The 128,552-nt window shown below is 34.0% G+C and overlaps 15 protein-coding genes, 1 long non-coding RNA gene and 1 pseudogene across 23 annotated transcripts; 11 read left to right on the plus strand and 6 right to left on the minus strand.

Moving 5' to 3' along the window:
* Positions 1-9,789: 9,789 nt before the first annotated feature.
* LOC18587404 (Major facilitator superfamily protein) lies at positions 9,790-13,629 on the plus strand. The gene is made up of 4 exons (XM_007011158.3): positions 9,790-10,016; positions 10,151-10,368; positions 11,138-11,694; positions 12,570-13,629. Exons 1-4 carry the CDS (start codon positions 9,914-9,916, stop codon positions 13,444-13,446), a joined length of 1,755 nt encoding a protein of 584 aa, XP_007011220.2. The 5' UTR covers positions 9,790-9,913; the 3' UTR covers positions 13,447-13,629.
* A 588-nt stretch (positions 13,630-14,217) lies between these two features.
* LOC18587405 (uncharacterized) lies at positions 14,218-21,387 on the minus strand. 3 transcript variants are annotated; one of them, XM_007011161.3, is made up of 7 exons: positions 21,135-21,387; positions 19,707-21,013; positions 17,508-17,568; positions 17,306-17,421; positions 16,411-16,501; positions 15,596-15,643; positions 14,218-14,572 (listed from the first exon to the last, which is right to left on the minus strand). In XM_007011161.3, the coding sequence occupies exons 2-7, from the start codon at positions 20,891-20,893 to the stop codon at positions 14,456-14,458; spliced, it is 1,620 nt and encodes a 539-aa protein (XP_007011223.3). In that variant the 5' UTR covers positions 20,894-21,013; positions 21,135-21,387; the 3' UTR covers positions 14,218-14,455. The 3 variants fall into 3 exon arrangements, with proteins under 3 accessions (XP_007011223.3, XP_088666841.1, XP_088666842.1); XM_088810715.1 differs by having other exon boundaries at positions 19,707-21,033; XM_088810716.1 differs by lacking the exons at positions 17,306-17,421; positions 17,508-17,568.
* Positions 21,388-26,745: 5,358 nt separating this feature from the next.
* LOC18587406 (peroxidase 4-like) lies at positions 26,746-28,675 on the plus strand. Its single transcript, XM_007011167.3, has 4 exons — positions 26,746-27,010; positions 27,318-27,509; positions 27,616-27,781; positions 28,050-28,675. Exons 1-4 carry the CDS (start codon positions 26,795-26,797, stop codon positions 28,439-28,441), a joined length of 966 nt encoding a protein of 321 aa, XP_007011229.1. The 5' UTR covers positions 26,746-26,794; the 3' UTR covers positions 28,442-28,675.
* A 5,945-nt stretch (positions 28,676-34,620) lies between these two features.
* Positions 34,621-36,220, minus strand: LBD15 (LOB domain-containing protein 15). The gene is made up of 3 exons (XM_007011168.3): positions 35,740-36,220; positions 35,209-35,461; positions 34,621-35,111 (listed from the first exon to the last, which is right to left on the minus strand). The coding sequence occupies exons 1-3, from the start codon at positions 35,751-35,753 to the stop codon at positions 34,719-34,721; spliced, it is 660 nt and encodes a 219-aa protein (XP_007011230.1). The 5' UTR covers positions 35,754-36,220; the 3' UTR covers positions 34,621-34,718.
* Positions 36,221-43,130: 6,910 nt separating this feature from the next.
* Positions 43,131-44,392, minus strand: LOC18587408 (uncharacterized). Its single transcript, XM_018129591.2, has one exon. The coding sequence runs from the start codon at positions 44,180-44,182 to the stop codon at positions 43,529-43,531; it is 654 nt and encodes a 217-aa protein (XP_017985080.1). The 5' UTR covers positions 44,183-44,392; the 3' UTR covers positions 43,131-43,528.
* A 4,548-nt stretch (positions 44,393-48,940) lies between these two features.
* Positions 48,941-51,397, plus strand: LOC18587409 (WEB family protein (DUF827)). Of its 2 annotated transcripts, XM_018129618.2 has the most exons (3): positions 48,942-49,290; positions 49,619-49,958; positions 50,079-51,397. In XM_018129618.2, the coding sequence occupies exons 1-3, from the start codon at positions 49,021-49,023 to the stop codon at positions 51,116-51,118; spliced, it is 1,650 nt and encodes a 549-aa protein (XP_017985107.2). In that variant the 5' UTR covers positions 48,942-49,020; the 3' UTR covers positions 51,119-51,397. The 2 variants fall into 2 exon arrangements, with proteins under 2 accessions (XP_017985106.2, XP_017985107.2); XM_018129617.2 differs by having other exon boundaries at positions 48,941-49,290; positions 49,619-51,397.
* A 1,819-nt stretch (positions 51,398-53,216) lies between these two features.
* On the plus strand, positions 53,217-55,990 carry LOC18587410 (HMG-box (high mobility group) DNA-binding family protein). 3 transcript variants are annotated; one of them, XM_088802631.1, is made up of 7 exons: positions 53,217-53,369; positions 53,517-53,675; positions 54,256-54,343; positions 54,439-54,525; positions 55,271-55,318; positions 55,463-55,551; positions 55,634-55,990. In XM_088802631.1, the coding sequence occupies exons 1-7, from the start codon at positions 53,287-53,289 to the stop codon at positions 55,689-55,691; spliced, it is 612 nt and encodes a 203-aa protein (XP_088658757.1). In that variant the 5' UTR covers positions 53,217-53,286; the 3' UTR covers positions 55,692-55,990. The 3 variants fall into 3 exon arrangements, with proteins under 3 accessions (XP_088658757.1, XP_007011233.3, XP_017984217.2); XM_007011171.3 differs by having other exon boundaries at positions 55,666-55,990; XM_018128728.2 differs by having other exon boundaries at positions 55,713-55,990.
* A 1,073-nt stretch (positions 55,991-57,063) lies between these two features.
* On the plus strand, positions 57,064-62,626 carry LOC18587411 (Haloacid dehalogenase-like hydrolase (HAD) superfamily protein). Its single transcript, XM_007011172.3, has 11 exons — positions 57,064-57,218; positions 57,327-57,446; positions 57,866-57,934; positions 58,038-58,142; positions 58,479-58,533; positions 58,953-59,026; positions 59,550-59,633; positions 59,719-59,859; positions 60,348-60,413; positions 61,226-61,335; positions 62,217-62,626. Exons 1-11 carry the CDS (start codon positions 57,123-57,125, stop codon positions 62,383-62,385), a joined length of 1,089 nt encoding a protein of 362 aa, XP_007011234.2. The 5' UTR covers positions 57,064-57,122; the 3' UTR covers positions 62,386-62,626.
* Positions 62,627-65,088: 2,462 nt separating this feature from the next.
* LOC18587412 (uncharacterized) lies at positions 65,089-66,607 on the minus strand. Its single transcript, XM_088802479.1, has one exon. The coding sequence runs from the start codon at positions 66,453-66,455 to the stop codon at positions 65,271-65,273; it is 1,185 nt and encodes a 394-aa protein (XP_088658605.1). The 5' UTR covers positions 66,456-66,607; the 3' UTR covers positions 65,089-65,270.
* HEME2 (Uroporphyrinogen decarboxylase) lies at positions 66,601-71,703 on the plus strand. Of its 2 annotated transcripts, none has more exons than XM_007011174.3 (6): positions 66,601-67,023; positions 68,123-68,244; positions 69,523-69,633; positions 69,891-70,079; positions 70,608-70,733; positions 71,033-71,703. In XM_007011174.3, the coding sequence occupies exons 1-6, from the start codon at positions 66,918-66,920 to the stop codon at positions 71,546-71,548; spliced, it is 1,170 nt and encodes a 389-aa protein (XP_007011236.3). In that variant the 5' UTR covers positions 66,601-66,917; the 3' UTR covers positions 71,549-71,703. The 2 variants fall into 2 exon arrangements, with proteins under 2 accessions (XP_007011236.3, XP_088658606.1); XM_088802480.1 differs by having other exon boundaries at positions 66,755-67,023; positions 68,132-68,244.
* A 2,214-nt stretch (positions 71,704-73,917) lies between these two features.
* LOC18587414 (CBL-interacting protein kinase 18-like) lies at positions 73,918-77,489 on the plus strand. 2 transcript variants are annotated; one of them, XM_018129186.2, is made up of 2 exons: positions 73,918-74,188; positions 75,678-77,489. In XM_018129186.2, exon 2 carries the CDS (start codon positions 76,001-76,003, stop codon positions 77,351-77,353), a length of 1,353 nt encoding a protein of 450 aa, XP_017984675.2. In that variant the 5' UTR covers positions 73,918-74,188; positions 75,678-76,000; the 3' UTR covers positions 77,354-77,489. The 2 variants fall into 2 exon arrangements, with proteins under 2 accessions (XP_017984675.2, XP_007011240.3); XM_007011178.3 differs by having other exon boundaries at positions 73,918-74,105.
* Positions 77,490-78,700: 1,211 nt separating this feature from the next.
* On the plus strand, positions 78,701-79,760 carry LOC148760575 (nuclear transport factor 2-like). Its single transcript, XM_088810683.1, has one exon. It carries the CDS (start codon positions 78,701-78,703, stop codon positions 79,715-79,717), a length of 1,017 nt encoding a protein of 338 aa, XP_088666809.1. The 3' UTR covers positions 79,718-79,760.
* A 3,507-nt stretch (positions 79,761-83,267) lies between these two features.
* LOC148760576 (nuclear transport factor 2-like) lies at positions 83,268-84,767 on the plus strand. The gene has a single exon (XM_088810545.1). The coding sequence runs from the start codon at positions 83,268-83,270 to the stop codon at positions 84,765-84,767; it is 1,500 nt and encodes a 499-aa protein (XP_088666671.1).
* A 1,106-nt stretch (positions 84,768-85,873) lies between these two features.
* Positions 85,874-86,746, plus strand: LOC18587418 (nuclear transport factor 2-like). Its single transcript, XM_018128928.2, has one exon. It carries the CDS (start codon positions 85,874-85,876, stop codon positions 86,744-86,746), a length of 873 nt encoding a protein of 290 aa, XP_017984417.2.
* A 13,950-nt stretch (positions 86,747-100,696) lies between these two features.
* Positions 100,697-103,094, plus strand: AZG1 (AZA-guanine resistant1). The gene has a single exon (XM_007011184.3). It carries the CDS (start codon positions 101,073-101,075, stop codon positions 102,801-102,803), a length of 1,731 nt encoding a protein of 576 aa, XP_007011246.2. The 5' UTR covers positions 100,697-101,072; the 3' UTR covers positions 102,804-103,094.
* Positions 103,095-112,053: 8,959 nt separating this feature from the next.
* Positions 112,054-114,675, minus strand: LOC148760577 (uncharacterized). Its single transcript, XR_016023100.1, has 4 exons — positions 114,558-114,675; positions 113,828-113,901; positions 112,895-112,958; positions 112,054-112,411 (listed from the first exon to the last, which is right to left on the minus strand). It is a non-coding gene; the product is annotated as an uncharacterized LOC148760577 (long non-coding RNA).
* A 9,595-nt stretch (positions 114,676-124,270) lies between these two features.
* On the minus strand, positions 124,271-125,682 carry LOC18587421 (uncharacterized; annotated as a pseudogene).
* Between the last annotated feature and the right edge of the window lie 2,870 nt (positions 125,683-128,552).

The following is a 128,552-nucleotide window of genomic DNA, read 5'->3' on the forward strand; positions in this document are numbered from 1 at the left end:
CTGTGATTACAATAATGTATTTCCACTCCATTTCCATGTTACCAGGAAGATGAAGATTCCAAGTTATCTGTTTAGAAGGCCTATCTCTTTCTGTAGCCACATTATCTTCTCACTGGTTGAACCTGCACCCGTGAGTTCCATGTCTAATTCCATCACAAATGAATAGGAAGCCTCTATTTGTCTTTTTTTCTTTTTATTCCCTGTTGGTCCACTTGATGAAGTTCTTAATTTGCTTTTTCATTAAATTAAATTTCTTTTCTTCCACTTTCTGAACCTCTTACTCATTCCATGTTACAAAGGGTTTGCTTCTACCATTGCTTGTTTAGCTGGGATGAATCCTTCTTACAATCAAAATCTGTTCATGATCAGTTACTTATCTTGGCACCACTCCTGCAACTAGCTATGTAGACAAGTAGACAACTCAATTAACAGCTAGAATTGACAGTTTAATTATAATCTTTAAAGCCAAAGGTGGTCAACCATAATCAGGAGCAGAGGGCAATGCAATCACGGTCCCCAAAAATTTTTGAAAATTTTTATTTTATATATTTTGAAAATTTCTTCAAATTTTTTAGAATTTTTTATTTATTATATTTCTTTAATGATTATCTCTAAATTTTATGGAATTTTTTATTTATTATATATATTTTTGATAACTTCCTCAAAATAATTTTATTTAATATTAATACAAATAAAAAATAATAAAATGACTTTATAAATCCTATTCAACTTTATCCTAATTTAAGTTTCTTCATACCTCTCTCCCTCTCTTTCTTTTTCTCTTTCTCTTTTCTTTTGTGCTTTTATTTTTACTTTAGTTTTTTTTTTTTTTTTGTAACTCACCATTAAAACACTCTTCATTTCTCAAAAAAGATTTATAAGCTTCTAAGCTTAAACAAAGAATGACGAGGACCACTCACCACTATTGTGTAAAATTAAGAGAAGGTAAAATTTTTTTATCTTCTTATTTCTATTTATATTATTTAACTATTTATATATTTAATCATTATATGAAATCCTATACATTGTATTTAATTATTTATATTTTATACAATATAGTTTTATATTTAGTACTTTAAGTTTAAATAGAAATAAAATAAAAATATTAAATGTTAACTACACATTGATTAGGATATGGTCTTAGGTTTTTTTTATGTTAGTGGTCTTATGTGTTATCCTTTCTATTGTTGTTGGGCATTTTTGTTCCCTTTGAGCAGACATCAAGTTTTTCGAGTGGCTTTTTCTATGTAATTGTACATATTTTCACATCCATATTGGGTCTAGGAATTTTTTGTCAATCAGAGGTTCAATAAAGACAATTTTTTTAAAAAAATTCAAGTTTGATTAAAATATGAGTAAATTGAAAATAATTAACAAATTCTTTAAAAGAAAATGTGCAAATCATCCAAATAATCCTCCTAAACTTGAGCAATCAAACTTCAATGCTTCAAATTATAAACAAGAGTAATATAAATCAAAACATCTTAGGCTTAATCTTGAAGAAATGGATGCTTTTCAGGTAAAACCCGATTCTTATAAAACTATTGTAAATCTTTCTTTTTTTACTTCATTTGATTTACATATTATAAAAAATTATTATTTATTATAAATCTTTTAATTATTTCTTAAATTCAACGCGTTAATTTTAAAAATTTTTAACTTTTATAGTTTTTTCATCTTTGACCTCCTAATAAAAATTAATTAATTCCGAACAAGGAATCTTTTAGAGTTTTTTTTTTTTTTCCCCTTCCTTCACTGTCAAGAAAACGTCATTGATAGGTCACCAAGTTTACAAGAGCACGATCACTGCTCAAGCACCTATCCATGGACAAAACATAGTTGAGGACTTTACCCCCTCAGATTGCCTGTATTCTCCACCAGGAAACCAGCAATCTTGAGGGACACAGTAAAGAGGAATATACCCATCTGTCTTGTTATCATGGTTTCATAACAGCCTTGTATAATTTTCAATACAACAGTACTACATTTTCGTGACAGCCAATTGAGAAGCCTGTTATGATTCTTCTTTGGACTTTCTGCCCGTATAATTTCAATGTCTTGATTTATGAATCGCTGATAGATTCTTCCCAATAATTTCTCCAATGTTATTGAACATCAATTTGACAGATGGAGCCTTATCGCAATCTCCAATGGTGGGCCATTTTAAGGGATGTCGAGATCGATGTTTCTCTGGCATTTGACCCCAGTTGCTTTCAATCTTTGTCCTAGTGAGCGTGCTGGAGAGGGCATCGATAGTACCTAGGTTTGATGCCAAACCTTATGAGGGTGTGAACACCGGCCAGGGTTATAGCTTAAGGCCTTGGTTTTTTGTTGCTTTTAATCGTTGATATACCATTTTCCCTCACTGCTATGCAACAGAGTTAGCATTCCAAGCCCCCCATCCCACCAAAGAAAAAGCCATACTTGCCGAAAAGGTTCCCTCGTGAAGCACCTGAATGCGATGTTTCAGATGGTCAAAAGGAGAAAACCATTCATCCATTTGTTTTGGAAAAGCTCATAAAAATGGCATTGCATATCTATGCATTTTCAGCAGCAATGCCTTGTGTCAGAAGATATCTGATAAAGGATTCCATTCACTTTGTTATACGAGCACATTTAACACAGATAAGATTGAGCCTGCTAAGATTTCCCTTATCCTGTCACCTAATTCGTAGTATAAGTACCTTGAGCTTGATTCAAGGAAATCAAATTTTTTTTTTTTTATAATTGAGAAATGGAGAATTCAAACCTTACTTTTTAAGCAGGGAGATAATGCATCAATCAATAAGTTAAATACTCAAGTGTAAGAAAACTAAAATTTACTTAGTAAGATTCGAGACTTTCTAAAATATTATAATTTTTTTAAAATTTATATATGATATATAATCGATGTATAATATTTATATATTATCATTTAATTACAAAATACCGTCTCATAAATATGCGAAGATAAAAATTTAAAACTCTTTCAAAATAAATGTTTACTGATAAGATAACAATATTTAGTTTATTGATATTGTATAAAATAACTAGATATTTATGATTTATTGAGGCCGTACAGACATTAAATTTAACAATAGAAGCTTCGATGAATTCGAGGTATCATCTGGGGTAGCTAAAGAAGAAATATATGAAAAACTAATTACGCAGGCATATCTTTCCATGCAATTTGTGTGGTTGATTTTGATACCGGACAAAAGTACCCCCATTATTCATGACATATTGTTACTGATATAGGTAGGCCGTAACTAGTGAAGTTAATGCAGAAAACCAATCATTCATGGGATTCTAGATTTCCATCATCACCACATTGCCATTGCAAAGGACCTGGACCTGCTCGATGGAAGATTCCGAAATGATATTTAACCTTGTAAGATGATTCGCCCATGTCTAGTCAGGCCCCTACGCTTGCTTGCAAACCATTCTGCCAAGCAAGTTGGTGGCCCTCAGCTCAAATTTTAGCCACAAAGAATTTGCTGTACATGCTTAACGTGTTCTCCAGATTCTTTCATTTTTCAACTTTCAATGAATTGCATCAGTTTCTACCCCTAGAAAAAGAAAAACTGGTACAACAAATTAACTCCCAACCATACTAGGAATCCATGTTATTGCTGTCAGAGATATTTCCGCGTGCTGATCATATGTACGGTTCCAAGTTCTGTGGTTATGAGCCACCTTTGAATATTCAGAGGGTTGAACAATCTGAATCATTCATAAATCCTAATAATTACTCATGAACCAATTGTTTGGCCAGAATTTATGAAACGAATCCAATAGTTATGGCAATCTGAATCTCATGTTTTATTGCTTGTTCTGCTATTGGCAATGGGGTAGGTTAATGTAAGATTATCCCTGCTAACTAGCTAGATAGCCATCAATGTCAACATCATATGCATTGAGATTCCCTTCAGCTTTGGACACCAAGACTGCATTCTGTCCTATTCTTACCAATATCTTCTGGGGGAATGACATTGAAAACTTGCTCCTTTGCTTACGAGAAAATAGTATTAGCACCCAATTTATGTGAACATATAGGCTTTTGAGAAACGTATACGTCGTGCTTAGAACAAAACATTACCCACAAATTGTTTTGACAGTCTTGGACTAATGATAGACATACAATCTTCCCAAACCTTTAAAGTTTATATTGTCGTATACATATATAGGTGAAAATGTAAGGTTGACTTGCCATGTGGGCTTAGCTCATATAGTAAAAATGTTGGGATTTGGATAAAAATCTTAAGTTCCAGTCATAGTACTATTTCTTGCATCAAAAAAACTCTTAATGGTAGTAATTTATAGTAACTTTTAGCTAGGAATGCAAGCATGAAATGCTTAAATTTAAGACGAAAAGGGCTATATTTTCCTTCTCGAGAAAAAAGAATTTTGAAGGACTTTCATACATTCATCAAGTGCTGCCATATGAAGGTTAAACATTAACGATGCATCAAATATAAGGATTAATATTTGATGCAGCGATAGTGGCATCAAATATAAGTATTAATATTTAATGTATTGACAATATATAGTTTCTATATACGATCAGGCTATCAAATCCTAAAACCTCATTAATGAGGTATTATTTTGAAGGAAATAAATAGTTGATAAAGTCTCAAAATGACATCATGTTTTAATATCAATTTTTTTATTTTCTTTAAAACAATACTTCATTAATGAGATGTTAAGATTTGGTGACCTGATAATGTATAAAATCTATACTCTGTCAATACATCTAATATTTTTTTAAATATAAACTCTTACATTAACTGGCGTGTTGCATTTGTCTCATTAATTAATACATAATCTCTTTCCCTATTAATTGACGTGTTTTCTATATATATGTGGATCTTGTATATATAATACCGTAAAATAAAAATATTCTGAAATAACTTACATATAATACTTTAAAATAAAAATATATTGAAATAACATACATTAGCTCTAGTTGTCATCCATCTTGGAATCTGATTGTACCTAAAGATTTCCCTTTCACCCAACAATCAAAATCAACAATAAAAGTCTAGGCCAACATAGAGTAATAGTTAATAATTATTACAAGGTGGACTTTTGTTTAGTCGGCATGTAAACCATAAAATACTGGTGGGATTATCATGTGTTTTGATTGGTTTTCTTTCCTGCATAAAGGGGCTAAACCTCACTACTTCACTACTATTTGACTTGTCATAAACCGGCCAATAGTTACCCCTAATTACTTGGAAAAGTTCCAAGTCACATTCAATGAAAGCTAAAACCGAATTTGAGGTCATGTTCAATAAAAATTGACCCATAATTTTCTTTTAGTGATTACATTCTCTGGCTTAATCAATTAATTATAACTATATATAAAACAAACCTAGCCTTTTAGGTCAGAGAATTGATGGCTAATTTACACATAATCAAGGATCAATCAACTTCTTTTTTAAAGTCGTATTTTTATATATCTATTGAAAATAAGATTACATAAATATCGAATCAAGTTTAAAAGGCTTGTGATCGCCTAATACAAGTACCAGAGGGGATTCGAAACTCTTGTATGGAAGTTTATCAAACCTTGGAAGGAATTCTATGGCCAAAATATGTTTTGGTTTTGCTCCTATTGCTTGAAAGGATGACTGTATGCAAGTCAATTCCCTTGAGACCACAGGCCTGAGGCTGGGGGTGATGGTTGATCAAGGAGCCATCTAGGTCCACTCTATCTTGTCTCCTGGAAACGACAAATCCCCCATTTTGGTGTCAAACTTCCCAAATACGCGGTGGCCATAAAGTATGGACTACATGACCACAGCCCTCAAACGAAAGATAATCACGTAACAACTTGGGATTACCCTATTAACCTCTACAACCTAATTAATTCCAAGATTCCATCTCAAACCTTTTTACCTGTGTGTTGAACAATCTCTTTCGGAAGAACCAAGATAATGTCGGTGGCATAGTCGTCATAGTGATAGTACCGTAGAGAAAAGGTCTTGTTGTAGTTGGACAAGGCTAAAGTTAGTGCGGTCGGTGTGGCAAAGGGTAGGCTACTTGAGTATAAACAATGGCCGGGATGGCCAAGCCAAGGCCTGCCATGTCTCTAAGATTGTACAGCCAATTTATATGCTTAAGATATTTTTTAATTTAAAGGACACGAGACTTATCATTCCTTCGATGTAATACATTTTTTAGTACATTTTTTATGTAATATTTTTTTATATATAAAAATAATGAATTTATCATGTGATATGAATATTTTAAATATTAAAATAATGAAATTATTGTCGGGCATTGGGGAACAACCAATGATGACTTCTTTTTGATATCATGTTGAATTATAAGCAGGGCATTCAACTTAAAATAAGTTAATAATGGATGATAATTTTATTAAAAAAAAACAAAAGTGATGTGAAGAATCTAAACTCAAAGCCAATTTGAATTGAGTCGAGCTTATGATTTAATTAACATAAATTTAAAATACCATAAATTTAATTAACACGAGACTTATTAATTATTATAATTTTAACACATCCTAACGTTTGTTGATCTCTGGAGTACCATCAATGTCTTTGTTGCACTTGTGCTAGTTTCTTTCCTTGATGGGGTCAAGTTTCCAATCTTTAAGTCCATCAATGGTTCGGCCCCAGAGAAGTTTCTACATAGATCGAATAGCTTTCTTCTCTCCATGGTGATTTGTTTGTTTTCAATGAACATTACAATGATTAATTTGTTCAATGGTTGCTTGTATGTATTATCTTTCTCTTTCATTCTTGGGTAACGTTATAAATTAAGAATAAATTACAAAAAAGAAGAAGAAATACCCTTGTGGATGGTTGGCATCTATGCCCTCTCTCGACTGCCTTTCTAACCCTTAGGAACAACAATGGTTTAAGCAAGAAAAGGACAGATCGAGCAAGTTGGTGAATTGATGGATCAATTGCAGTTTTTGTCCAATGGTGGATTTGCTTTGTATCAATTTGCCATTGTCTCTGTATAAGGCTTTTGTTAATCATGTGGAAGATTATACTTTTTTTATTATTTTTTAAAATTAATTTATTGATGGAGTGGAAGATTTGATGCCCAAGCTAGCCGCCAGCATGACGTTAAGGTGAAACATTTCCGAAAAGACATGATAAATATCGACCAAATTTCCATAATTATGATATCCATCATCACAATATGAAGAAACCCCTCAAACCCATTTTTTTAAAAACAGTTCAATTATTAGATATAAATAGAGGTGTTCAAGAGTCAAATCACTTGTCTAAGATCATTACGTCAATTCATTTTGAGTCAAGTTTAGATATAGATTTTTAAGCTGAAAATCTGGCTTAATATAAATACGGGAGTTGCGATCGCCATTTCTTTTCAATATTCTCATAATTACCATTTACATATATGTGAAGTCTGTAAATTAATTGTGAACTTTTTGAATATATTAACGAAAGAGTTACTAGATAAAAAAGGATAAAGATGAGTCGAATCAGATACCACACGTGAATTTGAAATGTTACTATTTTTAAACTTGATGTTAATGTCTAACCCAGCTTAGGGTGATTATATTCAAAAGAGAGCTTGAGTCTAAGACAATATAAAAGAAATGATTGGCCAGAAGGGGAAGTCATATCAAAACCAAATCCAAGTTGCAATATATATATGCTTGGAATGGTGGGGGATGAGTAGAAGCATGTTTTCAGTGTTGCCAAGAGGCCTCACACTTAATGATTATTATTATTGAAAAAAGCTTATTTAGTTGCATAATCAATGTTTTCTATACAAATAAAGGCAAGTGATGATAATCATCCACTTATAAATTACTATTTGCAAAAATTAATCAAGGTGATTGAGAAGAGGGGGGACTAGCTTTAATTTGTGTGTATACTATCAGTTTCTTTTCAACACTTTTTCTAAGTGATGAAGTTCATGTATTTGGCATCATCTTGCTGAATATGCAATGCATCATTTGAAAATTCAAGCAAGTTGAGTAATCAAATCTTTCAAATCCCATTTTTTCTTTTCATTCATTAGACTAATTAAACTTGTGTGAGATTATTTAATTATTTTAAATAGACATTCATGTACGCAAGGTTTTGTTAACAATATACATCAAACCACCAATAGAAAACAATTATGAAACAATAAATTTTTTTTTTGTTATATACCTCTAGATTCGTTCTTAACATTACTTAATCGAAACCCATAAATTAAAATAATGAGCTTCAATCGTTGTCAATATATACTATTCAATCATCATACTAATAAGATCATATATATATATTCATTTTAATATCTTAAATTAAAATTTAAAAATTATTCAAGGTATCAAAGTATCATTTTCATGTAATGCTAGGTTTTTATATGACACCATTGGAAAGAATATTTAATTCTTGCCACTAAGACCTTAGGTGGTCTTTCTAGTCAACTCCTTTTTGATTTTTTTATTCTTTAATGACTTTGTACCGAATTTTTTTTATTTTTTGAATGGATTTCTATGGCAGCAATGCATTGATTGGATGGGTTTGGCTTTTGTGAGACTCTTAAAGAAGCACAAGTTGTACGAATTCTAGGTGTGTCCCTATCTCTGTATCTCGTTACCTTTGCTTCAAGGAAAGTTCGCCAACCCAGCTAACTGGGTTTGGCCGAGGGGGCGCCCACTTTACCTTGATGTGGCGCACCGGTTTCAGTGCCATGCGTTCACAATTTATAGCTTTGGCTCGATCCCACCATGGACCATTTTCTTCCACCGTGGAAGAGTGTCCCTTTGAGACCCATCTATGTCTATCAGCAATAACCCTTTTAATTACATTGCATATTAGAGCAAAAAATGCGAGATTATTAAATTAAATCTTATCGTAATTAAAATTTGACTTAACAGTTGATTATATTTTTTAAAAAAAATTAGTGTTTGTTGTCACATGTAACATATGTGAAAATCCCGGTACCATCCATAGACGATGCTAGTGGGGGTCGACGGGGCTAGGAGTGCCGGCACACGTCAAAATCTTGATACCACCTTAAGATGATGTTAGTGGGGCAAACAGAGCTAGGGGTGCCAAGCAAGGAATTTTGGTATCGACTCGATCCTCCGATGTTGAATCGTTGACTTCCTTGATCTTCCAACACTTGTCAGGCATCACTGGTCATATACATGGTCTTGCAAATTTGCCAAGAGACTGTGTTTTCGGTAAACAGTGGTTCGAGTCTGTGTAAAACTCGTTGTGTTGTTATTGCATTAATAGCTCTTGAAGACTACAAAAACTTATAAAATGTAGTTTCACCTTAAAACCTCTTAACTAGGTTTGTGGTTAAAATTTAAGAATAGTGAAGTGTGATTAATATCTACGAGAAAGACAAAAATTATTCTTTCGTTACCTAACTTGAATAGGGTCGAGTATTAATCTGTTTAAATTACAATAATTAATCAAAATTGATTAAATTTAGTTAATTTCGATCGATTTTTTTCTGTTTTAAAATTAATTGATTACAAGAAATAGTCTATTTGATTATTTATCGATTTTTGATATTAAATATTTACAATCAAATTGATCGAACCAATCAAGATAAATCGGTTTTAATTATTTTTATTATAATCTAATTTATTTCAACTATTTTTTACAAAAAATTATTAATTTGATTTTCAAAATTTTAAATTGAAGCGACCGACCAAATTCTCACTCTTATTAAATTTGAAAAGTTTTCACATTTATAATAAATAAATTATTGGTAGTCAAAAGAGCTGTCAAAGAAAGAAAGAAAAAAAGCAGAACACTTATCTTTGTACAGTCATAAATCAAATTAATGCGGCTATATAAAGCGCAGGCTTTTGTGTGAAGAAACAATTTGTGAGTGAATCCTTCACTACCGTAACACTAAAGCTAAGACCACCACCTTCTGCTTTGCTACCCTGCTCTCTGCTCTTCCTTCTTCTCCATTCCATCAAATGGAAACCAAAGGTTACACCCAAGATGGAACTGTCGACCTTCGTGGCCGCCCTGTCCTTGCCTCAAAGACTGGAAGATGGAAAGCTTGTGCTTTCCTCGTCGGTAAGAACCTGACACACTGTTTTTTCTTTGTCTCTCAATGCAAAGCAGACACTTCAAAAGATTTTCAGGAGTTTTTCTTCTGCTGTTCCATATATGTGAATGAAGACTCAATCTTTGTGCCTTTTTCTTAACAGGGTATGAAGCATTTGAAAGGATGGCTTTCTATGGAATAGCTTCAAACCTGGTAAACTACCTGACCACCCAACTTCATGAAGATACAGTTGCATCTGTCAGGAATGTGAATAACTGGTCAGGATCCGTCTGGATTACACCCATCCTTGGAGCATACATAGCAGATACTTACCTGGGTCGATTCTGGACTTTCACTGTGTCATCCCTCATCTATGTCATGGTAAAACTCAACAAATTCCTTGAACTCATTTATTTATTTTCAATATTTTTAGTGATTTTCAAAACTGTATGATCTGAAAGGCAATTTACCAGTACCATAACTTCCAAATTTTGATGAGGTTTATATTCACTATATTCATCTATCAAGAAGGTCACACCATTTGTTTGGACCATAGTTCTAGATACCGACTATCAGGAAGCCAATTAGATTCATTATATTTGCTCTAGTGGGGGTCCAATGATGAATAGTAAAGCTTTGATTCATTGGGATTAACATAGCTTGGACATTAGCTTGTACCTTGTTCTCCACAAAAACCATAGCTCTGATTTTCATTAGACCCACACAGAAGTTGCCATCCCTGTCTCATTTGGCATTTAATATGGGGAAACTATGCTGTTATAGTGTTTAAATTTATGGAAAATGATTTGCAACAAAAATGAAAAAGACAGGTAATCTGTATCCATTGATGAAAACAGAAAATTAATTCAATATTCTATTGCTAATGGGAAAGAAAAGAAGAGAGATTTCTTGTCATTGATGAGAGACAGAGAGAGAGAGAGAGAGAATTGTTTGATACTTCAGATAACTTCGTTGTTAGTGCTTAATTTGACTTGCACCTGCACATTAAACAATGACTGGTTCATAATTTTCTTGCTTAATACCATACATTTTTTTTTTTGTGTGTGAACATGAGTTTTTTGTTCCTGGAAATTCTTTATATGTGTTGATTAATATATATATATATATGATGATGTAATATGATGAACAGGGAATGACAATGCTCACTACAGCAGTTTCACTGAAATCTTTGAAGCCAACTTGCAGAGATGGAGTATGCAACAAGGCCTCTACTTTACAGATTGCATTTTTCTATACATCTCTCTACACCATAGCAATAGGGGCAGGGGGAACGAAACCAAACATATCAACCTTTGGAGCAGACCAGTTTGATGACTTTAACCCCCATGAGAAGGAGCTCAAGGTCTCATTCTTCAATTGGTGGATGTTTAGCTCCTTCTTGGGTGCCTTGTTTGCTACCCTTGGCCTTGTCTACATTCAAGAAAACTTGGGATGGGGCCTAGGCTATATGATCCCAACAGTTGGCCTCCTCTTCTCCCTGTTTGTATTCTATCTTGGAACCCCAATTTACAGACACAAAGTAAGGAAGACCAAAAGCCCTGCCAGGGACCTGATTCAAGTCCCCATTACCGCCATCAAAAATCGCAGACTCCAGCTCCCTGACAACCCATCAGAACTCCATGAGCATGAGCCTCAACATTACATCAACAGTGGAAAACGGCAGGTCTATTACACTCCAATTTTCAGGTGACTCTTCATTTTTCTTTTGAAATATCTGTGTCCGACACATATCTGACAGACATATGACATCCGAATTGAAGTAACATAGTAATTTGACTTATAATAGACAAACTAAAATATTAAAATTTTCCACTATTAGAAGATAATATAAACTTATAAAAGTATGTGTAGATACAAAGAACAAGTTGAAATGAGAATAAACAGCACTGTCTCATTTCCTATAATCATTGTGGCCTGGAATCTTTGAAGAGCCAGGTCAATTAGAGTTCGTACAAAATTCCAAAGTGCTTTAAATCCTTGGGTGCCAGAACAGGTGCAAGGGGGACCTTCAAAGTCATGTGCATAACTAGGAAATCTCCTGTGCCAAAGGCAAATGTGGGGCTTTTATGGGAGAAAACTTGATAGCCGTTGGCTCAATAAATACCTTCCATGTGAAACTGTTTCATCAGTACTCCTATTAGATACCCTTCTCTTTGATCAGTGGACGTAATCTCCATGGGGCCAAGCTGTTTCCTGATGGATGAGGTGTCACAGTGAAATGGTGCAGCCCAAGTGTCCCCACCATTATGTTATCAAATTCAGACAGATAATTTGTGAAACACGTTTGGTGGAATCCTTAATTGCATAGCAATAAGTTTCATTTCAAGGTCAACATCGAATTAGAATCTTGAAAATGATTAGGATCCACCATCCCTAACAATTATTACCATGATAAGTACTACTAATTAATGACATAGTGCTTATAATTATAAAATCATCTTATCTTAATTTTATGTGTCATTTCGTAACTCGTTTTTTTTATACAAAAATGTTAATCAATATTTATAAGCACTTTTTTAATGGAACTTTTTTAATAAGCATATACACATTCGTGTTCACAGATTCTTGGACAAGGCTGCAGTGAAAGATGGAAACTCATCAGGTAGGCCACCCTGTACGGTAACTCAAGTGGAAGGAACCAAGCTTGTACTTGGGATGCTCTTAATATGGCTAGTGACCTTGATTCCTAGCACCATATGGGCACAAATAAACACACTGTTTGTGAAACAAGGTACCACCTTGGATAGAAGCTTGGGTTCGAGCTTCCAAATCCCTGCAGCCTCACTCGGGAGCTTCGTGACTCTCTCTATGCTCATCTCTGTGCCGATGTACGACCGCTATTTCGTGCCATTCATGCGTAGGAAAACAGGAAACCCGAGGGGAATCACCCTCCTGCAGAGGCTTGGCATTGGGTTTGTTATCCAAGTCATAGCTATTGCCATTGCTTATGCGGTGGAGGTCCGGAGAATGCATGTCATAAGAGTGCATCAGATCGTAGGGCCTAAACAAATTGTCCCCATGAACATATTCTGGCTGCTGCCTCAGTATGTCTTGTTGGGGGTAGCAGATGTGTTCAATGCTATAGGACTGCTGGAATTTTTCTATGACCAGTCACCAGAAGAAATGCAAAGCCTAGGGACAACATTCTTCACCAGTGGGATTGGGGTGGGGAACTTCCTCAACAGCCTTTTAGTAACAATGGTGGATAAAATAACAGGGAGGGGTGAGAACAAGAGCTGGATTGGAGACAACTTGAATGACTGTCACTTAGATTACTACTACGGATTCCTTCTGGTCATATCTACTCTTAACTTGGGGGCCTTCCTTTGGGCATCAAGCAAGTATGTCTACAAAAGGGAAACCAAAGAAGTGAATGAGGATTGTATTGGAATCGAGAACAAAGCCTTAGAGATTTCTCCACTAGGATTGCAAGTATGAACAAAAAAGCAAAAACATATGGTAAGTGGTATAAAAAGTATTATCATGATATAGCCTTTGTATAATATGTGCAGCAATTAATGTTTTTAATTTCTATATTAATGAAGCAAGTGTAATTCCCTCTGGTTAACACCTAGCAGGACTACTTTTGCATGAATAAATTAGCATAATTTTGATTCCAAAGATGGAGTTATGGAACATTGATCATCAGTCATATGATTCTGTCTGTCCTAACAATGTTTGTCTAACAATATATATTAACTACAATAAATTTTCAGAATCAAAAATCAATTGTAAGAACATGTGATGACATTTTAATTTAATTTATGGAGTTTAAAAGGTCTTCCGTTAATGTATTAAATAATAATCTTCTTCTATGATATACTTTTCCCGTTTCAAATTAGCATTTCAATGAATAAGAATATTGAAAGGTACTTCCCATTCCTAGCAGAAGACTTGATGACAGATGCTCTTAAATCTCTTATTGGTTTGCTTGGAGGAGTTTAGTTACCTTTATTATAAGCAAAGCAAAAGAACTAGAACCAAATTTGGCAAAGAGCAGACATGCAAGACTCTGCAACTGTAGATATATCCTGTCAGCAGGCAATTAAGTGAATTTTCCTTTGCTATTAAGCATTAACCAAGTGCAGATATTTGGGTTTGCTTGGGTTCCGTCCATGGCTTTATCATTGCAATTTTCTATGGAGTTCTATTGCATTTATAAATGACTCAGAGAAACTTATAATCAAGAAGGAAAATGGAAGGCAGGAATTTGCTGGCAAAGCCAAAACATGAACTCAAAGCAAAGGAGAAACAGAGCTGCTAGCATGGAAGCCAACACCCAAATATTTCTCAAACTTGACCATTCTCTCCAACACAACGTGCTAGAATGCGAGTTAAACTGCAAAGGAAGATATCTAGTTGCAAAATTGAGATCTTTGGGTCTGTAATGACTTTGGATGTACAAGATCTTGTGAAGGGAATCTGTACAGGTACTCTGGGAAATTTATCAGTGTCGAGCAAGCCGCTTGTTCTGTGTATTTCTCTTATCATCCTTATGGTCTTGTGAAGTGCAGTTCATGGTCTGATGTGATTTTCGCCGTTTAGCTGATAGTCGAGGTCTTAACTGCACAGGATGTGAAATGTTAAAAAACCCTCCAAAGAGACTAAAACAAACGTAAGAGCACATGGTTAGGAGAACCATCCTGAACCCAAAACCACAGAATGTTCTATGCAAGAATAAGAGTGCTTTGATTTGAGGCCAAAGGCAAGTCCAAACCATGAAGGATAATCAATTAATAACTAATATGCTAGAAGACATTTATATAACAGATTACAAGAAAACTTGAAACTATAAAATCACATTTTACCCCACCCGTCCAGTCTCAAGAAGCCTTGTTTCTCTGAAAATACTAAATACAGAGCCTTCAGATATATCTGAACCTAATGATGAGAATGCAATCCAACTTGTTGCAGGAGTTCCTTTTTAATTTTCCTTCTTTGTGAAAAAGAATAAATTTGGCATTTCATACAGTTTTTATCATTTGCAGTGACTTTTCATGTTAAAGCACTTCTATTACATTCTTAAGATAGATATTCTACCAAACACCACCTTTTTCTTTTTTTGAACAACTGATTATGCAGTTTCTTCAATATATCAATCTAATAGCATTTTTCTAAGTTCATTATTTTCTTTCATAATGTTCACGAGCTTTACGGTGCATATTATGGAGTGATCAAGCTCAAAACACATAGGCTTCATTGAACCAGTTGGCCTCGTTTTGGAGGTTCTGTATCCCGCTTAGAGCACCCAATAAATCCCAATCACACACACAATTGTTTTGGATGTATAAATGCCGCGTGGTATATTAATAACTCCTCTTGGTTATAACAAATTTGCTTCCTGGAGAAATGTATAACATTAAATGTAGAAGTAACCTATTTTAAATATAAGAGCACTATGGCTCAAACTCAGGATCTCTAACCCAACCCCACTCCACTATTACCACTTGAGCTAAGCCCAAGTTGCAAACATGGCTCAAGGCTTCTTTAAACCTCCTTTCTTGCATTATTTTATATGCAAAAATAACGACAATAAATTGCAACCAGTAATTAATGAAGATAACTAAATGAGAGCATCAGCACATACCATCTCAATATACTTGAGTTGCTTCAAAACTTGATCTGTTTCCAGCTCCTGATGGAATAAATACAGCAAACAGTTCAATTAAAGTAAATATATGGTCATGCTCAAAACAATTATGACAGAATAAAATTGAATTTTTATACATTAGAAAAAAGAACTCAAATATTTTCTTGAGCTTCAAGCCTTTTTATTACTGACTAAAACCACATATATCTCTATAATGACTAAAATAAATAAATAACTGGTCTTTCTATAATGACTAAAACAAAAGAAAGTACATCCTGTAGTTGCAGTACCTTGACCAGGAATCCTAGCAGTGTGATAAGAAGGGGGGAGGATGGAAGTGGGTGCAGACGATATGCTATAAAACCTTAGATTGGGGACAACTAGTTCTTCAGGTAAAAATACCATTTACATGACGCTTTAAATTCTGTTTCAGACAGATTAATGGACTACAACCAAGATTCTTTCTAGCAATTGATGACACATGAATAGTAATCACTTTACTAAGTTTTAGTTTTAAGTCGACATCAATGTAATTAAATAGGTACTTGCATTAAAATTAGCTAGCAATTAATGACCCATCAAATATGTTCCAACTTTAAGTTCAAACTTTCAAGTGATACATATTGACATAAATCTTGGACTAGTTTTTCAGTTTCGAAAGAACCAATCAAAATTCTAAAATGATTACTGCTCCATGAAGACATTCCCCATTAATACAAAATCACATATTCTATGTTCAGGTACCATAACCTGAGGTTGCAATCAAAAAACAATGGCATGGGATAGAATAAGGTTACTAAAAGGGTTATCACCTGAGGTACAGAACAATCAGCATGGGATGGATCCCATTGGACAGAGCAGAAGCACTCCCAATCATCAGTTTGGACTTCAAAAAGAGGAGCCCTACAAGAGCAAGAACTAAAATTAAGCATCTTGCATGAGCAATACCAAAACCAAAACTACACCAAGAAAGAAACTTGTAAATTTATGTGCATGTTATATTAAAGCTCAATAGCTCATCTAAGTAATGCTCAGTACTTAGTCTGAACTGAATTCCTCCTGCTCTAGAAAACAGCATAATCATTTTTGTCCTCAATTATCATTATCTACAATATCTTAGGTGTACAACATTGACCAATTTATAGCTGATAAGAAACATGCTATGCTGAATTTCCATCTCCTCAATTTTCAGTTTTTACTATGAGACAGTATTATCCAGAAATCATTAGGCATAGGATAATGAAAACGAAGGTGAACTGAATTCCTCCTGCTCTTGAAAACAGCATAATCATTTTTGTCCTCAATTATCATTATCTACAATAGCTTAGGTGTACAGCATTGACCAATTTATAGCTGATAAGAAACATGATATGCTGAATTTCCATCTCCTCAATTTTCAATTTTTACTATGAGACAGTATTATCTACAAATCATTAGGCATAGGATAATGATAAGGAGGGCCCTATGTGACATGTAATCTGGTTTGAGTAAAAGTTTTTATTGTTTGTTACTAGAGGATCAACTATATCGACATTTATCATGATATAACATGTTTACTTAAAGATACAATTCTATGAGTCAACATTTAAGCTTTTAGACATAAAAGCTATTCCCTAGACAAAAATGCCAAGAGTTTTAGCAAAGACCAACTTGTGCTAACATAAAAAGCAAGCAAGAAAGCAAAATATCCAAAGAAGCAGACTATACCTGCGCCACTTTCCACAGATGGTTCCATTACTACCTCCTATGCCTTCTATGAACTCTCTACATTGAAGCCAGTTCCCTATTGAGCTTACTTTAGATGACTTGTTGCAATTCAGTTCCTATGAAGAAAGATGTGTCAATTCTCCTTAAACGAAATGGTCACTTATCTGCAAATGCTAACCAACACATAAAATTGAAGCCTTACATTGAAATCAGTAAATTCTAAAAGATCCCATTCCAGTGGTTCACCAATGGTATCAACATCACTGCATCATATAACAAGAAACTATTTATGAACAAAAAGATTTGTGGATCAAGAAGGCCTCCATTGAATGCAATTTATGACAGAGGAAAAAACTTGAAACCAAATATGAAAGATAGCCAACAGCAGAGAAACAAAATTGAAACATGGTCACCAACCAGTCAATCATTTGAGTAATTTTTAACTACATTATACTTTGTATAGCTGACTGATTGATGAATCAAAAAACAAATTGCAGAAAATTGGAAAAGCATAAAGAGGGGAGAAAGTTACATTAATTATAAAGCACTCATAAGAGTTTTTGCCCCTACCCCAAAGATTCAGTCCTTTAAGTTATCCAACTTGGAATTTCTCATACAATGAATCAGAAGATTAATCAGAAAAACTGATTTTGAGGCAACTTTCAAGACCAAGGTGACAAGACTAATCATAAACAAGGCCAAGAACAAGGCAGGATCCAGCAATAATAAATTTTATTTCGCCCAAGATTTTGTTCCAAAAATTAGTTCTTGCCCTGAAATCAGAAGTGCTTATGATTTGGGAAAGACAGATACCTAGATTTCTCAATCAATATAACAATGAGACTACTGCAGGGTTATTTAAACAACGATGAAAAAATGATGGAAGATTTAATTCACTTAAAGCATTCAAATTAAACCAATCGGCAGTACGACCAGAATATAAGACCACAACAAGCGTCAAACCAAACTAATGCTGGATGTAACACCATTTTACACTCCTTTTCACATGTACAGTCCATAAAGCAACTGATGAAAATATGCCTAACAGGTGGACCACTACAGCTGGGAAACAAACAGCTAGGACTCTAAAACCATACTAAAGCATCCAATCTATAAACAATTGCAAAGTGTTGGAAAAGCCCAACCAAAATATAGAGCCACAACCAACCCCAAAACAAATTGACATCACATGTAACAACACCTAACAGATCCCAACCCATTCACACAAAAACCACATCTCTATTCTTCTTCAATTTCTCTTTCACGATAACCTATTAAAATGTCAAATGGGTATCACTGACTACATCTGGTACATAATCATGCTTTGTCAATGAAAATCATATTCATTATAAATCCCCAAAGCCGCTTCTTTCATGCACCTCTATTCCAAGAGCTGACTTTCTCCTACTTCAAAGCATGCTTCCACTTTGGAAACGAAACTAGCGACCTTAGTTCAATGCAAATATTCCAACATTAAAATGTATCCTTTGGTCTAAACTTCCTTCCATTTCCTATTTACACTAAAAAGAAAGTTAAAGAAAATCAAAGTGTAGTAATTGAGTTCAAAATGAAAAGTTTAAACAACTTTTATAAAGGGGGAGGGCGGGGGGGGGATATTTCGGAGGGTTCAAAATAAAAATTTTCCTGTTTTCAAAGTGAGTGATATACCAATTTGAAGTTTTTCAGAAGCCAACACCAGCCACTAGCCGCCCCCCCCTCTTTTCGCCACCAGGCTTAGACATGATCATAGCAACATACTGGTAGCCCATTCTATAATAGAAGTGGTAATCATTTTGCTATTGTGGCACACAAATCTTTCCAACCATTCTGTAATTAGACTGGCAGCACAACAAGTCATCAAAGAAAGGCTTGGAAAGCCTATCAGTGTAATAGAAAGAAAAGATAAATAGCCTATTAGTTGGCACTGGGTTTCTTCAAGGTCGTTGCAATTAGCCCACTACCAAAGTCAAATTTTTTCAGTTTTATTTTTCTTGGTAAAACTAATGTAGCTTCCCTGTATTTCATGTCCTTTGTCTAGGTCAAGACGGAATCTATAGGACCTATTAGCATACATAATCAATTTATAACTATATAAAGTCAAAATATAATTACATTTGTAATCAATATAACCTATTAGCATGCTTTCCCTTTTAATTTTCATACATCCAAGCATAAAACAACAATTTGGACTGCCTTGTTTCAGACAGAATTTCATCTTTCACAAAGGAAGCCTAATTAAAATAATTTGGGAACATAAAAAAATAAATGGAACTTCAAGTAGAATGGAATGGTCATTCATATCTATGTTCAGCTATGTACACAATAAGAGAGCCTCTAAACTTATGCATTCCATATAGACAATTATTTAAAAAAAAACAGTGTGAGAGCTAATTGAACATACTCATCAATTGGGCCTGACCAGTCAGGAACGTCTGCTTGAAAACCCTTGCCAATTCGAACACTAGTTCTATAAGGCTCAGCATCTCTCAACATTAATTCTATTGGACTGGATTCCCCTTCAGATGATACCCCTCTGCATCTGCCCATGCAACCAGTGATACTTGAAGAATTTCTTGCAGTTGTATCCTTGACCATTATTCGCTTCTTTTTCATACACGAAAAACAATACCACTCATCAACTGGTACTTTCTTTATCCTGGGATTGCAGCAACGTAAATGAAATGCTTCTTCACAATTATCACAAATTAGCATCTTTTGTGCAGTTTCTGAACGACCACAAATTTTGCATACCCTGGAACAACTGCTAGCACCGCTAGTCCCAATTTCCTCATTAAGAGGAGCCCTAGAAGGCCCAACTTCCTCAACATTCCCCTGGTTCCGAAGAATAGAGAAGCACCTATCTTTTTCAGATAGATCTTCCCTCACAACTTCAGCAGCTATTACACTAGAGGAGCAGCACTCACCATTTTCATCCATCTCACCTTTAATAGAAGCTAATGCAAGTTCCATATTTGACTTCGATGATGAGCAACTATCATTTATACTGTCAACATCTATGGTTTTCTGCCTAACAGTTTTACGTACATCATCAGAACCGTGGTTGTCCACACCAGAAAATCCATTAGCAAATTCATACTTTGAAATGTGAGGCTCTCTACTGCAAGCAAGAGGCGTCAAAAGATCTCCAGTGGCTACATTTCCATGTCCAACTTGAGAAACTCCATTTTGCTCCATGACTGCCACTGAAAGAGCATCAGAACTGACAACAGAAAGACAATCCCCACTTCTCTTTGAATTCACAGGGGCCTCTGCACAAAAATTGGCAACAGCGGCGCTAGCACTGCTGCTGCTACCCCGCCGTTTTTTTCTCCTACTGTAAACAAGAGTAGGCACAGGACCTTCAGACATTACACTCACAGATGATTGTTGAGAACCAGTTCTTGGTAAGGGAGGGCATGAATACTCAGCCTCTTTACATTCACTCTGAGAAGGGACATCACATTTTGGAGACATCTGCCTAGTTTCATATCCAGGCATCCAATCACTTAAAGAATCTTGTTTCCTGTGTTCAGATACATAATATAGGCCAGCATGAATTGAACTAGAAATTGAAGTCTCTATCAGCATTTCACTTCATGTAACTCAATCAAAAAAATCTGGGTCTTTTCTCTAGCACCCCTAAATTACTTCCATATAAACTCTCTTTTTGTTCCAATTCCAAACTCGGGTTTCAGTGCATCAACCTCCCTGGGCATCAAATATTTATTCTATTCAATTTCCAACAATATTTTTCAGAAACTATCTAATAAACGAAATTAACAAAAAATACCCAATTGGCAGTAAAAAATATCATGAGAATTTGACATACCCTTTTGCAAGAAAAACAAAGAAATCATAAAAGTTATCTTCTTTCTCCTTCTCTAGCCTTGACCATCCTTTTCTTCCAAGAATTACAGAAAGGGATGTTGGGGTTTTGCAACTTTTTTTACAATATAACAAGAGGCCGGAGAAAATTCAACGGCTCAAACCTGAAACAAATGTTGCAAATCGAAGCGTATGAGGCAGAACCTGAAGAGGGGCGAGGGCTTTGGGTATTCTTGGTGCCCGGGTGCCTGGTTGAACTGGTGGGCAGTGGGCTTAAAGGTGACTTTTGTAACCAGTCCAACAAGTCTTTTGGCCCTTAAAAGTTCTGAATTTTGCAATTATTTTTCTTTGTAGGTGTGAATTTTTGTAGGTTAATTAGACTCAATTAAATCTTCTTGATATTTTTTCTTCAAAATAAAAATATTCTAAATGTTTTACTACCTAACATTAGAATCTATCTAGAGAATATGTTAAATGGTCTGAATTAAAAATAAAGAGATACAAATAATAATATTATATATAATTAATACAAATTTTAAATGTAATGAATGTCTTACGTATGAATTATTTCATTAAATTTTTATTTTCAAAGTTTTTAGCAATTAGATTGAATACTCACATTTCCATTCTAAAAGGCATACTTATCGAATGAAGGAATGTTTCTTTTATTGATGTAGAATTTGTGACATTCACTTTTCACATAAGAGAAACACCCACTTTAATCGAAATCTATTTCGATTTTAATATTTCTCATATGAACTTATCTCGATCCTCATATTTCTTATAAGGGATCTCACGTCCATGAAAAGTTAGGTAAGTTTTGATAGCACCTCACAAGCTCACATTTTCGATCCAAAAAAACATATTTGTTAGGGTAGAGAAGACTCTTACTTATAATCCCAACACTCATTCCATCTTTTACCGATGAGATCAATGACAAAAGTTCATGCCTAACTTAATAAAAGTTGTCAATAATGCTAGTTTTGGGATGGGATGCATTCTTTGTCCTTAACTGGCTTCCCGTACCCATCCTCATCCCTATACCGTATGGAGAAGAAAATTTGTCTCCATTTTCACTTCTCACGGGGAATTGTCCACTTATTTTTTGGAATTTAAAAAAGTTTAAATTTAAATATTTAAAGTTTTGTTAATTTATCATGTTTAGCTTATATAATTAATTAAATAATTTGGACTGAATTCTTTAAATTACATTGTTGTAAAAATTTGGACAATTTCAAATAAAAGTCGAAATAATAACAAAGTAAAATTATCAAAATTTCCAACATGCAACATACCAATACAACCAAAACAAAATATAAATATAAAACTATAAAAGCTAACCAAATAAAATTTATAAATTAGAACAATGTCAAGCCATTAATCAATTAACTAAAACATATCTATGTTATGTGAAAAGCCATTGTCAAGTTCGATATTACCAATTTAGTGACACCAATTCAATTAACGAAATTATTTAAAAATTAAATTAAAATAATAATAATATTATTATAAATTATAATTATATAAAAATATATTTAATATTTTGTCTCTATATAATCAAATTGAAGTGAAGAATATATTCCACATCTATGCTTGTGTTTATTTTTTATTTCACGAATCAAACGTTGATGAGGTGAACAATTGAGTCCACATTGGGTTTTGGTGAGATTGACATCCCTAACCTTGATGCGACATGGGCCGTGTGCTTGGCACGAACCATGTGCTACAGTACTGGGTCGTTCTAGCCAGGCAAAGCACAAGGCAAATAGACTGTCCTAAGCCATCGAGACAGAAGGGCAAGGTCCAGGATGTGGCCATGCTCCATTCATTTTACTTCCTCCATTTCAAGGCAAAGATGGGATTGAAGAAGTCATGTTCAATGGTTTTGTAGTAGCTTACCTACCAAATAGCATTCAAAACCCAATCCTTACCTAAACAGAAGCTTTTCTATTTGGGGCTTTATTTGAAACTTTGGGTATAAAGTCTTGAGTCAGAAGAGTACAAAAAGGTAATCCATCCATTTCATGTGAAAATTGTAGACTTTGTGACAAATTTTAGCCATTTTCATGTAATTGTTGAATAATACATATATGACTAAGAGCTTTGATTTTCTTCATTAAAAAGCAACACCTCATGCTCTTAGCTTTCTTCCACTCCAAGGTCTTCTTTAGAGAATATGAAAAGTAATGCTTGTTATAGAATAATATTAAGAAAATTATTGTATATATTGAAGGTAAAGTTATCAAATTTTACATATTGGGTTAGAAGATTGATGTATGTCTCATTAGAATATAATTATAAAAATTAATAAAATAATTAATTATTAAATAAAGATACGATAATCATTTAACTGTACTTATGAAAACCGTCCGTTTAATAATATGACAATGTATATATACTTACAAAATGTTATCTGTTTTGACGAAATTAATCCTTATAATATATACTTAAAACATATATAGCATCTAATAAAATCCTAAATGAATAACATTTTTAACATAATATCATATAGAATTATCGTGGATCGAGCCTACACGGTCTTCTTTTTTAAAAGTCTAGTTCAAATCTAATCCAACTCGTTCATTTAATTATTATTTTATTAATATAATAATTGAATTGAATCGGATCAAATTAAATTCGAGTCGATTTGGCAACAAGTCAAGCCCACAAACCTAGATAGATAACTCAACCCTTCCTCGAATCAAAGTAATCGAAAAGAAGGTGTGGCCATGTCCTCATAATGTGACAAGAAGAGTCATACTCTTATCTTTGTCTTTGTGACATGAAAATGTAGCCATTTCCATTCCTTTTTAATGTCTACCAACCAAGCCATTAAAACCATAGGCAAGTACATCAACCCAGTTGTCCCTCTTTTCCTCCATGCATTAAAATCATTTTAACTAGAACCAACTTTGAGATAATGACCAAGTGGAGCAAATCATACATACGTGGAGGCAGGCTTGAGGCAGAAACTCTAAAGAGGACAATTGAATCGACTTTGGTCATTGAAAGACATAGCTGTCGGCACTTTTCCATAACTACTCCAGTTGACATGAACAATGTAAAAGGAATCAATGCTTTGAAATGTTAAGCAGATGGTCTTTTCCTTGCCTTATCTTAAATCCTTTTTCTTTTTCACCCTTTACATTTGTTTTATAACTATGGCTTTATGCATGCTTGCTTAGCCACCAAGTTCCAAGTACATTTTTACTTAGTCAATCTTCAAATGATTTTTGGGTTTGAACTCTAATTTTTTTTTCACCATGTAAGAAGACAATTGGGGGCTATATTTGGACTGGGAATCATATCAGATTGTATTATATTTTAGGGAAAGCTATTCAACCTAACTTTACCCTTAATTTGGAAGATTCAATGACATACACTGCCTTTGGTTCTTTCTCTAATTTCTCAGATGCCAATCTTCACACTCAATTCTCATTATTATTAATCATTACTATTAACTTTCAACTTCAATATTCAAGTCTTATCATATGTACAATTGATCTAATTTTATGTTGGAATTTATTTACCATATATGTTGGTTTGTTTTGTTTGATTTATTTGGTTACCTATTAAAAAGGTTTATCTATTTGATCAAATGTTGCTTTCATTCTAGATTTAGACGGATATATCATATGAGACAAAATAAAAAAGAAACACTTATGGTGGGCTTTTTAGTGCATTGGAAATGAATGATCTTAAAATTCCTACTTAAGTTTATAATTTTACACAAGTCAGTCCGCATGATCGAATTAATCACGTCTAATTTCCTTAATTACCAACCAAGATTCCTTTCAAGGTAATTTGGTATTGAATATATGAACATAATAATTGATTGTGATTATCATTTTTAGTTGTACTTATAATTTCATCGGAACAATCATATGTATTAAAGAATTTGTCTATAGTGTCACTTTTTGATCTAAATTTACGGACGAATATGTCATGTGAGACAAAATGAAAAAGAAACACTTATTGTAGACTTTTAAGTGCATTGGATAAGAATAATTTTGAAATTTTGATTTAATTTACAATTTTCCACAATGTCATTGTTCTTGATCTAATCACATTTATTTTCGATATTGACTAACCAAGATTCCCCTCGAGGTAATTTGGAATTAAATAGTAACGTAAATTGCCATTTTCAATTGGACTTGTAATTCCATAAAAAAAGTAGATCATGTATTGAAGAATTTTGTCTATTTTACCAAGTGTCGCTTTTGTTCTAAACATACAACGAATATGCCATATGAGACAAAATAAAAAAGAAAGACTTAAAGTAGACTTTCTAGTACACTAAATGAATAATCTTCAAATTCCTATTTAATTTACAATTTTGAAAAAGTCATTGTGCTGACCTAATAATATCTAATTTCGTTATTGACTAACCGAGATTCCTCTCGAGATAATTAGGAATTGATTTTGAATGTAATAATTGATCGCGATTTGTCACTTTTATTTGCACTCGTAATTTTATAAAAACTAATCACGTATTAAACAATTTTATTTATATTTTATCAAGTGTTACTCTTTTTCTAAATTTGCGGACGAATACATCAAAATAATAATCTTAAAATTCCTATTTAATTATACTTTTACAACAAGTAATCGTTATCGATCTAATCACATCTAATTTCATTATTGACTAACCAAGGTTATCAGATATATGTGACATGTTTGTCATAGACAGATATGGAAGCCCCTCCAGGCTTGTTAAGGCTCTCTAAGCCGTAGTTGAACAAGTCAGAGACGCTTCTGGCTTTAATTATCAGGTCCAAGTAAAATCCGGGTTGTGTTAATAAATGCAGTAAATTGACTCGAGAGGGACACCCCCAACGATCAATGTTTAATACTCCATTTTAAATGTTTCGAGTTCAACTCTTCCGGCGAGTCTTCGGCTGAGTCAGATGAGAAAAGATAACGTCCCTTTATATATAATTTAATATCACATGTATAAAAAAAATTAAATGTAATAAATTAGTAGCGGAATCCATCAAAGATAGCTAATTTAGAAGTTTCGAGTTGAATTCTTCAAATAAGTCGGGAGAAAAAAGATAACTACCTGTTTTATATGTATAGTCTAATGTTACATGTGTCACAGAAGATTAAATAATGGAATCCATTAAAGCTAGCCGAGATGCTAAAAGATTATGCCTTCGGTTAAGGGTTATTGAATATAATCTTGCTTCTTTTTCAAAAGTAGTAGTCAAATTTTGCTGTTTTTGTTGTCATAAGCTCAAGTCTTCACCAAATCATTAAGATTGAAGCTGTCTCAATTGGGGGGGGGAGGGGGGACCAATGGCTTTGAAATTTTGCTACCAACAAAACTGGCCTTCTTGACAAAAGGATGTGAAACATCATAGCCAAGTCGTTAGGAAGTGATGTTTTTCAAAGAAAAACGCGTTCTGACAAGCAGGTAAGTCTTAATCTGCACTTTTTTTCCTTTCAATTGAATATCATCAGTCAAATATCAGTTTGTTTCTGATAATTTTGTTTTTCACACAACGTTAAAGAATTGCCATGCACATTCAAAGAGTCTACGTGTTAGGTAACCTGCCGAGTGTGATAACGGCCTTGAGAACATCTCTATATAAAGCAAAGGTTTTGCCACGGTTTGTTTTCCAAGCCAAACCAGTATATTTGATCTGATTCTAGTACTTCCCCATGGCTTCTTCTTCTTCTTCCAAGTTTCTTCTGACTTTGCTTCTCCTTGTTCTTGCCTTGGGGAGCAGCAATGCTCAACTTTCAACAAATTATTACTCCAAAACATGCCCCAAGCTGTTTCCCACTGTGAAATCCACTGTTCACTCTGCTATAATGAAAGAGGCCCGGATGGGTGCCTCCCTGCTTCGATTGTTCTTCCATGACTGTTTTGTTAATGTAATTATTCTTCTCCCCATTCTTCCAAACTGAAATATATCCATAGTCCTATATGTTACAGCTTTTACTAAACTAGACAAAAAGGTCAAATACAAAGAAAGGATAATAGTATTATATATTTTATTGATGTCAAGTCTTATGTCTGAAGCTTTTTACCTGAAGTTTTTTATTAGGAACATGGCTTTCTTTGTTTGACTTATGTCAAAAAGAACAGAAATAAACAGTTGGTTTCCAAAGGAAACCGACCAAATTGACCATTTTGTTATTGGTCTAATGGCCTTGCTTTGCAATCCTTTTTTCCATGTAGGGATGTGATGGATCATTGCTACTCGACGACACATCTTCCTTCACCGGGGAGAAAAATGCTGCCCCAAATCGTAACTCTGCTCGAGGGTTCGATGTGGTTGACAACATCAAGTCTGCAGTTGAGGATGTTTGCCCTGGTGTAGTTTCATGTGCTGATATCTTGACTATTGCTGCTAGAGACTCTGTTGCCATTGTAAGTTCCTGGTTTTGATTATATATTTTCAATCATCTAAGCAGATCTTAGTGATAGTTTCGATTGAGAAAGTTAAAATTGAGACAATCACATTTTGGTTTTGTAGCTTGGAGGCCCCAACTGGGATGTGAAACTCGGAAGGAGAGATGCTAGGACTGCTAGCCAGGCTGCTGCCAACAACAGCATTCCTCCTCCAACTTCTAACTTGAACAGACTTATTTCTAGATTCAATGCTCTTGGACTTTCCACCAGAGACATGGTTGCTTTATCTGGTTTGCTCCTATCTCCTCTCTGCCTTTCTAGAAAATCAATTTGAACTACTAGACAATTAGAGTTTATATTCAATACACTATCGTCTACGTTACATTGACTCTTCACATCATCCTAACATACCCATATTTTCACCATTCATAGGGGTATAATACTTTGATTCTCAAAATTAATGTAAGAAATTGTCAAAAACATATATAGCATACTATTGTTATGTGACATGGTATGTCTGTCACATTTATTTATCCTAAATGCTATTGTTAAATTCAGGTTCTCACACAATTGGACTAGCAAGGTGCACATCATTCAGGCCTAGGATATACAACGAGAGCAACATCGACAGCTCTTTTGCTCAAACAAGGCAGAGAAACTGCCCAAGGACAACAGGCTCAGGGGACAACAACTTGGCACCCCTTGATATCCAGACTCCAACATTTTTTGACAACAACTACTTCAAGAACCTCATCAACAGGAGAGGACTCCTCCACTCCGACCAACAGCTGTTCAATGGGGGCTCCACGGATTCCATCGTGCGGGGTTACAGCAACAACCCGAGCTCCTTCAGTTCTGACTTTGTCACCGGCATGATCAAGATGGGAGACATCAGTCCCCTCACTGGATCAAGGGGAGAGATCAGGAAGAACTGCAGAAGGGTGAATTAAGTGATGGGTTGATGTTTTTGTCTTCGGAATAAGAAGTAGAAGTGTTGGAAATTTTGCTTCCTCAAAGCTTGTGGTATCAGTTAAGAACTATGATTATGTGTTTGTTCATGTTTTCCAAGCTGTTCAATGTCTTAGGACCAGTTGCTGAGACTTTTGTGATGAAGAAATGAGCTTGATTTATAATTCTAATTATTTTCAGTATTAGCATAAAAGAAAATTTCCCTTCTTGTGTTAGACCCTGTTTTCAACATTGTGATCATATGCAAGTCACAGGCAATCGAAAGCTTAACCTTTGCCAGCTACTAATTGACTCTAGTCATAATTGATTTTCCTTTTAATAATAACTAAATCAGAAAATAAATGATTCGATTTTAAATTTTTTTAAAAAAAAATTAACGCGTAATCGTCTAATTGGATCAAACATAATAAACCAAATCCAAGACATCACATTCTCAAGTTTAGCCATTCTAGACCATAAGCAAATTGGAGAATTAAGTTGACAGACCAAGCACAAGCTCCTACCCCATGTTTGAGTAATTTATTCATGCCATATTTAGTATAGGATTTGAATTTCAATGACATTTTAATGCCATATTTTGTACAGGTTTGTGTTGATTGTAAACCATATAATAATACTACTCTCTCTGCCTAGAAACAAACTTGGACTTTTAGGCAGTGGATGGGGGCTTGTGGACCTAATAAAATAAGCCCAATTTCAAGATATGAGGCCTTGTTAAGCATACCAACTTGGAAGACCATTAACACAAAAATTAAAAATAAACAAATTGGGCATGGGTCGAATCTCCCACAGGGAATGGCATCTTTCTCAGGAGGAACAATAAAGAAAAAAGGACATGGTAATGATAGAAAGAAAAATATTAGTTATGTCATGTTGCTGACATTCAAATATTGACATGTTTGATATTGAGAGTAATAGCACACTAGATTTTCTTCACAATTACAAGGATTTAACACTTTCCTTGGTTGACTTAATCATGCTGATTATATATTCATATTACCATCCACCAATAGTTATTTATCAAGATATCGTGGCACGTGACCGGGATTAATTTTCTAATTACTATGCTTATCGATGCAATTAACAAGTTAAGAAATGCCAAATGATCCCATAGAAAAATTGAATGATTGGGATTAATTCATGACAAAAATGAAAGCTTAAGAAATTCTAGAGGTCAGAATGGTTTTAATTTATTTCTGAATGTTGAACTTTGGAACTGTGGAATCTTAAGTAAACTTAATTTATTGTAAGAATAACACCTGACAACTGAAAGAAGAAGTTTGTGGGTGGTACAACTTAATCTAATCAGGAGTTGCCAGCCCAACATTAATGCCATAGCAGTAAAAAACTCTTATATATATTCTTCAATTATTTCTGATCATAACAATAATAATTTTTCTGTAATAATCTAATCTTAGTAGTCTTCAAACATCATTCCCTAAGAGCATCTCATGTAACAGCTGTCTTCTGTCCTAAAATTGCCAAGATTCCCCTCTGATTACCTTACTCTACATATTTTATATATCTAGAGTAATTTTTAGAGTTTCTATACCAAAGAAAATCTCCCAATAATGTTTTTTTTTTCTCATTTTTGGCTTCTAGAGATAGTGGGGAAAGCAGACATACTTAGAGGGAGAGACATAGGTCAATTGGGGTAATTAAGGGCCTAGGATTCTGTTTTTCACCATCATCTTCATGTCGTCTTGGCTATCTATTGGTTGAGCTTTAAAATCAATAGAATTCTAACTTGAATTTAATTTGAAATGATTCGAAATCGAAATAATTTAAATTCAAAAGAACCCGAATTCTAAATAATTTTATTCAAAAATTTTTAACAATAAAACAGTCTCGAATTTAAAATAATTCAATCTCTTATAATCCGAACCCAAAATGACCCCACATGAACCCATCTTTTTGCCACCTTTAGCCATAAGCTCCTCCTACTTTCTTCAGCCTCCAATTCTTGACAAACTCACTCTCCAGCCTATAAACATTTTGTTCTTTTTCCAATGACTGCAGAAATTAATCCACTCAAGTCTATTATTCATTCCAACCAAATTCCTAACTACATTGACTACAAGCAAAACACTGAATGGTTTGACTGATTTGTGCTTATATTAGTGGTCACCCTTATTTGATTTTGAGGGTAGAAAATCTCTCATAATGCTAGAATTAGCAAAGGTCACATCTGCCTCTAAAATTGCATTATCATCATCAACTATTATATCCACTTTCATTTTCAAGCAGTTTCTTAAACACATGACTGTTAATTTGTTCATATCCAACATATAAAATAAAGCAGTATATATAAGAGACTGGAATAGAGATAATGATATAACACCAGCCACTTCAAAATTCTTCAAAAGTTGTTGTAGAGATATATGAGATAAGGGTATTTGATTTTATATTTTTTTTTTGTTATATTACAATTGAAATTGTTAAGAAAATATAACTGGGGTTAGAAAACAAAGTATATATATACGAGTAATCATAATTTGATTCAAATAAACCCTTATACTTTTATTGATTCTTACTGCAATTGAATCAAATTATGATTATTATTGTATATATACTTTGTTTTCTAATCAAAATAAGCTTTTATATTTTTATTTTGAGTCAAATAAGCTCTTATAATTAATGATTGACTTAGTCAAATACCCATTGTTATTCTATATCGTATGACGCTGACGTAGCATACTAACATATCATAATTGATGATGATATATCATGCAAGTATATTATAATTAATGATGAGGTAACATACTAATTTGGTATGATACTATGACCATGTGACATTTTTCACATTCCATTTCAATATCATGTAGGTGCCATATAGATATAAAATGTCAAATGGCATTTTGACTAATGATAATTAATCAATCATTAATCATAAAGACTTATTTAATCTAAAAGAAAAATATAAAAGCTTAATTGAATGCAGTAAAAAAATAAAAATTTATTTAAAATTTTTAAATAATTTAGAGACTTATTTGAACATTCTGCTAATTTTTTTAAATAAATCCCTTCCAATTAATTCTTCCCCTATAAGAGAAGAAGCAAATTTATATTATATCATTTAAGATCATGCAAATCTACACATTCTATTTTGGATTATGTAATATTTGTTACTATGGCCTATTCTATCATTCATGCATATGTATACTCTACAGTCTATGGTCACATTAATTAATGAATGAAAATTTTTATTGCTAGCTCCTCCCTTTGTTTCAATGCAGTTCCCAACCTTGTTGAATTGAGACCACAGATTTTTTATCTTGGGAAGATAGTGAGAAGGACAAGTAGAATATGCTTTTGATTTATCTTAAATTAATGAGGGACAATAAAAAGAGTTGAAAGGGGGATGTATGTGGACAAGGTGATAGAGATGCCATCATTTCAAGCAACCGTGACATGAGACCAAATTCCAGCACATCTCTTGGGATTCTTAGAGACTCAAACAGTGGGAGATCTATATTGTTTCCATCAAATGTAATATACATAACATATATATATATATATATATATAAACGTATACATTTATATATATGTATGAATTTTATATATATACTATTTATATGTTCATATATACATTATGGTATACGTTTTATGCATATGTCCATTAATAAAGGTATACATAATCATTCGTATATTTAAATTGTAATAGTAAGATGGTATCAGGATACAAATCATAAATGTAGAAAGAGAAGTATAATGGAGACAAAAGCAAAGTAGACAGAGAAGTATATGTACACGTAGCTGCTCATACATTGGAAGAGAAGTATAAAGAGGACAACAATAAAGTAGAAAGAAAAGTATATATACGTGTATTTATACATAGAAAGGAAAGTATAAAGGAGGAAAGAAAAGAGAATAGGAAATGGTGATGAATGGAATAAAGCTGCCCATAGCTTGCTTACTTAAACAATTCAAAGTTCCTAAAACCCTCTTCCCACACGCCAAGGAAACCCAAGGTTGAGCAAAATAAACTTAGCTAGCTGGCAGCATCATTGGCTATCCAACAAATGCCATATATGCATCAACCCCACGGTACAGTGTAGCTTTCCCAAGTAGCAAGATTTGCTTCCTTTTCACTAAATACCAGCTGCCTTTCAATTTCTTGACAAGATTCAGTACAAGCATTATTCAAATTCTCTGAATTTTAGAGGATGAAATATATCTCTAATCATATCGAGAGTTATAAATGTAAAATTTTCGAATCTTTCTTTCAATCATATTTTCATAAAGGCAAACTTTATGATGGATGAGTTGCCTAAATAGGAGTGTCTTGCATTGGAGATTTAAATATATGCCTTTTTGTTATTTTTATTTTCTAATGGCTCTTTCGGTTTCTTTGTTTCTTTGTATTATGGCTTGATAGACTATTCTCTTTATTGGTATAATACCTAAAGAAATTTTTGTAAACTATTCAGAAAATTTTAATAAATTCTTGTTATTTATTATGTTTAATCAAGTTATCATGCTTTTATTTTAGATCAAATAATTTTCTGATTAATCGTTAACTAATTATCGTTAAAATGATAGTTATTGTTTTATATCGCATGGTGTTAATGCAATATGTTGACATGTCATAATAGATGGTGACATGATACGTTAATATGACATGATTACATAGTCACATGGTAGCTTTAGCATCCATGTTAGTATTACGTAAGTATAAAATGGCATATGTCATTTTGATTAATGGTAGTTAGTCAAAAAATATAATTTGATCTAAAATAAAAAATATGAACTTGATTGAGTATAATAAAAGAAAAAGAATTTATTTAAGATTTTTTAAACAATTAAAGGACTTTTAAAATATTATACGCTCTTTAGTTCCTAACAAAATTTCTATGCCTTCCCAAAAAAAAATCTCTGGATATTTTCCATATTTTTCCCAGTACTTAAATACCTACAACTTTGAGAAGTGCCGACCAATATTGAACAAAATTCATGAGTGAGTTAATGGGGTTAGCATCCTAGATTCTTGCTAGGTCCCAATACTTTAGAGCTTGAAGAACTCCACATGTTGAAAATTTGCAATGTAATTAGTGTTGTCAAAGGGAAATTAATAAAACTTAATTACTAATTTCTTCCTTGGTAAATTAAATCTTTGAAAGTTTCAGGTGGAAAATAAAAGACCACCAAGGAATTTATACCTATGTCTATTAGACCCAAATAGCTACATTCAATTAATTAGTTATCACAAGGAAGGTACCTCAAGCAAAGCCTATAATATACTGAATAACATGAAAATAAAAGAGAAAGAAGAAGATTGAAAGAGGCCTAGACCTAGAAGAGCTGTCTACAAACTAAGAAGATAGGTAAGAACGAGTTATGAATGAGAAGAAGACAGAGTTTCTTTGCATGCTTTTCCACAAATCCACACACATAAAAAATAAAAATCCCTTAGAAGTTTCTAACCTACATTGGGATGATCACAACAACACCTTTTGTCTCCCCCCAACTTCATGTAATCTCAGATCCTTCAATGGCACAGAAAAGCATGTGCAACACAGTCTGTCCTTCACATGCAATGGGTTCATACGTGTTCTTTCCCCAACACACACACAATCAAAAAATTCAACTAGGATCTGCCAAAATTTTACATCACAAGTATATGCATTCTCACTTCTCTTTGCCAATGCCACATAGTTTACTTCTAGGGTAGGGTTTGATATATCTTATAGTTTCACTAATTTTTTTTTCTTCACAGAAGAATTATATATTAAAAGAGAAGCTTAACATAGTCTAAACATTTGATTTAATAGTAGATACAAGGTATTCTATTATTCTAAGAATCAGATTCGAAATCTTTTTCTTTCAACAAAAAACAAAACCCAGAAAGAAAAGCTTGAAATGAGTAGTTGGTATTATAGACTTACTAGACATACATGTCACATATGGCAAAAAACAAAAAAAAAAAAAAGAAATTCTTGTGGCTATTGAATATTCTCCATTCCCCATATGGTAGTGGCCATATTATTCATTAAGCAAAACAGTAAAGAGAAGTGGAAAACAAGAAATTTTAATATATGATAAGGAACAATGTGGGAGAAAGAAACATATCAACCAACAATATAGGTAAAAGGCAATATGTGAACTTCAATTGTGAAGCAAGCTAGACAGTAATTGAGTGATCTAAATAAAACAAAGGCAATGAAAACAATAATATTCATCTCTCCTCTTTTTATTCCATTTGCTTCATAATAGAGAAAAATCTATGGGGGGATATATTTGATTCAGCCTAGGAATATTTTATCCAAAGTAGGAAACATTTTCATTTGAAATGGTGCTATAGTCTGCAGCAGTGGTAGGTTGGGTGTACATGGAAGAAGAGGAGGATGTAGGAGGAAGAGGAGGAGGTGGTGGTGGAGGCGGTGGATGTGTTGGGGCTGATGGTAGTGCAGCAACTGAAACAGCCCCAGAAGAGAGCAAGGCTACATGAGAAGATGGTATAAGGTTAGCTTCCCTACACTTGTATTTTAGTATCTCAGCCCTTACTGCATTTAGCTCTGCTTGTAAAGATTGAACTTGCTGCTGCAAAGCTGAAATTGCACCCATGCACCCGTAAACAGGATCTCTTAGCCTCACATTAGCCTCATAAACAAGACTATTCGCTGCGTCGGCTCTTTGGCTCTCCGGTACCTCCTGAATTAAACCATCAAAGGCATCATCAGAACAAAACCAAGAAGAGAAAAACAAGACTAACATATAACTAAAGAATAGGAATTACGGTTTTAATTACCATTAGCATCTTTGAGACATTGCTAGCACCAAACACTTTGTGAACAGAAGCAAATTTTTGGGGTTCATGGGGTGAGAAATATGGAGAAAAAGGGCATTCTTGTGCACACCTACGCCTCAAGAGTTTGCAGGCTGCACAAGGTGTGATAGTATTTAGGGTTCCAGGAGGACCCAGCATGTGTCTTCTTCCCATGTGATGAGAAGAAACATCTGCTTCTCTCTTGATCTTCTTTCCTATCTCATCAAATCTCTCCCTAAATATATATTGCACCAAGATATCAAAAAGAAGAAAGAGCAAAAAAAAACAATGAATGAGTAAAGAATCTCTTGTTATAAGAGGTAAATATAGGGCTCTAAATGTATATATTCAATCGAGCCTTAATTATTAGATTGAGAAGTAAAGAAAGAAAATGATGCTTCCAACACAATACAAGGAAAAAGTTTACTATCTATATAGACTTCATAGGAATTAAAGGGCAATAGGTCTAGCCCCTAATAATGATTATAGAGATTCAAGATTTCTACTTCTTACCTTTCTCTGGACATTCAGGCATGCTCTCAAGTATGGGGAACAATTTTCCTCAGGCTGAGAGAAAACAGAGAGAGAGAGAGAGAGAGAGAGATAAAGAAAAAGAGGAAATGATCAAGAGAAGGCAAGGAAGGAAGGAAGAAAAAAAAAAAAAAGGAAAAATCAGAGAAGGGGAAAAGAGTGCTTAAAAGGCAAGATATACAGGGGAAAGGTGTGGACTACTGTTTATAAAATGGGAATAGACAAAAAGGCTGCAATCAGTTGAGAACAGGAAACTGCAAAGGCTTAAGTTTTGTATTGGTTTGCTTATAAGATGTTTTGGGGTCCTGATCTTCCTTGTTAAAGTTGATGTACGAGGATTCCTGGAATTTAAAATTTGCTGACAGGAAAAGGAGTACCAGTACCCTGAGAGAGAGAGAGAGAGAGAGAGGGAGAGCTTCAATGGGAGCTAAGGGGGAAGAGAAAGACAGAGTGAGAGGAATTCAAGAACTCCTGTTATTTGTAGTTCATAATGCCAGCTCTATCACTGCTTGCCCACGTGCGAGCCCTTAAATGTGTTGACTTTCAAATTGGCTTTACCACATGTGGTCTTTGCTTCTTCCTCATGAGATAAGACCCCAAATCTAGTTCCCTTTATGGACTAATTAAAACCTTCTTTTGATTATCATCACTATAAAATGCCTACAACATCACAAAAATATGATTTATAAATAACCTGTAAAGATTAATGTTTACACTTTCAATTCGAAAATTAAGTTTGTATATCAAAAAAAGATGGGATTTATAAGATTCGAAAAAATTCTCACATTTTTTCATCAAATGATCATGCCATTAAGTGTATATTTTATTATTATTATTATTATTTGAAAACACTGTTTGCATGTTTCTGTTAAGAATGAAGCTAAAAGAAGCTATCAAAGGTTAGGTTTATGAAGTCGAAATTGTATTTGATGATCACTGAAATGTGCTTTCTAAAGGGCAGGCATGTTAGTTTCTTGTCAAAATCAAGAACCCATCTCCACTAAAAGGACCATATCTGGGATCTAGTTCCGAAAATGAAATTTTAATTATTATTAGAATTTGCCGTGTACTACCCGCAATTTGTTGTTTCAAGATGGCCTTGACACCCTTATTTTTGCAGACCCCTGCTGACAATCAGTGCAGCCCCTCATGTTGAAAGCTGTTGTATAATTTTATACACCTAAGCTAAGCTAAAAGCATATCAAACATGCACATGAAGGGTCTTTTACATTCCCCTAAATTATTTAAACATCACAGCTTTTGTTGACTAGAGAACTTCATCTGCATATACATAGGTGGAGGCAAAAGAAGATTGTTGGGCGGCAAATATGCATGTGATTAATCTAAGTACAGAATTATACAACCTTAATGTGTGTTGAATTTTAACAAAACAAGGGCTGTTTAGTCTCTCAATGGACGTATTATCGATTTTGCACGCGCAAGTATATGTATCGAACAAGTATCTTAATTTCCAAAATTCTATCAATTTTTTTATTTTTGAAAAATCACCCAACACCACAACCTTGATTTCTTGGTGCCACGGCGTTGGTTTTTTTGCTACGGTAGCACTGCAGCGCTGAGCTCTGAGGAAAATTTTATGGTCAGCTTCCTTTCACTGGCACTGCAGCTTTGTTCTCCCAGTCCTGCTATGGTCTATCAACTTTGAATGTAATTTTCACCCTAATCTGTTCCAAACTAGGAAAAGTGAAAAACATAAAAGTTGTAGCTCTATCTCTTAACTTTCCAATGAATTAAGAATCATGTCAATTGGACTCTTGGATTGAAAGATATGCTCCAAATACTTCATCATATTCAGTCTATGCATACTGCTACAGTACTTAGAATTAGATAAATATTTTGACCACAATCCAATCAACTGGGTAAAGTAGTAAATATGAAAGTTGTAGCCCTTCCTCTTAGAAGTTTATTGGTTGAAGGATCACTTCATTTGGAGTTCTGTACACAGAGATATGGTCAAAAAACCGCAACATCTACGAATAAAACCATTACCATACGTGCACAGATTTTCACGAAATTAGCCTTTTTCATTAAACTTCCTATAAAAGCAACAAGAGAAATTACCAATACTACTCTTAAAGTAATTTAAAATAAAATAACATAAAATTTAACTAAAATAACTTAAATTAACTACTCAACATATAATCAAACTTAAACTAGAAAAACACTTAAAATATTACAATTCGAACCTAAAATCTCAAAGATCTAATTACTTAAGCTCCCAAAATATATCAAAATAACTTTATATAATAGAGTTATCATTAAGAGGAAGTCCTAGCTTCGAATTTTGTAATGAAAGAGTGTGGTTTTGAGATAAGAGAAGATTATTTTTTTATTACGTAATGCAATCTGTATAGATTTTCACATATAAAAAAAATAAGTATTTAGTGTTTAGACCGGCGAATGAAAATTCTCTTTATATCAATAGAATTTGAAGGAGTCAAGACCCGATTACTTTCCCTATTTTTCTTATAGTCTTCTCCTTATGAAGAATTAGGTGCAATGTACAGTCTTCTTCCTTCCAGTTCTTAGAGTCAGGGTCATTCATTGCCTAACAAAATGGTATCAATCACTTTTTATGCTGCTTGCAAGAGCTTATTACTCCTCAAAATCACACTTCCCTGTCATTGATGTTCACAGAAAGAGATTGGACACCCTCAAGATTATCTTTTCTAGATAGCAAAACAATGTTTCAGGAGGAGATTGATCACATGCTCATACATAGAAAGACAGCCCACCTACATTTTTCACAAATGGAAAGCATTACAATTCAAGAACTTTAACCCTTTTTTTTAAAGCTCAATATTATATATAATTTAAGTGGATTGTAAATTTTCGATCTTACATCTAAATACACAATAAACCAATTGATTTTACATTGAAAGTTTTACGAGTTACGGTTAATTTTTTTTATTATAATCTTTTTGCGATAAGCCAGGTGCTTTGACATGTCATATGAACCACAAACCAAATTGAAAATTAGTCCATTTTTCCATAGAGAATTAGAGAGAGAGTGGGGTTTTGCCTATCTGTAATTCTGAGGAATGTTATATCAAAGTGGGTGGTGAAAGGGAGTGAGAGGGGAGAGGTAAGGAAGAGAGAATAGGGTATATTTGGAGAGGATTAAACTAGGGATAAATTTGCTTAGGTTTTAAGGAAAATGGCACCATCCATTCTTGTTTGACCCACATTTTAAGGCTTACCTATCGCCCCGTTGTCCTCTCATCCCCAACCTAACTCTGTCTCTCTCTATCTCTCTCTCTCCCTTGAACTCAAACCCCAGAATTCACCCACTTTCACTATTTACTCATGCAGATCAAGGACCTTGATCTTCTTTAAACCCTAAATAAAACACAGTTGATAGTCTTAATTAGGATATCCAAGGCTTGACCTGCCACTTTGTTTTTCAACTTATAGTACACCAAACCAACATTCGTTATCAAATCTCTATATAGGTCAAAATGCATGCATGCTATAATGCTATATAGATATCTGAAAAATTAAAGATACAGGAACTTGAGACCTAACTGTTATTGTCACACATAAAAAGCTCTTTGAAAATCTTTTGGCCTAATTAATAAGTCAAATATGGTTTGTAATTAAAGCAGAGATGATGACTTTCTTTCTAGCTACATTAAACCTGATTTGGGTTTTCTTTCTTTCATTTCTTTTCCATTTGTGGATATTGTTTGTCCAGGTACTATTGGAGGGTGGAATCCAATTTTGGCCACCATAGCTCAGGTTGTTGCCCTGGTTGGGACTATGAGTTTCTAAAGTTTGTGCACCATGCATGCTTCTGTCTACTCATAACAGAAAGCACTTGATGAACAATGAACTAGCTTGATTCATCAACTTTCATCCTACCCCAAGTATTTTTCTTAAAATCATCGAGTTTCCGACCTATACTGTGTTAAAGACTTGTAACAGCATTATGTACTTCATCCATTGCATATATATATATATATATGAACAGGTCTTTTTTTAAAAAAAGAAGTTTTCTTGAAATAAAAGGCTGCATCAAAAGTTCCAGCACATTTTCTATAGTTGTTATAAAAGTCTAGGATATTGACTGTCAATTTGTCAAACCAAAATAAGCGCTAGGGGTTGGGCAACTGTTAGTGCCATGGCCATTTCAATTTCATTGAAGTTGTTGGACATCAATTCTTATTCAACTTTTTTGACAAACCCTTCTTTTTCTAAGTAGGGAAGTTTTTTTTTTTTTTTTTTTGATTTTGATAGCTAAAGATGCATGAAAAATTAAAACTCTTAAAAAGGTGTCGGAAAGTTTGAATGGTTTGTGTTGGACAGAATTAGTAATGGTGGGTAGTCTTAAGAGTCTCCCTTCTAAAAGGAGAAAGAAAAACCCAGAGAAAAAACTCAAAAAATACAATACTTGCTTTACAATTGAGACTGGTTAATTAATTGAAAGAAAAATATTTGATGTACTGGTAGTGTATAGTTTTTATATACTAGTAAGCTATCAAATACTGATACTTTGTTAATGAGGTATCATTTTGATAGAAATAAAAAGTTGATATTAAAACTTTATGTCATTTTGAGACCTTGTGAACATTTTTTTTTTCAAAATAATTCATCATTAATAAGGTATCAAAATTTAGTGATCTGGCCGTGTGTAGAAACTATACACTGTTATTGCATCAAATATTAATTTTTGACGAAATGGATGGATGAGTTCAATAAAAATATTTGAAGATGATGATGATGTAGTAACAAGCCAAGAAGCAGTTACCCTAATAAAAGATATAACTGCATTAAAGGCAAGTCATGAAGATCATGTTTCCTCACAATTTAATGCCTTTTCCCTATAGGATACCATTTAATTCATATAATGATCATAGCAAGAACATATAATAGTAATCACATGCATAAAAGTGCACACGAACCCGCGCGCGCGCACACATAGATAACCATCTTTGATAGTTTCTATGACTAAGGAGAATTACATGGGGTTAATAGGTTTCTATGTATAACTTACTTACGCAATGAATGGACCAAAAATAGAGCCGATTACTATAAAGGAGGGAGTCTATCTTATAACCGAATGAATTAGTCTAAATTTGATTCAAAGATTCATTATTTTATACATCAATTATGGAACATTTAGACTTTACAATTAGGGTTATTGCATGGTTTTATAAACATATTTTAATGGACCTTGTGTTAACCCTCTAACCTCAATTAATTGCTAATATATAGGGTAAAATACTCTCACCTTCTTTACTTTTAGTTATAATTCTTCATAGGTCAATTAATTTTTGAAATAGACTGTTTATCTTAAATGTGTAAATGACGTTAATAGGTAAATGTAAAATGTCAAAATTACACGCTTCGACTGCAGCAATAGGTAAGGGAAAGTTTTTTTGTTTTTTTGAATAGGAAAAAAATTAAAAATAAAAAATTTTAATTTATATAATGTGGTAATTTTTTCAATTAATGAAAAGTAAAATTGCTCTTTCAATATTACTATGATATCAAATTAACGAAAATATTAATAGTTGATTAATAACTTAACTTATGTGTCTAATGAAAAATATTTTTTTAAAATTAACTATTTATTTTAAAAATTAATAAATTTATGTAAAATTATGATTAAAAATTAAAAAACTGAGTATTTTACCGAAATATATAAGATAACTTTCCTTGATTGCCATGATCACTCACATAACAATTTTAACATGGGGGAGCCAACAACAATTACTTCTCCTACCATTGTACTATCTGTCACGTCAATGTTCCGTCTTACTTCTGCAAGTAACTAGCATAGCCCATCATAAAGAGGCTGGGGGTGGGGGGGATGAGAGGATGACAACAACCAGACATGGCACCTTATTAATGATGAGCCCACGAGGCACACATTTACTGTTGTCCTTCTGAATGACCCTTTTCTTTTTCTTTTGTGGGCCGCATTTGGATTTGCAAAGCATTTAAGAAGGAGAGAGAGGGTCGTTAGAGGCTTTACTGTTGATGGCAGACAAGACGGCTTCCTTCTTTTCTCTGTTCATAGCACAGCCAATGATATACCATACCATCCAAACTCATTGGGGCTTGTGTTGTGGTCTAACCTGGCAAACCATTCTTTTCACATTTTTGTGTCTTAAAATAAAATTTATAATATATAAATTCGGCCAACGTTTGTTTATAAATATTTTATATTTAATATACTATTTAGGTAACTATAAAATATTTTTAATATTTATAATATCTATATATATACACACACACACACGTACATATGTTTATATTTTTTTTATGTAATAGAGTCTGGTTAATGGGTACTTATAGACATTTTTCAAGATTAGTTAAATTGTTATTTTAAGAAATGGGTTTTTCATTTAATGTATTTTTTTTACCAAATTCAATAAGAGACAATACGTTACTTACAAAATTCTTAGGACAAAAATTCATATTGAAATTAATTGTGAGGATAATTCATTGCATATTGGGTTGAAAAGTTATTAAATAAAGATTAATTGCAAGCAACTCTAATCAAATTCTAATTGTTGATTATCTATGGGAATATAAGCTTTTCTAACAACATCTCACGAGAACTATTCAGATATATATATATATATATATATATATTAAGCTCCTTTGAGAGCTTATCATAGAAAAGTTCAAAACCAACTCATTTATTTGCTTATTTAAGCTTCAAAGCTTAAACACAAGAATTTACAATTTCGGGTTCAAACTTTTAAATTTTATAAAACTTAAATTTTATATTTACTACGTATTTTTATAATTCACGTAATAAAGTTTGAATCTCCTCTTCTCGTTGTTAAGCTTCTTCGTATGTGCCAAAATACAAGAATTTATTTACAGTTTTAGTAATAAATTTTTGTTTCTAATTATTTGGACTATTCTTAGCTCTCTTTTTTTTAATGAAAAGCCAATTAACTGTCAGCCAGGTAACAATCAAACCCTGTTTTTAAATTTGCCACTATAACTTTAGGTTAGGTTCAAGTCCCAGGGTCCCAACCCATTTCTCCCAGAGATTCTCCCTGAGCAGGGCAAAGAAAGAAACAAAGATACTGCCAAAGGATTCTTAACATTTCTCTATTTTGATTTTTGTATTCATTTCATGCTATAGTTCCGTGTGTTGAAAGCAGAAAAAGAAGGCCACAGTGAATTAATGCATCCACATGGTTATTTAATGCCCCAGTTGCCAAGAGAAACCTTCACCAACCCCAACTCCCTAACATAATTTCTTAATTAACTTTCTTCCAAGCATGAACATCCAAGGAAGCTAGGAGCAGGAAGGGTGAAAATATTTTTTTAAAAGAAAAAGTTAATTCCAAAAGTAACATCAATGAACATATGATTAAATGATTAAAAACTTGTAGTGAGATAAGGGTTTCCTTTTGTTCTTTATTAGAGATTAAAGAAAGACCCAATTCAGGCAAAGTACTAAAACAAAGAATGGAATCATCCAATTCCAATGTTGGTAGCCATGGTTACATAAACATCATAACTTTTTATTGACACTAATTTTTTTCCAATGTTGGTAGGATATGCATTGGATTGGATTATGATGAGATGAACAAACTGTTCAATAATAAAAATTTGATAGCCCAACACAACAACCAAACATCTGCAGTGGGGCAAAGACTAGAAACTAAGAACACATCTCTACAATACAACAAAAAGAAAAGAAGGAAAATCAAAGAGAAGAGAAAAGATAAACAAATTAATAACATCTCAAGGTCATGGAATTTAATTAATTATTATTTGATTTCTAGGCAGCAGTACCTTGACCTGAGCCATGGCTAACAATTGATAGCAATGCCTTCTTCATGTTTACCATTGACTGACATCCTCCAAACTCATTCAGGTTCCTGCGTTTAACCCCAAAACACAATGTCGAGGTCGGTGATCCCAGGCCTTCCTCATCATCATCATCTATGCAGTTATGGACAGGGGACCTTGAAAATGAAAAATAGCTCCTCCTCTGAAACTTTTGGTTCCTGGGAGCTGATGGGGAACCATGCAATGATGATGACCGTGATGAGAAGGATGATGAGGATGATGTAGAGGAGCGTGAAGAGGATGGGGAAGCATGGTTTTTCCTTGGGGTGAGCCTGGGAAAGATGAAGCTCAAAAGGGTTGGTTTCATGCTCGTTTTCTGCATGGATTTTGACTTGCAGGAGGAATGGTATGAAGGAGGGGGAGTCAGAGGAGGGAGGGTGGTGTCAGAACAAGGATGCTTGGGAGTTCCAGGCTGTGACTCCCACATGAATGGAACAGCACCCGAAGCCCCTCCGTAGTAGACCCTGCAAGAGGAATTAGCCATGGAAGTTTCCTTGGACATGAGCCTAGAGAAGAACTTGTCATCTTGCTTGATTTGAAGACCTTTCTGAGGCTGCAGCTCACGGCTACTGTCACTCAACATTTCGGAATTGATGTTGGGGTTAATTGCTCTTCGGATGGGATGGGGGGCTTGCCAGCTACACTTAGTAGATCTAATTTCTAAAGGGGCTCAAGATCCGAAGTTGAAGGCTGGTAAAGAGAGAATAGAATACTTCAAGGCCACAGGACTTGTTAAGTCTAGTCTAGTGGGCAAATAATTAAGCCTCATGCAAATTTTGATATAATATTTGATGATCTTTTCCTTCATTTCACAAATGAAGTAAAGTCCGAACATTTAATTCAATGATAAATATACATGTCTTTAAAATCAAAAAATAGGGTTCAAATTATCTGGTTCTAAATCAAAATAAAGAAAAATTAATGAAGTGGGACTTGTTCAAATTGATTGATATCTTGGGAATTAAATTAACTTTGGTAATTTTTAATGGAAATTTAATGAGAAGGAACATGTAGTGGGGAAATTAATAAGGTAGCTACACCTTACAAATAATTTTTTTGTAAGAATCTGAATCATTGATGAGGCAGATTGATGTGGGTTAATGTGGACTGTCCATTTTCATCTGAAAGAGGGAAAACAGTTGAGCAGTGAGGAAAGTTCAATTTGGTGATGGGTGAGCAAAGCCCTAATAAATGAGAACTTGTCGTGGTCCATGATTCCACCAAAAGCTGTTGGCTTGAGAAGGAAGAACAGATAGGTATACTAGCTTTAACAATTGGCTTTAGGGTTGATTAACCGTTCAATTGTAGAGGAAAAGCAATATACCCTTACATACTTAGACCTATATACTATGACATCAAAGTTTTTAAATTTGATGATAAAAACTTAGTAAATTATCATTAATAGAATTAAAGGATTCAAATTTATATTCGATAGAAAATTACTTTCGAATAACAACAGGTAATCCTATTAATAGTATTTACTAATTTAAGTAATCGGTTTTCCTTAAATACATAAAACTCAAAAGATTAAATCGTAATTTGATCAAAATAATATATCGAATCTTAAAGTGAAATATCGACAAACGTTAGATTTTTTTTTAAAAAAATTGTCTATATAAAAATATATATTTTTAAAAAAATATTGAGTAAATGCATGCTTTGTTGGGGCCACATGAGCAATTGAGAACAGTTTGGTTGCTAAAGAAACTTACGACCACTATGGTTTAATTAATGGACCACCTGCTTTTACCACTACAATTTGGGACCCCAATAGTGAAAATTCCAAATGCTAAGAGTTCAGTCTCATTAAAATACCTAGCACCAGGCCAGAACTGATCAAATTGGACAAAAAAATCATGAAATAGGGACAAACAAACCCTAAATTCAAAACCATGAAAAATTAATGAGCTTTGAAGTTCTGTTAGAAGTAGGAAATTGCACCCCTTTCTGTCTCTGTTTATATTCCTCTCCCCTTTTTGTCTCTCAAGATTTCATAAATTCGTACAAAAAAGGACATATTTCTTTTTTTCAAAATAATCACTTCTCCATTCAATAATTAATTTATCGTGAAAATCACAACACTTACATAATATAATCTAACAATAACTAATTGTATCAAGTTATATCGATCTGAGTCCCTTATTGAAATGCTGATAAACATGTTTTCTGTCTACTTAATTTTGACATAGGACTAACTTTGATATGTGTATGTGGTATCCAAATTCAATAGCATTACAACTTAAGATTGAAAATATTATATATATATCTCCAATTTCATTATGCATTTTGGAAATGGTGGAATTAGTTTGGGTAATGACATTGAAATTTGGGTTTTATCCTTTTTAAAAGATTGGTTGATATTTCCTACTTATCTATCATCAAAACAATACAATATGTACATTAAATGAACATTTAAGCTTACAAGAAAAGAGAATCCTTAAGCTTCAACAATCCACTTCACCCATAAAGGGAGAAGAATTTTAACTTGTTTACCTTAAATTGAAATTCCTGTAAAACCTTCCGATTATTTAAATATCATATACATATATTTATTATTGAATCTGCAACAGAAATCAAACACATATAACATTTCGTTTATGGCACATGATAGACATTGGATTACCTTTGTTGACTTGTTGTCAAGCATGTAACATGTTTGATGTAGATATATAGCACATATAACACGTTCAAGTATTTTCTTGTGAAAATCTGATCCCTCTGGGCATATACCAGTACCCTCCATACATTTCTACAATTGTATCTTGTTAATTACTATCCAACCCTACATCCAACTACCAATGTTTATCGAATTCAAGTACCTTGAGTCCATGCCACACACAAACACACACAAACCAAAAAAGAAAGTATCATCCTTCTTAACAAAAGGGTAAAATTGTGTTCCGATATAAAAATAAATACGATTTTTAAATCGTTATCGAAAACCAAATGCGTGCTTAATTAATTGAAGAGGTTGCGGTATATTTGTAATGTTGCACCGAATTTGTAGTTGGTCCGCTTATGACAGTAAATTCGAATCGGCATTTATGCAACTATTGTCGGTTTATAAATATGCATTATACTTTTTTTTTAAAAAAAATGCGTTGGATTTTATTTTTAATTTTTTTATATTAAAACGGTTATGTTAAATTTGAAGTTATATTTTAATTATTTGTTCATTTTTAGTCGTAATCCGTTGTCGATACAACCTTTTATTACTTATTTTTAGCAAATTTTATTAAAAAAATTAATTAACAATTATTTCTTTATTCATAGACAGGATTTGAGGATGAATTAATCGAGATACCATGTCTTACTGCGGATTCCACGGGAGAAGGGGAGACCACAAATCACGTGCAGACCCTTGAATCACGTGCCCTTTTTATTAGCTTTTTATTATTTTAAAATTTTAATAATAATAATAATAAAAGTAGGTTAGACCCGACAAAGGGGTATGGACATGGTCACACCGAGAAGAGGTATCTCTCTCGATGTATCGATACAAATCATTACTTGTAAACGACTCATCAATGAATTAAAACTCGAACAATGCTTCGATTTCATTGAAAATTAAAAAAAAAAAGGCAATTAATGCTAAAAATAGTATGCTATATATATATATTTGACAAGTTAAAGTAGCTATAAGGAAAAAGAACATGTCACATTGTTTTAGGCAGTATATTATACTATCCACGTGTGAGATTAGGAAACATTGTCTAAACCAACATATAATTAAAGGTATTAATTACTATTAGCCAATGATTTATTTAATATTATTAAAAACCATAGCCATATCCTATATTAAACCCCCTTTTCACCTTAACAATAAGCTGTATATTTCTATGATTTAATTAAAAACCCATTCCTTGAAATTTAGATTGATATCAAACTCGAGCTTAGCTCAATTCGAGATAAAATTTCAAATTCAAATCATAATATTCTCGTCGAAAAATTTAGATTAGTGATATATTTTGGATTAATCATGATGAGTTCATGTATCCTCTTTGAATTTTTCGATTTGGAAGACGAAATTTATAGATAAAAAAGGATTCTACTTTCCATGTATTGTTTAATTAAATTTAAATATAAATACATTATCAATTATATGAAAACAAAATCCTCCAAGGAATCTAAAATTTTTGTCCCAAACCCTCTAATCCTTAACATATTTTAGGCATGGGGACCAAATATTAGGTGCTTGGTCATGGCAGAAAGAGATATAAGTTTTTGGTAAGCTTTGTTAGCTTAATGATGGGTAGGAAAGTGATTCCATACATGGTAATTATTAGACATGGTGATGCCCTTTCTCACTTTAGGCCTGCATGCATTTGTAGCACTTTGAAAGAGAGAGGTTTTTCCTTCCTTTGTTAGCCCCACTTCCACCCTCCTCCTCTCCCTACCTTTCATTCAGCCTTTGCTTTGCTTTGCTTTGCTCACTTGCTTTTGTCACTTTATGTTTGTTCTATACTCGAGATAAAGGTTAAATTTATGTTTAGTTAATTCAAAACATTTAAATTTGTAATCTAATTTGGTACTTTCACGATAGTAGTCTTCTATATTTATGATGAATCTAAATCTCGCGCCCTCATTTACTGGCTCTTTTCGTGCTCCGACTCTTAAAATAAATTACGTGTAATTTTTGTTTGGTTTTAAATTTTAACTTGTTAAAAGAAAATTAAATTTTTTATTAGATTCAATCGTAAACAGGTATAAAGAGAACAGTCGAAAAATAGCGCTTGGCTTTGTTTCGAGTGTTAGGGTACGGGTATGGGAACAGGAGATTTGGATTCTATTTATGATGTGTTGTCAAATGTCAATATAATTTTCTTCAATTTTACGCAAACGTCGTCGTTTACTTGCATGATTTTGATTAGACTTGGCCTTTCCTTCCCATAAAGCCTTACCAAACTGCAATTCCCAATATACTTTTCCTTAAAACCGCAATCAACGGCCAAAGGCATAGACAAATCAACCCTTGCATGGAAATCCAATCTCATGGTAGCAGTCTGATATGTTGAGTTACTATTGGTCCAAACTCCCAAACCTTGAAGCCCCCAACTCTGACTCATCATCAAAACAACCAATACCCATCAAGCACGTCACTAACACTACAACATTCATCCTCACTGAATCCTCAAAAAAGGGGAAAAATCAAGAAAAAAAATAAGGAAAAAAAAATTCACTTTGCCACCTTTTCTCTCTCTCTCTCTCTCTCTCTCTTTCACCTAGTGGGACTATGGACACAATCATAACAAACTCACCTCTAGAATTCTTGATTTCTCATAATGTAGCTTTTCCTTTTGGCCATCTTTAAAGCTAAAATTGCACACCCTTTAAAGAGAGGACACCTTTCCTCTTTGCATTACACTCACATTCACATTCACCATTAATTAACATTTTATTTTGTGTTGTTGCATATATGCAATGTCAGCAGAACCTCAAGACTCCCCCATGGAAGGGGTTCCGGGTACACCTGGAATCCGGGAGGTGAGGCCCGAGTCCGGCTCCGAGAACTTCGGGTTTTGCACTGAGACATGTCGTGCTCCGGGCGGGGACCCAAACCCTGGAATAAGGAGGGTGAATTGGAGGGCTGAGATTGACACCTCACCGCCTTTCGGGTCAGTTAAGGAGGCTGTGACCCGGTTTGGTGGCAGTGGACCTTGGGTGCCGTTGTACAAGTTTGGAGAGGCATATGTAAGTGTATTTATTTTTTTTCTGCTTTTGGTTTGACTATGATGTAAGAAAGGTCTGGTTTGTCTTTGTGGAATATATGCATGTAGTCCCCAAATTAGCTAATTATAAACAAAAACATGGTTTTCTTATTTTAATTTGTATTTCCTGTTCATGGTTTTGGACATATTCATAGGTAAGTTTGTGGTTGTCTAGATTATAAGTAACATTTATACATAGAATGTGTGTGTAAGAGCATGGGAAGTTCAATTTTTCTATCTACTTTGTTGTCTGTTTTTTCTTGTTCTTGGCAATGTGTTTCTGATAGGCATGAGAATTTGTGATTGAGCAGCATGGGATTGAGGAGTTCGACATAAAGAAAGTGGAGGAGCAAGCAGCAGAGTTGGAGAAGGATCTGATTGTGAAAGAATTGGAGACCCTTGATGTGCTTGAAGAGCTGGGGACAACAAAAAGGATTGTGGAAGAGCTAAAGAGACAGCTCCAGAATGAAGCTCTGAAATGCATGACCACTCCAGACTTGAACTCGGATGAGCAGCACATGCCTGCTCCTGCTATCAAAGAAATGAACAAGGAACACTATGAACAGATCAGGATCGGGAGTTCGAGTCCGTGCCTGGTTTCGTCTCCTGATTTGATCTTGATGGAGTTGAAACAGGCAAAACTGAACCTTGGTAAAACTATAAATGATCTTGGGGTGATTCAAACTTCTGTTGAGTCTCTAAATAAGAAAATGAAGAAAGAGAAAAGTTTACTTGAAAAGACCCGTGAGAGGCTAACTTCTAAGTTTGCAGGGGTGGCATCTCTAGAGGAGGAGCTAAAACAGGTGAGGGTGAAGCCGCAGATTGCCAACAATGGGAATTTTGAGAATTCTCCAAGCATTTTAAGGCCGCCTTTACACAACAATTCCAAGCCTGAGCAGTTTAAGAGAATGGTTGATCCTGCAAAGCCAATGCCACTGCCAGGGAATGAGCAGAACAAGCCCTGTATAAAAACTGCTGAAATGAGGTGGGTTGCAGCCAAGAAGATGGAGGAAGCAGCCAGGGCAGCAGAGGCTCTTGCTCTTATTGAAATGAATGCCCTCACTGGGATGAAGGGTTTGTCAAGCAATGAGAACTCGTCAGGATTTTCCTTGCCAGAGCCGGTGCCATCACCTCGGACCCCGAAAGTTCAAAGGGCAGAAGAAGTTTCTAGCAGGAAAGCAATTCATGCTATGCATAAATTTGCTGAAGAAAATATCTCCAAACTTGCAATCCTGAGGAAGCTGGAGGAAGCTTCAGAAGAAGTTAAACACAGTAAAGAAGTATTGGAAGAGGCTCTTAACAGAGTGGAAATTGCAAGCAGGAAGCAACTTGATGCTGAAGAGGCTCTCAGGAGATGGATTCCAGAGCCTGAACAGAAAAAACAGGTAATGTATACTGCTACGAAGATCAACAATTTCCATCCACCACATCATCCTCATCAGCATCTTCCGCGATCTCCATTGCATGATCTGAACAATCAAAACCCAACAATGGATGATGAAACAAAGCCTGTTTTAAGGCCAACAGTTTCAATGAGGGATATCTTGAGCAGGAAACAAGTTACTCCTGAAGACTGTGCTGTGAGAAGGCCTAATAATGAAGGCCACACCGAAAGGCAAAAGGTAGCTCTGAGCCAAATGCTTCATGAACTAAGGGAAGACCTGACATTTCCTCCTAAACCTGATCAAAAAGATCACGGGGATAATCCCAAGCAGTACTTCACCCAGCGCAGAAAGTTTGGGTTCATCCACATATCTCTCCCATTGGCAAAGCAAAGCAAGAAGAAACCACAAGCTTTAAACACAATGTGATACAATAGAATAAATGGTACCCACCAAATTGGTAATCTGTGGTCATATACAAACATTTTTTTTTATATTATATCCTGTCTGCTCCAATTTGTTTGTGTTGTTTTTGGGTGATTCATTTCATGTTTGTTGGCATCTGGTTTGAAACCTTCCTCTGCTGTAAAGGTGTTCTATAAATTTATATGTATCCATGTGTTCTGCAATCAGCCCTGAAATGTATTGATGGGGGCCCTGGAATCTCATGTTATCTATATCAAAACAAGGCATTGAAATGGTGATGAATTCTTTTGCTTGGCAACTATTTTCCATTCCTCCCATTTTGTCTTTTCCTTCATGTTGCTGGCATAGTTTCAAACACAGTTGATTACTGGTGGCAGACTGATATTCATGCAAATTTAGTGCTGAAAATTGAGTGGGTTGGAACTATGATTAATGGGGAAACATAAAGAGAACATGAAAGCTATAATTGGTTATAATCTTTTCTTTATTGAAAATTAACATGAAAGCTATAATTGGTAATAATTAGAGCTAATGAAATCTTTAAGGTGAAAGAATTAGAGAAGTCAATTGGGTTTGGTTCTAATATCATAATGAGCAATCACTATAGGTTTTTTTTCTTTATCAAAAGGAAGGACAAATTCTAACCTTACTCATTGACTAAGGCAATTTATATCAATCATCTAATCAAATGTTCAAATACAAAATAACAAAAGAGAGAGAGAAATGACCATAATTACAATGCTATTATCCAAAATTATTATTCTATATATCTACATAGAGTTTTTTAAATTCATAAACGGATTTATAAATTGTCAAGTATCCTCTTAATTATTAAATAATTATTTTTTAAATATATTTTACAGACTTAAACAAATACGTATCAAATTGTTAAGAAAATTTCATAATCAATAAATTAAATCGACTTTGAAAATAGGTTGAGTTTGATCAATCATTATATTAAATATTTTTATCACGAGATTTGTAACTCGACAAATTAAGATATAATAAGTAATTAAAATTATCTAAGTAAGTCATAAAACATTTATAAGCCCACTTAATAATGATTGCTATGTCGAGTTTGATGAAAAATTTCGAAATATATGTTCTGTGATAATTTTTTATTATACAACGTATTTTGATTTATGAATTTATAATTATCGTGAAATATTTTTATTTAATAATAATTATACTTTAAACTAAAAGTAATGTCCCCACAATTAGACTGATTTTATTTCATTTATCCAATCATTATTTGACACGTCTAAAACTTGAGAGGCAATAAATCTTACGTGTCATCTTGTGATTTGTGTGTCCTTATTTTGTGGTGATTAGATTTTCCAAATTCTCTTTTACCGCGGGAAATGGAATTCTTTCGCTTTAATTTTCTACACCGTTGGTGGAATTCATTTTCCTTCCCGCGCAAAAATAGTTGAGTACATTTTAGCAACTACTCTAACTTGCGCCGAACTCGGAAAAGAAGTCTATGGTATAAATACAATTCAGACCCTCATATTTTCTTTTTTGTGTCCTTTTCCATATTTATTTGGTCTTTTCGAGTTCGGGTTATAATAAGTTCAAGGATTTTGAAATAAAAATTTGTTTTGGTTATTACGAGTTTGAGTTAGAAAGAAATTGATAATTAAATATTTGTATTTTAATATTAAGTTTAAATTATTACGATTTTAGATGAATTGATCTCGAGTTTAAATTGTTTTGAAGATTTATTTAAATTCGAGTTTTTGATTTTTTAATCAATAATAATTTGATCAGGTTCGAATATTTTTTATTCGGTTTTGTTTTGATGCCTCTACAGACGATTACATGTTAATTTTTTTAAAAAGGATAAATATATTTAACAAAATTTAATATTAAATTAACTTAATATGGTAATTTAATAAGACATTGAAATTGGGAATTAAAGGTGTTAATTGATAAACACAAAAACTAGAGTGTAGTAATCCAAGGACCAAAAGAATGTCTGTAGCAAAACATCACCATGGGCGTATGATAGCAACACCCACGAAGGCGATGAGCAAAAAGAGAGTGCTTTTCCGTGTTCCACACTTCCACTACTAAATGATGCGTGACCATTGTTTGCTTATTATTATTATTATTTAATTTGTTTTACATAAAAAGTGGAGAAAGTTGCAGAGCTTGAAAGTGGAGCTTTAATGGTGAATCACCCGAGAACCCGCAAAAGGGTCCATGCTACTGTCCCACGCCGTGCCCCTGATGGTAGCGCCTTTGAGAAGTGGTAATATGTACTCATATTCCCATATTCATACATATACTAAAAGACATTGCTTTTTCTGATCAAATGATCATTGGTTTTTCAAAGCTTCATTTTTGGTGATTTTGAGGTTTGGGTTCTTGATATTGTAACGTATTTTGAATCTTGAAGTGATGTTTGTGGTGAAATGGTGGCAATCGCTTTGGCTGACATGCACGAATGTGGGACTGAGAAGAAAGAACTGAAGAGGTTTAAGGGCATTGTTGGAACTCAAAATGTTGTCAAACCGATGGTTCCTTGGCAACCCAGATCAGCTTTTAGTATTTTCATGTAAACTTCTTAATTCTGATTCCTTTCTTTACTTGTCATTCGTCTATATTATCCATTTTTTGTTTTTGATTGCTCTGTTTCGGTATATATGAGAAAGTCTAACGACAGGGATTCAAACCTAAACCTTAACTTTGTAGACTATTAGGCCATGCATATGCATACCTTTTTCCTTTGCTTTTGTGTCATATTTACTCTTTATTTATTGTAGATTGTTGAGTAGATTGAAATCTATGCTTATATATGCACGTAGGATTGGTTGTCTTTATGTACTTTGTAGTTCGTATTTGTAGCATACTGTGTATATGTCTGCCAAATTTGTCTTCAAAGTTACAACTTTGGAGGAGGCAGGATTCGAATCTGATTCTTTGTTTATTAATTTGTTACTATAATTGGTTATGAGTCCTTATTTACATACCATCAGTTAATCATATTTGAGATTCTGCTTGGTTGGTAAGAAACTTGATCTAGAAAGAAGTGAGATCCTATAAAGGAGCTAAACAAGCAGCTGCATGACCAATATATAGTTAAACGGTAGTACAAACTAAATTGAATTATGCTTCTGTTTTGGTGGGTTTCCTAGGGAAAGCTTTATGATGGACAACAAGAATGGAAATTTGATTGATAGTGAAAGAAGGGGCTTTGAGACTTGGAAAAATATGTGCAAGGAGGTAATGGTCATCCCATATGTTGTTGCTAATCCTACGAAGTTGTATGTTGGTATCTTGTATTTAATGTCTGTACCTTTTTGTATTATTCTTTATAGGAGAGGCAACCTTATGTTACTCAAGCTGAAAAGGTGAACTCAGCCTACACAAAAAATGTGATTGAAGAGGAGAAAAATGTTAAAGAGGTAATTGGACTTGAGAGTTTATGGATATAAATTTCATTTAAACTGTGTCTAGAGCAACATCAATACTTTCTTGGCATAATTGGTGTAATCAATTTCTGTTCTTTCCATCAAATTGTGGGTAGCCTTTGAATGCTTGGTCACTGAACTTGTTGCGTAGATTCTGAAACGGGAAGTTGTTTGTGAATTCTGTTTTGTTCTGTTATCGGCTGTGATTCACTTGTTAAGGGACAATGTTGTTAGGGTCAAATTCCATTCACAAGATAGATATTGAAAAAAAGGGATAGGCCCTACTAAGACATGATTATGCAAAGATGTGTGATTTTGGACACCATGGTCTTCCCATCTTTACATAATTTATGTTACTATTCAGTTTCTTCCAACATTGTTTTGTCATCATAATTGCTTATCCATTTAAATGTTTGTTTTAGTAAGACTCTGTCTCTCTCCTTTTTTTTTTGCCCAGAAGAGTAAAAATCAGTATATGAAATCACTTTTCTGTTTCATTGTTTTTTATGTTGCAACTATATGGTTGCTTGATGAGGCTTTCATGCACTCCCTAGCCATTGATTTTTCTTGATAAATTGGCTTATCAAAATCTTTCTCCCTCATGGTTTCTTGAGCCTAATTCCTTTGCTTTCTGAACTAGGAAGTCAGTATATTGATTGTCCAAAATAACATAACCCTTTGCATCTATTCATCCATATCTAATGTTGTCAAGCTTTAGCAATGAGGTTTTCTTCTGTAGGTGGATGATGATGAGGCTGATTCAGCAATGGTTGGGAAATTTGATCAGGTTTGTATATTTGTGGCTCAGAAAACATCATGAATATTTATAACAGGGCAAGTGAATAAATTTATATCTGCCTGATTCTAATCGTTTTTTAACGAAGTAATTGCATGCTGTTTTTTTATCATTTCTTATTCATGGAATTTACAGTTCTATGAAGACAGTGAGTACTATGGGACATCTGATAATGATGAACCTTACCAGTCTGGAGGACTCGAGAGCTTAAACACGACAGAATGGTACTTTTCATTCTTTCTGCATATCTAACATAACTGTAATCATATGGAAGATAGGTTTAAGTGAAGTACTTCTACTTTTCAGTTTGACTTCCTTCAGAACTAACATAAGTGCAGTCCTATGTTGTGCTCAGCATTACTAAGTTATGACCTTCATAAAGCAGGGAAATGCAGCAATCAGGGACCGCTTGAGCACTTCAGCTCAAGCTGAGGACTGAACTTAAAAGGTTCCCATTTTGTCAAACCTTTTGTTTAATGTCAATGGGGATTATCACACTTGGCAGTGGTGGAAAAACTTTGCCACTTCATCATTTTGTAAAGGCAAGTCATTTGGCTATTGTAAAGTAGTTGTAGGAGTTTAGCTTTTCTAACAGATTGGTATCTGGTTTTGTTACTTGGCATGGTTGAAGGGGGAGTTTCACACTTGAAGGGTTGAGAGGAAGCATTTTTTTGTCCATATTTTTGTTTTGTAATATTCCTCTCAGAATATCTCTTTCATACAAATATATTCAAAGCACCTTTTTGCAAGTTGAAGCTTTCCCTCCCTCCCTCACTCCCTCTCTTTCTCTCAAATCATTTTAGGTATGAATTTAGATTTGTGATAATATCTGATGATAGAGGTGGCAAAAGACTGAGCAGCGGGTTCCGGTCGATCATTCCGTGCTCCGTTTACGAGTTCGGATTGTTTTAGATTCGGGTCATTCTAAGTTTGAGGTTGGGTTAGAATGAAATTGATAATTAAATTTTGCATTATTAGTGTTAAGTTCGGGTTATTACAACTTTGGGATAGATCAATCTAGGGCTCAAGTCATTTCTTATTCATATTGTTTCGGATTTAGGTCATTTGAGTTCAAATTATTTCGGATTTGAATCTGATTTTTTAATCAATTCGGATTCAATGTCGGGTTTATTGAACTTTTTGATCTCTTAAATCCAATTTTCTAAGGGTTCAAAATTGAAGCTACCAATGAGTATTTCTCTTATGGCCTTACCATTGTTATATAATAAAATTTAAATTTTAATATTTTATTTAAATAAATATATTAATTAAAAATGTCAATAAATTTTTCATGCCATTACCATTGTTATATAAAAAAAATTTAAATTTTAATATTTATTTAAATGACTATATTAACTAAAAATGTCCATAAATTTTTCACTATTCATCACAAGTTACTATATGCAATTATATCATTTTAATAATTTATTATTATTAAATTTTAATTGTAAATTTTATGGAAAAACTTTCGTCTAAATCGATAAAAGTAAGTAAATTAAAAGGAAATTTCTTGATATTTAACTTAAGCCAATTATTAAAAAAAATTTATTTTATCCAAAAATTCCTTTAATTTAAATACTGGGGCCAAAAGAAAATTTATAGAAAATAAATCCAAAAATTGTAAAAATAAATAAATCCAAAATAGTAAGTTTCCATTTTAGTGGTCTGAGCTTAACATGACAATCACGTGACATCCACATGAACCTTACACCAAAAAATAAAAAAGAAAAAAAAAGGGTTTATAAAGCCCTCCTTGTTTCATCATCTCTTGCTGTAAGCCTTGGAGCCCAAAAGAATGAACACTAATATGAGAAGCTCTTCCCCTTTACTTCAACTGAGACCTTCTTTATGTTTCTCTCACTCACTCTCTCCTTCAAAGCTAATATTATCGGTTTGTTTTTTTTATTTCTTTTTTTCCCCATTTTTGGTGACCCTTTTAAGTGGTTTATTGAATTTTATTGTTGATAATTATTGCTTGGTTTTTTTATTTTTTGAACAGAAATCAAAGCGGTTAAACTTGGTTCAACATCGTTTAGTGATCAAAAACTCAAGTGGGTTTGATGGAAATGGCTCTGTTAATGGTTTTCCAGTTAAACCCAACAAGCTCTTCATGCAAGAGGTACCCTTTTCTCTTTTATTTTGTAGTATTTTTCATGGATTCTTTTTACTTGTTTGTTATGTGTTGAAAAAATGCTAATTTTTATATCTGGGGTTTTTGTGAATTTTCTCATGGGAAAGGAGATATTTGGCCAATAATATATTTTCGTGCAAGCTTTTTTCTCTCTCTTTTTTGGGGATTTTTCAGGGCATTTTTTTACTTGTTTTTTTATTGTTTTGGGTGAATTAATGTGGTATTACTTAAAAAGTTGCAGTTTTGATATCTGGGTTTGTGGTACATGTGTGTTTTTTTCCTGAGCGAATGAAGATAGTTTTTGGTAAATTCTGTGAATTTAGAGAGAAGAGCAGTTCTGGGTTTAGTGTGTTAATTTTTTTGGTTGATAAATTTTATGGTTTTGTTCTTGTTTGTTTTGCCTTCAGGCAATTGGAGCTGAGTATGGAGAAGGTTTTGAGACTTTTAGGCTGGACGGGCCCTTAAAGGTTGATGTGGTAAGGAATTTAAGTGACCCTGCACTCAGCTGACTGGTTATCAGAGTTTTCAATGAATGCCTGTCTTATTGGCTTACGTGTTTTAAACTTTCGGTTTGAATAGGATTACTTGAATGATAGATTACAAGAAGGTTTTCTTAAGCGAATTCGCTATGCCATGAAACCAGATGAAGCTTATGGTCTCATTTTCTCTTGGGATAATGTCGTGGTAAGTCTTAAATATTTTCCATCTCACAAAGAGTCATATGATCATAGATATATATACTTTTGGTCGACCTTTTATGTATACTTTTCCTGTTGATTTGGGATCATATATAGTACTTAAGTTTGTGATATAACAGTCTTGACCAGATACTAGGATATAAATGACTATCATGACAAATACTTTTTCAGCTTCATTTCTCTTTTAATAAGGTACTTGGGTTTATGCTTGAAACTTTTCATGCAGTGGTGTGTTAGATGGAAGCACCTTAATATGCTAAATTGAATTTTAACACGCATATTTTGCTTTATGTCATGTGATTTCATTTTTGGCATGTTTCAGTCAGATACTCGAGCCCTGAAGTTAAATGCCTGGAAACAACTTGCCTTTGAAGAGGGTATGTATCCATTCTTCCCATATATGTGTTTATAATTCAGTGCTAGGGGATAGAGGATAGTTGGATGAGTTTTAATGGTTTTTGTGTATTTTGTTCTTCATAACCTTGTAAAGATGATGGGAGAATCTTTATTAGCTATTGTCAATATTTGTCTGATAGGTCATCTTCTAAATGTTTTAAGTGCCTTCGTAACAGTTAAAGATGACTTTCAGATTTATGAACATCAAAATCAACTGTAAGCTTGAATAGGGGCTTGAATTTTTTTTTTTCCTGTATAATGGAGGAGTATCTTAGCTAAGTTGAATCGCTAGCTTGAATTGAATTTAGTTACTTTTTGCTAATTAAGCTTGAAGTCAGCTTTTGAATTATAAATTTTGTTGCCATGTAGATCCCAATGTTTCTTTGTTGAATTTGTGCAGGAAAGGAGATTCCTAATGAGGGTGATTTTCAAAGGTTGATGCTTTCTGCAGGTGCTGATCATGTATTGCGTAAGGTTTGGCAGTTCGTGGTCTTTTATTATTTGGATTATGTTTTGTGATATATAGCTATTTAAGCTTGACACATACTTTCTTAGGATGTATTCTGATGTTTTATTTCTATGACTCAGAGGGCAGAGTAATAAGTCAATAGGAGTAATTATGTAATTTGTAAGGGTAGTTTCATGGTGATGTTTTCTGAAGAGCCATAAAGTTGCAAAAAATCTTATCATCAATTTATTGGTTCTTACTTGTGATTGTATTTGGTGTCAGATTTGTTGGTTAGAATTGTTTTGTTGTACTTCTTTGCCTTCGTTTATCCTTTCATGAAATTTAATCTCATTTTCAGCAAATACAATGAAAAAGAAAGCTATATTAGTTGAGGGATTCTCGGTTTGGGCAAATTTAAATGTATAAGAACTGAAATATTAACCCTAATGTTCAGCTTTCGTGATTAATCTCTTATGAATTCATCTGTTCCTTTTCTGTCAATCTGATTAGTTTCTTTTTGGTCTCTTACCAATTTCCAAAAATTTCTAGATCTTACTCTGGGAGACTACAGAAAGTGAAGTGGATAGATTGAAGTCGAGGCTCTTACAGATTTATTATGATAATCTTCTAAAGGTGAGAGCTTGTTCAATTAATTTCATGGGTTTTACATTTATCTTTCAAGTTAACAAACCATATTGCTACTTTCATCTTCAATCAGCTAGAAAAACCAATGGATGGGCTAAAAGAATGGCTTGATGCTTTATGTACTGCTCGCATTCCATGTGCTGTGGTTTCAAGTCTTGATCGAAGGAACATGGTTGATGCCCTAGAACGATTTGGCCTCAAGAAGTATTTCCAGGTTCATTGTCTTTCTAAGATTTTTGATGTATCTCTTATATGGTGGCAACTAATTTTGGTACAGTTTTGTTATAAAGCCCAGTGGAATGTGATGCTTAATATGTCATAGCATGAGAATAGCAGTTATGAGCTTGACCGGCATATAATTTGTATACCACTTTGGTTCCATACAATTAAACTTCAATTTGTTCTGTCCAGAGATGCCGCTATTCTACTTTTCCTGTTGAAAGTATATTCTTTTCTTTCTTGTGTTAGTGTAAAAACCATTACATTTGGGGCAAAAATTGAATAAAATTTGGATGACCATGTACATTGTGTAATGCTCGATATGAAAAATGTATAATTTTTGTTGCATCCTCTGATGATGGTTTCACGACAATTTAGATAAGACGGTCAGCCTAAAATGTTTCCAGTCCATATATAAAATTATAACATTTGCAGTAAAATTCTTTTATTGTTCACAGCTCACGATAATATTACATAATGCAGGGATTAGTTTCTGAGGAAGATGGTATGGAGTCAATGGCTCATAAATTTCTGTCAGCAGCTATGAAGGTATGGTCCATTTAAGATCACAGCATCATGTATCTCACCTATCATTGTTGGATTTTTTGTCCTCTGGATTATCAATATAGTTTGGGATATACATATTGATTTGTTATATTGCTGTGAGCAACTTTGATAGTTATTTTTTTTAATTTTTGTTTATCTTTTCTTAAGATGTTTACTGCAATATTCAGAAATTTTATATTATTTTCAGTTTCCTTGAAGTAACAAGGTGAATTTCACTGTCTTACGGATATGTTGAAAAGTTGCCCATCAATCTGTGTATGTGAACTTTTAAACCAATCTATGGCAGTTAAGTGTCATGTCTGTTCACTTATCCAAACTAGCCACAACTGGCATGACCGAGACCTGTTTTATGAAGCCCTAGCTTGAGATTATTTCAGATTATAGGCTTGAAATATGTGAATCAGTTGGAAGCATTGCTTTCCGATTGCGGAAAAGTTGGACTCTTTGTGCACATGGACACGCAGTGAAGCTGCGACTATAGATGTCAATTGCAAGAGATAAAAAAGAGGAAACAAAAAGAAAGAAAAACTATAGATGCCAATTTGGTTAGGATAATTTTGAGACCTTTTGCTTTAGTTTTCTTGTGATATAGATGAAGCACATGCATCTGAATGCATTTAATTTCTCATTGATTTTATTGAAAAGGTAGTTGAGTTGTTATATTGTAAATCTAAAAGTGTCTGGGTGTTTATAGATGTCCTACAGAGAAAACACTATTGAAGTCAATTATAGAAGCTTCTTTTTGTTAATTTGTTCTTCTCTGTTTTTGATTTACTTCCATTAATTCCTTGCAGCTGGATCGTAAACCATCCAAGTGTGTAGTGTTTGAGGATGATCCTCGGGGTATTACTGCAGCTCACAACTGTACTATGATGGCTGTGGCATTGATTGGTGCTCACCCTGCGTATGTGTTTCATGCAACATAGATACATGCTATCATTACTACATGCACACTTTATAATTGCAAATGTGATTATTGGACCCGAATATTTCATTATCCCTTTCTAACAAGAAATTGTGAGATATATCTATCTTACCACATCGATTATAGCTTATAGGCAGCACATTTTAAAAAGAAAGGGTGTAAACTTAAGCATTTTATGGTTGAGAGTAGTTTTTAAATTAATATTTAGAATATAGGATTCAGTATATTTATATATATGAATGTTAAATTGTTAATAGTTTGAAAAAAAAAAGTTATTTAACAATTTTTTATTTATGTTCTAAATACTATTCTTGGTTGCTAGAAGTGCAATTACACAAGCAGAGATTTGGAAAGAAGAAATGACCTGTTCATTGGGGGTTGAACTCTTATTGTCATTTTACTATAGAGTTATTTGAACAGGCATGTTACATGTCAAAATGTTCTGAGGTAGAAGATTTAGTCAAATAACAACCGATCCCTAAATGTTAAATGCCATAGCAAACAAACATAAAGTAGGGAGAATGCCTTAACAGCAGGTGATCTACTGTTGTCTTGCACGTTACCGAACAGTGGCAGTATAGCTGATAGGTCATTGCATGATATGTTAGCAAATTTGTCACATCAGCTTAAATGAGACCTGGGCAATAACTTTACTACTTGGTAACAAATTTGGTCCAATTTAAATGGATGTGGCAAATTAATTAGTTTGTCTTGCTTGATTTTTTGAGTCACCATCTGACAGGAAGGAACTTGTTTTCTCACAACTTTGCACTTTTAATTTAGTTTGTTCTTTTAGTTAGAAAGCCTTCTGAAACCTACAAAGTATGCATTCAGAAGTTGATTGACATGAAAACATGCAGGTATGATCTGGTGCAGGCTGATCTTGCAGTTGCTAACTTCAACGAGCTTTCAGTGATAAATCTTCGAAGATTATTTGCTAACAAGGGTTCTACCTTCATGGACCGGCAAAAGCAGATCATAGAGAAAACTCCTCTGAAAAGGAAGCTTACAATCGATACCATATTCTGATTTGTTTTTCACCTTCCTCCCTTTCATTCGAAATTGGTCCTTGTAATTAAGCAACATTGTGGGTAGGACAGTTGTTTCCATTTTATACTCTTGTTAGGAATATGTTTTGCCATACATCATTCATCTGATTGTACAGTGGATAGGTTAATTCAATTTTCATCACTGTGGAACTTCACAATAAATATAAATGTTACGACCGAGCATCTGTGGACAATCCAGAGTGCTGTTGTAATTTTGTGCAGGATCAGTGAAAATAATTCATTTTTTCCCTGGTTACTATTATGGCTTTACTGTTTTTACCTTGCAATACTTTTAGCCAAAGCTTTTTCTTCTTCCAACCTCCCAAGTGATGATACTGCTTAGCATGCAGGAATTTCAAGTGCATTCTGGTCCAATTTCACCTTTGGACACTGCATGTTCATGCTTACATCTGGGGTGGATTTATTCTAAGACCAGGGCTCCAAAAAAGTTTTATATTTAATAAATATCACACTGCTTATCTGGGACTAAAAGCAGCATGCCATGTCATAAGTCTCACGGCCAAAAGTTGACAACAGGACTGATGACATTTATATTTTCTTTAACTCAAGTTTATTTAATTCAAAATATAAATTACAGAACTCGATCACAACCTTTAAAGTTAATCACCAGATAAGAACTTGAAATCCTTTTAAAGACAAAAACCTATAAATTTTGGTTTAAGCCAGATAAATTGTCAGCCTCATTGATCTCTTAATTGGTGTAGCTTTAACATATTTTTGGCATGTTAGGTTGACATTCATATAATCAAGAATCAAGAAATTGGGAAGGAAAAATGTTGAATTTGGATGTAAACAAAGCATATAATTTCAGATAAAACTGTAAGACAATTACATATAATTCAGGACAAAATTCACTGTAAAAGAAGATGAAAGTCATTACAATTCTCTCTGACCATTCTAAATATGAGACTGTCCAATATCAAGAAAATCACTTGACCTTCACTAATACAAGCTTAATTAACCAACAAAAGGAAAAAGAATAGTTTACTTACCATCTACTCAGCATACAAATGAGCTTCTGGCTCTGTATCAGAGGCTTATCATAAGAGGCAGAAATGCTTGCAAGGAAAGGCAAGTGATAACCTCAGGAATCTGCATTGGCTTGAGGGGACAGTGATACATATTATTTTTCCATTAGCCTCGTGCCAAATGGGCAACCTCATCATGAATTCTATCCACTTTACATCCTCTTCTAGTACCCTTTTCTCGTCTGTCATTACGTTCCTCTGTGGCTTCTTGTCACATACACATTCTATCTGAACATCTTTTAAAAGAACAGTTACCTCGCCCAACCTGCTAGGAGCCCCACATTCTCCGTCACTTTTCCTCTGTCAAATTTCATCACTTCCCCATGTTTAATTCCGTTAATTTCCAATTCTTTTTGCCATGTTCTTTCGCCAATTTCCTCCTAGTCTTAAACTTATTTCTCTATTTGCAGCATTGCAGTCAAGTGAAAACACAAACTCAGAGACAATCTCACATCCATGAATGCACACACACCCACAAAGACGAAAGCCCTCATAGACAATGAAACTGCAGATGTCAAACAGAAAAAGAAAGGCATGAGGAAAATCAACACTGAAACCAAAAGATAAATGTATTGTCTTAAAAGAAACAATTAAAAGCTGTTTCATAAACAGGACAACTAAAAAACTGCTAACTAAAGCATGAAAAATGAGCCGACTTCAGAAATTTTATCTCATCAGTCAAAATGACTAGATTTTACCACTTCAGAACACTTATGCAGACAAATGTTTCGATGTCTCAGACAAGTTCTCTCATTGTTTTTAACAGCATCACGGCACTCAATGCAGTGAACAGAAACACAAAACTCATAGACATAGAAGTTAGGTTGAACTAAAATTGGATTGTGCAAATGAAATAAAACAAGAAATTTCTGGCTCAATTTCTATTATTATTAATGAGAGAGCTTACCAGTTCAAGTACCGAAGCATCACAGCACTTTCAGCTGCATTTCACATCAAGCTACTACCAAGAAACATGGAAAACATTGCATTCATCCAAGAGTCCTCACAATAACCAAACATAAAGGATTAAGGCATAAAGCAGTGGATGGGGAAGAAAATAAGTATTGTCATGCATGCTTCCCAAGGAAATCAGTAATGTCCATTCCTTAATCAATGCCAGTAAGAAAAATTATTCATACGAAAGCAGAGTTTTAGGCAAGCAACATCAATTATTTACTTTTTCCTTTTATTATCTCTTTCAGATAACAATCTCACATTTTCCTTTCACTTTGTTGTTTTTTTCTTTTTTAAATTTCTTTCTTGTATGTTTAATACTTATTCAATTCCTATGAAAAGTATGTCTGTTCTAACATTAAACAATATAGCACCAAAAGTCTGTTCTAACATTAAACAATATAGCACCAAAAGTAACACAAGCTTAATGGACAAAAAATACAACAAAAGCAGCTATGTTTTTGCTTTAACAATAAGCAGAGGAAAGTAAAAACAACTTATTTCAGTTGCGTATAACATAATTTCCTTTCTCCTTAAAATAAGCATAATCAATCAATTTGCTATGCCCATTATGCATCATCTATTTTAACAAGAAAAAGCAACTAATCAGGAACCTTAAGTTGCAAATGTCAAAAAAAGTATTAATTGAAATATCAGAAGAAATAAGAATATCACAAGACTATGGAAAAATTGCATAATTTTATATCATAATAAATCAATGCAACAGATGTTAAGAGTAACAACTCATTCTATCCAGTTATCACACCAGAAAACATCCAAGATACAAATAAAAGTCAACTAACTTTACATTTTGTTTGAGCTTCAGCGACAATACTATGCAAAAAAGTGATTGAATTATACTCTAGATGAATTCAGAAGGAGAATTGGAATCAGGCTTCACATTGTCACCTAAACCTCCAGGATGCTGCAAATTTTGCAAAACTTGAGGAGGCAAACCCCCCAAACCAGCTCCTAATCCATCATTTGCTGAACCATAAAACTGACAAAAGAGTCTAGCCATAACCCCAAGAATCTGCATTTGGTTCTGGCATGCATCCATATGCATTTGCATCATTGTTTTCTCATGTTCAATCTGCAATCCCACCAACCTCTCCTTCCAATCCATCTCTTCCTCTTCGCGCTTCTCCTCCATTCTCCTCCTCCTCCTCCTCTCCTCATCCAATTCCTTCTCTAACCTCAATCTTCTGTCACCCTCCCTCCTAGCCCAGACCAACTCCCTTTCCTCCAACTCCATTTCCCTATCCTCCACCCTCTCCTCCCTCTCACTCCATCGCTTCTCCTTGCCAAATTCCAACTCTCTCCTCTTTTGCTCCCTCTCCATCTCTCCTTTCTCTCTTACAAACTCTCTTTCCTTCCTTTTTTCTTCCCTCCTCACCACCACATCTCTCAACTCCAAAACTTGTGTCCCAAGCAAACCAAACCCCTTACTTCCTCCTAAACCTTTCCTCGATCTTCGAACCCGAGAAATACCAACATCACCAAATTCCCTCTCTCCTCCAAACTCACCCTCACTCCCTACCTTCTCCTCACCACCATCATCCCCATCCCCATCCCCATCAACACCATCGTCTTCCTCTTCCTCCTCAAAATCCTCACTATCAATTTCAAACCCCAAGTCACAACAATCCTCAAACAAATCACTCCCATTACCATTACTTTCACTTCCTTTCTTCCCTTTAACTTCAAGTTCCACATCACCAAAAACCTCTTTATACTTCAAAAAGTTTTCCCAATGATTCTCACCATCTTTCCAATTAAACTCATCCTTTGAAATCCTAATCTTCTGCTTCACCCCCAAATACTGGTGCCTCATGTTTTGAACCTTAATAGACACATCACGCCAAGACCATTTGAAAGGAAAAGTAATGGGATCTTGAAGATGATGGACTGAGTTAACATGGTCAGCTATAGGCTTGAACTTTTTCTCTCTGGTTTTCAGTTTAGATAAAGTTCCTGAATTGAGAAGATCAGAGTATTTGGACAAAAGGGTTTGTTCTTCAAGCTCTGACCACTTCTTTCGTTTCATTTTTGTAGGAAGATCTTCTGGGAGGGCGTTGGTTTGGTTTTGAGGATCGTTTGAACAAAAGGACTTGAAGTTCGCAGCTTGTCTGAAACAGCCAGGGGACTGAACTCAGCAGTAGTTTTGATTGAGAGATTTGGGGATAGAAAGTTTTTTTCTTTTTTCTTTTAAATGTAAAATAATAATAATAATAATAAACCCAAGTAAATAAGGCAGTAAAATAATAAAGTAGCATTAAAAAAGTAAAACTGAGGTGGCAAAAAAAAGACAGGACGACTTTTGCCTTTGGAACATCTCCTAAGATTACATTTTTTCATTTTCCTTATCCTGCTTTCTATCTAAACCCTGTCAAACACACAGCAGGGGTTTGGAGCAGCTTTATAGATGAGTTGAGAGTTGAGACCCAGCTACGGAGACAGACTCAAAGACTGAAACTTTTCAGGCAGTTCCAATTGATTCCCAGAAACAATGTCTTGCAGCTCAGTTTCTTCCTTCACTTCTTCTCTTTTTGTTCCTCCAAAGAAATCATCTTTTTCCAATCACAAGCGCAGATTCATCCCCTGTTCCCGTGGAGGTACTCTTTTTTTTTTCCAATTTCATTTTATCTATTACATTCTTGTTGGATGTTTTCTTGGTTTGTTTGCTTTCTGGTGTGGGAGTGGCAAGAGACCAGTCAAAATTTTGGAATCTTAGAAAGTTAGGAGCCTAAGCCTGAGAACCTCTATGTCTAAGCTGAATTGCGTTATTTATTATGTTGCAATTATGGGTTCATGGGTCAAATTGAGATGCAATTATGGTTTTAGTGAATGAAGCTCATTTGATGTATGGGCTTCTCTTTCGAAAAGTTGCTCGAAATGTCAATGGGCTAATATCAGATGTGAGAATTAGAAGCCATTGTTAGATGTGATGGTGATTAGTTAGTAATGTATAAGTTCTAGCTGAAGTCTTGGGAATGGTTGTTTTGAGTAAGATTGCTGAAGGCTAGAACTAGGACAGTGTTGAAATCACCATTAGCTATGCTTTGATGGAACCATGACACTATGACAAGACAATGACCCTCTTGTGAAAGAGAACAACCATGGCATAGAAAGGCATTGAGACTTTTCTTTTTTTTTTTTTTTTTTTGTGTTCTTGGGGAAAATTGAAGAAAAAAGCTGGAAAGAATTTTCTTCTGTGTTCTTTGTTCATGTCTGCTGTCCTTGATTTATTTGTTATTACTGGCGATATAACAAAATTCGAGTAGCATGCTTGTTACTAATGCATGATCATGATCACACTATATCTGGCTATAGTGGCCTGTTTGACATTGATAATTGTTTGAGAAAGCATGAATAATATTTTTCTGGTTCAAATTACCTTCAATTTCTTTAATTTCAGTGTGGCATATCCTGATAGCTTCTTTACATTTGCATCCCCTTGTATGTGAGAATAATATTGGTCTGGTTCAAATTACCTTCAATTTCTATAATTTCAGCATACAGGTCCTGACAGCTTCTTTACATTTGCATCCCTTTGTATATGAGCAGCATGTTTCCTTTTACAAAATCATACATTGTGATGGTTCTCTATTCCCCAACTATTGTTATTTATCAGGCCTGACTGCATATCGAACCATTTCTAAGTTTGCTGAAAATTGCGGATTTATAAGTTTTATCTGTAAAATTCTCACTTAGGGACTGTAGTAGAACCAAAAGCTACCGCCACTGTTGAACCCCTGTTGCTCAATGCTGTTCGAGGGCAAGATGTTGAACGACCACCAGTTTGGCTTATGAGGCAAGCAGGGAGGTACATGAAGGCAGGTTTTGAATCTGTGATGGTTTGAAAAGAAAATATTTTTTTCATTTGCTGCATTTACTTTGGTGATTGCATAACTAGATTGTAACTTCTAAACTCCTAAATGTCTGATTCATGTTTCTGCTGTCAAACCTTTTTTAGAAGAAATAAGATTTATCAATGATTTCCTTTAATAATCCAAGTGAAGGGTAATAGTAGGCTATATCACATTTCACTTAATGAGGATTGTATGGGCAAAGTATAGACAAATTCCTAGCACAGTGCTCCTTTATGAGGAGGGTCCAACTTCCAAGTTCTAATCGTTAAAAAAAATGAAAAAGAGAAAAGGAAGGAAAAGAAAAGAGAGAGTATGTTACATGGAGTGGAATGAGAATTTCCTTAAAAACTAGCCATATAGCACGTGCCAGGTTTTAGTAAGTTATCTAAAAGCTTGCTTTTTATGCTACTGTGAAATAAGCAGAAATGACAAGTATATTTTTCCAATATTTTTGTGGTATTGTTTGTGTTGGCATTATATATGCTAGCTTTGCAGGCTTCTTTTTGCAAAGGGAAAATGTCTTATTTAGTCCCTGAAATTTAGGAAAATCTCTAAAGTGGTGTCTGTACTAAAAATATGTTCAATGTGGTACCTCGACTTCCATTTTGTCAATCAATTTAAGCCAACCCCTTAACACTTTTAATGGAAGCTCATGAAGTGGCTGTCAACTAACCAAATTGTGACATATGGCCAAATAAATGTCATGTCACCCATTGGGACACTTTCCATTTGAACACATGGCACCATGTGACTGCCATGTGTCACAAAATTACTGGTGCATCCCTTTGGAAGAAATTTTGTGATGTGTGTGCCACATGTACAAATGGAAAGGGTCCCAATGGGTGACATGGCATTTATTTGGCCACATGTCGCAGTTTGGTTGGTTGACAGCCATGTCATCAACTTCAGTTAACAGTGTTAAGGGGTTGGGGTAGATGGATACATGAATGAAAGTTGAGGTGCCACATTGGACATGTTTTAGTATAAGTGTGAAAGTACTGGGGCTAAAAATAGGACATTATCCCTTATGCAAATCTTATGCTCTGTTGACATCTTTAATATCACTTTCGATTCACATGCATGTAGATCTTTTTTACTTGAATCCTTTGTTTATTTCTTGTAAGTTCCATGTTTGTATCTCTCCTTTTTGTATGTCTAAGAAGAGAGTAGGTCATTGCTGTTTGGTTTCATATTGCATCTCCTTTTTCAGTTAAATCTTACTTTGAGTGTTTCATATTGTAGAGCTACCAAATTATCTGTGAAAAGTATCCATCCTTTCGTGAAAGATCAGAAAATGTTGATCTTGTTGTTGAGATTTCACTGCAGCCATGGAATGTTTTCAAGCCTGATGGGGTAAGAAAATTTTTTTGTAATCCTTCTAATAATTTTTCTTGAATGAACATTTATGATAGTAGGTTCTGTTCCCTATATTGCTATTTTATTGTTGTTGGTTAAAAACCCGATCCTTCCACATTTTGGGTATCAAAAAATTTCAGTTGACTTTTATGTTCTACACCCGCGACCCCCCCCCCCCCCCCTCCCGCCCATTCTTGTTGCTCTTTGCATATTGCAAGTTGTTAATCTGTTTTAATCATCATGTATTATGACAGGTGATTTTATTCTCAGACATTCTTACTCCTCTCTTTGGGATGAACATACCTTTCGACATTGTGAAAGGTAAGGGTCCGGTTATCTTTGATCCTCTAGGCAGTGCTGCTGATGTTGATAAAGTGAGAGAATTCAATCCTGAGGAGTCAGTTCCATATGTTGGTGAAGCATTGACAATCTTGCGAAGAGAGGTCTATATTGACATTTCCCATAGTATCCTAATTTGAATGTCTTATTTTTCCCATTATTTTCAGTTCATTCTTCCATAAGTGAAACATTTATGTGTGGCCATGTACCATATGATATTTTCCACATACAATCAGTTCTGCATTTGGGATGTTCTCAGGCAGGAATGGCAGACTAATAATATAGTTAAACATCCAATGTTAATTAAATTAGAGAAGTTAGCTAACCTTAATTTTGCCAAACAGAAAGGTTAGCTGTTAGGTCTCTCTGCAATAGAATTTGTGCCTTAATGTGACGTAAGTTTGAATTCAAAATAATTATCCCATAAGCAAGTAATTATCTGTAATTATCTGTGGTCAGAAGCAAGTAATTATCTAAGTTTTACTATCATTTTCTATCATTTTATATAAGGATGTTGGTTGATTCTTTGAGAACTTAGAAAACATTGATAATGTCCTTGCCTAATTAGTGTTACCTGCCATTCAGTGAGTTCAAAAGCTAATGTAAACTCACTCCTTTCTTTCCTTTGACAGGTAGATAACGAAGCTGCTGTTCTGGGTTTTGTTGGTGCTCCATTCACTTTAGCATCATATGTGGTTGAAGGTGGTTCATCAAAGAACTTCACCAAAATAAAAAGATTGGCTTTCTCTCAACCCAAGGTGGTTTTGCTTGTCTTTCTCTAGCATTGAGGACCAACAGGATGTCAAGTTTTTTGTATTTGTTTTTTCTTCTGGGCTTTGTTTTAAATAGTAGTGTCTAATCCATAACTGAAACCACAAACTTAAAGCCACCTACATTAAAGGTTTCCATCAGCTACCCCTTAAGTTAATTCCCAGAAATCGATTGCTTTTCTTTTTTCTTATTTTTCTTCTGCTTGCCAAAACATTTCTCAACTACCCTTTGTACTTATGAATAATGTTATCAACTGGATTCCTTTGACCTCACTTTTTTCCTACAGGTACTTCATTCTTTGCTTCAGAAATTTGCAACCTCCATGGCGAACTACATTCGATACCAAGCTGACAATGGAGCCCAAGTGGTTCAAATTTTTGACTCTTGGGCAACAGAGCTCAGTCCAGTGGATTTTGAGGAGTTCAGCCTGCCCTATTTGAAGCAAATTGTAGACTCTGTAAAACAAACCCATCCAGATCTTCCTTTAATCCTTTACGCAAGTGGATCTGGGGGCTTGTTAGAGAGGTTAGCTTTAACAGGCGTGGATGTAGTTAGCTTAGATTGGACTGTTGACATGGCCGAAGGTAGAAAGCGACTAGGACATGATATTGCTGTGCAGGGAAATGTTGATCCTGGTGTCCTTTTTGGCTCGAAGGAGTTCATCACCAATCGGATAAATGATACTGTGAGAAAAGCTGGTAAAGGGAAACATGTATTGAATCTAGGTCATGGGATTAAAGTAGGTACACCTGAGGAAAATGTTGCCCATTTCTTTGAGGTTGCTAAGGCAATCAGATACTGAAAACGATATGGGATTAACTAATTTCCTACTGAATAGAGTTAACGTATCTTTTGGTTCTTTTTTCCAGCCCTTGATTCTTCCTTTGTATTTATAGTTTTTCATGCTGGAGAAACATACTACAGTAATAAAATTTTGTTGACAGCTCCGGTTCCTAATGTCTGGGAGTATAGATAAAAGTTGACTATCCTCTCCCTTCACTGTCCCTTGCCATTCTTATTCTAGCTTTGATTCAATTTGTTAAGGTATGCCTGGTTGTGGATTTGGAATTTGGATGCATAGTTCAACCTATTCATCGCAAAATGAACTTAGAATCCAGAATCAGTTTTTCAAAGTTTCTTTCTACTATTTGCTACTATTCTAATGGAGTTATATTCTACCAATGGGCATTAGCTTATATATGTACATATGGACAAGGCTGAGGGGAGTAGTTGAGGTTTAGTTCCAAACCATTCATTGGAAGAGTACCAACAGTTGGAAAGTTAAGACAAGTTTGGTTTGTTTGTGTTTGTTCTGTCACTGCTATAAGAGAACCTGCCAATATTTTATTGGTTTGAGCTATCTAGTGCCTCTAAATATGGAGGCATCCTTCTCATCCAAGACATTGCTGGGGGCCCTTTTCATTCCTTTAATTTAAATCTCCAATATAAAGAAGGGGTCCGTTATTAATCATGTGCCTCATCTAACTTTAGTCAAATATTCCCTTCATGTGCTCTTCACTACCTTCTACATAAAGGTCTGAGAGAACGAGATAGAAATCTGTAACAGGAATTACAATCTTTTTTCTATCCCATCACGACAAAATTTTGATGATCAGATTGAGAAAATTTGGACTTCTTTACAGCGGAAAAGGTGGATCAAAGTCACTTTGAGCCATGCTGAATGATGTCAGTATGCAGAAAGAGGGGGTTGCCTTGCCAGGCCAAAAAAGAAATGAAGATTCCAGATTCGGCTTAAGCTTATAATATATCAAATAGGGTCATAAAACAGAATCTGACCCCTCATTTATCATTTGGGTTTAGCTCAAAATTATAGGTTGTTCACCTACCAGTTTGTATGCTAGTAATGATGTGTCCTAGTTATGAATTCTAAGCTTACTGAATATTCTGATGGCATATCAGAATATAGTTCAAAAGGCTTGGGAACTTTCACTGAATTTTCCCGGCCAGAATGAATTCTGTGTCTTTGGGGGCAAAAATGAATCATATCAGACCTACCAATCACCAATTCTACTCAGCAAATATGCTCATGCCACCTCAATGGTCTTTCTACTTTTTAAATGGTTTATACATTAATTGATCAGGTCTACCTGTCCAATTTGTACAGATTCAGAATATCTCAACCCCCCCACCCCCTTTTTCTTCTTTTGTTCTTTATTCACTGTTACTTATTGCTTCAACTTTCATTTTAACAAAAATGAATATCTAAACTGCATGTAAAACTCCAAATCCTGCTTCAATTAAGAACCTGAACTTTTTATTATTATTATTATTATTTAGTAGTTCTTAGACCCCATTTTAAAAGAGAGTTGATGTCAAGCTTTTTTCTTTTATCTTCCCCTTCTCTTTGACTAGGATAGGAAAAAAAATAAATGCAAGAAAACAAGAATAGCCTTGCAGTCATCATGCTCCAGGCCAGAAGTTAGTAACAAAGGGGCCAACAAGAAGGGTACCAACCTATAACCACACAAAAATATTGCCAAAAAATTTCAAATCTATGATGTGGGTCCAGGCAAGTTTTATGTAACATCAACCCTTTCAAGACCTACCACCTACAATAAAGTCAATTCACATCAACTGGTGAAGAAGCAAATATTTCCAAGACTCCCCTGGTCTCATTTTGTCAATCATTATGCTTCGTGATGTCACCTGTGACCCAGTGGTCTGCAATGGCAAATAGTTTAGGAGCCGCAGGAGTCTACTTGCACAATCAATACGGCTGCTCAACAGTTCCAAATTTCATTTGGGTGCTTGGACAAGTTAAAAGAAAAGTTAATGGCTTAAGCTCATTTTAAACAAGAAAAAGAAAAAAGTTTGCTTTTTGAAAAGAGAAAGAGACCCTGCCATTTCTCAAATCCTATGTTTTGTTTTCTCCCGCCCTTTTAGGGTGACCTTTTGTTTTCATTCTTAAATAAAATTGGGATCAAGCTGCTCTTTTCCTTTTATATTAAGCATAATTTTGTTTGAAGCAAAAGCAGGAGATTTAAAGGTTGTTCTACAAAAATAGATACTGATTTCCCAAAGTAGCCTCATTGTTGATGCCCCTCACACATGATTGGTCACCCTTCCAATTTACCCGTTGCTTCCTACCAATTGCAAAGCTTGCATGCCCTTTGGACAGAATAGAAAAGCCAGGCTTTTCTCCTAACCACACCTTACATACGCCCTTCTATATATAGTTCAAAACGAGTAATGCCAATTATTACATGACAAATTTGCATTACTTTACATACATTGTACTTGCAGCATTTCTGTCTTTCACCTCTATCCCCCACCTCCTCCTCAAAAGACTATCTTCCACTCAAAACTCAACACAATCTCTTTCTCTTTTCCATTCAAAAGTAAGTTTGGTTCTTTCTTTCATCGTGAATTTCATGGCTTTTCTCTTTCTTTCTCTTTTTTGGGGATGAGTTTCTTGATCTAGGTAGCAATCTTGGTCATAAGACCAATAGTTTTGTTTAAATCAGTTTCTTCATGGTTGAATCATATGCATTCTGTGAAGCTGGTGGATTTTAAATGTTTGTTTCTGGGTAGTTTCTAAATCTAATCTAATATTAGTTTATATTTGATCAAGAATTATTGTTCTGTTCTCTGATATGTTTCCCTTGCCCAGTTCATTTTTCATCTACTTTTGTTTGCAGAGAGAAGGATTTTTTTCCCATACCTGTTATTTCCTTTTCCTGGTTGTTCCTTTACTGGATATCTTGTGTAGATTGCATGAGCTGGGATTAATTGACTATGTTGATGAAATCAATAGATTGTATTGTGTTAGCCTGAGACTTTGTTTCCATATCTTTAAAACATTGTTGAGCTAGTGTTTTCCTTCTTCACCAAGAGAGAGAATGCTTCATAAGTGGTTTTCTGAAACCAGATGGGAATTTAAATTGTAAAAGACAAGTTGCTGAATTTCTTATGCATTAATTAATCTTGTTCAACCATGTGAACCATGATTTCTGCATATGAATCCATGAATGAGAGATAATACAAAAGTAGAAAAAGAGCTTTATGGAATATTTAAAGGGGAATACACCATCATCAAGTATGCTAATTTGCAGGTTACATAAATTTAAATCCGAAAGATGCTTCTTCTTTCCTTTTTTTTTTTTATTTATAAATAATGGTGGTCCTTGAATTGCAACCAACAAGCTGAGCCAAGGGAATAATACATGGTTCAAGCATACTTATCTATTATAAGCAGTTCTGTGCTATTAATCAGAACGGCTCCGCATATAACTGCACAAATCTAAACAAATATTTGTACCAAATGTCTAGTTAATCTAATTAAGAGTCCTGTAGTTATTTAGCATGTTTTTGTGTTTGAATCTATAGTAGCTTCCACATGTCATCACCTTACATTCTTGGTCTACATTTTTAGATCATTAGATCTGCTTTTGTTGGTTTTAAGCAGTTTATGCCTCATGAAAGTTTTAATTTTCTTCGATTCTAGGAGATGTCGGTGGGTCTGATTTTTCATTTGATGCATGTCTACGTAATTTAGTTTATGAAGATACAAGATATGGCTATAAAGAAGCCTTTTAATGATTCATATGCACATTCCTTTATCTGATGCATGAGTATCAGATAATAATTTGCATTAGGGATGATTACACTTCTAGTCCTAAAGGTAATCCTGTCGCCTTTAGGACTAAAAGTCGAGCTTTTAGGACCCAAGGGGAAAAACTTGATGCCTGGTGTTTTCTGGCTAATATAGTATTTATGGTTACCAACACATGGTTGTCAAATTTGGTGCATCTTTATGTTTCTTTATCTTTCTTTGGTTGTAATACAAATTGTGATTTGTAGATACATTCTTTACTTGAAGCATGAGGATAAATTCAGAAGATATATTAAGATATGTATGATGCTTTCTTGCTGATTGAATCATTGTCTACTTGCCTATTTGTGTCTTTCAGACAGCATTCAGACAGGACCAGGGAATGCAGAAAGATGTGCTTGCATGCTGTGAATTCTTTCTCTGAAGCCCATAAGGTTAAATCTAGCACTGAATTTTCCTTATTAATTCTCGATGGGGTTGGATACGCAACAGACAGCAGATTCATGTTCTGTGTCCAAATGCTTAATAGGATTCAAAACAAAATTTCTGTCATGCTGATGCATGACCTTGTTGAAGACGGTTGAGTTCTCATGTTATAAACGCTCCTGCTCTGTAGAGTATATATATAATAACTGCAGGAGATAATACTTTATTGGAGTGTGTTAAGATTCATACTTTGGAATGGAAAATACGGGGAAGGTGTTGATGCAAAAATATGAATTTGGAAGATTGTTAGGGCAAGGAAACTTTGCTAAAGTTTACTATGCTAGGAACATTGAAAGTAGTCAGAGTGTGGCGATTAAGGTCATTGACAAGGAGAAGGTTTTGAAAGTAGGGATGATTGATCAAACCAAGCGGGAGATATCTGTTATGAGCCTGGTTAAGCACCCTAATATCTTGGAGCTCTATGAGGTCATGGCCAGCAAAAGCAAGATTTACTTTGTTATGGAGTATGCCAAAGGTGGTGAGCTCTTCAATAAGGTAGCAAAAGGAAAGCTGAGAGAAGACATGGCAAGGAAGTATTTTCAACAACTGATCAGTGCAGTTGATTTTTGCCACAGCAGAGGTGTTTACCATCGGGATTTAAAGCCGGAAAACTTACTCCTGGATGAAGATGGAATTCTAAAAGTATCAGATTTTGGTTTGAGTGCCCTTACTGAGTCAAAGCATCAAGATGGGTTACTCCACACAACTTGTGGAACCCCTGCCTATGTAGCTCCTGAAGTTATAAACAGAAAGGGTTATGATGGGGCCAAGGCTGACATCTGGTCTTGTGGGGTGATCCTCTATGTTCTGCTGGCTGGTTATCTGCCATTCCATGATTCAAATCTAATAGCAATGTACAGGAAAATAAGCAAGGCAGACTACAAATTTCCTGGTTGGTTTTCACCTGAGGTGACCAAGCTGCTGTCAAGAATCCTCAATCCTAACCCAAAAGCTAGAATATCAATTGCAAAAATAATGTCAAATCCTTGGTTCAAAAAGGGATTCAACTCCAAACCAGTTCAGAGAAAAGCTGAAAAGGAATTGGCACATGTCGATATTGATGCAGTTTTTGGTTCTGAGACTAACCACATTGCATTTGAAGCAAAGAAAGACATGGCTAAGCTCACTAATTTGAATGCCTTTGATATCATTTCCTTATCAAGTGGGTTTGATTTGTCCGGATTATTTGCAGAAAATGATAAGAAGAAGGACGTACAGTTTACTTCCATGCATACTGCCTCTACCATCACATCTAAACTAGAGGACATTGCTCAACATTTGAAGTTAAAAGTTAAGAAGGATGGAGGACTGCTGAAACTGGAAGGATCAAATGGAGGTAGAAAAGGCGCATTGGCTATTGATGCAGAAATATTTGAGTTTACCCCATCTTTCCATTTAGTAGAGCTGAGGAAGTCCAGTGGTGATACATTGGAGTTCCGGAAGACGTTGCAACAGGATGTTAGACCAGCTCTCAAGGATATTGTTTGGGCTTGGCAAGGTGAGCAGCAGCAGCAACAGAAACAACAACAGCATCTGCAGTCATCCTAACCGTGTTCATGTCCAAGTGTCTCAAGGTTTTTTCACAGTATGTTGTGTTCTTGTTTCTCAATAACTGTACCCAAAAACAAAGTTGGATTTCTCCAAGTCTATTTAAATGCCAAATTCCATGGCAAAATTCTGGCAATTGGGTGCTTAGTTGCTTTCATTAAAGTTCAATATGTGGTTTCTTTTCTAATTTCTCCATAGCTGGCATCCTTGCATGAAATCCTGCTTGAGTTGCCAGAAATTGGTCTCTGTTAAATGATATTGTGCTTGGAAAAGGCTCTTGGCTTTGCAGTTATAGAACATCCAGCCTTGCTGCTATTTTGTTTCAATCTCAGACTCACAGTGAGTAGGTGGTAGCATGAGATTGATTAAGAACTGAAGTGACCTAATAATGGTTACACATTGCATCTTTTTTTTTTCCTTATTTGGTTTGATTAAAATGTGAAATGAGTGCTTAACCTTACTCTTTGCTGTCACATACAACATGACCAAGGACTGGATTTTTAGCCTTACTTGTTGAGTCTTGTATCAAGTGTCAATAATGTTTGAAGGTGTTGCAAATCAATACAAGATAATTTGGAATTTATCATATAGGACTAATTTCCACTCTATTATTTATTCAATGAATAACATAATACTATCTTATAAAGAATTTGGGTACTTTTTTTAGTTATTTCTTGCAAAAAAATCATATTTATATTTTCCTTTGTGTCATATATGTATTATTTTGCTTGGATATCAAAAACCTTAATTCATTTATGGATACTCAAATTAAAAAAAAAATTAATTATCCATGTTCCTAATAGGATTTAGGCACAATTGAATATGGTCGAGAGATTATTAGTTTTGAATCGGAAATTTTTGGATATTTGTCGATCATTCTTCGTTAGTTAATTTTTGTCTTGACATTCTTTTTTGTTCAAGGTACAAAATTTAACGAGTTTTTTCATATAAAATCTTGAGTTCTTTCTTACTCAAGGGGTAAAATTTAATGAGATTTTTCATATGAAACCTTGAGTTCTAATAAGGAATGAAATCAAAATTTTTCCAAAGAAAATATTCACAATAAATATTTGAACAATTTCAATGGTAAGTCAAAGTTATAATAAAAGAAAATCAATTAAGAATTTCACCATTTGGTACCTTCCTGGATCAAGGAATCCTAGAAGGTGAGACCAATCAGGACTAGAATTTCCAAACCGACAAGAGTTCTTTTCAATATGTACGCACTGTTTGGCTTTCCATACCATATCAAATCTCTCTCTTCTCTCTGTTCTAATCTCTGATTCCCCTACTTTCTCTTCTGTTTTCTTTACCCTTGTTCTACCCCTGGTTCTGTATTCTCTCGAGATGGCTGCCGCAAAGGCATGTCCATTACCATCTTTCACGGCTCAAGAGGTGGCTGATTCCTTCGTGCGCCAGTACTATACCCTACTTTGTATTTCTCCAGGAGAGCTTCACAGGTTTTATCAGGGTTCAGGGACAAGCACGGTGAGTCGGCCGGCGGGACCTGATGGTGCCATGATCAGCTTCAGGACCATGGAAGAAATCAAGAAACATGTTCAATCCTCTTTGGATTGCAAGGGATATGATATTCATTCTTGCGATGCACAGTTTATTGCTGATGGGGGAGTGTTTGTTTTGGTAATCGGTCGTTTCACTGCACAGAATGACAAGACCAGGAAGTTCAATCAATCCTTCCTCCTTGCTCCAATGGAAGATGTCAATCATCATCGTTTCTTCGTATTGAATGATGTTATCAGGTTTCTTGACGAGCAAGAGACCAAAACCATGCATCTCGGAGATGCCCCAGCTGCTGTTTCAACCAACGATGTCCCCAACAAAGCTGTGCCGAGGAAGAGTTTCCTTTCCATGGTGCATGCACTCAGTGAAAACCCTGCTTCCTTCAAGGCACCGCCGGTGAAAACATCCATCCGCACACCGCCTCGCGAGTCGAATCTGAACGGAAAAAGTTGCTTGGAAGGCAAGAAAAACACCAGGAACGTGAACAATGTCAGGGAAACATCTATATTTGTTGGGAACTTGGCCATGGATTCAAAACCTGAAGATCTCTATGAAGCTTTCAAGAGGTTCGGCGCCATTAAAGGTAATGGGGTTCAAATCAGAACTGATCAGCATAACAGACGGTTTGCTTTCATCCAATTCGAGACTTCAAGTTCTGCACAAAGTGCTGTCGAAGCTTCTTCTATCAGAATTGGCAACCGGACACTTAAAATCAAAGAGAAGAAACGCAACAATGACTCTGGAAATCGCAAGACTTCTCAAGGTTTCATCAATGGCAATGGCCAGGACAATTCCAGGGGCGCTAGGAACTTCACTAAGGGCAATGGACCTGCTAAACATTAGAAACATTGAAATTTGTGTTATCTTGTTTTAAGATTAAAAATCATGAGAAACAAATTCAAAGTTTAGGACTTTCTTTAATGTAAGTTTAGAAGTTGTGAATGATACCATGAAAAACTTTATTTTCTTTATATGTTAATATTAAATTAGACATTCCCAATATGCTAGCTGAATTCATCCAACAATATTGGGGGAAAAACGAGAGTAATTTTGTATAATTTCTTTTGTTCTAAAGGTCTTCCATTCCATTATTATTCCAATGGTTGGAGTCAGGTATTTAGATTTAGTGTTTTTGAGTAATATCATTGTAGAGGCTACTTGTGATATTTGATAATAACTTTGTTATTTTCATGTATTCAAATTTAATTAATGCTACTATGAGTTGGTCTTACCTTTTCAATATCTCCTCTATATGAATGTTAACAAGTAGATATCCGTTATTTTTTAAATATTTTAATCCAAACCATATTATTTTATAAAATATCCGAAACTTATAAATACTTGATTAAATTTTTTGAATTACTGCTCTAATCCATACGTTAATATACTAAGTACTACCCATTAAATACTCAATTAAAATAAATTTAAATTAACATCACTCTCCTTGCTGTCACACACAACATTACCAAGGACTGGATTTTTAGCCTAATTACTCACTTGAGTCTTACATCAAAGTAAGCTTTATTATTGTCAAGGGGTAAAAGCTACAGATAGCTTATTGATTGCAAGAACATAATAGAAATAAATAAACCACAAATCAGGTAGAAAAATGAATTTATATTGCATTTAGAAGAATTTGGGTTTAAAATTTACTATAAATTGTGTAATTGAACTCATAAAAAGGCAACTTTCATGATTGTCTATCTATTTATAATCTATAATCAATATCAATCAATATATATACATGTATTTTTTATTATTATCTATAAATACATGAACTCAAAAAAATGTAAATAATGAAAGACATATATATATCTTTATAAATTTATAAAATTATTTTTTATCCTTAATACTGCTGATTTTTATTAATTTAAAACATTGACTATTTATTTATTTTCATCTATTCATCAAACTTTCCTTCTTAATACATAACTGACTAATTGATTATATATTTCCTTATCCTTATCCATATTAATCTCAAATTTTTTATTAATGACCAATTTTTCATTAATATATATATATTATATAAGATTTTTTTTCCATAAACTTTATAGCTGGAGAAACTTCAAATTACCCATAGTAGAATAAAACTAGGAAACCCTTCCTTGCAAGTAACCCTTAAAGGTAGAAGCCGAATAAAACTAGGAAACCTAAAAATCTTCTATATATAAACAATAACTGGTTAGACCTTGTATTTTCTATAGGAACCAAGGAAAAATCTCTGTGTTTTCTGTGTTTATTCTTGGATTCTGTCTTTTATTATCTTTCACCCCTTCTTGAAGCATGGTTGCATTGACCCCAGAAGAAGTTGCTAAAGCATTGGTGAAGAGCTACTACTTCCACCTCTGCAATGCTCGGAAAGATGTTCACAAGTTCTATAGGGACTCGAGCATGTTCAGCAGGCGAGGACCCGATGAGGTCATGAACCAGTGGACAACCTTGGAAGCCATTGATGATCATGTTGTTTCTTACTTTGATTGTAAGGGATGTGTTTTAGGTATTGATGCTCAATTATCTATAGGCCTTGGAGTTCATGTTTTGGTCGTTGGCTGCATGGATGATGACAGCAACACCAAGAGGAAGTTCATCCAATCATTCGTCCTGGCCCCTATGAATAAACCCAAGGCTTATTTTATTTTGAACGATGTTTTGAGATTTCTTGATGAGGAAGAAACACCCAAGACTTTACCAGCTGATATTACTGCCCCTAACGAGACTGTTAAAGAAGTTCAGGAGGATGCTACTGCTACTGCTGCTGCAGCTGCAGCTCCTCCCAAAGAGGCTTCTCTAACTGCTGTGAATGCATTGAATGAGAACAACGCTCCGGAAGAATTTGCTAAAGCCTTGGTGAAGAGCTACTACTTCCACCTCTGCAATTCTCCGGAACAAGCTCACAAGTTTTATAAGGGTTCAAGCAGATTGAGTCGGCAAGGACCCAATGGGGTCATGAATCGTTGCACAACCTTGGAAGCCATTGCTGATCACTTTGTCTCCTACTCTAATTGCAAGGACTGCGACGTTCTTTCTATTGATGCTCAATTGTCTATAGGCCTCGGAGTTCATGTTGTGGTCATTGGTTGCATGACTATGGACAATGACACCAACACCAAGAGAAAGTTCATCCAATCATTTGTCCTGGCCCCTATGAATAGACCCAAGGGTTATTTTATTTTGACCGATGTTTTGAGATTTCTTGACGAGGAAGAATTGCTAAAGACCTATATCAAAAGAGTTGATTCGACTGCTGAACCAAACCCAGATCCTTTGCCAGCTGATATTGTTGCTCCTAACGAATCTGTTCGAGAAGTTGAGGATGCTACTGCTACTGCTGCTGCTGCTCCGAAGAAGTCTTTTCTAACTATTGTGAATGCATTGAATGAGAACAATGCTCCGTTCAAGGCTCCCCCGGTGAGGAAACCTGGCTTGGGATGGAAGAAAAACGGAAGGCACGTCGATACAGATAAGGGAAAGTCGGTCTTTGTCGGGAACTTGGCCATCGGTGTAAAAGCTGAAGAACTTCACAGAGCTTTCAGGAAATTCGGACCAATCAAACCAAATGGGGTTAAAACTAGATCGAGTATGCACAACAGATGCTTTGCCTTCATCGAGTTCGAGTCTGCCAGTTCAGCACAAAGTGCCATCCAAGCTTCTTCCATCACGATTGGCAACCAAAAAGCTTATATCCAAGAGATGAAAAGCAAGCTTCCATCAGGCTCCAGCGTTGGCAATGGCTATGGAGAAGATAATCTCACCAGGCACAATGATGAATCTGGAAATTGATCAGTTCTCTTTTTTTAATAGCTTTCTATTTAGAATTATGTTCATAAACAAGTTCAGCCTCATGAGAATTTAGTCTTTTCTTTTTTTTTAATGGAAAGTGAATTTAGTATTGAAAAGCAATAATTTAATGTACAGAAAGTTATATTATTACGAATTGTTACTCACATATTTTAAACGATCTATGGATATTGAGGATAGAAAATTAAATCAAAAGAACCGTTACTATTAATTAAGTTAAAACTTTATTTTGACAAAAATTGAATTTGTGAAAAAAAATCAATTTATTATGAAATTTACCAATATGGCATTAAACCCCTACTTGCCATCCAAGTTCACATATTTTTAGTATGAATATTTTTTCTAACATTTTTGTTTATGTATATTCATACTTTTTAGAAGTAAAAATCAATATAAAAGATTTTTTTTATTATAAATCATAAGTAAGAACCGATAGTTATTAATAAGTAGATTCATCCCATTCCAATTGGGTTATTATCTCACTATAAATACACAAGGAGGTGAAAATTTAATCTAAATAAGACTTTGCAAAACCTTCTTTACAAAATATATCTCTTGTTCCTTTGCTTTCTTTGCTGTTCTTGCAGTTGCAAAGATGGTTACAGCAGTTGAGGCTGATGCCTTTGTGAAGCAATATTACTGTTTACCTCGAGATAACCAGAGTCTCATTGATAGGTATTATAACGATTCGAGCAGTGTTAAATGGTCAGGAGAAGATGGGGTTATGAGAGATGTGACAACCATGGAAGGCATATATGATCATTTCCTTTCGTCCTTGGATGCCCAGGAGTATCTCATTCAGTCTTGTGATGTCCAAGATTCTCTTGCGGGTGGACTTCTTGTTGTGGTCACGGGTTGTGTGACTTCGAAGAATGACGAGACCAAGATGTTCACTCAATCCTTCTTTCTTGCTCCCCAAGAAGAAAGTTTCTTTGTATTGAATGATGTTTTCAGGTTTTTTAGTGACGAAGAAGCCGTGAAAGATCATGCAGATGAGACCTCGGAACCAGAAGCCGTGAAAGATCATGCAGATGAGACCTCGGATCCAGAAGCCGTGAAAGATCATGCAGATGAGACCTCGGAACCAGAAGCCGTGCAAGATCATGCAGATGAGACCTCGGATCCAGAAGCCGTGAAAGATCATGCAGATGAGACCTCGGATCCTTTGCCAACCAATCTTGAGCCTGTGCCGGTTCAAGAGATCCCATCGGTTCCTTCCGAGGAGTCGAAGGAAAAGGCTAACAGTGAGAAATTCTCCCCTCAAGATTTGGCTGAGGGCTTTTTAGACAAATATTACGACATCCTCCTTATAAGCCCGAATCTTGTTCACAGATTTTACAAGGATTCAAGCAAGGTTAGCTGGGAAAGTCGGGATGGGGTTATGAGCGATGTGACAGTCATGGAAAGCATGTATGAGCATTTTTCCCCCCGTTTGGATGCCAAGGAGTGTGACCTTCTATCTTCTAATGTCCAAGGTTCTTGTGATACTGGAATTTCTATTCAGGTTGTTGGTCGTATGACTATGAACGATGACGAGATCAGGCATTTTAGTCAGTCCTTCTTCTTGGCTCCCCAGGAAAAGGGTTACTTTGTATCGAATGATGTTTTCAGGTTTCTTAAAGATGAAGAAATCACAAAAATTGATGCTGATGAGACCTCAGATCCTTTGCGAACCAATTTTGAACCCGCACCGGATCAAGAGATGACAATGGTTTCTTCCTTGGACCCAAAGCAAGAGCCTAATACTAATAACCCTGCAATTCCAGTCACTGAGACAAGTAGTTCTGCAGTCCAGAACAATGCCTTGGAAGAGACATCCATATATGTTGGGAACTTGCGCATGAGGGAAAAAGTAGAAGAACTTGAGGAGGCTTTCAAGAGGTTTGGAATTATCAAACCTGATGGGGTTCGTATTGTTAACAATGACAGGATAAAGAAATGCTATGGCTTTATAGAATTCGAGTCTCCCATTTCTGCACAGAATGCTATCCAAGCTTCTTCTATCAAAATCGGGAAGAAGAGAGTCACAATTGAAGCAATTAACAAAACAAGTGATGATGAATTTCACCAAGGCCGAATGGACTCCTGCCAATAAAAATATGATGGTTATTTTCTTTCCAAATTCCTGTGTTCCAAGAAACTTGATTCTGTCATACCTTAGCTCAAGTTCCTTTACTTTGTTTTGGTTTGTTAAGAGTTGACAGTTGACACCAAATTGCTGCATTGGCATGGCATGTGGGAAGCTGCCAATGCACATTTTCTCTGTTTGTAAACCTCCGTGGATTCCTATTCTTTTCCAATCTTAAGATTCCATCTATGCATTTTGTTGGCTAAGCTCCAATTTCTATGTGCCTCTTGAAAACAAAACCCATCCTTTAAATAAGGGTATGGAGGAAAAGAAATAGCAGAACCATTTTTTGTTTATCAAGTTGAGATATTAGTTTGATAAAAATTGAATTGCAAAGGAAATATGAAACAAATTAATAAATTTAATAATAAAATTTATAAGTTTGGCATTAAACCCTTATCATTCATTCAAGTTCACTTATATGTGATATAAATTGTATTTTTTGGAAGTAAAAATATATAAAAAGTTACTTTATAATGAATCATTAATCACCACTTATATAGAGGAAAAGAAATTAAATAAAACGAACCGTTACTATTACCAAGTTAAGATTTTATACTCCTAAAAATTGAATTGCGAGAAAAGGAAAATCAATTTATTATGAAATTTGCCAATATGGCATTAAATCCCTACTTGCCATTCTAGTTCATGTATTTTGAGTATGAATTGCTTTTTACCTTTCTTTGTTATGTATTTTCATACTTTTAGAAGCAAAAATCTAAGTAAGAGATTTGTCATTATAAATTATAAGTAAAAATAAAATAATTTTAATTATATAATAAATTTACATCATAAAAAGCTTTAGAGAGTAAGTATGATCAAATTTTATAGATATTAGAAAAATCAACTCTAGCTATATTAATGACCAACTATTTAAAAATTTTCATTTTCTTCCATTTTCCCTCCTTCCATTGGTGAATTCATCCCATTCCAGTTAGGTGATCATCTCACTATATATAAGAACCCAAGAAGGTGAAAATTTTTAACCCAAATTGTAAAACCTTGTTTACAAAGCAAAATCCCTCATATCTTCTACTATCTCTACTTTCTGTTTTGTTCTTGTAGTTGCAAAGATGGCTACAGCAGCTAAGGTTAAAGCCTTTGTGGAGGAATATTATCGCATCCCTTGTGATATCCTGATACTCGTTTTCAGGTTTTATAAGGATTCAAGCAAGGTTAGCTGGTTAGGAGAAGATGGGGTTATGAGAAACGTGACAACCATGGGAGCCATATATTTTCATTTTCTCTCCTTGGATGCCAAGAAGTATGACATTCTGTCTTGTTATTCCCAAGATTCTTTTGACGGTGGAGTTCTTGTTTTGGTCATCGGTTGTATGACTTTAAAGAATGACAAAACCAAGATGTTCAAACAATCTTTCTTTCTTGCTCCCCAAAAAGAAGATTTCTTTGTGTTTAATGATGTTTTGATGTTTTTCAGTGATGAAGAAACCATGAATATTCATGGTGGTCAAACCTCAGATCCTTTACGAACCAATCTGGAGCTTATCTCGGATCAAGGGATCGCAATGGTTCCTTCCTTAGAGTCAAATCAAGAGGCTAACTGGAATAACCCTAAAATGTCAATCATTGAGACAAGTTGTTATGCAGTCCAGAATAATGCTGCTTATTCTTCTACGGTAGAAAATTTAGATACTTCAGCCTTTCAGGGTTTGAATAATCTAAATAGAGTTGATGCCTTGGAAGAGACATCCATATTTATTAAGAACTTGGGTAAGAACACAAAAGTTGAAGAACTTCATGAGGCTTTCAAAAGGTTTGGAACAATCAAACCTGATGGGATTTATGTTAAACCTGCAAAGGAAGGGAGATTCTTTGGCTTTATCGAATTCGAGTCTCCTATTTCTGCACAAAATGCAATCCAAGCTTCTTCTATCAAAATCAGGAATCGAAAAATCAAAATTGGAGAAAGGAAAAGAAAGAACTGATGATGAATTTCACTTTGTTAAATGGATTCACTGCCAGTAGAAATATGATGATTATTTTCTTTTCAGATTCCATTGTTCTAAGTAATTTGATTCTCTCATACCTTAGATCAAGTTCTTTTACCTTTTTTCGGTTTATTAAGAGTTAATACCAAATTTCTGCATTATGTCATTTTGATCAATTCATTCTTGTAGGTATGTGGGAAGCAACCAATGCATTTTCTCTGTTTGTAAATTTTCATGAATTCTTATTCTTTTCCAATCTTAAGATTCCATCTATGCATTTTATCTATTAAGCTCCAGTTGCTATGTGCCTTATAGACCCACTTGCAACCACTGGCATGGGAGTTTGAGGACAAATGTATTATGCTTGATGTACCATTGTCCTTTAATGCTTTCAATGCAAGTGCCATGGCAACTCTCCAATGTGAATAGTTGACAACTTGATGATAAGAGCATTTTTCATGTATATGTGATAAAAAGGTGGTGAATGTCTTATGTGCAAGAAAGATTATGACAGGACAAATATTTAGCAATAGGGTATAAAGTGACAGTGTTTGTGTGAGATTGTAAATCAACATAATAGGCATCTAGGTACTTAGGAGTTTGTTTAGATGTTGAACTTTTCTAGTTGGTAAGGCCATATCGATGACATTGCTAGTTTTTTGTTTATTAATATCACTAGTAGTAGGCATACTATCATTGTTAAAGGGGTTGTGAGAAGAATTACTTGTAGTTGATGTGGAAGGGAGTTCAAAAGATGATATATGTTCGGGTGAGTGTAGTTCAACAAAAATTTGGTCTTGATAAGGATAATTTGAGAAATTTGAGTCAAATTCATCAAAATAACCAACATGCATATAAGGTGTTTAATGAAACTAGGATATTGTATGCTTTGCTATAAAGATCAACAATTCTGGATGTTGGGATCTTTTGTGCACAAAGATCATAAACCTTACACCCTGTTATATTGTTAAGGTACCTTATGAAAATGCATGTACTAACTTTTTTTTTGTCTACCTTTTTTTTGTACTGTATCAATGTAAACACAAAGCATAGGCACCCAAAGCCTTTAAAATGGTCATCTGATGGAGGTTTTGCCTATAACAATTCAAATGGGGAGTTATTTTGAAGGATTTTTGTTGGTACTCTATTAAAAATATTTATTGTAGTGAGTACTGCATCTTTTTAGAAGTGAATGGGAACATTTGACTGATGCATTAAGGCTTTTGCCACCATCAGAATGTATTGATGCTTTCTCTCAATAACTCTATTCTATTAGGGGTATCCATACATGATAATTGATTAATTTTAGCAAATAATTCAGTAAGTTTAAATTCCTTGCCATTTTTTAACCTTAAGCATTTGATATAGAGATTAAACTGTTTTTGAATAAACCTTTTAAAAAAGGAATGATTGTCAAAACATCTTATTTGTTTTCCATCATCCATAATGGTGAGAAAGCAATGTTGCCTAGATAAAGTGGGAGTCTCATATGGACCCCATATGTCAACATGAACCAATTCAAAGGCAATTTTGGAGCTTTGAGTATGAATTGGAAAATGAAGCCTTTTTTGCTTGGCCAAAGGGTAGATTTCATAGAGTAATTCATTGGAACACTTAACATCTAGATGTTGTTGATGTATTACATTAATTCTTTTCAAAAGAGCATGGCTTAATCTATAATACCATAAAACCAAAGGTTTTATGTCCTGTTTTATAGGCATTGACAGAAAAAACAAAAGGAAACTTAAGAAGTTTATCAAGACAGTATTTGGACAATAGATATATGATGGTTATTTTCTTTTCAGATTCTAGTGTTGTAAGAAACTTGCTTTTGTCATACCTTAGCTTAAGTTCTTTTATTTTGTTTTGGTTTATTAAGAGTTGACACCAAATTGTTGCATTGGCATGGCATGTGAGAAACTACCAAAGCACATTTTCTCTGTTTGTAAACCTTGATGAATTCTTATTCTTTTCCAATCTTAAGATTCCATCTATGCATTTTATCTACTATGCTCCAGTTATTATGTATCTCTTGACAACCAAAACCCATATTTTAAATAAGGGTATGGAGGAAAAAAATAAAAGAACCATTTTTTGTTGATCAAGTTGAGATATTAGCCTGATAAAATTTGAATTGCAATGGATATATGTAACAAATTTATAAGTTTCGCATTAACCCTTATAATTCATTTAAGTTCACTTTTATGTAATATAAATTGTACTTTTTGGAAGTAAAAACATATAAAAAAGTTATGTTATAATGAATATCACTCACCGCTTATATAAAGGAAAAGAAATATAATAAAATAAAATGAATCGTTACTATTACCATGTTAAGATTTTATATTGATTAAAATTGAATTGTGAAAAAAGGAAAATCAATTTATTATGGAAATTTACCAATATGGCATCAAATCCCTTCTTGCCATTCTAGTTCACGTACTTTGAGTATGAATTGCTTTTTACCTTTTTTTTTGTTATAAATGTTCATACTTTTTAGAAGCAAAAATCTAAGTAAAAGATTTTTTATTATAAATCATAAGTAAAAATAAAATAATCTTAATTATATAATAAATTTAAATAAAAAAGAGCTTTAGAGAGTAAGTATGATCAAATAATATTGATATTAGACAAACCAACTCTAGCTATATTAATGACCAGTTGTTGAAAATATTCCATTTTCTTCCATTTTTTCCCTTACCGTGGGAGAATTCATCCCATTCCAATTAGGTTGTCATGTCATCTCACTATATATAAGAACCCAAGAAGGTGAAAATTTTGAATCTAAATTTGTAAAACCTTGTTTACAAAACAAAATCTCTCATATCATCTACTCTGTTTGCTTTTTGTTTTGTTCATGTAGTTGCAAAGATGGCTACAGCAGTTGAGGTTAAAGCCTTTGTGGAGGAATATTACCACATCCCCCATGATATCTTGATGCTCATTTTCAGGTTTAATAAGGATTGAAGCAAGATTAGCTGGTTAGGAGAAGATGGGTTTACGAGAAATGTGACAACCATGGGAGCCATATATTATCATTTTCTCTCATCGAATGCCAAGAAGTATGACATTCTGTCTTGTTATTCCCAAGATTCTTTTGACGGTGAAGTTCTTGTTTTGGTCATCGATTGTATGACTTTGGAGAATGACAAGGTCGAAATGTTCAAACAATTATTCTTTCTTGCTCCCCAAGAAGAAGGTTTTTTTGTGTTTAATGATGTTTTGATGTTTGTTAGTGATGAAGAAACCATGAACATTCATGCTAATCAGAGCTCGGATCCTTTGCGAACCAAACTTGAGCTTATGCTAGATCAAGAGATCGCAACGATCCTTTCCTTAGAGTTTGATCAATAGGCTAACTGGAATAACCCTACAATGCTAGTCATTGAGACAAGTTATGCAGTTCAGAATAATGTTGCCTATTCTTTTGTAGTAGAAAATTCAAATACTTTAGTCTCTCAGGGTTTGAATAATCTAAATAGAGTCAATGCCTTGGAAGAGGCATCCATATTTGTTAAAAACTTATGTAAAAACACGAAAGTTTAAGAACTTCACGAGGCTTTCAAGAGGTTTGGAACTATCAAACCTAATGGTGTTCGTATTAACCCTGGTAAAAAATGGAGATTCTTTGGCTTTATCGAATTTGAGCCTCCTACTTCTATATAAAATGTATCAAAATTTCTTCTATCAGAATTAGGAATCAAAAAATCAATATTGAAGCAATGAAAAGAAAGAATTGATGATGAATTTCACTAAGCCAAATGGACTCACTGCCAATAGAAATATAATGATTATTTTCTTTTCAAATTCCAATGTTTTAAGAAACTTGATTATCTCGTACCTTAGCTCGAGTTCTTTTACCTTCTTTTGGTTTATTAAGAGTTGACACCATTTTGATCAATTCATTCTTGTAGGCATGTGGGAAGCAGCCAATGCATTTTCTCTATTTGCAAACCTCCATGAGTTCCTAGTCGTTTCCAATCCTAAGATTCCATCTATGCATTTTATCTGCTAAGCTCCAGTACTATGTGCCTCTTAAAATGCTTCATGTTTTTGCTTTACTGCTGCCATTGATTAGATTTTGTTCTTTTCTTTTTATAAACAACAAATGCATTCTAAGTTTATTTTGAATAACCATAAGTTCAATTTAAATTTTCACTTACGTAAAATAAAACAACATCAAATCAAATTCTATCTCTCCCACGCAATGTGATTTAAGTTTGAATATTTTTTCTTTCGTCTTTTGAATATATTTATATTTTTTAGAAGTAAAAATATTACTCAATACTCGTGTTTAAAGTTCAATGTGACAAATGAAATAAGATAAAATAAACTTTAATTAATTGAGTTATAGTGTTTGTTTCGATAAAAATTGGTTTGCAAATAAATGGGAAAACTATTTATCAAAGCCCATATTTCAAATGAAGTTTATGGAAGAAAAGGAATAAAAGAACCACTTTTGTTGATCCAATTAATAATTAGTTTGATAAAAAATTGAATTGCAAAAGAAATATGGAACAAATTAATAAATTTAAACCCTTGTAATTCATTCAAGTTCACTTATCTTTAATATAAATTAAAAGAACCCCTGTGTTAAACAATGAGGTTTGAAAATTTTATAAACATTTGATGTTAAAAATTGTGAATCCATGCAAACAATTTTGAATTTTGTCATTTATATAATTCTTTCAATTATTATTTGACATATTTTAATGACCCAAATCCAAGTACTAACTCAACAACTTTTTAAGCCTAAACCACAGTCCAAGCACTAGCCAAGCAACTTTTCAAGCCTAAATCACGTGGTCCTCAAAGTTGTTAGTAATAATGAACTTCAATTCGTTATATAAGTCTTAACAATAATATTTATATCTAACATGAAATGGGGTATCATAATCCCACTCACTCAAACATTTGATGTCTTCATTAAGGCCACTTATCACATCACAATCATGATTAAGGCCCATTTCACAAGACTAAGATTTCACTAGCGCAATGTGGAAGCCCACATCGGGTTGGCTCATGCTTTGATACCATTTATGACGACCCAAGTCCAAGCATTGGTCCAACAACTTTTCAAGCTTAAACCATGTGACCCTCAAAAGCTAAAGATCAAGTTGCTAGTAGTGATAGACTTGGATTTGTTATGTAAATCTTAACAATTGCATTCATATCTAATGTGTGATGGGGTATCACACATATGCTCGAACAACATTTGTTATAAAATGTACAAAAATTATTTTGCATTCATCAAGGAGCAAGTTGCAATCCAAAAAACAAGGCACACTTTGATTTGCAGGATTGTATACCTCATATAACAAAAAGTGATCTCATAGCAATGATTTGAGATCTTCAGCTACATTTGTTCCATCTATGTTTAGTACTACAATATTATCAAAATGGTATGATATATAAATAGCTTTGTAAATAGGCTAAATACTACCTTAAAATATGATAAAAATGATATTTGTAGTGTTTCACTAAAAATGTATTTGATTGTAGAACAATTCAGGCTTAGTAATATAAAAGCCATTTATCTAAAATATCAACCAAAAGGATAAGCCAGTGTTTAGCAAATTTCATTTGCATGTCATTACTTTCACTAAATTCCAACCACACCAATAAGATAAAGAGAAACAGAGTATGAATGTTAAACGTATATATATTAAAAGAGACTTTCTTTGCTTTTCCAAAAGATAGATTTCATTTACAGGCGTTGATAGAGAAAACAAAAAAATAACTTGAAAAGTTTATCAAAACAATATTTGGACAAGCTTTGTTCATCTTTCTTATCAAGCCTGAAGAAGCTTTGGCAACCTTAGTCACTATACATAAGGGAATGTCTTGAACAATATAATACATGCTAGTGAAAAGAACATAGGTTTTCTTAGAGCTAGTGAGCTGATTTGCAAATATGAGGTTGAACTTAAACCTAGATACACATAGGACATTTTTTAAGGTTAGTAACGAAGTTAATTTGACCATTCCTATGTGAGTGACAACGACTTTTCTATTATTAGGTAATTGAACAAAATAGTTGGTAACTAGTTTTGTAGAGATGAAATTGTTTAAAGAATAATAGATATGATTAGCTACACCTGAGTCAACAATCCAAGAATCTTGTTTTATCATGATAGTATTTACATATCTAAACTTAAGAGGCATACTATTGATGGTGTTGAAACAATAGTGGCTAAAATAATACTTGCAAAAATTGAATTTACCAATTAATGCTTTGTTTGCAGAGTGTTTGTTGAAATGCTCTTACTATCATTGTTAGTCAGACCATTTTCATTCAAGAGCTCCATCAACTTGTTAACTTGTTGCTTGATGATGGACATTTGGTACATAGAGCCAGTTCCATCCAATTCCTCTTCCTGATTAGATTTGTCGTAACGTGCAGGTCTGGAAACTTGACCGCTAGACGTGGGTGAAAGCAAAATAACTAGGAGTTGCCACCAATCGTTTTTTCTAGGTGCGATTGATCATCTATCAACTTGGTCCTAATCGACAAAATCCTAAATTAATTTTAGGTTCGTCGAAAGAACGAGAACTGGTCTACGATTTTTAAAGATAGATTCGAGAATGCAATTATGCACTGAGAAGGGTTAACACCTCTGTGGCGCCCGTTCCACGAACGGTACCATTTAATCTTAAGTTATCCTATTGTGGCCTACCCTTGATTTTAATCCTATGTTTCCTTAAAACTTGCTTATTAATTAATCCTTTATTATATTAGTTGATTGAGTCTTTTATTCTGTTTCATAAATGCATATGATGCAATCGTAAAATGATGTTATGATTTGCTCAATTTTAAATGATGAGATCGGTAATCTTTTATCAAAAAATCGTTTGTAGACTATCCCAACACTTTGGTGAAGTCTCGAAATTTTTCTTACCTAGAGATATCTTAGAAAGAACTCGTCTTTACGAGCTTTTCAAGGAAATCTCATCATCCGAATTCCCGCTCCATTAATAAGATAAACGTGGCATGTTATGACATGATAGAAGGATGATATCTTCATGAACACGTTTCTTAATTTAGCTGGTTCGTTATTCATGCAATAATATGTTTAATAATTTAATGTGATTTATTACCTTGTTCATATATTTATTATTATTTGTAATGTATATTATTTTTTAACAATAATTATTTGAGTTAATGGGTATTAGACTATAGAGTTCGGATTTATCCCGACGCTTCGGTGAAAATCCGTCTCGAACTCCACATCTAAGAAATCCACCCGAAAGAGACAACTCTTTGCCCTTTTTTAAGTGAAATTCTATCATTAGATCACTTAAAATAATCATTTTATTTTTTATAATAATTATGTTTACATCATGTATTTTTTTATTTATTATATTTTAACAATGATTATTTAACTTAATGGGTATTGGAGTATAGAGTTCGAATTTATCCCGACGTTTCGATGAAAATTCATCTTAAATTCTACATTTAAGAAATCCACTCAAAAAAGACAACCCTTTGCCCTTTTTAAGTGAAATTCTGTCATTAGATCACTTAAAATAACAATTTCATTTTTTATAGTAATTATATTTACATCATGTATATTTTTTATTATTTTTTGAGTACCTAAATATATTTATAATATAAATATTTCTCCCCTTTTTTTCCTATCCTTCTCATTCACTTATTATTATTATTATTATTATTTGGTTGATTTTGTTTATTTTGATTTTCTAACACCAAAATGGACAAAAATAAAGTATATATATAAACTCTTTCTAAAATGAGTTAAATTAAACTAAAATATATTCTAATTAAATATGATGGACTAGACCCAAAGCCAATTAAAATAAACTTGCAAACCAAGAGGAAAAAAATTTTACCTTACTATGCTAGGATTAGCCCAAATTGCAGGTCTGAGGAGGGCCCAAGCTTGCTTGCATCATATCTGCCCCTTAAAGCCCACAAGGCTGGGCTCAAAACACAGGGTTTGGTGTCTGTGTAACTGCTCCAAACGACGCCGTTCAGCTCCTGGGCATATAAATTCTTTTTTTATTATTATTTTCTCCTTTAACTTTCTCTCTCAGCCGTTCCTCTCTCTCTCTGGTTTTCTTCCCTTCTTTTTCTCTTTTTTCTTCTCTCTTATTAAGTTCAAAATAGAACAAGGCCAAACCAAATTTTATCTTTACTAGATTTTACAGCTGTTTTTAAATTTGAACCTTTTTTACTTAATTAGCCCTCTGTATATGTTTTATATTTTTCAGAATTAAAAATGTTACCTACTTGCGTTTTGATACAAATTGATTTACAAATAAATGTGATATAAAAGTAAAGAAATAAAATTATCATCATTAGCATTCATCAAGGTTTACATGTGTTATTATAAACAAGTTTTACTCCTCTTTTATGTCTCTTTGCACGATTTAAAAGCATATATCTCCCATAAATATATATATATATATATATATGTATGAATCTATGTGAAAATTCTATTATCATGAACTGCTATTATTTATATCTCATTTTTAAATAATCAATGCAAAAAAGAACCACCAAGTTTATGAATTTGATAATAAAGATTAAACCACTAGCATTTATTTTTTTATGTATATTTCTACTTTATGGAAACAAGAAAATATATGGAAAACTGTTAACCAAAAGCCCATATTTTAAATGAAGGGTAAGGAGGAAAAGAAATAAAAGAGCTATTTATGTTAATCAAGATATGTTATTATGAACCATTAATACTCAAGGTCTGTAAGAACCCAATTTGGTGAAAATTTTTAATCTAAAAAGTGTAAATTACAGTATTATCACTACTGTTCCTACCAGGCAATAAGCTACTCTGAAAAGGCCTGACCATCTCCTGCAAGAGCGGACGTAATCTATTCACAAGCAGTTTAGTCAAGATTTTATAAGTAGGATTCAACAGACTTATAGGCCAAAACCCCATCATATTCATCGGATTGTCCTTTTTTGGGATTAAAATAATAAAGGCCTTCGGGAATTCTAAAGGAAAAAATCTATCATTCAGCACTTGATTAGCAAATACTAAAATATGATTTTTGACTGTTTCCTAGGCTCTCTGGAAGAAGAAAGGTTGAATACCGTCAAGACTAGGAGCTTTTAGCCCCTTCATAGTGAACAGTGCTACTTTAATCTCTTCCATCTCAAAGGGTCGCAGCAGAACAGCGTGATCATCTAGACTCATCATAGGCCGCCAACGAGCAAAACTACCAACCAAAAGAGTTGTATCACACCAACCAAAGATGGCTGCATAGAAAGAAACTGCTTGTTGTTTAAGAATATCATTGTTCGTCCCCCATTGACCATCAATCATCAAACCAGCCACCTGATTCCTATTACTATGAACTACCGTAGAAAGATAGTAGAACGTCGTATTCCTCTCTCCATCCAATATCCATTCTACACAAGACTCTTGATACCAAAGTTCAGTATGAGCTTATTATTGACTATATAAAATTTTCCCTATCACTTGTCACAATCATATTTTCCTTTAATATTTTAGCAATTACGAAAAATGAAAGAAAAATATAAATAATTAATGTAACCGTATACATTACTTCGGGTTTCTAGAATAGGAAAAAAAGGTCAAGGCATCAACAACTTCGTGGAAATTGATAAAAGGAGAAAAGAAAAAGTGTGCATCTAGATTAATGGGCAAAAAAAAGTAAATAAAATAATGGAAAAATTAGAAAAAAAACATACCTAATTTTGAAAGAGAATGTTTGGAGCTCTCTCAAGAAATGAAATTTAATTTCATATGCCATTTGCACTACATATTCCTTATTGAATGATGTACCATGGTGGCAAAGCGTGGCATTGGGAATGATTCATATGAAGATTAATGCCAAGTTGAAAAAATATGTTTGCAAAGCAATGACGAGCCCACATGTCCAAATAATGTACAAATTAGAAAAGGTGAAATACCCAAAGATATAAAAATTGTTCTTCCCGCCCACTGTCTCATTCCCATGACAATGAAGACAAATGAATTGAAAGGAGATGTCACCTTTAAACAAAAGAATTTGGCCTCCATCCAAGCCCTCAGATGAGGTTTCCACTTGCCAAAGCATCATTCACTTCCAAATCTGATTTGACATCCTCCTCCCCTTCCTTCCATCTTATCTCATCTCTTTGCTTTAATAAGTTTGCAAGCCTTTAACTACCATTCCAAACAATCCTTTCAATAGATACCCATTTTCCCATTCTCAAATTGATTTTTTATTCCAATTTTATCCATAATTTGTCTTAATGTTATTTGACCAAGAAGTTAACCATTAGATGTACCCTAAACTCGAAAAAACTATTTGATTTGAATTCGACTTCGATTTTGATTTAATAAAAAAAATCAATAATTTCAATTCAATTAATTTAAAATAAATTCAAACTCAAAATAACTCAAATTTGAATTCAAACTTAAATTAACTCGAACCAAATCCAACTAGATCTAGCAAAAGGATATAATTGCCACCTCTGTTAAATGATTTGGTTTTCACTTTTTTTCCTCTCAAGCACAAATCAAGAAGGGTGCCCACTTGGCCTGAAGGAAACAGAACCATGTCTAGTGTGGGGACATTCTGCCATGGATGATATGTGAGCGACACAATATGGTGTTTGGCCTTAGCTTCCTACTAATTGATTCCTAGATTCCAAAATATCCAGTTGATGCCTTGACACCCTATCAACAGATTCCATAGGTCTTCATGTTCAAATTAGCCACGTCCACCTCTTATACCCAAAGAAAGCCCTAGCCTTGTGTGGTAGAGGCTTTGGAATCTACTAGTTCCCTATTTCAATAACTATATGTATCCCTGTGATTCACTTATTTATATATATTCTATCATTAGGAGTGTCAAATCACTTTGAATTATGACTTTTTTCAATCTCGATATATAAGATAACTCGAAAAGGAATTCTTAACACTTTCAGTAATATGATATCGTTTCTCATCTAATGTGAACTTAATTCTTTATCCACAGTCAATTTCAAGTCTAATACAAGATAAGATATTTGGGTTTTATGTAACACTCATCAAGATTCTTGGAGATTTTTTCTGTTCCAATCATTGTCTAGGCTGTTAAAAAAATTTTCATTGTCTGCCACCTTCTTCTTTTTTTAACTATAAGTTGTGCACAAGCCCACCAGTCCAATGACAGGTTTTAAGTACAGTGTCCCTTCACAGGGTAGCTTTAACAAAGGGGAAAACAAAAGGGAGACCTAAAAGTGGGGTAAAATTCACATGATATGTGTCAACACTCGGGGAAAAAAAAAGGGGGGGGTGAAAGATACTAGGTTGGGATAAGGATAATACTCTTTACACTCCTTTTTCCATTCTCTTTTACTTGGTGATAGAGAGAATCACACAAGTTATAGAGAGCTTTTATGGGGATAATAAAATTTTATTTAAGTTGTGATTGTAAATAATTAAAAATAAATAAATGATAATATGCGTAAATTATTCTATTGGACTAAATATTTAACTTTTTTTTAAAAAGTTTATATATGATACATCATCAATGTATAATACATATATATTATCATTTAAATATAAAATATTATCTCGTAAATATAATATTTTTAAAATTATAAATATTTATCTTATGAAATTTATGTACCACAAATATATCAAGATGTTTTGAGTCCCAAAGCAACCAATTAGTAATTGATAATAAGAAGGAACTTGATTTGAAGGCTAGTTGTACTTTTCATTCACATCACCTTTCACTAACCAAAGGCAAGAGCTTTGTCCTGACCTTGGAAACTCATAATGCAAGAGAAGCTAAAAGGCCATTCACTGCTTCAGAGCCATTCAAAGTACCACAATTTGGAAGAGTTGTGGGTCCATAAATCACATTTTTCTAATTGGTTTCTTCTAATTTTGCCATCATATGAACTGCAAAAAAAATTATACCTTTTTTTTTTTATCATTTTGTCTATAGCTAGTAGGGACTCAATGAGACCATATGATTAAGGAATAAGAAAATGTTTCATAAACTAATGTTTGCCCACCTAATTTGTGCATTAAAATATTGTCAATTAAAGCACTTAGAAGTATTTTCATGATTGTACAACTAGACAAGATGTGTGGGGGGTCCAAAATTGGTCATGTTATAGAGATATCTAACCCTTTAATTCACCCCATTAACATTGCCTTTTGTCAAGGATATTCAATAGATTATGAGACAAATGGTTGAGAGAAGTAAAGATTAAACTATATGTCGATATTCATGTACATTGCAATCTTTTTGGCTTTAAAGAAATCAAAAACTTCCTTAGATGGTAAGGTTTTTGTGCAAACTTCTTTTTGGCCCCCATGAGAGACAATTACTGCTTTATATATACCATATCTCACAAACTAGATTTTATTTCTTTTGTGCTTGTCATAATCATACAAAAGAAAGTCTCAACATCAAAGTCCATATAATTCCACACTGAATCATGCTTTGAGATTTCAAGAGCTAGAAAAAGTAAGATCTTAATTTTAACCTAAAATCTCATATTTAATAGGAAGAAATAAAGAGTTGTTATCAATTAAGTTCATATTCCAATTAGTGCAGGCATGCCAAACTTTTGGCCCCATCTTTGTCTAATTAAGATTTAATAAGAAAGTAACAACTCATGAGTGTCCAAAATATCTTAAATATGAACAGTCAATGATTCATAAGAAATAAATATCGATGAATACATTATTTATTATCTTTGTATCGTTCGTGAATGATCCAATTGTTCTTGAAATGGCAATCAAAAATAGGCATTACCCTTACATTCAAGGCAATTGATTTCAGTTGCCATCATGCTCTTGGTGAAGTAGATGAAGCATTCAATACAAAGAAAGTACAATGTCCGGCCAATGAAGGCATTGGTCTCGTGAAGTTGCCACCTTCCATGCTGCAAAAAGATTTAATTGTCTTACATATCTATGATAACCAGGGCCCCTGGCCGGCTGGCCTGCACAAGTCATCTCCAAATGATAATGCGGATGATCTTCCTCCTCCTCCTCCTTTCCCTTGGAAACAAGGTAAAAAACAAAAAAGTCAGTCTAACCATTTGGTTGGAAAAGAAGAAAGAGAAGCCATGTGCATGGAAATGGAATATGGAAATTTGGGTAAGTCTTGTTGACCCCCGAAACCAAACCAGGTTCATCAACCAACTGTGACAGCTAGGTTTACTGACTAATGGCTTGGAACTAGGTGCAAAGCAAAAGGGTGTGGGAATAATCTGAAATTTATCAGATCCTAAGATGATGGGGGAAAATATAATTAATACATTTTGACACTAAATGGCCTCCCATTCTCAAATTCAAACCTGATGTAATGAGCATGAAATCGCGGATTAATGAGCAGAAATCAAAGAGTGGGAACCCAAAATCAAGGTGTGAAACAGGTCATAGTCCATTGCTATTGGCACTTTGGAAAAAAAAAAGGGTATTAAGAAGGTGGTATTTAATGGGGGAAAATGGAGAGTTTCTGAGAAGAAAGTCAACTGAGAAGTTGTAATATGTTTGTCCATATTTCCTTTCAAAATTGGCAACATGTTCGTCAAGTTGCAATAGTAGCCCACTAGTGCTGTGCACATTTCGAACCTTTTCCCAATTCCAACTTTAATTCTCATTATTACCTGATAGACTCTTTTTTTTTTTCTTTTATTTCTAGTCGTGTTTCCATTTATTCTGTCACGTTTTCACATATAAACTTTAAAATATACTAATACTTTTGTCGATAAATCAAAAGGTTCCTTTGAATTAGACCAATCAAAAACTCGAAATCGACAAAAGAAAATTACAATTATGTCATTAAAACAAAGAAAGAAAGCAAAGCCAAACATGTTAATCATGGACTTTTATGTTAAACCAAGAGAACTGCGAATGGAAATATTATCCTTACTCTATTAAATATCATGGGGTACACTTGTCCTTTCCTTACCTTTTTTATTTAGTCTGAGTCTACGCAAAAATGAGTCTACGTGGGTTAGTCGCCATGGTTATGAGGTTTTTTCCTTCATTGCCAAAGATTTTTGCTTTAATTTATATGGAAAGAAAGAAAGAAAAAATATTAAGCAAGTGTGGATGAACCTGTCGTGGGTTCACACTTAAAAATCAGGAAGAATCATCATCATCATCATCTGCTTTCAGATACTTTCCCATATATAAAAAGATCCCTTCTTCTCGCCTTCTCTCTATAGAATCTTTCCCCTTCCCTCCACTAATCATCTTCTGCCATCGAAATTACCCCACTCCCATAAAAACCCAGAGTTTTTTTCATCTTGGTTTGTTCAATGTTTATATAGAAGCAAACCCTTTTCTTTAACCAAGCGTTTTTCTTTTGATTTTCCATGGTCATGGAGCCTCACCCACCACCCAAAAACTTCCTAACTCGGCTCAACTCAGCCGTGGCCAATAGCCGGGTCGGGAAACGCTTCAAGCTATCCGAACGGAACTCGACTTTCACGACCGAGTTGCGGGCTGGCACCGCCACGTTCCTGACCATGGCCTACATCTTAGCCGTCAACGCTTCCATCCTCGCCGACTCCGGAGGTCCCTGCAGCGTCTCGGATTGCGTCCCTCTGTGTTCTGACCCTTCCGTTCCGTTATCCAACTGCACAGGGTCAACTCAACGAGTGGTCCAGCCCGACGTGTCGTGTAAATTCGACCCGGTCAACCCGGGTTACGCTTCGTGTTTGGAGAAAGTACGTAAAGATCTCATAGTGGCGACCGTCGCTTCTTCTCTTATTGGCTGCGTAATTATGGGTGCTTTCGCGAATTTACCCCTGGCTTTGGCACCGGGTATGGGGACAAATGCGTATTTTGCCTATACCGTGGTCGGGTATCATGGGTCGGGTAATGTCCCTTATAAGAGTGCTTTAGCAGCAGTTTTTATAGAAGGGTTAATTTTTCTGTTCATCTCAGCTATCGGGTTCCGGGCCAAGTTAGCTAAGTTGGTTCCTAAACCGGTTCGGATCAGTTCCTCGGCGGGTATCGGGCTTTTCCTCGCTTTTATCGGGTTACAAAATAACCAAGGGATCGGGTTAGTTGGGTATAACCCGTCGACCCTTGTGACTCTTGGAGGCTGCCCGAGTTGGTCTCGGACTTCGGTTGCCCCGGTTTTAACGACAGCTAACGGAACCGGTAGTTTATTGCCTGGAGGTACTGTATCAGGTGACATTTTTTGTTTACGTGACAGAATGGAGAGTCCCACATTATGGCTTGGAATTGTAGGTTTTGTGATTATAGCTTATTGCTTGGTGAAAAATATAAAAGGTGCTATGATTTATGGTATAGTATTTGTAACCGCCGTCTCATGGTTTCGTCACACCAAAGTTACGGTTTTTCCCGACACTGTTGCCGGTGATGCAGCCCATGAGTATTTTAAAAAGGTTGTTGATATCCATTTAATTGAAAGTACAGCTGGGGCATTGAGTTTTAAAACTATAGGTAAAGGTTACTTTTGGGAGGCTTTGGTCACGTTCTTATATGTTGACATATTAGACACAACTGGTACATTATATTCAATGGCTAGATTCGCCGGTTTTACCGACGAAAATGGTGATTTCGAGGGCCAATACTTTGCTTTCATGTCCGATGCCATGTCAATCGTCGTCGGATCATTGCTCGGGACATCTCCGGTGACGGCATTCATTGAATCATCGACGGGAATACGAGAAGGCGGACGAACAGGGCTGACGGCGTTGACAGTGGCGGGATACTTTTTCCTGGCGTTTTTCTTCACCCCACTTTTGGCGTCGATACCGGCTTGGGCAGTGGGACCGCCGCTAATCCTGGTGGGCGTGTTGATGATGAGAGCTGTGGTGGAAATTGAGTGGGATGACATGAGGCAGGCAATCCCTGCTTTTGTGACATTGATTTTGATGCCTTTGACCTATTCAATAGCCTATGGTTTAATTGGTGGGATTGGAACTTACATTGTGTTAAACATTTGGGATTGGGCGACAGATTTCTTGGCCAAGCATGGTGCTATAGAAAGGAGTGGTGTTGGAGTCAATGGGGCACACGAGCAAGCAAGGGAAGATGGAAGTGTAAAAGCAGTTGAACTTGATCGTGTTTAGGCCGCCATGGGAGACAACACTTTAAGAGGCTTCTCTTTTGTCTTTTTCAGACAATTATCTTGGAAGACCCGTAGACTCGTAGAAAAAAGAAATAGGATAAAGGAAATGGATTCACATTTCACACATATTAGAGATAATTAGTAAATATTTTTGCGAATTTGATTATTTAGTTTGATATCTCATTTACGTATTTGATCGGGCAAGAGATAATGCATTTGTAATTGAGTCAAATATTCCGGTACACATATTTTCTTTTCTAGAATGAAAGTTCTATCAATTTTTTTTTTCTAATTTTAATATTCTCCTTGTATCCTTCTCAAGAAAAAAAAAGACAAGCATAAAAGGGCATATTTCTATTTTGTTATTTTCCATTGTTAAAATAGACTAGTCATGGGTCCAAAAACCCTATTTGGTCAAAGAGATGGTGATTGATATTTCAACTTTAAGCAAATTGGGACATGGATGGATGGTGTAGGCAACCACTTTACTTCCACAACTGAAATTGTGGGGCATTTTAATAGATATTTTCATTGCTTCTTTGCAAATTTTTCTTATTATAATAATTTGAAATTCAATATTTGGGTGCTAGACATTGTCCAATTGGTCACTCCAATTTCTTGTTGTAAAGAAGAATTTTTTTTTGTTTGAGTTGGAATCTCCCTTTAACTTTCAAACTATTGGCAAAACTATATATAATTTTTTGGTGAGACAAAGCATTGATTGAAGCAATCAAGCAATGAAGCAAGATTCTAAACAATTTGTGACCAATATTTTTTTTACTTGCAGATAAGGGGATTGTTTTGCATGTTCAATGGTGTTTGAAACAAGCCAATCTGTCATAACTATTGCCTTAAAAGCATCAAAAGTGGGACAGTAAACAAAGCAACATTTAGAGATAACCCAACACATATTATGTGTAAAGAATTTGATGTTTGATCCTCCCCTCCACACACACACACACCCAACTTGTTAAACTAACTCATCTCTCAATCACAAATTAATATCTTAGGGTGATCAAAAGCAAATATGCTTTTAGTTTTGGACTGATTAAAGGTTCAATTTTATATGAAATAGTACCCTTTTTTATATTCATAGTTATTTACAAGCCATTTATATCTTAAACATGTGAATCTCACCATAAAATCAAATTGGGTATTGAACATGTAGGTCAATTCTTTTCAAAAATATAAAGAATCTACCAAATTCGAAACAAAGAGCAATATTTTTCACAAGTTTTGCATGAATGTAATATCAAATTGAATTTCAAGATGTTTTAACGGTTATAGTTTGAGATTCTCCAATTCGAATCTTAAAAACAAAAAGGTAAAATTTATAAGGCGGCGGAATTTTACCCCCCTCAAAATAATATGAAAACGTATGGCATACAAATTTCTTACCAATTTTGTGAGTATTTATGAAAGGGTAGATTGGTTTTTTGGGGCAGCAATTCTTGGGACATGCACACCCTTTTTAACATGTGGATAGCACCAAGTATGTAGGATGAGTGTCCCCAATTTGAGTGTGAAGTCCCAATTAGGTGTGAATGCAAAGCTTCTTTGATTGAATGAAATGGGAGGGAGACCCCATGGAAGTAAATTTTATTTGTTTATGGTCTTTATCTGTGCTTGTCGCTTTCTTCCTCTAAATAATGCCTTCTCAAATGAAAAATTGAGGGGGTGATGTGGTGAGAGGACCGATGAGGACATTGAAGTAAACATCTTGCCTTATATTTCTTGGCCGGCTGTAACTGGTCCACCTACTCTTTCTAGGTTAACTAACCCCAATTATAGAGACCTTTCCCAATTTTTTTAAACCATAAAAACGAAATTCCAGTTTTACCCTTTAAGCAGAAGATGATACAGTAATTACTCAATCAAATGTCTGAATATCAATCATTAATAATCTTTAAATTTTTTAAATATCTATGCTTCCTAATCTTGAAGTAATTTTTTTCTCGATGTGTGTTTTTTAGTGATTCTTTTTTATATGATTCCTTTTCATGTATAAATAATTGAAAAATTAAATATTATAAAACTTTACTTTAGTTGCCATTAGATAAGATTCATATTAATATCGGCTGTAATCGAAATTAGATTAGATTAGTGGTAATCTTGAGGATAATTGAGTGCGATTAGATGAGGTGTCAAACTAAAATGTTAATAAACAAAAAAAAAGGGTATGGTTAAAACATTTAATTAAGTCTAGGAAACAGGCACTTAGCATATTTTCCCTATTAAGGATATTAGCTTTTGTTTAGTGCTGGGATATTGTTTACAACCTAGCTTTGGCCAATCAAATAAGATTCCCCATAGAACAAAAAATTAAAGCTTCATAATAAAGAGAAATAATGTCACAAAGCTGTGCCATGCATCAGAATTCTGGTTGTGCCCTTGATTGTGTGCGTAGACCAGAATTCAAAGGAATGGGGGCAGGCAATTTGAAGTGGGAAATGAAAGATAGCAAGCTGCCACCACACACCTGTCCTTTGTTGCTGGATTAGTGGGGTTCCTAAGCAACAATCAAGAATGTCATTAACTTGTATAATTCAAAGAATTTGCACTTTCACAAAGGGGAAAATATCCCTAATGTCGTGTACGATTTAGAACGACTTCATAACACGTACCGATGTACGTTGACAGGATGATTCCTCCACCAAAAAATTAAAAATAAAATTTCGATACGCGATTGGGATTAGCTTTGAGAACATTATGATGGATTAATATTCTATTTGTTACATGGATTACCCAATTCTTTTCCTTGTGAGAAAAAGTTGATAAAGGGAAAAGGAAGAGAGGGTTTGGTGACAGAACATATTCTTGACTCTGATTTGTTGATCTGACAATAATCAAACAACACAACACTGTTATTGTCATCTAAAAGGCTAGCTTTGTACCTTTGTGAAGAGCATCGTTTTGAAGCTCATCTGTGTCGTAAGGTAACAAAAATGGGATGTTTGTTTTGGACCAAGACACGTGTCGAGGTCCCATTCGACGATGACCTTTCCAAGTTGGGCATTTTAATCCATTAATCACTGATTAAACAAAAGGTGATAAGCCTGCAATCATCTCTTGATCCACCCATTGTCTCAAATCCTGGACATGGAGATTTCCCAATCCTTAAAATTGATCTTGGATAAAGATATCGAGGAATGTTAGTATGATAATGAACTTGATTGGTTTGCCTACCTTCAACTGGATTGAAATGCATAAATTCTCATTTTTGTCGTAAAGCTGATTATGGCACTGGATTGTTCTATTTTCTCAAGACACCTGTCGAATTTAATTTTGTACTGCTAATCGGGGGATGAGCCCACAAAAGCTGGAGGGAGGATTCAGTACATGTTTCTATAATCTATACATATTTGTCTAGTTCAGTAGTAGAGGAAAGTAAAAATTATGTATATGGTTCTCAATAATTCGTACAAATCAAATTTTTAGATAAATATTAACAAATTTAGAATATATAAAGATTAGATTTATAGAAATTATTGTATAAAAGTCAAATTTAATATTTTGATAGAGTATAAAGAGAAAGGTTTGGTCCATATTCTTTGTAAAGAATTACACACTAATGATGTTTTAGTCTATATAGCATTTGTGCCTAGACTTTTGGTCGCTAATATGTTTGTTTTTGGATTGAAATATGTTAAAAGAGTCCAAACAAAATTAGTTGAAATAATTAAAACACGAGACATTAAATCTTTACTTTTAAAGTTTGTATTATTTATTAATCACATGGCCAATGGCCAATCAGTTGTGATGCCAGTTGCAACGCCAATTAAGAGTAACGATAATTAGAGAAAATGAGATTTAAACCCTCTTCTTTAAACGAAGAGATCATGTGCCAATCATTGAACCAAATGCTTAGGTGTAATTAAGAGTGACGGTTACGTCACTTATTCGACTTGATTGTTGACTGGGAATCCTTCCTTGCAAAGTCAATCATTATTTACTTATAAATATACTTTAAATATAAACATATTTACTTTCTATTTTGAATTAACATTACAAAATTACAACTTATAAAATTATTAATTATAATATATATAACTTTGTTTATTTAAACTTATAATATATAAATCAAAAGAGAAGTTGTGAGATTAAAATAGTTTTGAAACTTAGTTTTTTTTTAATTTCATGTAATTAAAAACAAACCTGTATAGTTTATTAAATTAATTCATAAAATTATAATTATTAATTAATTTGTAACGTCTTTTAATATATATACTTTATATATATTAAGTTCATTTATAAGGAATATAATTACAATTATATATATAAATTTATTCAATCAAATTAAATAAATCTTTATATGGATTAAAATAATCCAGATGCAGTGAATATTTATTGAAAAAAGGTCATAAAAGTGATCCTATATGCCCATGTGTTTTTATAAAAAGATTCAAATATGAATTTATGATAATTGCTGTTTATATTGATGACTTAAATATTATTAAAACTCCCAAAGAGTTATCAAAAGCTGTAAATTACTTAAAGAAAGAATTTGAGATAAAAGACCTTGGAAAACAAAGTTTTGTGAGTCTTCAGATTAAACATTTAACAAATAAAATTTTTGACCATCAATCTAAGTATATAGTAAAAGTGCTAAAACAATTCTATATGGACAAAGCATATCCATTGAGTTCACTAATGATCGTAAAGTCACTAGAAGTGAAAAAGACTCTTTTCGACCTCGTGAGAATAATGAAAAACTTCTTGATCCTCAAGTACTATATTTTAATGCAATTGGAATACTGATGTATCTTACTAGTAATACATGACCTGATATATCATTTGCTGTGAATTTATTAGCAAAATATAATTCTTCTCTAACTCAAAGATATTGGAATGGAATTAAACATATACTTCAATATCCTTGAGAAATAATGGATATTGGCTTATATTATTCAAATGCATTAAAATTAGAGTTAATTGGTTATGCAGATGGAGAATATTTATCTGATCCACACAAAGCTTAATTCCAAATAGGTTATTTATTTTCATGTGGAGGCACGACTATTTCATAGTGTTCTGTAAAACAAACTATATTTGTTACTTCTTCTAGCCATACAGAAATCTTAGTAATTCATGAGGCAAGTTGTGAATGTGTTTGGATCTGTAACTCAATATATTCGAGAAACTTGTGGCTTGTCAACTAAGAAGGAAATATTAATAACATTATATGAGGATAATATTGCTTGCATAGCACAATTAAAAGAAGGATACGTTAAAGGCGATAGGACAAAACATATTTTGTCAAAATTCTTCTTCACTCATATTCTCCCAGAAAATAGTGATATTAGTGTTCAACAACTTTGTTCAAGTGATAATCTAGCAAATTTATTCACTAAAGTCATTCCTACTACAACATTTGAAAAGTTGATATACAAGATTGGAATGCATCATTTTAAAGATCTTTATAATGCAGTCATCAGGGGGAGTAAAATATGCACTGTACTCTTTTCCTTCATGAAGGTTTTTTCCATTGGGTTTTTCTTGATAAGGTTTTTAATGAGACAATATTTTAAAAGTGTATTCTTGAAAAAAATTATGCACTTTTTTCCTGCACTTGGATTTTTTTTCATGAGGTTTTTCCTTGTAAAGTTTTAACGAGATATATTATTAATACAATGGATATTCAAGGGGGAGTGTCATGAGCATTTTTGTGAATATTCATTTATATAATCTATATCTAGTTTTGGATGTAAATTAGATTGGATCAACATTATGATTTAATATATCTAATCTCTTAGTATTATTTTCATCTTGTAAATTCTATCGAAATAAAGGGTTATTTGTCTATAAATAGACCCTTCATTTTATTTGTAAATACACACTTGAATAAAATCTTTCTTTCTCTCTCTAAATACTTTCTTTCTTCTCTTTCTTCACTTGTTCTTTTAAGTTATATTTTTATAACAGTACTTTAAATATAAACATATTTACTTTCTATTTTGTGTTAACATTACAAAAATTATAACTCATAAAATTATTAATTGCAATATATATCTTTGTTTATATAAACTTATAATATATAAATCTAAAGGGAAGTTGTGAGATTAGAATAGTTTGGAAACTTAGTTATTTTTTTAATTTCATGTAAATAATGATAAATCCATATAGTTAATTAAATTAATTAATAAAACTATGATTATTAATTGACTTGTAATGTCTTTTAATATATATACTTTATATACATTGGGTTCATTTATAAGAAATATAAATACTATTATATATATTAAAATACTTTTAGTATATATACACTTTAAATATAAACATATTTACTTTCTATTTTGTGTTAATATTACAAAAATTATAACTAATAAATTTAATAATTTTTTTAATAATTATAAATTGGGTACCCATGAATAGTATTTTAATAATTTTTTTTACATAATCGGGTTTTTAAACAGATTAGGGTAATTATAAGGTAGTGGAGATGTATTAGGATTAGGGTCAAAGTAGTAATTTTAAAAAATATTCAGATAGTTAATAGGATTCAGGTGGTTTATTTTTTACAGGGTTCGGATTCGGGTACCTCAAAATTAATCGGTACTCTATTTGTTGACAACCCTAGTTTTCCCATGTGGAAGTCTTAAACCTTGTTATTATATCCCATAAAAATTATATTATTTTTCTCTTTATTTTGTAAGTATCTAACATGTGAATTAAGTATCATTTAGAGTAAATATAATTAAACTATGGATAAGAATAAAGTTTCTCAATATGTAAAGTGATACATGTAAATGACATATACATTAAGGTGGTAAAAAAATAATAATTCAAGTTTACGGAAAAAGGTTTGACAAGTAATTATATATATTCTTAAACTCTAATTTGAAAGATCGGGTAATTTAAAAAAAAAAAATTCTAATTTAGTGTCTTTGAGGATAGAATAATTTCATTAATTAATTCAAGAAATTGGATTACAATTAGGAATAACTAGAAAAACGTTTGTGCACAGGGCCGGCTTTAAGGAAAAACCACCAAACCGCTCCAAATTTTTATAGGCTCCATAATTTTATAATAATAATATAATTAATTATATTAAAAAATATAAAATTAAAATAATTAATAAAATGTCTATCTCTTCTCTCATGCCTAATAAATATTTATTTTTCCTCACTTCCATATCCCTATTAATTCTCAATTATTTATCATATTTTTCATTAAAAATATATAAAAATCAAAATAGTTAATAAAATGACCTATTCTCTCACTTTTTTTATTATATGACAGATTAATTAATTGTTGCATTGTTTATCAGTTAGTATTAAAGTGTAATTTTTAACTGAAGTGATAAAAAAAATTAAACTTTTATAAATTTGTAATATTCTTTTATAGAGCAGATGCAAATTTGGTGGGAATTAAGTGACTCATTGCAGAAATTTCCTATTGGCCCAGATTTTCAGGGAATGAAGCAAATCTTTCCAGGAAAAAATTAGAAGCGAAATTAAAGTTGTTGCAGCTGTCAACACAAAATCTTTTTATTAACTGAAGTGATAATGGCAATAATATGTCGATTTTTTTCAGTGACAATGATGGACTAAGTATGGAACAAAGTATTATTTATACTTGGTTTTATATTTTTTGGTAGGCGATATTTCTCCTTGGCTAGTGGTGGCATATTTTTGAGGTGTGCAAAGTGGGAAAGTTCTCAAGGCGCTTGGCTGCTAATTGGTGATGGGAGAGGTTGTTGCTCTGGTGGTTCAATTCTCATCGGAGGAGTTGGAGTGAAGAGTTAATGGTCCCCTATTCCATCATAGTCGAATGTCTTGTAATTGGCAATTCCTGTTTTCACTACTTTGAGGTTTCGCTGTAAGTCTTGTAATTATTACTCCCACTAATTTTTCAGTTGGTCCATCGAAGACCACCAACTCCATTTGTGCAGTATTATCTTCCACTATGAGTTGTACATAATATCTAAAGCAGTGAGATAGACAATTTAATAATTTAGTTTCTCAACATATTGATCAATAATAGCATGATAGGTAAGAGTAATTGTTTGATTGTGGGAAAAAAAATGAAATGCAATTTATTTATTTATTTACGAGTTACATAACTAAATGTGTTGGGTTGGATAAAAGTAAACAAAAAATATCAACAGATTGATGCACTGCTAACAGCTAGAAATAAATGTTTGATAACAAAACTGAATGGTTTAGCTTATTTTTTTAATTCAAGAACAGCTTTCTTCGGGGTTAGCTCACTGTCTAGAATCTGAGCAACTGCTGTCAGGACCGGCATCTTAACATTATCTTATATTTCTGGGCCAATGCAGCATGTACACCTTGTGCTACTACAGCATGTACTAATCATATGAATTAGCCAGATTTTAAGCATCAAAAACCAATATAAAAACTTACAAGCAACTGATTCATGGAACTGATGGAGTATATAATCGAGCTTCTCTCCTGATCCAAGACGAACTCCAACTGTTCTATTTCTTGAAAGATTTACAAAACATGTAAGCATAAAATTTAACAGAAAGGAAAAATAAATCACATTTTTGAGTGCAAGAATCATCAACATATATAATAAAACAACTTGATAGACCTGCGCAAGTACAGCATGAAGGCAATGATCTGCCCCAAGCGAAGCAGTTGTTAGAATACCAAACTTAAAACTTAGAAATTGGCTTCAAGGCGTGTATCAATGACATTGTCCTTAAGGTTTTATTCGCCCCCACTTGTAGTGTGCAAAAGAGTTTTCGGTGTATAAACCTTGAAGATACAATAAAACCCAATGATTGACGGCGTTTTACACTGACGAAATCAATCCACTGAGCACTCACTGGAATATAACAAGATTATCAAACTTCTATAATATTTTTCTGCAGGAAAATAGTATAGAAGAAAACTTGAGAAATTTGAGAAAGGAAGGAAAGTTTTTTGTTTTTCTGATGTACGTTCTGTTGGATAAAGAGAGTCTCTTTTATAGGCATAAATGCATGTTCTCAACAGACACTGTTTGTGTCTGTTTCAAAGAGTTGCTTCCTATTGGTCTTTTCCCACAGACATAACTCTTTTTCTTATTTATTTATTTTTTTAATTTTATTTATTTATTTTCAACAGACACAACCCTTCTTTTAATTTAATTTTCAACAGTCACAATTTTTCCTTTTATTAAGATATGAAATCATATATTTTTTTTATTTGAAAATATCCAACAATCCCCCACCATTTTCAAATTAATTCAAAATTTTGATAATCTTGGCAATCAATTGCATAAATGAAGGTGTCTTCCGATTGAACCTTCACTTAGTGAAAACATATTAAAGTTAATCGAAATTGCATGGTAGACTGTGCTTTGAACCAGCTATTCCATTTGGTTAACCGAATACATCTCACACAACGATTTCAATACCAATGAATGCACAGTATCTGATGATGCTTTTATGGCCATGAGTTTGTATCTTCTTTTCATGAGTGCTGTTAGAGCCAAGCTCTTGAACTCCTAGAAGCAGCCACACTTCACACTCACATAGGTAGATCCCATGAATGCCCCCGTAACTAAAACATTCTAACAAATTATGTTATGTGTCACGACCCGGAACTCCCCATCGAGCTCGTGACAACCGCCGCGAGGCCTCGGCAGACATTCTTCACCCTGAATGCCGATCGAAACCCCGCAAGGCTTAGCATCAACTTTCGCATCTCCCCGGTGAGCAACAATTATTAAATCTCGCATTTAAAAAAATCATAAGTCATTTTCAAATAAGAACAATAAAATATTATTTTTTGGCTCATAGGGGCATTTTCGTAATTTTTCATCAAAAATCTCAAAACTTGCTAAAAATGTAGTAGGTAAGCAGAAAATATATATTTAATGATTTAAAAACAAAATAAGTATCTAAAACGTTCATTGGAAAGCAAATTGTTAACAACTAGTACTATTCAAAAATAATCAATAAAATATTCTATTTTCTCATAAAATAAATTTTTATAGAAATATTCGTAAATAATTTTTCGCAAATGAAAGTAAAGTAAAAATTGTATGAATAGAAATACAGATAACCAAAATATAAGTTTTGATCTGCAATGACACGTGAGCTCCAATTGACCAAGATGATGTAAGACTGTGAACTCTTACTTTCTATAATGCAGTTCCGAGCTCAGTTCTCGTCCTACTCGACTATCTACAAACTGTCCTGAGCCTGAAAAATGTATAGGAAAAAGGGGTGAGATTTTATAATCCCAGTGAGTAAACAGATACCATCAAAAGTATCTAAAGCCGAATAAATGGAGACAATTAAAATAAGTCATCATACTGTAATTTCATTACCTTTCAGTTCATTTCAACCAAATAAAATCAATCCATATAAATCGAGTAATCAACTTGGCTTATGAATTTCTTAAAACTTTGGCTCGTGCCAAAACTCATACTCGGTGATACCTTGCGCAGGGCATCCAACCGAGTCCGCCAAGGCTGTTAAAATTTCGTATACACTTAAAATATATTTTTAGTTTGAGAAAAATACAGTCGTTCCTTGGCGTTGGCTGAGTTCCCCTTCACGTGGTGATTTGGCGTGAAGTGAACCCTAAGCTTTACCCCAGGAGATACCCTACGCGCCTCTCCGTTAGAGGTAATAATATAATGGAGTTTAGCGTGCCCCTCTAATAGGCTGGTCCACGAAACCCCCTCTGCAGTAAATAATTAATATATACTCAACCAATTTAATAAAATTCATTATAGCATGACATTGCAATTTATCGCAATCTAGCCTCTCAAGGCTGAATACACAGTATAAATAATTTTAACACCAAAATCAGTTTAGCCATTCATGCTCATTTATTATCATAAGCCATTCAATTCAAAACCATAAATTTGAAACACAAACTAGCAGTCTCCAATTACTCTATTTTCAAAACCAATATTCGATTTTCCAGAAAATTTATAAAATCATTTTATAAAATTACAATTTCTCCTAAAACATAGCAATTTACCATTTAAACCCATTTTCATAAAATCACACAATTGTATAAAACTACTCTAGATAATTAAGATGATAATAAGTTCACTCACAGTATTAGGAGTAGAAATACTCCTATCTTCCGCCCTCGGGTGCAGTCTTTTACCCGAAACAATTGACTCACCACCTATCCATAATCCATGATACAAAATTCAATAAATTGTGTCAATTTATCATAAATTATTTCAGGCTCTTATCCATGCGTATGCACTAGATAGGATTTGAAATGTCTAGACAATCGTTTAATTGCAGTGTCCGACCTAACTCGCCTATACACGGTGTAAATTACTAAAATCCCTAATTCGACTCCAATTCCATCCATTTCAGTTTCAATTATCCAATTATATCCACAATACCTCAATGACTATGAATTTGGTCCAACTTATCAGTCCGGACTATAAATTACACTTTTACCCTTAGTGGGTAAAAATTTTAATTTATTGCACCGAAAATTCCCATTTAATTTCCAACCTCATAATTCATCATTTTTCTACCCAATTCTCTTAAAATAAAGTCAACCTCATCCTCACATACCATTGGCTAGATTCGGCCTAGAGAAATTCATGGAGAAGATAAATATTTTTCTTGTTGTTTTACTCATAAACATGTTAAACTAACACTAAACACTAACATAGCTCAAAATCAAATTTATCTAACAACTTTATCTCTCTAAACCCATATGACCAGAATTGAAATCATCCTCAAATCACATGATTCAACCATGAAAAATGATGGAAAATGCATGGGAAAGGTAAAGCACAAGACAAATTTAAGAAATGTTACCTTTTTCACTTGATGTTTGAATTTCCACTTATTTTCCCTTTAAATTTCTTGGCTAGGGTTTTATTTTCTCCTTTCTCTCTCTTGTTTCTTGCTTGGCCGAATGTTGAAGAAGAAGAATGGGTGGGCTGATTTTTTTATGCCTTTTTATTGTTTAATGAAATAATATTATTTTATTCATATTTTAAATATTTTATTAATTCATTTTTTTCTAGCCATCCACTTGTCCTACTTTTTCCACCATGCATTCCCTTTGACTTATCCAAGTTTTAAGTAAAATTTCCAGATTTTTCCAAAGTTTTGGTGGAGTAAATTTTTCAAAATTACACTTTTGCCCCCGAACTTTTCAAAAATTACATTTTTACCCCAAAAATTGAAAATTTGCCATAATGCATAATTTTCACTCCTCATACTCATTTCACACTCCAAATAATTAAATTTGATCAAAATCCTTTCAAAAATTAAATTTTCGATTCCGGATGGCAAAATTACCATTTTACCCTTTTACTCCAAATTATACTGAAATTAAAATTTTTCACTTCTAAACTTCAAATCTTACTCCAATAAGTCAAATGGGGCCAAAAATCTTTTCTAAAAATTCCCATTTTGTCCCCAGGTGGCAAATGACCATTTTACCCCTGGATAGCGAAAATTCCAATTTGACTCCAAATTGATCCTCAAACTCCGCATCACCATATTAAACCATTCTGGAACTTTAAAATTCTTAAATTCATCGTGAATTCTCTATTTGATCTAGTTCGATGCTTAAATCAACTTTATTGTACCTCTAGGTACAATACCGACTTTTGTAAATTTTTCAAGACTCTCTTAGCATGTAAACATGCTATCCACCACATGTATGTCATGACAAATATTTTTGTAGAGTCGAGCTTGTCATCTTCTCCCCCACTTGGATCAACCATATGATCCTCCTTCTTGATTGACTTCGACATTCGGCTAAATATTAATATTTTAATATTATTTTATTAATAAAATATTATTTTATTCTAAAAATTTTATCTTGTCTCCTTGGTACCTGAAATACCTTATTATGCCTCACTTGACTTCTGAATTGCCTTTTATCTCACAAATTCTCCTCTGATAAAATTATTATTATTTTTTTATTATTTTCTCATTTACGGAATATTTTATCCTAAACTACTCCTTTCGTCTCTTATCACTTTTAAACATTTTAATTGACTTCAATTTGCATTTGCTCAACTTTATTTATCACCATATCAAAGTATGGGGTATTTCATTATGGGTCTATTAAGATATATAAATCATCATTTCCTTACCATTACGGGTACCTAACACTTCACTTAGGATAAAATATATTATATTATAGTGCTAATAGCCACATACAAATGATGTACTTTATCTCATTGAACTCAAGACTTGACGTTATACCAAGCGTTGAGTCGAGTTTCCACCATTGGTGACTTTCAATTTATGAGCTTGAGTCCCATCCCTTTTGAGGTTTTATTTACAGGATCTCTAGCAAGATTTTTTTTTAAAGGATCTGCCAAGTTTTCACTAGACCTCACAAAAGTTATAGTGATCACTCCATCAGAAATTAATTGTCGAACATAGCTATGTCTTAATCTAATATGTCTAGACTTTTCATTATACACTTGGCTATATGCTTTTGCTAGAGTTGCTTCACTATCACAACGGATAAAATTGGAGAAATTGGTTTAGGCCATAAAGGCACACCATAGAGTAAATTTCTTAGCCATTCAGCTTCTTTGGTGGCAGCAGCCAATGCAATAAATTCGGCTGCCATGGTAGAATTAGTTATACATGTTTGTTTCTTGGACCCCCAAGAAATGGCACCCCCACCAAGCATGAAGATCCATCCGCTTGTGGAAGCATGATCTTCTAAACTTGTAATCCAACTAGCATATGAATATCCTTCTAGTACTGATGGATATCCATTATAGCAAAGTCCAATAGCAAATGCTATATCTAGCATTGTATATGTCATTGCATACATCAAGCAACCAATTACTCTTGCATATTGTAATTGATCAACAGCCCTACCGGCATTAAGTACTAATTTAATTTGAGGATCCATGGGTGTAGATGCTGGTATACAATTAGTAAGATTAAACTTTTCAAGCACTTTTTCAATGTAGTGCGATTGAGATAAAGTTATGTTATTTTCATCTCGAAATATTTTAATTCCTAAAATGACATCTGCTACACCCATATCTTTTATTGCAAAGTTTTTTGACAAAAACTCCTTTGTTTCCTCGACTTGTTCTAAATTCGTACCAAAAGTTAGCATATCATCCACATATAAGCAAATTATAACACCTTTACCATTTTGAAATTTGCTATATATGCACTTGTCAAATTCATTTATGTTGTAGCCATTAGCTAAAACAATTTCATCAAATTTTTTATGCCATTGTTTAGGTGCTTGTTTAAGCCCATACAATGATTTGACAAGTTTACAAACTTTATGTTCTTATCCTAAAACAACAAACCTTTCTGGTTGTTCCATGTAGACTTCCTATTCTAAATCACCATTTAAAAATGTTGTTTGACATCCATTTGGTGAATTACCAACTTATAAATTGATGCAAGAGAGATTAAAAGTCTAATTGTAGCAATTCTTGCTACTGAAGCATAAGTATCAAAGTAGTCAATCCCTTGCTTTTACGTAAATCCTTTGGCTACTAATCTTGCTTTGAATTTGTCTATGGTTCCATTTACTTTAATTTTCTTTTTGAAAATCCATTTACAACCTATTGGTTTGGAACCTGGTGAAAGATCAACCAAAATCCAAGTATTATTTCCCATTATTGAGTCCATCTCATCATTGATTGCTTCCTTCCAAAATGCAGAATCTTGATACTTCATTGCCTCATCATATGTAACAGGGTCTGATTCTAAATTAAAACAATAAGGAATCTTATTGTCAATATTTTCCCCTATTCCTTCTACAAGGAACATATAAAAGTCTAGACCAAAATCTTTCACCTTTCTAGCCCTTTTGCTTTTCCTTATTTTTGGTCTAGATTCATCATTATCTTCATTTTGTTCCAATGGAATGACATTTGACTGAATTGGTTGTAGTGGCTGTAGTTGTCTTAAAACAGATTTGAATCTATTTTCATCAAATATTGCATCTCTTGATTCAATAACAATATTGACAGGAATTGAATCATTTGGTTCAGTTACCATGAACCTGTATGCTTTACTATATTGTGCATATCCTATGAATATGCAATCTATTCCTCATTCACCCAATTTCTTTCTTTTGGGTTCCGAAATTTTAACTACAGCTCTACATCCCCAAACCTTCATATAATTAAGGTTTGGTTTTCTTTTCTTCCATTGCTCATATGGGGTCATTTTAGTTTCCTTTACGGGAACTCTATTTAATATATGACAAGCTGTTAACAAAGCTTCTCTCCAAAAACCTTTTCCAAGTCCTGAATATGATAACATAGCATTTACCATTTTAGTCAAGACCCTATTTTCCCTTTTTGCTACACCATTATGTTGTGGTGTGTAAGGTGCTGAAATATGATGGATTATTCCAATGGAGGCAAAATAACTTGGACTATAATATTCTCCACCTCTATCCGATCTTAAACACTTGATAAAAGATTCACATTGTAATTCAACTTCTGATTTATAAACCTTAAATTTATTAAGTACTTCATCTTTAGAATGCAACAAATATACATAGCAATATCTAGAGAAATCATCAATGAATGTGACAAAATATTTCTTTTCAGCTAATGTAAGTGTACTATGCATATCACACACATCACTATGTATTAATTCAAGTAATTTGGTATTTCTTTTAACTTTAAGAAAAGGATTTCTAGTTGTTTTTGTTAGCATTCATGTATTACATTTATCAATATTTGGATTGAATTTTGGAATTCAGTCCATTTTATACATGTCATCCAATCTTCTATAATTTAAATGTCCTAATCTATAATGCCATAAATAAGAAGATTCAACCATATAAGCAAAAACATCTATCTTATTATTGACAATATTTAGTTTGAACATTCCATCACATATGTAACCTTTCCCAACAAAAATTCTCCCTTTGGACAGAATGAATTTATCTGCCTCAAATACAAGCTTGAAACCAAACTTATTTAATAGACTTCCAGATACTAAATTTTTCCTAACTTCTGGAACATAGAATATATCTTTCAAAGTTAAAGTTTTTCCAGAAGTGAATTGAAGTTCAACAGTCCCTTTGCCTTTAATCATTGTTGTAGAAGAATTTCCCATGTACAGGAAATTTTCACACTCACTTGGTACGAAATTCTTGAAAAGACTCTTATCATTGCACACATGTTTTGTTGCTCCAGAATCAACCCACCAAGCATCATTTTCTTCAAGCACATTGATTTCAGAAATCATAGCTATAAAATTTTCAGAAGCTATTCTTTTTGAAGAATTATTTTTCTTCTTCAATAATCAACATTCATTCTTGAAATGCCTTGGTTTTCCACAATAGAAACATGTGCTTTTATTTTGTCTTTTGAATTTCGGACCATTAGCAATCTGCTTGAACTTCTTTTTAGCAGGTTTAGTGGTTTGTCCTTCCTCTACATGCACTTTGGCGTCACCAAAAATAGCAAATTGTTCTTGTTTCCTATATTCTTCTTCAATTCGAAGATGATTTGCCAAAACCTCATGAGTTATTTCTTTCTTTTTGTGTTTTAGACTTCTTTTAAAGTCTTTCCATGATGGAGGAAGTTTGTCTATAGTGGAGGATACAATTATAGTTTCATCCATTTTCATTTTATATTGTTTAAACTGATTAAGCATTCTTTCAATTTCTCGTAGTTGTTCTATAACAGAACGCCCATCAACCATTTGATAATTAATAAAGCGACTAACTAGAAATTTCTTACTTGTTGCATCTTCTGTCATGTACCTGGCTTCCAGTTTGTCCCATAATTCTTTTGCAGTAGCCTCATTCTGGTATGTGTCAAATAAGCCATAAGCCAAACCATTCAAGATGTGACCTTTGCACATATAATCGGCATTTTCCCATTTTAGCCTTTCTCTGGTTGCAACAACAGACTCAATTTCTTCTTCTTCTGGTCTAGGTGTGGTCAAAACATAGACAACTTTCAAGGTTGATAGTAGGAAATGCATCTTCTTTTGCCATCTTAGAAAGTTGCCACCATCAAACCGATCTAATTTTACAAAGTCAGAAGCCAATTCTCTTAGTGTCCCACTTGCAGCAGCCATTGTTGGAACAGAAATAAAACCTTAAGATTGTTAGAACACCAAACTGAAAACTTAGAAATTGGCTTCAAGGCGTGTATCAATGCCACTTTTCTTAAGATTTTATTCGCCCCCACTTGTAGTGTGCAAAAGAGTTTCTAGTGTATAAACCTTGAAGATACAATGAAGCCCAATGATTGACGACGTTTTGCACTGACGAAATCAATCCACTGAGCACTCACCGGAATATAACAAGATTATCAAACTTTTATAATATTTTTCTGCAGGAAAATAGTATAGAAGAAAACTTGAGAAATTTGATAAAGGAAGGAAAGTTTTTTGTTTTTCTGATGTACGTTATAAAGGGTGTCTCTTTTATAGGCATAAATGCATGTTCCCAACAGATACTGTTTGTGTATGTTTCAAAGAGTTGCTTCCTGTTGGTATTTTCCCACAAATGTAACTCTTTTTCTTATTTATTTATTTCCAACATACACAATCCTTCTTTTAATTTAATTTCCAACAGTCACAATTTTTTCTTTTATTAAGATATGAAATCATATATTTTTTTTATTTAAAAATATCCAACAGCAGTTCTGGCATCAACAGTTGCAATCACATTTTCTGGTAGCTTGTGTTCAGGGAAGTATTTCCTGAGAACAGAGAAGATAGATAAGGTTCCAAGGTCAACTAAACTCCATGAGTAAAGCGGGACATAATTCAAAGAATGGAAAAAATAAAGGAAACCCCACCAATTACAATGGTTCTCATTAATGGATTGGCAAACTGCAGGATCTTGTACAAGCATGCTAACTTCCATTCGAGTCTTTCTATTGGCAGCATGTGCAGCCATTGTGCAGTGCCAAAAGATCCTCCTTCTAACACCACCACCATCAAACCAAATGAAAAGAAATGTAAATTACCAAATTATGACACAGCCTAGTTGGACTTGGAGCAGTTTGTGCTATAAATAAAGTAAATGAAAGGAGAAAGCTTTTCTTTCATTAACAAAAGACATTGACTAAAAGTTGAAGCTATTCAATATTAAAGATGACAATCTCTATCCAATACCATTTTTTTTGTCCAGATACTCTAGAGAATCATGAGAGTAAAAAAACAAACATTAATGCACTAAGGTGGCCATTTTGGGAACTGCTTTCAGAGTTTCTCATTCACAAACGCAGTGTTTCCTACAATCTAGAGTAATAAATGCAGATGAGAATTATTTTTCTTACCATCATTACACTTGTTGGCTGTTGGGGGATTAAAACGGTGCATACGTTTAGCCTGAGTCCTATTTACAATTACAGGCCGCTTCACGTCTTGTGTTGTGTGTCTGAATCAATCTTCCATGCATGCTTATTTCATTTAGTTTTAATCCTTGATTATCAGTTTTAATCCTATTGTTTAGTTTGATCTATTTTGCTTCAATTTTAATTATCTAAACCTGTTTCTATTAAGTCAAGTGTCTCAAAACAAAATTTGGACTACCTAAAACCCAATGGGTACCTACATGAATTTGATTAAGAATAAAAGAAAGTAAAATAAAATAAAATAAAATACACATATAAAAAAGGAAAAGCACCCATAAAAATATTAATTGTCCATAATTAGAAATTAGTGTTTACGCTGCACCCCTCTAGCAGATTTTCAAACAAATTGAGCTGCTGATAAAGTACTCCAGCACGCCGGAAGGTATCTCAAAATCATCATCCTGCCCACCAACTTTCAAGTTTAGCGTCTTTAAAGCAGTATATGGCTTTGGATATTGAAGTACTTAGTTATGAAATTCAGACATAATCTGCAGAAATAGAAATGGTTATAAAGACACCAGAAAAGGAAATCAGAACAAGATCAATCTAAATTTACCTTAATGGTAGAGAGAGATACTGTGGCAGATTTTGCACGACTAAATTTGTCAACCATCATCATCAAATACATGAAATCCATGTCCTTATCAGGGTTATTTGGGCTCCACTTTGAATCAAAGTAAACTTCCTCTAGAGAATCAAGATTCACTGTCCAGAATATCTTAGAAGGATAACCCTCGTATCTAAAACTAATTTGGTTTGGAGTGGACCGTACAACTGCGTGCTTCACTTGTTGAATATGAAAAGACTAAGTTTTTCAAACTGGAAGAAAAAATTCTGAAGCTTTTGAAGCTAGCTTCCAGCAGAACATCATTAACCTTCAGAGTCTCAAGATTTGAGCAACTTGAAAACATATTGGTATCAAAATTATCTCGTCTCATTATAAACCCTTCAAGATTCAAAGATTTCATACCTCTCCAAACATACATTTATCCACCTTTCAGATAAACCAGACGTTCGAACGACATCTTTCGTATTTAAGATGGACAAGATGTCTGGTAGAAGTTCATCTAGCAAGTTGCTTATTCGGTCTACCCCTAGTATCTCCATCTTCTTCGTGAGAAATTATAAGAACAAGAAAGTTTGTATTGCTCCGTTCTGTTGAGTACAGCGAAGGCACAAACCGGAAAAAGACGAGAAACAAAAACCGTAACTCTAGTCAAGTTTATATACTCTAAGCAGAAACGGTGCGTCTCATTCCTCAATTTGCTTGGTACCTAAACCGATCATCTTTTTGAGTCCAAAAGGGTAAGGCTATACTGTGATCTTGGAACTTCCTTATTGATGTTTCTCTTGATGATGATGAAGAAAGAGAGGATTTCTTTTCATTCAAAAGAATTACAGAGCTTTTGGTCTTTATATACAAAGGAGAGCAGAAGACCACAAAATTAAATTGTATAACTAACAACTACCAATTAAAGAATGAAGGATTAATGGTAACATTCTTGTTTTAAATTCGTTGAAACGTTGCGTTGCTTTGCATTTATGCTTCCTTGCCCTTTGCCTTTGTATCAAAACGGTGAGTACGTTTAGCCTGAGTCCTATTTACAATTACAGGCCGCTTCACCTCTTGTGTTGTGTGTCTGAATCAATCTTCCATGCATGCTTATTTCTCTCTCTGCCATTTGAGTTGCTGCTTAATTTCCATGCATGCTAGTTTAACACGTTTTTTACCGCTTCAAGTTGGAAGCAGAAGACATCAGTTTAATTTGACGCATCAAACTTTGTTTCTTCATTTAAATTATTGTTGCAATTAATCATTGCAGCCTTTTTGCACTGAAATACTTTTGTCGAATCGGATGATAAGGTTACTATTTGTGATCTTTATCGCATTCTAGTTTGCTAGTATGAGGCCTGACACACCATGCAAAACTTCTTTGTATATATAAGCATCTTCTCTTCTCTTTATTAGATCTTAGCTTATAGTTATTAAAATATATTTTATAATTTAATAAATACGTACGAGCAACCTTATATGAAAACTTGGTGTAAGCACAGAAAATAGAGCTGCTCACAAGGGAGTGCTTTTATTATTATTATTATTTGGAGGGGAGAGATTTGAAGTTGCCGTGAAAGATTGTTATAACAATCTAAAATTAAAACAAGGAATGAAGAGAAACCAAATAAGAAAAAAAGTTGAATGTGCTTCATTTCTATTCCAAGTTCCAACAGTGATTCCTGGTATTGTATTTACCCTTTAAAAAGCAGCAGAGCTTGGGTCTACAATTGAAAGGGGTGTCTCCCTAGTCCTCATCACAAGAGATGTTGTGCTTTGTTCCATTTGTAAGCAGCTTCTAAAATCTTGAGATTCATGCTCTGGTTTAATTTCTTCTGGGATCTTTCCGTATATCGTCGAATAAAGTATAGCTAACGAGATTGCAAATGTACGTAAAATTTTTGCATAGTTATTTCCAAATTCGAATACATAAAACCATTCCGTCCTTTACATCGATTAAATAAGTAGGCAAGAACATGCTAGGTGGCAAAATTAAAAGCCCATTATCAACTTCCCAAGGACTGCAGCACTCAACAGCCAAAGCTAACATAAGTACACAATAACTAAATTGAAGTAGAACCCATTACATAAACACAATAAATAAAAACAACTTTGTTAAGCAAAAAGGTATTTAGATAGCAAAATGACATGCAAACAAGAAAATGGAAGAAAATAAAAAAAATGGGGTGATGTTTCTTCTGCTTACAGGATCCATAGACAAGTGACGTGTTTGCAAAGAGATGGTACTATTAACTGCTTCCTTTTGGGATCATTGTTCCCATCGGTTGCCATGTTTTGGTTTTGCTTTTTCCTCTTGAACATGCTTCATTTATGTTCCAAGTTCCAATAGCACATAGAGTTGAAGTCCTATTTAAGTTTTTTTTGGCCAAAAAACTTGTATATCAATCACTAAAATCAATTAAGAGGAGTTGTTAAAACAAGGAATGAACAGAAACCAAATTAGAACCAAGTTCCAACTGTGATTCCTACCTCCAACAAATTGTATTTATCAAGAGACTTCTTCCCTTAAAAAGCATGCACAACTGAATGCATGCACAAAAGAATAACACAGCTAAGTTGGCATGATTGTATTTACGTTTGCAAGGGCTACGAGAAAGCTAAAATAAAATGTCTTCCTAATCCTCATCAGAAGAGATCCTGTGCTTTTTCCACTTGAAAGCAGCTTCTAAAATCTTGAGATTCATGGACTGTTTTTCTTCTGGGAATACATAATCAATGTATTCCTCATAACTGCCAAGCCAAATAATTCAACATTTAGTACCCAAGGAAAACACAAATATGCTAACATTGTAAATGCATCTGTTCGTTGAAAAAGAACATATTGAACGAAAATGTGGAAATGAAAACTTGCCAATAGGGCACACAAGTAGACAGACCCTTTATGGTAATAGGCAAAACACCTCTATGAGGATTTAAGGAACAACTAGGAAAAAACGAGCCCCAAAATTTATGGGACTATGGAACATGAGAAGCTATACTGAGTTGCATGCCCAGTGGTTTTAGACCCACAGTCCCTAATTGCTTGATTCAAAAAACCAAACAACTGAAGCTGCAGCAAGACAGTAACATGATGGATCCAAGCAACTGGAACAAGTAAATGGTGAGTCACATACCTGACCGCACCACCATCATAATTCAGCGGATTCTTCCCTCCAATGGCATCCTCAATCCCTTCCTTATCTCCATATTGCTTCTCAAAAGCCACAAACTTTCCATACAAATTCTCCGCCCTCCCTTTTGGTATGTGATCAAGAGCAGACTTGTATATACGACGACCTCGTTCTGTTTCCTTACACTGTTCCTCAAACTCAGCAAACACAATAAACAACGGTTCCACATCTTCTTCATCTGCCAGCTTCTCCGTCGCCTGTTCATAAACATTCATTTCTCGTACAATCTCCCCATTCCTCATTTCAAATTTGCCATATGTAATCCAAGCTCCGACTTTGGGGTGGCACTCAACGAAACGCTCGTAAATTAAACGAGCATAAACAACTTCATTGCAACGAAGCTCGAAATCGATGTAAGAAAGCCAGACTCTTTGGTCTGGCATCCAAGACATCCAGCGTTCAAAAATCTGGCGAGCTCTACCAATGTTCCCTAACATCTCTTCCATGTGGATGTACTTGTACCAGAGCACGTCCACGTGTGGGAGAACTGTGACGGCACGGTCCCAAACATCCCTTGCGTGGTTGAAGAATTTGTTCTTCATCTCAAATTTAGCATAATTGAGCCAAAGAGAGCAGTTCTGATCATTAACTTTCACAGCGCGATGCCACACGATTCGTGCTCCCATGAAATCCTTTAGGGACTCGCGCCATTTGGCATAGTTGATCCAGGCGTCGATGTTCCAGCTTTCACGGGAAATTTCGTCTTCAAATTTGAGGAGATGATACTCGAGGAGTTCTATTGAGTTTGTAAGCTTTTGCTTTGGTGCTCGGATTTCTGCTTCTTGCTGCTCTCGAGATTCCAGGAGGATCTGTTCAGCAGTAACCTGAGGGAGTTTGACCTCGGGAGAAGGATCCATAACTTTTGATGCCAAGATTTCAACTGTTACTTGATAGTACTACATTCAGGAAAGAGATGGTACTATTAACTGCTTCCTTTTGGGATCATTGTTCCCATCGGTTGCCATGTTTTGGTTTTGCTTTTTCCTCTTGAACATGCTTCATTTATGTTCCAAGTTCCAATAGCACATAGAGTTGAAGTCCTATTTAAGTTTTTTTTGGCCAAAAGACTTGTATATCAATCACTACAATCAATTAAGAGGAGTTGTTAAAACAAGGAATGAACAGAAACCAAATTAGAACCAAGTTCCAGCTGTGATTCCTACCTCCAACAAATTGTATTTATCAAGACACTTCTTCCCTTAAAAAGCATGCACAACTGAATAACACAGCTAAGCTGGCATGCTTGTATTTACGTTTGCAAGGGTTGCGAGAAAGTTAAAACAAAATGTCTTCCTAATCCTCATCAAAAGAGATCTTGTGCTTTTTCCACTTGTAACAGCTTCCAAAATCTTGAGATTCATGGTCTGATTTTCTTCTGGGAATACTTAATTAATGTATTCCTCATACCTGCAAAGCCAAATAATTCAGCATTTAGTACCCAAGGAAAACACAAATATGTTAAGAGGAAATTGTGAGAAATGGATCTCCTGATAAGGTGATTTCAGAAATAAACACTCATATAAAGTTATCTATTTTTAACCAAAAAGAAGCATGAGTAGACCAAAATGTCCTTAAAAATATCGTTTCAAATTAGGGTCCCAATATCTCTCTCCCACCAGAGAGAAAATAGAAATAAATAAATGCTCAGCTGTTTGAGCTCGACATCTTTCTCTCTCAACTCTCTAAACTGTCTCAACTCTGCCAACTCTCTGTTGAGCAACATCGTCATCAGCTCTCTCAGCTCTCTGAACTATATAAGCTCTGTCAACTCTCTGTTAAGCACCATCGTCATCGGGCTGTGGTCTATCTCTCGATATCTAGCCATATTGTCGTAGATTAACAGACCCTATAGCAGAGATGACATCAAGGTATGTTATTGGGTTTATTGCTGTAACACTTAAATTTTTGAAACATTTGGTGTAAATTAGAATATGGATTAGAAACATTGTCCAGAGTTGTTACACGCTATGCATCTATAACATGTGTTAGCGTTATTTTAACGTGTCACGACATTTGTTATTTTAGGGCAGTTCGTGTAACGAGTTAATAATTACACTGATTGGTGTGTCACACGCCATGGGCATTTTAGGCCAATTTGTGTAAAGACATAGTAATTATAGTCATTGGCGTGTCAACATTGGCGTGTTACAACATTTTACGTTATATGCATGGCGTATTACAACATTTTTATGTTATATGCATGGCATTATGTTATATGCATGGCGTGTTACAACATGACTGACAAATTCTAGAACACGGCATGTCATGTAATGTGTTAAATGATTGACAAATTATTGTTGTTTTCAAAATTTTAGTGGGGTTCCAATTGTGCGACTTCTGATAAGACACGGTGGTCAGTGGATGGATGGCATTTACAAGGGTGGCGAGTCACGAATGCGAGGGGTTATGAGTGATTTGTCGTTTGTGAGATTGATGAAGCTGGTTGAAGATATTGTTGGGGTAAACTAAAAAATTGACGAGATTGAGTTACATGCATTGATCAGTACACCCGAAAAGCTATCACGGCCAATTATCAAGGACGATGAGGATGTTGCATTAATTCTGCTGGAACAAATGAATGTTTCGGTTATGTATGTTAGCATTAAGGGACGCCAAACAAATGTTATGTCACATGAAAAACTGAACAACATGGTAATAAGCTCAATCAAAATGAGATGTACAATGCTTCATATATACCACAACATTCAGTCCGTAACCCACAACAATGGCAATTGACGTATGCACAAGAGTTTAAGCAGCTCGGTAGACACACAACATTCATAGAACAGTTGGCTACACAATTTTGATCAGGATGTGCATCGAACCAATTAGTTACTTATGTCCAAAAAATACAACAATCGGGTGAAACTGTACAGAGTGTAATGGCATTTTCAAATGAGAATGTGATACTTGAGTATAATACTACGACGTTGGAGGGTGACACTGCGACGCTCAAGGATAATACTGCATCTTATGAGGGAAATGAGGATTTGTTCCCTGCCGATGAACATAGATTTGATGACAATTCGGATGATGGGCTTGATGAATGGCATGATGAGAGTTCAAATGAGGACTGGCTTTATGACAGTGACATTCCAATTTGTAATAATGTTTAAGGCGAAATGGAACCTATTTGAGGTGTTGATGTATGAGATGTTCAGTGTGATGACCCCATATATAATAACCCTATCGTTGATGAGAACGGGATTCGTTCCCCTGGTACATTGCTCCATGATAGTTATCAAGAAATGGGAAATGCAGGGATATCTCGTACGTGAATAATTTCAGGTGCAGAAATGTTCTCCTTCTAAACAATTACAATTGAGGAGTTGAGATGTGTCGATGATCGCTTATACAAAGGAAGAATGTTTTCCTCAAAGGTCGAGTTGAAATGAGCTTTGAACATATTGGCTCTAAAAGAGCAATTTGGGATAAGAGTAAAAAGGTCATGTAAAGCTCGTTATGAGGTTGGTTGTAAGGACAATGTGATGCCCCACTCATAAGAGACAAAAGAGGAGAAAAGAAAGAAGAAGAAAGAAGAAGAAAAAGAGGGGTCGGCCAAAATGGAGAAGGAAGAAAGGAGAGAGAAGAAGAAAAGTCAATGATGCCAAAAACAAAGGGAGATAAGACAATAGAGGAAGAGAAAAAGAAAGAGAATGAAGAGAGTGGGGGTCCGACGAAGAGAAAAGAGAGAAGAAAAAGAGAAAGAGAATAAGAAAGGAGAGTG

Source organism: Theobroma cacao, chromosome 10 (genome assembly GCF_053813885.1).
Source record: "Theobroma cacao isolate CCN51 chromosome 10, ASM5381388v1, whole genome shotgun sequence".
In the NCBI taxonomy this organism is placed as follows: Eukaryota; Viridiplantae; Streptophyta; class Magnoliopsida; order Malvales; family Malvaceae; genus Theobroma; species Theobroma cacao.

Bases quoted from the DNA above. Each gene is read 5' to 3' on its own strand.
- LOC18587404 (XM_007011158.3), top strand. From the start codon at position 9,914: ATGGAAACCAAAGGTTACACCCAAGATGGAACTGTCGACCTTCGTGGC. The intron at 10,017-10,150 runs GTAAGAACCTGA...TTTTCTTAACAG, and splicing joins AGCTTGTGCTTTCCTCGTCG to GGTATGAAGCATTTGAAAGG. The intron at 11,695-12,569 runs GTGACTCTTCAT...TCGTGTTCACAG, and splicing joins TATTACACTCCAATTTTCAG to ATTCTTGGACAAGGCTGCAG.
- LOC18587405 (XM_007011161.3), bottom strand. From the start codon at position 20,893: ATGCTGATAGAGACTTCAATTTCTAGTTCAATTCATGCTGGCCTATAT. The intron at 17,569-19,706 runs GTATGTTCAATT...TATATGATGCAG, and splicing joins TGGTCAGGCCCAATTGATGA to TGATGTTGATACCATTGGTG. The intron at 16,502-17,305 runs GTATAGTCTGCT...TTGCTCTTGTAG, and splicing joins ATCTGTGGAAAGTGGCGCAG to GGCTCCTCTTTTTGAAGTCC.
- LOC18587406 (XM_007011167.3), top strand. From the start codon at position 26,795: ATGGCTTCTTCTTCTTCTTCCAAGTTTCTTCTGACTTTGCTTCTCCTT. The intron at 27,011-27,317 runs GTAATTATTCTT...TTTTCCATGTAG, and splicing joins TCCATGACTGTTTTGTTAAT to GGATGTGATGGATCATTGCT. The intron at 27,510-27,615 runs GTAAGTTCCTGG...TTGGTTTTGTAG, and splicing joins CTAGAGACTCTGTTGCCATT to CTTGGAGGCCCCAACTGGGA.
- LBD15 (XM_007011168.3), bottom strand. The intron at 35,112-35,208 runs GTAATTAAAACC...GGTTTAATTCAG, and splicing joins ATGTCTCAAAGATGCTAATG to GAGGTACCGGAGAGCCAAAG.
- LOC18587408 (XM_018129591.2), bottom strand. From the start codon at position 44,182: ATGTTGAGTGACAGTAGCCGTGAGCTGCAGCCTCAGAAAGGTCTTCAA.
- LOC18587409 (XM_018129617.2), top strand. From the start codon at position 49,021: ATGTCAGCAGAACCTCAAGACTCCCCCATGGAAGGGGTTCCGGGTACA. The intron at 49,291-49,618 runs GTAAGTGTATTT...GTGATTGAGCAG, and splicing joins ACAAGTTTGGAGAGGCATAT to CATGGGATTGAGGAGTTCGA.
- LOC18587410 (XM_007011171.3), top strand. From the start codon at position 53,287: ATGGTGAATCACCCGAGAACCCGCAAAAGGGTCCATGCTACTGTCCCA. The intron at 53,370-53,516 runs GTAATATGTACT...TGAATCTTGAAG, and splicing joins GGTAGCGCCTTTGAGAAGTG to TGATGTTTGTGGTGAAATGG. The intron at 55,552-55,665 runs GTACTTTTCATT...ACATAAGTGCAG, and splicing joins AGCTTAAACACGACAGAATG to TCCTATGTTGTGCTCAGCAT.
- LOC18587411 (XM_007011172.3), top strand. From the start codon at position 57,123: ATGAACACTAATATGAGAAGCTCTTCCCCTTTACTTCAACTGAGACCT. The intron at 57,219-57,326 runs GTTTGTTTTTTT...TTTTTTGAACAG, and splicing joins CTTCAAAGCTAATATTATCG to AAATCAAAGCGGTTAAACTT. The intron at 59,027-59,549 runs GTTTGGCAGTTC...AAAAATTTCTAG, and splicing joins CTGATCATGTATTGCGTAAG to ATCTTACTCTGGGAGACTAC.
- LOC18587412 (XM_088802479.1), bottom strand. From the start codon at position 66,455: ATGAAACGAAAGAAGTGGTCAGAGCTTGAAGAACAAACCCTTTTGTCC.
- HEME2 (XM_007011174.3), top strand. From the start codon at position 66,918: ATGTCTTGCAGCTCAGTTTCTTCCTTCACTTCTTCTCTTTTTGTTCCT. The intron at 67,024-68,122 runs GTACTCTTTTTT...ATTCTCACTTAG, and splicing joins CATCCCCTGTTCCCGTGGAG to GGACTGTAGTAGAACCAAAA. The intron at 68,245-69,522 runs GCAGGTTTTGAA...TTCATATTGTAG, and splicing joins AAGCAGGGAGGTACATGAAG to AGCTACCAAATTATCTGTGA.
- LOC18587414 (XM_018129186.2), top strand. From the start codon at position 76,001: ATGGAAAATACGGGGAAGGTGTTGATGCAAAAATATGAATTTGGAAGA.
- LOC148760575 (XM_088810683.1), top strand. From the start codon at position 78,701: ATGGCTGCCGCAAAGGCATGTCCATTACCATCTTTCACGGCTCAAGAG.
- LOC148760576 (XM_088810545.1), top strand. From the start codon at position 83,268: ATGGTTACAGCAGTTGAGGCTGATGCCTTTGTGAAGCAATATTACTGT.
- LOC18587418 (XM_018128928.2), top strand. From the start codon at position 85,874: ATGGCTACAGCAGCTAAGGTTAAAGCCTTTGTGGAGGAATATTATCGC.
- AZG1 (XM_007011184.3), top strand. From the start codon at position 101,073: ATGGTCATGGAGCCTCACCCACCACCCAAAAACTTCCTAACTCGGCTC.